The 144,179-nt window shown below is 36.9% G+C and overlaps 2 protein-coding genes and 1 long non-coding RNA gene across 3 annotated transcripts; 1 reads left to right on the top strand and 2 right to left on the bottom strand.

The window, feature by feature from the left end:
- Nucleotides 1-6,943: 6,943 nt before the first annotated feature.
- LOC117789788 lies at nt 6,944-46,558 on the bottom strand. Its single transcript, XM_034628921.1, has 12 exons — nt 46,309-46,558; nt 40,295-41,373; nt 36,035-36,232; nt 35,813-35,968; nt 35,568-35,756; nt 35,346-35,508; nt 29,544-29,675; nt 27,358-27,525; nt 16,395-16,584; nt 10,813-10,964; nt 9,904-10,019; nt 6,944-9,810 (listed from the first exon to the last, which is right to left on the bottom strand). The coding sequence occupies exons 2-12, from the start codon at nt 40,992-40,994 to the stop codon at nt 7,565-7,567; spliced, it is 4,410 nt and encodes a 1,469-aa protein (XP_034484812.1). The 5' UTR covers nt 40,995-41,373; nt 46,309-46,558; the 3' UTR covers nt 6,944-7,564.
- An 11,861-nt stretch (nt 46,559-58,419) lies between these two features.
- On the bottom strand, nt 58,420-59,298 carry LOC117789789. The gene is made up of 3 exons (XR_004617932.1): nt 59,154-59,298; nt 59,006-59,075; nt 58,420-58,927 (listed from the first exon to the last, which is right to left on the bottom strand). It is a non-coding gene; the product is annotated as an uncharacterized LOC117789789 (long non-coding RNA).
- Nucleotides 59,299-62,808: 3,510 nt separating this feature from the next.
- LOC117789785 (neuroligin-4, Y-linked) lies at nt 62,809-133,121 on the top strand. Its single transcript, XM_034628917.1, has 13 exons — nt 62,809-62,904; nt 97,670-97,993; nt 99,013-100,026; nt 106,673-106,836; nt 123,882-124,118; nt 124,835-125,032; nt 125,100-125,492; nt 126,529-126,565; nt 128,714-128,926; nt 130,352-130,490; nt 130,576-130,727; nt 130,836-130,948; nt 131,831-133,121. Exons 3-13 carry the CDS (start codon nt 99,296-99,298, stop codon nt 132,973-132,975), a joined length of 3,522 nt encoding a protein of 1,173 aa, XP_034484808.1. The 5' UTR covers nt 62,809-62,904; nt 97,670-97,993; nt 99,013-99,295; the 3' UTR covers nt 132,976-133,121.
- Nucleotides 133,122-144,179: the final 11,058 nt, after the last annotated feature.

Here is a 144,179-nt window from a genome sequence, read left to right as displayed (position 1 = left end):
GGGAAACGTAAAAAAGGCAACAAAAAAGTAGAACGCAAACAACAACAGATACAACATCAAGGACAGCATGTAAAGCAGGAGAAAGAGGAACGGCTGACAAAATGTAGCGCTGATATGATTACGTTGTAAGAGACGAGCCAACAGAAGTTTGGGATACCAAAAAGAACACTTTAAATGGCAGGCCTTCTATGCGTGTGTGGAGACTAAAAGACTGAAAAGAGAGTATAAGCGTCAAGCGCTAAACGAGGTGTGGAGCGAGTGCTGAAGGAAATATGCCAAAGACATGCACAACTCTCACACCCTCACACCCGCACAGTCCCTAACGCCCCCTCGAACTGCAGACATTGTCTAACATTTATGAGTAACTCGGGTATTCGGAATTCGACACGTAGCTGCTGCTGCGTGGCACGTAGTTTCAGATTGGTAGGGGATCTACTTATACTTGGGATCGGTACAGACTTCGGGGTCATGGTTAGGGTGTGTGTTGAGGCATGAGCATGTGCCGGTGTGGAGCTGGTAATTGTGGTGTAAAACTGTGGAATAACAACACTTAGTTGCTTGCTAATACGAGCACGTGTTAGTTCCGTTACACAGCACTGGTTCGCATGTGATAAGGTTGTTTTCAATGGCTCCGAGGTATCGTAGGAGAATATTGAAAAAGTCCCCTAAGAAATGTGAATTAAAAGCAAATCGTTGAGTAAAATGCATCATATGCATTATAAATGCTATTAAAATTGATCTACGTCAAGGAAAAATAATGAGAAAAGTATTATGAGAGAAGAGTCAACTTCGAAAAATATTATGAAAGAAGAGTAAACATATCGTAAAGCCCAAGGGCCAAAAGGAAATTATCCAGATCCGCAACAGCTGCCGAACTGCATTTGTCAACAGAGCGGAACATGCGACTTTAATCAGCTTATGTCAATGTAACACAGTTGAAATTTTAACGTGGGCGTATTTTTATTTAATTTAAGTCAAAAATAAATTGAATGAAGCGCCACCGAAAATGTGCACAGCAATTGTTAAAACATTGACGCATGCCTCATGCTACTTGCCACTTGCCGCACACCGCGCCGCAAGCCAATTGAAAGCCTTTCGAAACACCAATCCATCCGCCAAGGCAAGGAAAACTTGCAGACAAAAAGTCAGAAGAGGAAAAACCGAACCGAACCCAAACGAGGCGTGCCAAGGCGAAAATGTAGCGCATACCATTCACCGCACAATTCCATTACGTAAAGCAAACATCAGCTGCCGTTTGGCGTTTGGCATATGAACGTATCGACAGGGATTCGCATTGGGATTGTGGTGCTGTGGTGCTGTGGAGATGAGAGCGGTGTCAGCTACAAACTGAATGCCAGTAAAGGCAACATATTGAATATTGATGCGCATCGATTTCGACTTGAAACGGCAAAAAGTTCAAGCCAACACACACACACCCACACTCTCACACACGCACTCTTTGTTTATAATAAAAACATTTGCAATTTCTTATTGCTACACAAACCTATTGATGTTAACACTAGGCAACAAAATTAAATATTCAGCTAGCTATCACAAATTTTTGAAATAGTTTTACATTTACTCTTCTCTCGCTACGCATGCAGTACATTTATTATTCATTAGTTATTAATTAATTTATGCAGAATTTATTATTCATACATAATATTATTCAAATTAGTGTAATGCTCTCTAATTACAAACACTTGCTGATATTCTGGATGTTACTGATTGTATTGATACGCCAAATATGTATTTGAATAAATTTAGATAATTTTTATTACATAAATAATTTATTGCGTTTTGGATATACTTTGAATAATTTTCCATTAAATTTCCATCCAAACTTCCTTGTGCTCCTTAGCATGCTCAGACAGATTTCCGCAAAAATTATGCTTATGTTGTTTTAATGGAGTTTAGCTTAAATAATTTAATCTTAATTTGTTTTATTGGCTTACATATTTTCGATCTTATGATTTGAGTGTACTTTAAGTTAAGAAGTGGAGTTCACAACCAGTGCGCTTATTAATGATTTATCGAGCTATTTCAAAGTCAACTCTGTATTCAATTTTGTGCACTCATGTTGGTCGGTGTAGTCAGCACTCAACTGGGTTAAAAGACTGCATTCAGCTCAGAGCTGTGTTGGCGGCAGCCAAGCAATTTGGGTATGCGCGTCGAGCATTTAAAACAATTGGTGCCAAGCAATTACAAAGGGAGATGAGGACCAAACTGCAAACTGTGAGGGGAGAGAAGAGGAGAGACGAACCAAGGCCTTTCGCAGCAAATTAGCGACAAGTGCGTGGCAGACAGCGCGAGGGAGCGATGGAGATGGCGGCGACAACAGCGACCCAAATTGCAAATTGCAACAAACTTGGCGGGATGTGGAGCAATGTTGGCGACAACGTTGTCATCGTTGTCGTCTGCATAAGTTTACGTTTGCAATAAGCAAATTGAACGTAAAGCCCGAAAGGCGCTCTAAAGTATGCTACAAAAATAAAAGTGCTTGCCTTTAGTTGGTGGTGCAAGTGTCGGGCTGTCAATGCGTCTCATTTGGCATATGAACGCTGTGCCATGCCACGCACAAATGGCGCATGCCACGTGCCACCAAACCGCAATATCATGGCGTTAATTGCTACTCGAAGGCAGTTAGACTCGTACTCGTTTTCGTCCTCGTCCTCGTCCTCGTTCTCGTCCTCATGGAGGCAGTCAGGCGGAAGACGACGCCACGTTGCATCAATGATGCTGCCTCACTTCTAGTTCAAGTCACGTTTTATAAAGTTTTCTCCCAGCTTTTCTGCACTCCGATTTACCCTTAAAGGATATATTTTTTATATTCCTGTAATTGTCCTCTAGCACTTTGTTTTTGTAAATGCCGAGAATAGCAAAAATGGGGGAAAAAAGTTTTAAAAACCAAATAAATAAAGTGTGCTCCATCATAAATCTTGTGTTTGTGTGCGTGTGTCTCATGTCTAGCCGTACACTCGGTCCCCCTCTCCCATTTATTTTACTTCCGTCTTTGCCTGATGCATAATTTAATTTAAGATTTCAAAATTAAAGAGTGCTATTGTCTCTCGCTTGTCTATGTTCATATACTTTAATATTTCCTGCTCTCTTAAATAATTGTATATTAATTTGTTACAGGCAACTCTGATTAATTTTAAATACGCACCTCATTTCCCGAATTACTTGCTAATATCAAAAAGATGCGGCATTACACGGGCCATTGAACTGCAACCACAATGTAAAGCCAAAAACAAATAAACAATTATGCACAGGAATTCAAATGAAATGAGCTCGACGCGCACTCCAAAATAACCGACAACAGCAACTAATTATATTAAATTAAATATTTATTTTATTATTTTTACCACGACTATTGCAAATGTGTTTTACTATGCAAATTATTCGAATACAAAAACATCAAATCGTCCACAAAATTACGTTCAATTTAAAAACAGCACATTTACTTGTTGTTTTACTGTTGTTAATGTATTTTCGCAGTCAAAGTAATTAATAGCTAGTTCCAACTTAATTTGAAAATTTACGCCAGCAACAACAAATTCTATTTACTTGCAGTATTTTTGAACATTATCTTCTAATGCTAATGTAAAATAAAACTCAATATTGCATTTAATTAAAATTACCACACGTGACTTCTTAATCAGAAATCAAATAAAAATGTTGTATGAATCCAATCATAGTTCGATTATTTGATTTAAATATTATGCTTGCCTCCGATTATATACCCAAACTATATTTGACATAAGTCCTTTGTTAATTTAAAAAAAAATGGAAACCAAATTTTAAACTTCATTTCTTAAATTAAACATCATCCGCTATAATAATAACAAAGTCGGTAATAGTATAAAGTGCATTATATTTTAGCTCAAATATTAAATCTTTCGTTGTACAAATACAGATTACAATTATTGTCGGTTTTAATTTAAAGTTACATATGTCCATTGTTGATTTCTGCCTGGTTTTTTATTAAATTATTAAAATTTTCATTAAAAAGTCAAACAATGTAAGGTACATTATTATAACAAAAAAAATGAAAACAAACAAAAGCCATCAACATACAGTTAAAAACATAATTTACATATTTATTTTGGGTTTTGTGTATTTTTTTCGTTTTGCCTTTTTTCATTATTCATATTTGCTTTTTGAGCTTTTGTTATTTGCTTTTTATATGTATAAAGTAATGCCCGGGCTTGTCATTGTCTGGAATGTTTAACCAGTTTATTTTTGAATTCTATTGGATTTAAACTGTTGACCCTGTTGGTATTTAAATAAATATATTGTATGAATAAAGCTTATTCATATTAAACTTATAATACTAATTATAAAGTGCATTAATTAGTCATGACGTATTTAAGCTGTTTAATTTATGAAAAAGAAATTCACAAATTTCATCGTATATGCATTTATTATGAGCAATTATGTTTGTTTTCCTGTCCCTGTCACTTTTAATTAATGTTAATGTATTTAACATAATTTTTACTTAATTTTCGGCACTGGCAATTTTAATTTAATGCGATTAAATATTAAATTTCAAACCTGTTCTCTCATGAATATACTTACATTATTATACATCTTAATACATAAAAGTATTTTAAATCATTTCAGACTGACGAGTATCTTAAGGTCGAGCAAATAGAATTTTCGTAATTTCGTTCAATTGAAATTCTTCTGTCTGCGTCTCGCAAAAACTCAGCAAATATTGAAACTATAAATCAAATATGTGGTCGAAATTGTATGCAACTGTATTTATGCTCAACTAGTTATTACCAGTCTGCAGGAAGTTCGAACTATTGTACTATTCCTTTTCTGCTATTTATTTATATATTTCCCTTCCCTTTCATTTTAATATCCTACTAATATGCGGTTCTCAGCAATTTTGGTAAGCAATTTTTCGTTGAGAGGAAGTGGGAAAGATATTTGGTGGTTTTGTTGGTTGAGTTCTTTATTTTGGTTTGTGGGTTTGGCTTGAAATTTCAGTAGTTAACTCAACTTAATCAAAAAATAGTAGCATTGTTAAAGGGAGTCTATTGTAAGATATCTTTAAGTTAAATTAATTTTTTGAATTGATATTTTAGAAATTCTGTTCGTATAACATTTTGCATCAGTCAATTAAGCCAATGCTCTAAACATTTTTGTTCAGATGACTTGCACTGAAAATATGCACAAAGGGAAATGCTCAAAAGGCAATAACCCACATGACGAGAAACTCGGGTAAAAAATGGCATTCAAATTGAGTGAAGAAAACGTTTCAAGCATTTTTCAATTGTGGCAAATTAACAAAGCCGACCAGCAGGAAAATCATTCTCACAGATGGAAATAGATCCAGGCTATGACAATGTCATGTGTGGCATTCGCAGAGTAACATGAAGTTTTGTCCTTTCAGTTCCCTTTGACGTGCAAATAAATGTCATGTGCTGTGGACACCACAATACGATAGATGCCCTGAAGCTATGTTCAAAATCTATTTGATTGCCTTTGAACAAGAAAATTCTGATAAATTTGTTGTCGGGTTGCCTCAGTTAGTTGGCAATGTCCGCCTAGGGCTCAGCTAATAGAGTCAAATTGGTATTCGTTCTGCTTGGCAGTTACTTAACATTATTTAGCGAAAAAAACACAAATCTTTATGCAAAACAAAAAATTAGAAAGAAAGAAATCTACTTCCTTTTTTCCCAAAAATATATAAAAACAATTCAATTGTGTGAACAATTGAATTAGAACTTTTGTACTTCCTTTGTTGATTCTGTTCTGTTTATGGCAAGGAATTTAAAATTTAAGAGAGGGAGAGAGGGAAAATCAACTTGTACACTTGCTCGCCAAAGTTGTTGGCATGTTGGATCAGATGAAGTAAAAACGTTCTAGCAACAACTGCATTACATCAATTTGCATAAAATGCCCCTCCAAAAAAGTAGAACAAGAAGAGAGAAGGCAAACGTCGACACAATAACTCAATTCGCTGGAAAACCGAAAAGTAATTCACAAAGCAAAGGCATAAAAGCCGGCACAGAACTTTCACAGGCAGGCACAAAATGCTTCAGGATAGAGTTTAGGGAACAGCGCAACTATTTTGTGGTGACAACTTTGATATAACTCCCTGCGGCAAAAACATAGACAACAACGAAAACAACAACTACTCGCTGAATGCCAAATATTTGAAAAATGTGCAGTTTCACAAATGTTGACATTTCTAGAGATTCAGCTTCACTTCTGAATTGTTGTTGCTGATTTGTTGAATAAATTGTCGCAATTGCAAATTAAGTTGACAGCTCCAAGGAATTGGTTTTTCTGTATTGGCAAGTCCTGAATCGTAAGTAGCTACTTTCTACTTTCTGCCAAATTGCTGACACAATAGTTGGCCAAGTTTTGCTAGGGAAATTGCGTATTGTTATGCTTATTCGCAGGTAACAACTTTCAAAAGCGGTTAAAACAAAGTTTCATCTGTTGTAACAATAAGCTGAAGTAAACGAATTGAACTTACGAGTAAATTGGATAATTATGTATATTTTTGTGCTTATATCTAGGTTAATTGTAATTTAATTATCATAAGGCACTAAGTAATCCTAAGTTTCTCTTCTCATAATACTTGTTAACGATTTTGCCATTTACAAAACTCGATTTGCAATACAAACTATTTTTGCTTTTTCTCACTCATATACGATCTATTGATGATTCAATTTATGCTTAAATACTATTCATTTTCTTATTCACATATTTATTTCCTTAATTATTTTTGGCTTTTTTATCTATATTATTTTTAATAGTTAATACAAGTGTTTCTAAACTTAAATTTTTTTAAATCAGTTATTTCGTAAGTTTTTTTTTACATTTTCTTAAAATGTTATATTTTAACAAAAATTTTCAATGACTTTAAAAGCTTACAAAGCTGTTACCTTGACCTTTTATATTTTCATACTTTTCATCATAAGATAATATGTTTGAATTACAATTCTTAATTTGAAAATTCGTTTAGAAGTTTTTATTAAAATATCTTATGCAATATTAAATTTGGTATTTTGATATTTTTATTAAATTAAAAATTGTTCAATTACTAAATTCATAAATGATAATATTTCTTGTGTAAATTTCTGCAATTTTCTTGTGATTAGATATTCCCTCAAACGAGTAGTTTCCTTACTTTCAATAGTTATCTCGATATTCACCAATTTCGAATTTAAATCAAAGCCTAGCCAAACTTGCAACCTTATTGCCGTTGCGAAAAGTTGCAGAAACCAAAGCGACCACAAGCTGCAACCAAACTCCAGCTGCAATCCGACCGCCAAGTCAGAGATAAACTTTCCTTTTCCGAAATGTATTATTAAATTTACGCAAACACTATAAAATTCTGACATGCTGCGCGTGAGGAGCCCAAACCACAAGTCGTCAGTCGTTTTAAAGGATTTGGCAGACGACTCTGCGAGTTTTTTGTCTGAGCTCTGGCTTAGTCGCAATGCGGACTCAGCGGGCACAGTGGGCACAGCAGGCACAGTGGGACCCATTGTTGCACTGATGACGTCAACGTGAGGAACTGATTGCCAGATTCCCGGGTGTCTTATATATTGGTTGTAATACTTTTGTTGGGCTTCTGCTGCTGAAATTGCTGCAACTCCGTGCGCACAGTGCCCGTCGAGGAGGATGAAGATGATCCCGATGAGCAGAAGGAGGCAGCCGATGCCGGGGAGCCATTTGAAATAGTGGAATCTATGCGTGAATTTATTGCTGACTTGTCGCTGCTGCTTGCACTTGTAAATTCCTGGGGTGCAATGTCTTTGTTTGACGCCTGACGTTGCAATTGCGGTATGCGACTCGGGTTGCTTGCAACTGTTGTTGTTGTTGCTGTTGCTGTTGTTGTTGTTGTTGCTGTTGCTGTTGCTGATTGATGTGACAGTTGCTGTCCTGCGTGTGTCGCTGCTGGCGTCTCTGGCGACGTCTGCAGCAGACGTGGTATGAGTGATGTCCTGGAGGCGGACTTCGTCGGCTGGGCGTACAGGTCACCATTGGGCGCCGACCAGCTTGTGGGCGAGCTGGGCATTGAGGCGACACTTGCGCTCGCCGCAATGGCATAGACACACTCGGTGCGTTGACCCTGCGGTGGCGTCGCCTCATGCGCAGGCGGCACCGCCTCGAACGACTGAAAGGAGCCGCTCAGTGTGGACATGGCCGTGGCGACACCGCCCGCTCTCTCCTGTCCTGGCGACTGCTTGTTGCGCTTCAGGGACGTCGCCGGCGACTTGGGCACAATGGGGCCCACAATGAGCGTGTTTTGTGTGATTTGCGGTTCGCCTGGCTCATCCTCGCCACAATCCTGTGCCAGCATTAGCGGCGATGTGGTTACATTGCTGCTGTCCCGCCTGCGCCTGCCCAGCGTGCTGCTGATGGTCCGCGGCGGCGGCAGCGGCGCTATGAAGTTCTGTGGCGGCAACGAGTTGCGCTTGTAGCTGTGACTGTGACTGTGACTGAGACTGTGACTGCTCCGCAAATCCAGCGCTGTGGGCAGCACCTTGGGATAGTTGCGTTGCCGGAGCAGTTCAAGCTGCTGAGCGGCGGTCAGAGGTTGCAGGTGGAGCGGCTGCTCGTCGCGACTGGTCACATTAATGTCCACATCGTCGGCATGCACAAAGCTGGTCACCTGCTCATCCGCAGCCAGTATCATGTCCACAGGATCTGAGTGGGAATGGGAGTGCGAATAGGAGTGAGAGTGACTGTGCTGAGGCAGCAGAGTCGCATCGCTGGGCTCAGTCAGAGCAGAGTGCTGACGTTGCAGCAGCAACTCATAGTGCATGGCATCCTGGTGGTCGTGCATGTGCTGCGGGGTCAGCAGGGTGGCATCGGCTACCTCAATGTCCTGGCAGATTATAATACGACCATCTGTCTGGGCAGCTGGCGGTGGCGGTGGTGTGGTGTGAAAGCTGCCGGACTTGGGCAGCTTATGTGCCTGATTCTGATTCGGATTCTGATTGTGAGCCGACATCCACTCACACACCTTGGTGTGCGTGTCCACCGTGGAGGTGCTGAGCTGTCGCTGAATGGCATAGCCATTGATGGGCGACCTCTGACCCGTCTTGATTGCCTCATAGGTATTGGACTTGCGCACCACGTCCAGGATGTAGCTGTCGTCGCCATCGCGAGACTTGCTGCAGCGCTTCAGCTCGTCGTCGTTGGCCCCATCGTAGCTGAGGATGTTGCCACCCAGCTTGCGTTGCAGGGATGTGCTCCGCTTGCGTCGCTGGCGCAGCAGGAAGGTCGCATAGATGGCCACGTTCAGCACAATGAAGATGGCAATCAGTGCGATGAGCAACTGCAGCGTTGTCTCTGATTTGGCTATAGGCTCCGATGGCGAGGCAGGAGAAGCCGACGCCGAAGCCGAAGCTGCGTCCTCCCCATAATCATTAGCGTGCTGTCCAGGTTGAGTTACCTCATCCCCGGCCACGCCCACCCCCACCTCCCCGCTCTGCTGCCTGTGCACGTGTCCGAATGTGGGCGGTGCATTGTACATGTTCTCCGCTGCGGACGCCGTCTGCTCCGCCCCCGTCGACAGCGGCTCCTGCAGCAGCCATTTGAGTGTACGCACCGGATCCTCGGCGCCATTGTCACGTGCCCCGTATTTGCTCATATGACCCGTAATCACCTCGTTTCCGGCCATTGCCGATGTCGCTGTGCCACGCAGCTGTTGTTGTTGTTGTTGTTGCTGCCCCTGCTTCTGTATCGCTGCAATTTGATTCAGCTCGTCCGGCAGCTCTTTGTTCCAGAAATTCATGTAGATGCCACGGTACTTGTAACCGACTGTTGGCGGTATTCCTGCCATGGACACAGAAATTCAGTTGCCAGCATAAACAAACACATCAGAACGTGATGCTGAGTATGGCTTTTGTTTGAGATTGAAGTACTTACCTATATTGAGATAGGCCTGACTTCGCTTGTTAAACTCGGGCCAATCCAAGTCATAGCGATCCCATTCCAAGGCATGCGAGTTCAGAAATGTACGCTCCCAAGGATCCTTGGGATTACTATGAGAAGAATTGCAAATATAATGATTAGATAACTCTCTTATATTGCTTATTCTATTAATAACGATATGAATTGCAAATGAATTAGACTATTGTTTTATACAACTAAAATCAAATAATTTCTAACTGCTTCCTATTTGCTTTAAAAAATAATTCTTATTAAAGTTCGTTCCACTGATTCTCATACCCAATATCAAAATCGTAAATCGTATTCTAATTTTACTTGACAAAGTCGCTGAACAAGTACAAGCATATCCTGCAATTTATCTAAGCTCCTACAGCATTTTGATTATTAAATCTCATGGTCATATAGCTAATAAGTACGGATGTTCGGACATCAAAATGAATGCCAAAATGACTGCTAACGATGTCTGATTTCAGTTTTGATTTCCATTTTGCTCGAGCATTGCCGCATTTCAACTAATAATATTTGCATTGCTCGTATGGATGTTGGCCTGCTTATGGCTATTTTTGCAGTTGTTTTTGTAGCGAAATAATAATAAAAGCGGCAGTAAAAATTCTATTCATTTCACTGTCCGAGCGTTGCAGATTGCAATACGTGCCACAGCCCAGTTCCATGGATACCGCACATTGCATCCGCATCCGCACTCGCATTTGCATTTGCATGCAGAGCTGCGACTCTTCGTGTTGATGGCTCTTTGCCACCTCGTCTACCCATCTACTTGGTCTTTCCACCCGTTGCCGGTCTCGGTCTCGGTCCTATTGCCCATTTTCAATAGCAAACTTTCGACAAATACACTCTTCAATTCCCTTTACCACAGACAGTGCTTACCCTGTCTTTACGAAATTCGTCCAATATGCCATTACCGCCTCGGAAAGCAGCTTTTCCTGCACGGTATAGTTGTGACTGGGAAATGGTCCGGCCGGCGCCAGCGGTGCACCAAAAATGAACGCCAACTCCTCGCCCATAATGCTGTGTGGTAGCTGCAAATGAAAGTCATAAATATAAAGCTTATAAAATGACTAAATAAACACCCTTTCTGCGCAAAAATTATAATTATAATTGAAATTTTTAATTGAGAATATTTTTATAGCTATAATATTATATGTTATTCCAATCAAGCAATTTAAAAAAAATAAACCAATAAACATTTAATACAATATTATTCTGAAATACAACTGTAATGTAAAATGTGTAATATATACTTATCAATTTGTATTAATTCAAAATAATACAAATTCTCATTTAATTCAAAATAGCTTCATATCAGATTTTGGCTTACTCAATGTACCCTTTCAAAGGGTTTAATGTACCCTGTAATTTTCGGTGCAAATCTTTCAATTTTTAGATCAGATTGAAAAGCTTTTCAGCTACTTTTGACCAGTCAGCATCAATCTTCTTAGCGTCCCTGCATAAATATTTAGCCAGTGAGCCAGACAATAATTGAGGCGGGGCAGAGAGGAAGGGGCAGGACGAAGCAAACAGGACCAACAACTGCAGTAAGTTGGTAGGTAATAAAACCAACTTTATACTGTTGCCATGAAAAATGTAACAAAGTCACAAAGCATTTTGCCTGGCGGTCATAAAAATTGCTGTCGCCTTTTGTGGCCGTTGTCCTTCTTCCATTTCCCAGCTCATTTTCACTTATTTTCATTCTTGTCGCCAGCTTTGGGGACATTTATGGATGATGAATGTCAGTTTTGATTTTGATTTTCTTCTATTTTGATGAAATGCGCAAATATGGAAAAGTAAGTATATTGGCTTTGACGCCATTTTATTGTGTCGTTTGATGAATTTTAGGTTCAATAACCTTTTCATTAGATATGCGACATTGCAAAGCCAATCAGATGATACATAAATTTACTTTTATTATCAGAACTGATTTCATGTACCAGCATATGTTTATTTCGTTGCTAGCCAAGTTCTGTAATACTTGAAAGCAGGGAATCAAACCGAAACAAATATATGTACGTCCTGAAATAACTATTTCGGTAAAAGGTTCGAATCTTGGTCAAAAATAATTAAATTTCAAAAAAGGAAAATAAATTGAATAAAGAATGAATTAAGAGGCCAAATCATGATCAAAATGACATTCCGTTTAAAAATCTATTCAGTTTTGATCAAGTTATGACAGTTTGAATTTGGACAAATTTTTGACCTATCAACTTAACCACAACCGTACCGGTACAAATGTTTCGGTATTTGGTTCTTGACAGAGAATTTTCAATCGGTTACGGTTTCAGTTCCATTACCAAAAATGAAACGGTTAGTGTCGGTTAACGGTTCCCTGCTTGAAAGTATTCATCATTTGGAAATAAGTCGCTTAATTCAGAGAAAATTAATTGACAATTTTCAACCATTTATTAACACTTAAAATATTATCGTTATTAATGACAGAGATTTTTAAATACTTTTTGTTTTTATTAATTACCTCAATTTATGAAAAAGAAGTTCAATATTTGCATCAATTTTATGAATTGTTGGATGAATTATGCCAGTTGAAAGAAATATTAAACTGCAAATTAATTGACTGTTTTAATATTATACATGAAGTTTGTTTTCGGCAAAGCTTAATTTAATATTGTTGATTGGACACCATAAGCACTTCCTGTCCGAAATCATTATAAAAAGTAAAAATAATAGCGGAAAACGGAAAATTAATTTCAAATAATGCGTAATATATGTTTGCTATCCCCTCCAGAATCTCTATGTATATTTGTTTACCTTTCTCTCTCTATCTGCGTCTATTTCTGTTACTCTATCTCTATTTCCGATTTTCCTCAACGCCAACGGAAGCAACAATTTGACTGAGCGCAATTTGTCCTAATAAACCTAATGGAGTTGAGTTAGAGTGTAAAATTACCAAAAATGTTTGCCTTATTCGCTCTATGAAGCGAGGAAGTGGGCGTGGCATGGCCTTTGGGACAAGGTGGGCGGTTGGTATAATGGAATGATTGGGAGTGTTGGGTAATTTATAAAGTATCATGTTCTTATCTCAGAGGCTTTAATAAGATTAAACTCACCCACGTCAAGACTGTTGGTCTTTAATTTTGATCTGGTCTAACGAGTAATTAATATTTTCGGCGACACTTGCAAAGTTCTTTGTTCGTACTCATATTATTTGGTGACCCATAAAGTATGCAACACATTTAACGTTACGTAAAAAGTTTTTATTATTTGCCAAAGTCTTGAGTCGAATTTCTTTTATGAATGCGGTCAAAAAGTTTTCCGCCCTTTGCCGCCTGCGCGACGAAAAATGAAATAAAATTTTAGTTTTATTTTTATTTATATTATTTTCATGAATTTTTCGTTTCCTTTCTCTTACAATTTATGTCTCATTGTTATCAAGAGTGGCATGGTGGAAAGTTTTACCAGACACAGAGGGAAAGGACAAGAACCAAACAGGACATACTTGAAATTCCCAAAATGACTGAATTTAATATGCATAACATATTAAACTGTAAACGAGCCTTGCCAATTCTCGAGATACACAAAAGTAATATCAAATAACTGACTAAATTGAACTGTAGCTCACTCTACTGTTGGGTTTTTGTGGTTGAACGACATTATTATTGGTTATTAGAAAATATTTTTCTAATATTAAAACAGACGCATAAATATTGCAATGTCTAATGTTGCGATAACATAATAAACGATGCCGAGCTCTGAGCCAAATTTATGTGCACAAATGCCACAAATTTTTCGACTGTCTTTCTCATGTTATTTCATTTTACGAGCTGTTTTTAAATGCAATTGATTCTAACTGGCAATTTCTGCTGGTCCCCATAAAAGCTACTTTACTGGCGCTTAAGAACTTCTTTCATTCGCATCATTTTCGCCATTTTAAAAATTGCCCTGAGCTGAGCTGCCTTCGCGTGCACTTCAGAGCAAGTACCAATAAGTATGTCTCCCTCAGCTGCCATTTGGTAGGAGAACAGCAGCTCCTTGGACTCCATTTTCTCAACTGCAAACATGCAAGACATGTGCCAAAAAGTTTTACAATATGCCCGCGGCTTTAGGCAAGATAGTCTTTCGAGGAGCAGGAGAGACAGAGAGAGAGAGTCTGACTGGCAGTCAGTCAGTCACTTTGTCAGTTGGCATTAAATCTAGAGAGTGGGCGTGTGAGGGCGTCTGTTGTCAGTCAGTGAGTAGCCTGTGGAGGATGCTTAAGCATCAGCCTAGCATAAAAATAAACTTGGTCAGAAGATGCAGAAAGAAGCGCAGTTTATGCACAAATATTCGCATTCAACTGAGTTTTTGGCTTCGTCTCTAACAAAGCACAAAGCAAATGCCGCAAAAATAACCAAATAAATAAAAATAAAATGTCTGGCTAAAACGAGAAAAATGTTGTGGCATTGTTGAAACTCTCCCTGTACGAACACTCTCGAAATATGTATGTATGTGTGTCAGTCTCTGTGTATGTCTGTTTGTCTGTTTGGTTTGCTTGTTGGCTTATTTGTCTGGCAACGCCCCCGAGCACATGGGCTCTGGCTCTCGACTCTCAGCTCTCGACTCTCGGTGAGTATGAGTAGCGATAATTTGTAGGCAAGCCTCAGCCTGCAACTGTGCTTCAGCCTGCTTATCCCTCTTGGATCCTTTTCATGTGTACGCAGCAAGGCAAGCAGAGTTTTGGCTTTGCTTTGCCATGAAATATTTAAGTGAATTTCATTTTTTCATAATTTATTTGTAACTAATGCGCTCTGGCGCTTTGCGTTGATCGTCCTCTCATTTTTTCTCATATCAAACACATAAATATAAATGTCGTTTAAGCTACGCGACATGCTCTCATCTATTATTTAGCTACTTTCCAACAGAGTCCTGCAAAAATGCGAAAAACAACGATACACTTAAAGACTTCACACATTTTCCCTGGATTCAGACAGTCTCTCTTTGGGTCTATAATTTATCATTCATTGCATTGTATTATTCTAGTTTAATTGCTGGCTATTAAAAAGTTGTTGCACTTTTCCCATTGCCAACACTTGCCACAACATTTGTAACTTATCATTTGAAAATATAAAAGTCTGTAATGCAGGAATTACGTTCCATTCCACTTGGTAGAAGTGGTTGGTTGGTCAACGTCTATTTTCATTTAGTTTGAGCTTAGTTGACTTGGCCATGGTTTATGGCCAACTTTGCACCCGAATTGCTGGCAGCCATAAAAATACGCTTAACTCTGAGCTAAAGTTTCTCAAAAATGTATAATGCGATACGAGTATAATAACTTTTTTTCGCTTGTGAAATTGTCCTTTTTATTTAGATTTTTATTTGACTTATCCTCATCCATTATTTCAGTTTCAGTGGACTTTATTTGTGGTTTTGTTTTGAGCTCTCCTTCTGGTTGCCAAAAGTTTGTTGAGCTCCCTAGCTTAAAGACTCCGCTTTGTTTTTATTAAATTATTCTATAATAATTTACAAAATATTAATATACTATTATTTCTCTGTTTATTCATTCTATTTAATTCGTTTTGTTGTTGTCAAATTAGCTGAATTGCCATTCACATTCAATTCGAATTGGCATTGATGCAATTGAACGTTTATTCAATTTCCATTTATTTCACATTTATTTATTTATTTCATCCCATCAAATTTTGGGTGTGTGCTCTATCAAAGTCTGTGTCCTCTCTAGCTCCCATTCTAATTACAAATCGATACACACATTTAATCATAACAGAGACAAGCAACGAAACAGCTATTTCACAAAGGCAATCAGCAGCAAATCCATAAGCATGAAAAAGCTATAAAAACTGGCGGCAACACAAGTTGGCCAAAACGGACACTCAGACAGATAGACTAAACATTAAGCAGAGACACAAATAACCAGACAGCTCAGTCAAGAAACCAGGCATCTATCCATTTGCCCACGGGCAACAGAATGAACCCCTCCACTAAAATGTGTCCCGCTGTCTTCTTAGTAACTGGCCCCCAAAGCTTAAAGCATGTTTGTTGCTTTTCAGCTCTTGTTTTGGTATGGTTTTTTGTTGTTGTTTTAGTGGACTTGAAGTCAGTTCATTGTCTTTATTACGATCGTTACGGACCGCGGCCTGTACAGCCTGCAAACTTGTGAATTGTTCTGTTGAAAAGCCGAAACGGAGGCCAATGATGGAATGACCCAGCAGATGGAAGTCAGCAGCCACAACCCGAGTGCCAGTTAGAGACCACAACGGGGACAGAGACAGGGGAAGGACAAAGTTTTTGAAAATTATTTGGCCAGGCAGTACATGAAAACTCATTAAATGCCAACTCATGCTGGTTATTTGGGAAAATACTCAGTGGTTTCTTTGACCACAGCATTTAAATTAAACGCGCTGCGTAATTGGAATCACAATTTGACGTGCTTACAATGCGGCCATTATGGGTCTATGCAATAAACTGAACTTACACATACGAGTACATTGAAATTGTGTACTTACATTTGCATATGGACCAGTTGCGCTGTTATGGCCAAAAACGTACATATAATTGCGTCGTTGCACATCCGCATGGAATACTCCGGTCTGAAGAAGAGGTCCAACAACACGGGCATCGGAGAGTATGTCCAGCACAACGTCCCGATGCTCCAAATTAGTGGCCTTAATCGGATTGTTGTACATGTCCTGGTATCTATGGGTGAAAAACCAGAACAACACCGCGTATGCGTAATGTGCATTGTTAACATTTTTGTTAGCTGTTGGTCTTGTTAAGAGTACTTCAAACGCTTAACGTTGCAGTTTGTATAGAAACCACATTGGAATTAAGTATATAAAACAGTAATTGAATAAAAGTAAATTATCTTAAATCATTGTAGAAATATGCTTTGTTGAACTTTATTGTTAAGTTAATAAATTAATTAAATATTCGTTGATAAGGTTTATCACCAGCCTCTGCTGCACTCTGGTCCCCGTGAAGCCGAAGCAAAGCAGCGTGAAATGCTTATGGGCCCCAGCAGGATACAAAAACTACAACTCGTATTCAGGGTTTACTCTCAATGGGTTTGCACATGTCAAGCACAACACTTGGCCTTTTGCTAGCAGCTGCTCAACCAGGTACAAGAAGCCAACACAAGCAGCAGACCAAAAGGGGGTAGTGGCAACAACTGACACACACACACAAACACACACACACACACAATACATACACACACTGGAAGGAGGCTGTCGGGCTGTCAACGTAGAAGAAGTAGAAGTAGAAGTAGAAGACTTCTTGGCCTGGCCTAATGTACAAATAAATAGAGCCATATTTTCTACATTTTCGCACAGGTTTTCGCTTCTCTTTTCGTTTTCGTTTTCGCTTTTCTCTCATGCCATTTGGATTGTATGCCATGTTATGCATTTTATTGTCGGCTACTTAAGTTATGCGCTTTGACCTCAATACAGACAACCACTATGGCAGCGGGAATAACGGGTAAGCCCCATCCCCCGCCTCCACCCGTTGAAGACACTCGGTGAGTCGCCTGCAGGGGGCACTCATCATGAATGTATTGCCCAAGGTACGAATATCTCAAAAGACATTGCTTTTTTCTTACTTTTAGCTGTTTGCGTCTGTTGGCTGTTGGCTGTTGATTTTGGTTTCATTTTGCTTTTGAGAGCTGCAAGTCCTGTGCCAGGATAAGTACATAGTACTTGCTTCTGTCGCCGGAGACACATGTTTGTATACTTGCTTTCTTGCCATTGTTGTTGCTTATGTCTTGAGTGGAGTACGCGATACATTTATTTGCGGTTTCTATTATGTAATCTCACACACTTGAGCAAACGCTTAAAGCATGTTTCCTACTACTCGTATTTGTTGTTATTGCTTTGAGCAAGCTGTAGCAGGATGTGTCTGTCTGTCCGTCTGTCTGTCTATCTGTCTCTGTGTACTCGTCGTTGGTAATAAATAAAGTGAAGATGTCAAGTCTAAGCTTACTTAAAAGACTGCACAGCTCGAAAAGGCCAACACCACTTTACTCTTTTAAATTATTTAATAGAAATTCCAAAAAGTAGCTACAAAAAATTCGCTGACAAAAGTTTGCATGTCTCTCTCTTCAATGAGAGCGAGCGGCAAGCGACTCGTGGCACTGATTTAATTCACTCAAATCGAAAAAGCAACTTTTTGCGGACAGTGAAATTCCACGAAAATTCAATAAATCTCATAAAAGCAAATAGAATTTATAATACCACAAAAAGCAATCGGTTCAACAAGCAAATCGCATAAGCAAACAGCGCAAATAACGCAATTGCGTAATTAAAAGTTTGCCAAAAAAGCTAAAAACCATAGTAGTGAAATATTAAATCGCAATTGAAATAAACTGAGGCAAAACTGAGCGAAAAGTTGGGGAAACTGAGCCAACTATGATAGTTGAATTTAATAAATACGACAATGTTACGTATACGCACCGCAAAATGTGCCACAAAGGAGGCCAAAACAAACGAAAACTCTCCAAACGAACCACAAAACACTTGAAACCCAAAACGCAACGCCTCTTAAAGCGACCACCAAAAATATTCACAACAAACACCCAAAAGCATGCAATGAAGAACAGTGGGGCAAAACGAAACAGAAAAGCAGGGCAAAGCAAGAAGTACAACACAACCAAAACATTGTCATTTTGCCATTTGGTTTTGTGCCACGCCCACAAAAAACATATCCACAGCCAGATGATACGAGCACCTTGACTGGCGAGCAGCTCTTGCTCTGGTCGTTCACACCGAATTCGTTAGTGTACAAATTGTGCTTCTGGCTGAACACTGTGCAACATAAATGTGAAAACTCGATTTTCGCGAAAGCTATTTTCAACTATTTTTTGACGATCAATCGGCTTAATAATATGTATTTTATTCAACTCAAATTTATTGAGCATAAAAAATATTTTAAAAACTTCAAAATGTCATAACTTTGTCAAATACAAGAAACTAAAAAATAAAAGTTCTTTTTGGTACATGAACATGTCCTTAGTTATATTTTAATTAGATTTTCTAACAGTGGAGAAATATGAATATAATAATTAAGACGAGTTTATCTAGAAAGAATTTATATAAAAAGTCTTATTATTAAATAGTGTTATAGGAACAATGGAAAAATTGTAGAGAAAAACATAATGTAAATCTTTGATTGGCATTTATCAAATGAGTATAATCAATATAGATTATGACAGTTTACATATTTATTTAACGTCTGAGTTTTACTTTCTCTAAATGCTTATTTCGATATCACTTAGTTACTTAGTGTAATGGAGCAACAGCTCCATTGCCATAGCCCCAAGTTTGTTTCCTCTGAGCCACGAGTGCAAGCAATGCTTACATTTAATTTCCGAACAGCGTGTGTGACACATTAAATATTTCCGCACTCGAAAAGACATTTCAAGTGTCTGTAGGTGACTCTGACTGTGTTAGTGGGAGCTTAGGAGAGGGATATGGCTTTCAAGTTTTGGCTAAATGCAGCCATTTGGTGACTAGTGCCTTACACTTTGATAGTCATTGGCAGAGTCGAAATGAATTTTCTAAAGAGTTTGCTAATGAAGTTGTGCAAATAAAATGCAATTTGATTTCAAATTGCATTAAATGAGAATGTGCTACCGGATCTGAGTGGATGCTCAAGTGGAGGTGTTAACATTTAGTGTTGGCATGCAGTTGAATGATCCTAACAGAAAGTTGTTAGCTTTTCCACAGCACTTAATTGCTGTAGAGCTGTTGTGCAATGTATAAAGGTTTATATACTATACTGCCCGACATGGGTTGGAGTAGATTTTGATAATGTTCGCATTTATATGCTAATTTTTACGCTCATGTAAAGGTCAACCATTTTTTTTTTGTTCAAGCGGGTAAAGATGCTCGGATACAGTGAGTATTAGGTATCACACTTTAGAATAATTCTAAGAATTTTCAACATCTCGCCTGTTTTAAACCTTATGCATTAATTTCTTAGCCTGCAATTTGCCATTTCCAGTTCCAATTCCAATTTCATAATCCTAGCACAATCTCAGCCACAAATAAGCAATCTTCATTACCATATATAAACAAAGTGGAATCTGAGCTCCTGCTAGTCTAAGAGTCAAATCCATTTAATCGCCCGTAGGCTTCCTCATACTCCTCAAAATGAACACATGCCATCTGATATGGCAGTAGAAGCAGCAGCAACACTCTAAACATTTGCCTAAATAGCTGGCTAACCGAATCGAGTTGTATCTCCTGACACATGCACATACACACACTCACACTCACACACACACACACATATTAACAACACTTTCAGGCGTTAATGTTTATGTTTGGTTAGGGTTAAAGAGAGTTGATGCCAAGGGGTTCATGGACCCCACTTAACACGACTCGCATTGCCGGTTACATGAGCTACCCATTAAAAGCTGAAGCCCGAAGCTCTTCAAGACACAGTTTTAACTAAATAGTGAGCTCAGCCCGCCGGGATTATTCACAAATGAATGTGCAACTAAAAGCCAGCCAGACAGACAGAGCTGAGTATCTAGGCCTGTCAATTTGACATACATATGAATAGACATGTTACGCCTTTTGACCTACATTATTGTTTCACTATCAAATAAATTATATTTGTGTATAAAATCCCTACTTTAAATACACAGTTGTTAATGTAGTTCTCTTTTCATAAAGAAGAAACAATTCGAATTATTTATGACTAAAAGTCGTGTAATATTCCAGCTAGCCAACTATTATTGAAATATATTACTCATACGTCAGCGTGTCCCACGAACATTTACCAAAATTACTCTACCGCAAGCTGCGGCCGTTTTGTGTACAGCATTCATTGTTGTTGCCGCTGTGTACATAGGCCAACCAACAACATTACCACAAAATACGGACAAAACGATTATGAATAACTGTTGGCAACTCAGCAGCTAGGGTGTGGTGTGTGTGTGTGTATGACTGTGGTGTGTCTGTGCCGAAATATGGGAGATTGCTTGCGCATTTATGATTGTTTCAATGCAAAAAGCACCATTTTATTACCCCTCAGCATTAACACAGTGCAACAAATTTTAGTAATGAACGTTGAAAGAATAAGTCAGGTCATAAATTCTGATTTGAAAATTACTTTAATTTGGAATCTGTATGGTCTTTAGATTTAAATAGAAATGAATTAAAATCTCAGAGATTGAACTATGTTATCATTAAATAAAAGTGAATATTTATAATTTAAAAAGTCAAGCCTTAATTTACTTGTCAATATGTTTGTAAATTTATGTGAATTTCAGTTAAAGAATCATAAGCATGATCACTGGTGCAGATTATATATCCCTATCTGTAGACTGCCGGTTAACCAGCAACTGACAATCCCAAGCAATCCTAGCCGTTGCATTCGCACTTCATGAATAAAATTTCAGCATTAAAATTTTGCCATTCGCAGATTTATACAGCCAACCAACATTAATATAATAGTCGCATATGCGAGAGTATCAAGCGAATATTTTCATGCCCATCTACAAATGGTGCGCCTTCATTTGCATGCAGCAGTTCTACAACAACAACAACAACAACAACAACAAAAGAAAAAAGTTTACCATATGCATAACACAAGCAATTGAAAGGGCATGGAGAGGAGCATCGCGAGGGGAAAGGGGATGTGTGGGAGTCGACCAGATTGAGTTGGAGCGCGTACACACAAGAGGCGTGTGGCAAAAAGCACGCATGTAATTTATGATGTTTCAGCGAGCAAACAACACGTTCTGTTCCCCAGCAGCAAAGTGCTGCAACTGCAACAGCCGAAAAACTTTATGAAACATACAACTACGAGGCAACGACACTTGTGCACATGGGATCCCATGTAGCGCTTGTATACTGTACTATTAACATTTATAAAGACCGGAAGTTACAAAAGTTCTTAGCACATATAGTAGGCTCAATACTTGCTATTGGCACATTTCTAAAAGTGTTTAGATAATTAAAAAAATATCTTTAAGGAGATATTCGCACTATACGTGTAAAATAAGAGCATTAAACAAACTAAAAAGTGTTTTTAACTAAAATATACCTTTTTTCCAGTCAGTCATATATGAATTTTTAGCTGCTTACAGTTTTGAAACACTTAATATCAATGTGATTAAAATAAACATTTAAAAACAAAATAAAACAACCCACTAAATTCAGAAATTGCGCTATTTGTTACCTTGGCAATGTAAAACTCGTTCACAATAACATCGTTTTCTTAAGGACTCTATTCCGAGCAACGTCTCGAGGTGTTTCAACGGTTTCTTATTGCCTTTTAACAATAGACTTAGCTCGCCTCGCCTACAAAAGATGGCTACAAATATAATAGATAAATAGGGTGATAGAGGGCGAGAGGGCGAGAGGGTTACTAAGAGCGTGGGCGTCAGTTGTTGGCAAACAATGTGCATATTTAGCCGACGCATTAAAGACAAAACATACACACATACATACTACATATTACATACAACGCCAGACAGTGGAGTTTAAAAGTTTATGGCTTTTGTATTGGCCACCCTTTATCCGATATGCTGGGGGTCCACATAATATATGCAACTTCCGGTACCAGCCCGAGGACCATAAATTAAGCAGCATACTGAACCGTTGCGTCCTCTGTCGTCAGAGCCCCAAGGCTCAAGGCTCGAGGATCGAGCGTCAACAGACGAAGCGACACAGTCAAGCTGCTACAGCTGCCCCAACGATGCTCTGCATATTTATTATTGTTATTTTCTTTTTTTTATAAATAATAATTTTAAAATAAATAAGTTTATGCTATTAAGCGTCTGTTGGCCAAACGCCTGCAGCATTTGTCGCCGTCGCCGTCGACCCCAAAGACCCCACGTCCCTGGGCGCAGGACGTGGAACCCCTGGGTCGGGGAGTCAACTCCAGCTGCTCTTATCTACGTGTCCGGCGACTCGTTTGGGCAACATTGTGGCTAGCAGTAATTAAAGAGCTCGACGCTGTCGTTGCGGTTTATAAATTGGTAAAATTAAGATGACAATAGAGCTGTCAGCGACACTTTGAGCTGGGTTTGTCTCCATAAGCTGCTGGCTGTGGCCAAGGCTACGATAAGCCGCGGATTTTCGACCATGCAACAGTTTTACAAAACGCGCTGGACACTGATGAGCCATGTGATGAACGTTGTGATAGTAAGTATATATAATTTTAAGACGCCCAAAGACAGGTCACATAAAGTGCCATTTATTAAACAGGTTGCTCCCTTTTAAAAGTAAAATAAAATAGTCATTGGAACTTTAAGCAAGCTTTAAAGTTGCGTGCTCTTATCTAAAGCAAAACCCACAGATTTCCTGAATACACAGACAAACAGATACACATTTATAAGTAGTTAGGCTGTCCACTCCGGCCTTAATTCATTGGCTGACCAAAAACACAGACGATTCAGCTCCAGGATATGGGGCACTAAATAAATGCCTCTCAGCTTTCGCCTCAGTTGGGTAGACAATTTCAATGGTCCATTAATCTGAGTCGGCACTGCGAATGGGTGTCGGCTTCACGTTTGAAAGAAGACAAAATGCGCTGTAATACCGAAATGGCCAATTTCATGGGTAGTGTAAATCAAACACGCCTGCAATTAGTCGATGCTCGACTCTCTTTCGGTTCGGGTCACCTGCCCCAAAGTGCTGCCAATGGGCGGCACAATTTAGGCTAATGTGTAATCCCCAACAATTTGAGGCAATTGCTTTGCAACTCATTACCATGCAGCATGGGGCATGAGGCATGGGGCATGCAAACGAAGAGCATGTTTGTTTACCAGTTGTTGCTTTTGTTGTTTTGCATTCTGTGGAAGCAATTTTTGATGTTAGTGCAGCTAATATTGGCCACCTGCAACATCGAAATATCGTGTGACACACATGTCCATTGCAGCCAAAATCGGCCAGGTCCTGTATCTGAAATGTATCTGGGCAGCCATTAAATGACGCACGAAACACGTTCTGGCCATGCTAAAAAAAAACTCCCTCACCCACAGCTTACAGCCAAACGGCGAGGTCGTTGACTACCGAAGAAACAAAAAAAGAAGGGTCATAAAGCAAAGTGTTGAAAGTGGCACAGAGCCTAGAAGTTAAAATGTTGGCCCCAAAAAACTTGCGACAGCGCCACAGATAAAATTTCAACTAAAATGGCACAGAATTCTGTGTGAAGGATGCTCGAGTCTGTGCCTCTTAGAACGGAGGATGTGCTAAAATGAAATAATACCGAGCCAGGATGAAACAAAAGAGCTGCAAGTGTGCCTTTAAAGTGGCGTCTCAAAGTGAAATTATTAGAAATTATGCACAAAGTTGCAACAGACACAAAAGATGAAGTTCTTCTGCCTCTTGCTTCAGGAAACAAAACCTATTAAATATTTATAAAGTGTGTCAGGCAGAGGCTAAACAATTTCAATCTCAATTGGCTTTGACTCAAAATATGCTTTATATATAAATACTTATAATAATGTAGTATTCATAAGATGATAACTATCTTTGGATTTTTTTTTAATTTTTGTAGAATATTTTTGACTGTAAGCTTGAGCAATTTAAATTGTATCTTTAATTCAACCTTTTTAACCCTATTTGCCTTGTTGTAACGAATCAAAACTTTCTGAGAAGTATTCCTAAAAAATTTACTTAATAATAACAAAAAAAAAAAACAGCATATATATTCTAGCTTAGACTTTTCGAAAGCATTTGCCTTTACATTAATAAAACCTACCAATTTTTTTAGTTAATTTGCATTTAAAACTCTTATGACTGGCGGCATCAAATCTCAAAATACAAGTTCGTTAAGGTCTTCCTTGAATAATGTTGAAAAGGATTCTGTAGAATTTATTTTCTGGTAGTAAATATTTAAAAATTATTCATTCAAAAAAATGTATTTATTTAAAAAATATAGATCCACTACATTAAATAATATTTGTCTAAAATATTTATTAAATATATCTGACAAAATGTTTAGATTTATACATATATTGTATTTATAAGGTTATCTGAGCTTTCATATTAAATTAAACATTATTTACTAAATTTATCTGAGTTTCTTTAATATATTCTCTTGTTGGAAATACTTTCCTGCACAAGTTGCCAAAAATCGATATAAGCAATGAAGCTACTACACAATATGTATCTATTTACAATCACTGCACATCTTATCCAGCTGCATTTACTCAGAGATGGCATCAACCGCAAACAATAACTCAATCGATGCATTGAATGGCCCTTTAAAGTATTTTTTATCAGAGTGCCCTCTGAACCCGTGCACTTATCTCAACCCCCCAAAGTGATGCATTTGATACGTGTCGTGTTGAACAGACAACAAGTGCAAGTTTTTAATGTTACGGGGGTCCGAATATTGTTAAAAACAGACATAGCCCCCAGATAGAGGATCAGGCAACTCGGTTGTTTGGTTGGTTGGTTGGTTGGTTGGTTGGTTCGTTGGTTCTCTTCGTTCGTCTGTCCATCTGTCTGTCGGTCCGTTCGTCATTCAGACAGTGTGTGCCTCATGTTGCGCAACAAAACAAAAAAAAAAGTTCAGTCGCTTCGTTGCTGTTTGGACTATCATTTAATTCAATGACGGACAACAAAGCAATGCCACTGGGATGCACTGCAGCAGCTGTTCAGTAAAAGTTCCTAGGAATGAGTCAGATACAAATATGTGACTGTGTGTGTGTGTGTCTCTATGTGTGCGACAGCAGGAAAGTCTGGCAAGCAGCGTCAGGCAATGGCATACAAAACAATTTCCCTGGAGAGTTTCCATGTTCAGTTTCTCGTATGAGAAAAAGCGCATCTGTTGTTGATTGTGTGAACTTCCTTTCAATCGTTTGCTTGTCGTTGTTTCTTATTGTTTGTTGTGACTCTTTTTTTTTTTACTTTATGCTTTTGTTGAGGGTGTTATTGCTGTTATCCACCAGTGGCATCCACTGGCCTACAGCTAAGAGTATTTTGTATAAACTCGCTTTGCAGCCTTTGACAAAGTTTTGGAAACAGCATATCAAAGTAAGTCACAAAAAATTTCCATTTTTTTTCAATTTTTTTAGGCTTCTCTTGAGTCCATTTCGAAGTGTACTTTTAGAGCATTTGTAATTCGACTTGTCCATAGAGTTTTGTCGACGTCTCCAAGTTGTATCGCCGTGCGACCATTTCATTCCATTTACGAGCAGAGTTCTTGCCGTGCGTCTTTAGAAACAATTGCGCTCTTTTGTGCAAATAACTTTATAGTACACTTGCTTGGTGTCGTTCTGACCAAGTCCAGAGTCATCTCCGTGGAATGCAATTCTCCCAAGAATGCACAAACACTTATACACACGGATTTTTAGCTGAAAAAGCTTAGATAGTATGTTGTGGGTGCGGGGGCGTGAGAGGTTAGAATTTTGTGCATTGTCCTATTTATTTATTGCAAGACAGGGCAAGAGAGCAGACAGAGGAAGACTATATTGCCAGTGTCGTCCTCGTGCTGGATATGAGATAGTCACTGCCATTGTTTTGTCCAAATGAAATGAACGGAATAATGAATGTGACCATAGGAGACGAAAGAGACTTCCAAAGCTCTCCAGAGTCTCAGCAATAACTAACTCTTGGCATAATTGTGTGGCCTGTTCCCTTACTCTACTCTCCTTTTTCGTTTATTATTATTTATGTGAGCTTAGATACATTTTCTACATTCTCACTGAAAGGCTGCCTTTATATTATTTTTGACACTAATTAGCCGCATTAAAGTCAAAATAAAATCATGCAAAACTGTGGAAACATTAATTATTTCATAAAACTATTATACTATTTTATATGACATTTCAAGTTCACTTCCAATTCCACATAAATTTAATAAATTTATTTGTAGAGTCAGTTTGATTGATATATGAAATCGATACAATATTAACTGACATTGTTAATTTAATTCTACACTTTAGTATTATTTGAGATTATTAAAATATGAAGTTAAAATAAGGCACTCCAATTAAACTGTTAAATTTTAATAATCAATAATATAATTAAAAAATCTAAATTTCTTTTAAATTTGAATTCCAAAATATATAAGATAATTTTTGAATATTTGTTTATTTAATGCAGCATCATGAATTTTGATTATGTGACGAAAAAGGGTTCGGACGTTAACTTTGTTCATTCGAGGATAAAATTATATTTATCTGTAGCAAATACATTTTTTTCTTCATTCCAAGTATACTGACACTGTAAATAAATTTGAATTTAAAGCTAGAGCAAAGTAATCCAAATCGTTTACTGACGTCAATGCGGAGGTACCTCGTAGGCTCTGGCTTCACTAATTCCAGGCACTTAGGGCAAACAAATTGCCACATAAACAATTCTAATTGAGATGAACGATACGGATATGTGTGCATATACTTGTTTTAAATGCAACTAAGTTGTAACTTTACCCAACCCATCCCATCCCACCCCACACCACTTTCTCTACTATACGAAGAGAATCATAAAATAGCGCATAAATTTCACTTACTTTTTTAGCGTGGCAGCCAATGCCAAATCGGGGCGTACATCAAAGCGAGTCTGCATATAGAACCGCAATAAATTATCGCGTTCATTTTCACGTAATCCTTCCTCGAGTGCTAATGCGGCCAATGTATGATAGGATTCTGACTCCGTGATGCCGAATAATAAATCATAACTGCAAGAGACAGCAAACAGGAGTGTTAGAGAAAAAACACAGAGACAAAGAGAAAGGGGGAGAGAGATTGGAGTGGCAGAAAGCTATTGAGTTATGTTATATACCTATATGAATAGTTTGGCTTGCTGAGAAAAGTAATTTTCTACACTTCGAAAAAAAAATGGCAATTTAAATTTATCGTTAAAATTAGTTGAGGATTAAACTTAACTTTAATCCTTACGTGCCTAAATAATTCTTAATTTCCTTTTTTAAATATGTATGAAAAGGCTCTAACAAGTTTCGCTCAGTGCATCATTCGCATACTGCAGGAAATCCTATAAAAAGGCTATGACCGGCGGCTGCTAAGAGCTTTTAAAAAAGGACATGTCCTGTGGAGTAAATTGTTACGCTGCCCCCTGATGAATGGAAGCGCACCGGCTCCGTGCACCCCAGTTATAAAACTCAAGCTGGCCAGTTGAATGGTGATTCCCGACAATAAGGATAGGGGAGAGAGCACTCGAACTATTTTGTGTCCTGTTGCGCGTCTGATAACGCACTCGAACAAAGCGCATTGAGAGTTATTAGTGTCTGGGTAAGTTTTGCGTACTGTCGATAAAAGTAAATGCAAAACTTGCTTAATGTATAGACAGAGAAAGGGACAGAGAGAAACGAAATCCGACCGATAATTGCTGTCCTTCGTTAACGCCTTATTTATTTACCAACTGTTGAAGGGGCTTTGATCTATGGCCATTTCACTAAAGTGCTTAAAAGTGAAATTCGAAACCCTAACTATTGTACAATCGCACAATTCAACTTAACTCTGTCTCAGTCTCAACTTGAAACGTGCGAAACGTGCTTCCATTTAATTTGTACTGAGTTTACCTTTGCGGCAGTTGTGGGGTCCATTTCCATTTCCATTTCCGTTTTCGTTTTTATTTCGTGCCGTAATTAATGGCACTTCCTGTCAGCTATTATTCTATCTTTGCGTCGACGGCTAAAACACATTCGACTTGCAAAAGGATAACAATTAAAATCCAATTAATCACGCATTTTATTAGATTATGCGGAGCTATGTTTACGGAATGGCAATGGCCAATGGACACGTGCCACAGTATTCTGCGCACATTGCGCCCATCTCAACAAAACAGAGGAAGACAAAGAGAAAGAGAAGAATAAGGAGAGAGAGCCAAATAACAAAATGGAGATAATGGTAAAGTGACTCCTTTTGTTGGGGCCTGAGTTATTACTTGTTGCCTGATTGATTGATGTGTATGCATTACAAGCACAGCTCGATATTATCGCAAATCCTTCATCAGCTCGGGGATATATATATATATATATGAGTATATACTCTCTCGTATCTTAAATCAATAAAGGCGCTCAACTGAATTTTGCCCAAAGATCTGCTGTAAGAAGACAAGCCTAAACTTAAAGCCATCAACAATTTTAAATTGGGTTTATTGGGTTTAGCGGTAGCATTAAAACCTAGCAAAAATAAATTAAGTCACCGAAAAAGCAAATAATTTTCTAAAAATTGTAAATTACATACTTGGGACTATTGACTGAAAACTACAATTAACCATTATTGTGATCAGCGAGTCTGCAATTTGTCTGTCAATATATTTTTAGAGCCTAGGTAGCCTTTTGTGTGACCTTCACTTGACGAAAAAGTCCAAGAGGAAGCCTTAAAACATGCTATTAAGTGGAGTGTTAAGTTGCTGTTGGGACCTACAAGTGGCATTTGAAGTGCTATTCACCTGATGTTGGCCAAGACGATGTTCACGGCCATTAAATGTTCAATCCGCAAATTGCATACTACGATTTCACGAGCGATTTGATTTTACCTGAGGGCACATGCCAAATGTCAAATGCCAAACATCTAATCAAGTAACACACAATAAATAAATAGTCCTAGGGATATGTACGAGGATGTGTATTTGGCAGGTTACCCCAAAAAGCAAGGTCTAAAGCAAATACTCGTATCAAAAGCTGCACAAAGCGGGCGGGGAAGAGACTGTGACAGCAATTGCTTAACAAACCGGCTGAAATACTCCGTATTATGCGCCATGACCTTGTACGGTTGATTTGGTATTACGTGTCCATCGACAATTGGACCCAATGATGTTGAAAATTGTTGAAACGATGTTGGTATGTGCAAGATATCCTGGTAGCTGCAAAGAGTAATAGAAAGTATGGCATCAGAAAATGGCGTAAAAAGGTCATATAACTGGATGAATGACTGACCGGTCACTCGGTGGGTGTGTGTGGATTAGTGAGTGTGTGAGTGAGTGTCTGACAGCGGCTACTTTTCACTTTGATTTGAAATTTCTAATAAATTTTATGTGTGATTTGTTGCTGGACACGCACAGAACCCCAAGAGTCATTTCTGAACGAAGCTCACTCGTGCCCCACATAAAGATAAAAACAACCTGATACACATATGGTCTCTGAGAAGTTATAATGAAAAAAAAACCAAGAACTCAAAGCAGATGCTGCTTAAAGGTTCTTAAAAATTAATAACACTAAAATAACTAGCTACTTAAAACATTTCAACCAAAACTTGTTTTAATCCGCCTTGAAACTAAAAACAAGCTTCAATAACAGCCATATGTATGTGTTATAAACTTCAAACCATTTCAATGTGTGATCAGATCTTAGTGCCTCACATTAAGTATAACCTAAATAAAAAAAGAATAGATTCTGTGTATACTCATATGAAATTGAGTTAACAAAAAAATAAAATCTTCGAAGTGCATTTGAACATTCGGCTGGCTTCATTTGTATTGAAGTTGCATATTTGTTTGGTTCCTGGCTAAGTTGTACACACGTTGAGCTTATATCACATTTTGCTTGGCAAATGTTACAGCAGGGTGCAATTCTTGCTATAGTTTGCATAAAAATTCACATACCAGAGATCTGAGCTTGCAGAAGTAGCAACTACAACTACACATATAGGTACGGTTGGTACAAATTAGAAAAAAAATCTAGCAAACATAGATTTGCATAGTGCAAAATTGTATCTCGAAATTGCAGGCAGAACCAAGGTATCGACTAGATGCTACCCTGTCTGAATTCGATTATCAGTTAACAATATGTATTTTAGTATGCTTGCTATGAGTATATTTATTTATCATTAATCTTTTAATTCATTTATTTTGAGTTGACTTTTTAAGATTACTGTTCAATTTTCATCGGTCAAATGCGAGCTAGATGGAAGTGTATATTCCTGGCTGATAACTATGAAAATAAGTCTAGCTTTTACAGTCAAGGATGCCTTTTACTGCATACAACAAATATATTCGACTGCACAGCTATGTTATACCCGATTGCCCAATTCGATCACACTGCAATTTTGACTCTACAAGGTGGAAAGTAGAATTCCGAATGAAACTCTTGCATATAAAATTTGCAAAGTAACATAGGAAATTGTGTAGTCAAATGTTGCTAGCTGAAGCTTTGAAGTAAGTAAAAGGCGTAGATGTATAGGGCATATATAATTCTTATTAAATAACCTGATTGTTTACAACTTGTTAAAGTATGCTTCAAAAAACAAATACTGAAATGGATGCAAAATGTGAGTTTTTATTGGGTTTTATTTGTGTCCACAGAAGCTCAGTTAAAGCTTGGTAAATGCAGTAAGTGCAGTCAGTAGCCTTAAATCTACTCAATGACATTATCGTAAACCATTTAATCTTCACTGAAAGTGCAAGTGGCATTACCCAGCCCAACCATCAACCATCCACCATCTACCATCCGGAACACCGCAAGCACTTTAAGACCCCGTCAAGCGCAGGAGGACCATGCAGTATGCTTTTGGGGAGGTGTCAACTGCAGGACACCGGCTGCTGTGGTCAACGGCCATTGCCGCGTAAAGCAATCGACACATGAGCAAGTTTATTGCATTGGCTGCGCTGATTTTGTTTTTTGCCATCGACATTTTGTGGCAGCCGTGGTACAACCGTGTTCTGACTCCAGCCAAACTTCCGCCTTGATGTTCATTTATAACTTGTACTCAATTTCAGCTGCAGAGTGCAAAGTTTTGGAGCATACTGTGTGTGATTTATTATTTTCATAAAGAAGAGGTTTCTGTCTTCGTTCGTAACTGTGCTGCGTCTTATTAGCTTCTCTAAAACAGAACTGTCACAACTTGAACTGCAACTACGATTAACTCGTTAGATATACAACATACTTCACTCTCAAACGGATTTCTACATGCGAGGCGATACACTGCTGTTCACTTGAATAGATTCTGGAAACAATAAATTTTTGAGGATTTCATCAAAAAGCCCAACAGAAAAAAAAACTTTACAAAAATACTTCTATTGCAATTTGAAAACCACAACTATTATTTATTCGTGTAACAGATATATTGGGTAACTTTCATGTTGATGAAAACGCAATAGTTGACAAATAGCGCTCCTATTCAAGTGCTTGGATGTTTATGTTTTACGCTATATTCTGTGACAGTTTTGTTTAGACAACTCGCACACAATGCACAAATTTGTCTGGCTAACTTCGAGAGGAGTATATGTGTGTGTACTGTTGTGTGGCATCTACGAAGATTGATGATGGTGCTTGTTTGTTGCATGAAGCTATTTATACTTGAACTAAACTCGAAGTTGTGCACACAGAAAGAAGCCTAACATATACAATGTATTTAGCCTGGAATTGACCTTGTTTTTGTTTCTAGCATCTTTGTTGTAGTCCAAGCTTTCTATTTAATGAATTTTTAATATGCTTTACTTTTTGTTTTGTCAATTAAGAGCGCTCAGCTTTTACAATGCAAACAATTGTGCGCTCTGGATTATTTGTGGGTCTTCCGGGCGTATACTTGATATGTATAAAGTACATACATTTTTCTTTCTTTTTTGCATAGCAGTTACTCAAATTCCTGATCTTTTTCTCCCTCGCGCTCTCTCTCTATTGGTTTTCTTTCTCTTTTACGTTTGCATTGTTACCATTTTAAGACGATTAAATGCGCACTAAATTTAATTCGTTTGCTCGGTATTCAACTGAAGTGAGCACATAAATAACAAATAACTAAATAACAAAAGGAAAAAAAAATAAAAGATATTCCTTTGAAGTCATTTAAGTATTTGGTTGATATATATAAAATTAAATATAAATTTAATACATTTCTTTAAAAAATAAACAAATTTGAAATGAATAGTTAATTCATTTAAATATGAATGATTTTTAAGGCAGTTTGCATAGTTTGTCGTAATGTAATTTACATAAATTATTCAAGAATTTTGAACTGCAATTAAGTAAACGAAATATTAGCACACTGTTAGCGTAAATAAATAATTAAAGTGCAATGAAAATGAAATGCAAAATGCAAAATGCTCACTTCAAGGCATCAACGAAATGAATTAGTTCTTCAATAGCCTATAATTAAATCAAATATTTGTCAATCGACAACCTATGTAAATAAAGATCAGAGCTTGTGTTAGCTTAGGACAAATACATTAAACATTGCAAATGAGCAAATGATTTGAATAACTACAACAGCCCACAACAGTTCAGTCTCTGTCTATAATTAAATATTTAAAATGGGTTTGTCCCAAAGACAAAGGCAATTCACACACAATAACTTATACAAGCTACTGAGTGTGATGTGTGTGCTGTGTGTTGTGTGTAAATGTGACTGTGGCCAAACTGTTTGCACAAGTAGTTGTTACCTGTCCTTCTGAGTGTATGTGAGTGTGCAATGGCATTCACATTTCCACAGTAATTCATACATAATTCATTGCATTCATTTAACACTCGCACTCACACATTACTCACACATTCACTCCTTTACCACTTTACTCGTACGAATATGAACTCGCACACTCACTCGTCATATCCCCCAGGCATTTCTCATTCATTAACACATTTCTGCAGCTGGTTGGTCTGAAGTATATCATTAGCTTAACTTGATGTTTTCAACATAAAAAAAACATTTTTAACAACAATTACTTTAAAAAAATGTCTTCATTACATACATATTCTGATCATAAATTTGTATGTAAATAAATCGCAATATCAAAAGAATTAAACACACTTTCATATAATAGTTCGAATTGAAAAGGATCGTTGGCGAATGAACTCCACTTCAATATGAAATAAATTTTTATTAATAGTTGTATTCCACTTTAGGTAGTCATATACATACATATAAATTAATTAAATCCCTCATTCTATTTTATGCCTATTACAATGAACTGAAATAGTTACTCGATCATACGGTTAAAAGGTCCTCTTTTGAACTTAAAATGATTTAAGCATGTAATAAAATGGATCACATTTTAGTGCTTGGAATGAATCACTATGCATAGTTAAAATCCTATACATACTCCCTTTATTCTTTTTAAATGAGATAGAGTATTAAAACGTCGTATTCCCTTATTATAACTTCGCTTATTACTTCTTTCTCATTGGGTAGAAAGTTGAGTCGGTTTGAGTTTGTGTATAAGTAAAACACTCCAACAGTTGGCCAACTTTCTCGCACTGTGTTAATTTGCACAAGACTAAAGAAAGCAAGTAGGAAGCACACACGCTACCATACACTCACATCCCAACACTCCCACACAGACAGCGACATACACACACACACGTGCATAGAGCTGTGCCAGTTGCATCGGCATGTTTGCCTGGTGACAGTGCGGGGGGTGCGGGGTGTGAGAAAGTAAGTGGTTGTGAGTGTGTGTGTGCATGTGCTTGACATAATTAACATAATTACTATTATTGTTCCGTTGTTGATTTGGTTTTACATATATTATGTGTACGTATTTTCCTTCATGTGCCTTTTTTCATTTGGTATGCAAATTGTTTTTAGTTTTGCGCCTTTACGGGGTTTTAAAACTCATAAAAAATTTTCCTTCTTGCTTTTAGACCCCACCACATGTGTCAATAAATCACCACCAATTAAATTATATAGAATTAATTTTTTTTTGTATGAAATTAATACAAATTGTATATGCTAATTATCCGATTTATTTATTTAAATTATTATTTTTAAAATTAATTAGTAAATTCTATAATACGTAAGCTTAATTTTATATTTTAGTTATGTTAACAACTGATGAAATATGTTAATTAAACATTTGAATATAAATAAAAAAAATTCAATGTTTTTAAGCTGTCATTATTTTGATCGTGAATTTAGATAAATAGGAGAGACAATAGACATAAGCAAAGTTATGTAATAAAGCGTATAATTTATTGAGCCTGTCACCTAATGGGCTGTTAAGTAGCTGACCCTCAACCTCGGAAAGTCAGCAAAAGAAGTGATCCAAGAGCGTGATTAATTGAAAAGCAATTAACTGCGACCGAGCCTGCCCCCAGCAAATGGCTGAGGGAGAATCGCTTATTTTGTGCGTGTTTTGAGAGTCGCCGAGCCAAATGGACACAGGGGATTACTACTAATCTGGAAGCAAGACAAGCAGGCCTATGCCCACAGTGCGTGGCAGTGAGGAAGGATCCATGCATGATTAGTTATGGTCAGGTTAAGTTGAGGGTCGCTCTACGCCTCATTGAGAACGCGGCGCGACAAACTTGTAAATTTATCGAATCATTAAGCAGCACGTAAAGGCCGCAAAGGAAAAGGACAGAGGCGAAGGACGACGGAGTAAATGAATCAAAGCACAGGATGTTAATATCGTGACCGTTGAGAAGATGCCAACGTAAATTGAATTGACGCATTTACGGTCCCCACAAATGCATGATAATGGACATGAGTGCTCAAAGGCATTAGCACGCATTGTGGTGTGATTATAATGACCACAAGTTACCGAGGATGCAGAAAGACAGAGGGAGAAGTTTACTAAATAATGCAATAAGTAGGTTGACTGACTCACCGACGCTGACGTAGGCAATTCAACAGAGCATCATCCTCTTCATAGACGCTCAATGGGCAATTGAGGGACTGGGCGATTTGCATGGTCAATTGCAGTGACTGATTGCTGGCGGCCCAGTCTGACATTGCTGAGCCGGACATCAGGATGGCACGATGAAATAAACCTGTATCCAAATTGTTGTCACAATAGATAGCAATTATAAATGTGGAAGCCAAAGCCTACCTGATGACACCGGCGATACCATTAGATAATTGACACAAGCAGCTCCAGTGCTATGACCCATCAAAGTGACATGCTCATTGTCGCCCCCAAAGGAGCCAATGTTCTCCTTGATCCAGTGCAAAGCAGCTATCTGATCCAGTAGTGCATAGTTCGCAATATTGTGGGCATCGATGCTGGGACGCATGAATCCTACATGCGATAAGTAATTAGAGGCGATCCATCAGTTGTCCCCATTCAACACTTACCCAACACTCCGAGTCTGTAGTTGACGGTGACCACAATCACCTCACCATAGCTCGCCAGCACTGAGCCATCGTAGGCATTGCCGCTGTTCCACTCAAAGGATTCTCCATGTAGGTACACCAGCACCGCATACTTCTTTGTGTTAGTTGACAGCGACACTAAATCGATCAGATATTCCACATGACATTGGGATTTGAAGCTGGCTTAGCACATCATTAACTCACCCTCTTGCGGCACATACAGATTCAGATACAAACAGTCCTCACTTTCGACCTCCAGGTACGGCATCAGTCGCTTCAAATAGTTGCGACGGCCCTGGGATATATTCCCGCTGTTATGGGCTGACGCATCCGGTAGTTTTTGTGGGCAAACCGGCGGCAAATGACGTGCAATCTTCAGTCCCTGCCAGGGCAACGCCGCTCCTGATAGAGGTAGCAGCAAAAGTGGAAAGGGAGAGAGGAAAAATAGTAACACCATTAGATAAGCTAACACAAACTTTCATAAAGTACTTTTTGACTGTTACTTCCCACTCGAGACCGGGACAGTCAGCCAATGCAAGCAAAATCAAGTACAATGGTACAAGATGGAAGTGAAGTAGTTAAAAATCCTATAAATCTTTGGCGACAGGGTAAAAGTTAAAAATAAATAAAGCATAAAAATGCGGTAGTCTTGGATTTTCTTTAACCCATGATTTTATACCCTGCTCAGGATTAACAGCCGAGTCGTTCTGTCTGTCTGTCCGTCTGTCTGTCCGTCCGTCTGTTTGAACTTGTCGATTTCAGAGACCATAAGAGCTAGAGACTTTAAACTTGGTATGTAAGTTCCTGAATACCATACGCAGATGAAGTTTGTTTTTATTTTTGGATCGAATCAATATATCATATAGCTGCCATAGGAATGATAGTTTTTAAAACTAAGTTTTAGTAAGAAAAAGTTTTTTGTTTTTTGAGATATATTAACCAAACCGATAGAATATGCATGTAGGCTGGTATTATACATCCTGACCAAATTTGGTTTAGATTAGTCCACTATATCATATAGCTGCCATAGAGACGCTCAGTCGAAAATTAAGTCTTAGAATGAAAAGTATTTGGTTTTTTGAGATATATTAACCAAACTGATAGAATATGAATTTAACTTGGTTTTGAACATCTTGACCGAAGTTCGTTCAAATCGGTCCACTATATCATATAGCTGTCATTGGACCGATCGGTCAAAAATCATGAAACAGGAATATTTTGTTTTTAAATTTTAATTAAATTATAGAATTGACTTTTCTTTAAATAAAGGCTCTAATGTTGTTAACGGTAAGAAGTCATTTAAATGAAAACTTAAATCAACATTAAACATTTAAGATTAATTTACACACAGCTCAAAATATTCGTCGACTTTAACTTAATAGATACTACTGTAACAGTTATAAGCAACGAATTTATGTTTGGATATTTTTTCCTGTCTCTTTCACTATATCTGTTTCTCTCCCCCTCTGCCCCCGCTCTTTGGATCGCCGCGGAAAAACACGATTCGATTGGCTTGCGTGGCATTTTGGGAGCACAAAGTCAATTTCGTATTTATGTAACACGGTCAACGGGCACTTGGAAGTCCCGTAAACAAGTAGACAGCCACATTCAGTACCACATTGGCACTTCCTGCACATGAGTGTAACAGCAAGTGAAGCAGGAGCAGGATGTGGAGGAGTATTCAAAGGACACTCGGGATTGCAACCAAGTTGACTGCGGTTTGGTTAGGTTTGGTGTTTCAGTTAACGTTGAATCGTCGTAAGCGAAGGGGAGTTGTGTGGGGAAACCACAACCACGATTTGGTCAACTTAGTTTGGAATTCGTTGCAAATGCATTGCATTGTTGCAACATCAAAACGTTGTGGTTACAGGGCAAATGTGAAGAAGTTGCCTTGACATACTTTATGGAAGTCACACGCTGGCTGATTGACATTCCGAACTTCTAACATATTTTGACCAACTAGTTGCTTCAGTTGTCTAGCACTCTGATAGTATTTTTACTGCAACTGAAATGCAATAATTAACATCGAACAAGTTTTTAAGGTCAAGTTACAAAGAAAACTGTGTAGTTTGAGTTGCATTTTAATTAAAGTTTCAGTTGATTTATGATTGGCGTCAGTTTAGGATACATGAAATTAAAGTTCTGCTAAACTTTCCTAGGGCAACCAAAGTTATTCAGTTAAAACTATGTTATTAAAGTGCCACGTACATTCTGCTTATTATACCTCAACATAGACTGTCAGTAAAATCCATTTACAGAGTTTGTGGCCCCAAAAATATGCAACATTTACACTTTGTCATATTCGACGCACACAAATTTCATTTTGCTGTCAAATGTTTCACGATATTGTGCTCATAAAAACAAGGAAAATCTCTGCACATGGCCACATCTTTGACTGTGGCACGGAACAGGACCTGCACAATAAACGGGATAAATATTGGAATGGGAACAAGGACTGTGGCAATGTTGCGGATGAGGATGACGAACAGGCAAATACGCGAATTTCGACATACAAAGAGAGCGACAGTCGGTGGCGTTATTTGCATTTTGTTATTAATAAATTCGGCAACAGGCAAAAGGACGCGCTCCTAGTCCATAAATAAAAGCGTACATGCCACGCCCCGCTAACCCCGCCTAGAGAGACAAATAAGACAAATACAACGTACAAAGCAAAACAATATTCTGACGTGTTTTCAAAAACTTTTCTTTTTGTTTGGCTGCCTCGCACAAACAGGCAACAGTCTATCCCAACTGTGTGTGTGTGTGTGTGTGTGAGTGCGTGGATCTGCTCTACACACGTTACGTATACGCAAACGAATCTTGTATTTGCATTGGCTTATATTTGCTGTCAAAACTGAATGGGGATTGTTGCCACAATGTCGACGCCTGCTGCAACTGCAACTGCAACTGCAAGTGCAACATCGACTGAGACTATGTCGTCATGTTTGCAATTTCAAACAACTTCCGCTGACAAATATGGCGTCACGCAGTCCGAAGTCTTCGTTATTGTTGCAGCTTGCCGCATGGATTGAGTGTGCGGCACTCAAGTGTTCAATAAACGCAACGTGGTTGCAAACACTCGCCCACAGACAGACGCATTCAACACGCACGCACACACACACAGGCGCCACACTCCGCCACACAAAAACAAATCGTGCCAAGCACTTTTGTCACGGCCTGTGGCATTGGCTGTTGTCTGTCGACTGTCGGCTGTCGGAGTTAGCAAACTGCAAAATGCGCCAGATAATTTATTGTCCTTGCAATCTAGGGTCCTGCCGTTACATGGCGCATACAGAAAGTGTGAAATTGAAGGCTCTTAACAAAGCAGCAAGTTGCATTTGCAGTTGCGGCTTTGCATTTATGTTCTCTGTTCCTATCGATGCGGTTTCCGGTTAAGCCGACCATTCAATGGCCGGAAATGCTATTGGTTGTCCGCAATCTGGATACCAAAATGTTCAATTACAATTGACAAATATTTACAATTTGTGAACTGTTAATTAGCATTCCTTACACTCATCAACGTGACTCTAACGCAGCCGGAAAACTTAATTATAACGAACAAAAACAAAATATTTTACAGCATATTTTCATATAAATTCACAAAATTCCAAACATAAACTTACATATGTACTCGTATGTGAGAGAGGCAATTTTGAAGAGCTCCAATTTGCATTGAATTGCCAGAAATATGCACAAATAAAAGTAAACACATGGACCCTGAGAAACAAACCCAAACACACACACAAAGGCTAATGAAAGGGGCAGCAACTAGAATGCCAAAATGTGTGGCATACTTTTGGGCGACCAGTGTACGTGTCAAGTTTTAAAAGCCTAATGCCAGGTGCAGCTCAAAGATAATTGCTTAAAATTGTAGGCTAAATTCAGAATTGCCCTAAAGTCTGCTCGGACATGGTCAGATTGTCAGGCTTTTGCCTGCATATGTTGTGCAATTTAGGTTTTGATTTTGCTTTTGATGCTTGTGGTAAATTGCCATCATATTTGGGGTGCTCAATAGTGTTGTCGTTTAACTTGCTACATTTCGGAGAGAAACTAGAAAAAATATTGTATACAGAATTATTTTACTCTTGGTATGTGAGCTTTTTGTTTATTAGAAAATTCCGGATATAATTCAAATGAAAACTTCAAAAAATTATTTATTTATGGGAAGTTCTATTTTATTTATAAGCTAAAAGTAATTTATGAGGCTTGCCAAATTGTAATTGAAATATTAAAAAATTTCCATCTGTATCTTGAGTCTAGATCCATCAACATAACCATCACACATTTAAATCAGTATATTTTACCATTTAAAAATTAAAAAAAAAAGTCCATTTAATAAAAATTAGATCAAATTTCTAGCAAATTAGATACAAATGAATCAACAAAAAATGTTTTCCCGGCTAGTGCACGAAGTTAAACATTATTTTATAAATTGGTGCATTGCTGCTTTAATTTGCTACTTACCAGGCGGCATGAATCGCCTGCTGCCAGTGGGAGCCTCCGCATAGGGCAGACCCAGATACTGATTCACCTCTCTTAGGCCACTGGTCACCTGGAAGAGACGGGTTATGCCTACCAGACGGCCCTGCTTGATTTGTATCTCCTTTGTGTACTGAAGTTTTTGAGGCTCCACATGACGACGCTCCGGATGATGAGTGCTTGTTCCACTACTTGGACTGGAGTCGTTGTCTGACGTTGTCGTTGTTGTTGTTATTGGAATGGAGTTTGCCTCCTCACTGGCCAACAAGTCGGCCAATCGATCTTTAATATTCTGCTCTAAATTGTTTTTTGCAGTTTTAGCCCGCCTGACGAATGACTTGTGGTCTACCGTCAGGGTGGTGGCATCCGGCTGAGTTTGTGATCGGATTGTTGTAGTTATATCTCCAATAACCGACAGGGTTTCAGCCATCGATTGCCTTGTGGTCTCACGCAATTTCATTGCATTTTCCAGCTCATTTCCGTTGTGAATCTGCTCGATGATGTCCCCCAATGTTGGCTCCATTGATTTTTGCTTTTCTGGTACAGTCGCAGTCGCAGTCGCTGTAGCAGCTGCAGCTGGCATACCCCAAGTGAGCAGCCAGTGGCAACAATCAGCGCTTAATTGCTTCTGATTGCCGCCAACTGTCAACAAAAATAACCAAAATGTTTCCAATCGAAACTTCATGGCGCCTGCTTACGTTGATGTTTCCTTACTCACTCACTTTGCCTCTCACACACTTTTATGTACTTCCTTTTTCTTTTCAATTTCAATTTCAGTTTTAATTTTAGTTTTAGGCAAGCTCTTCGCTCTGCAGATTTCACATTACGTTTGCCTTTGTATTTGTCTTTTGTCGGTATTTTTCTTTGTTGTTAATTGCGTTCCATGCTCTGCCCAGATCGCCACATTCTCATTTTCTTCATTTACATGGATTTTCTTGCTGTCCTGTAAAGTTTTTGTGTTACATTATTTACTTGAACATTTTTTGAATGTTTTCGGCCCAGCTCAAGTGGTGCAAGCACTTTTTTGTTGCATTCCAACTGTAGGAAAACTTTCATTTGGTTTTCTTTAAGGAAAGGGGGAAAAAAAATATAAAAATCAAGCAATTAGTAAACTGAAAGTAGTAAACCATTCATTGTTGATTTTAGTTTTATTTTTTTTTTTTGTTGCTTTTCATTGCAAATATTTATGTTTATTCGCTTTTGCATGCTGAAATTTCTGTTTGTCAAAAGTATACACGATTTGCAAGGGACACTTGGGGAATTCCATTTCAATATTAATATCAATGTTTGAAATTCGAGTTATTTAAAATGAAATGTCTGCCATAATGTTATCAATTTTCATTGGTTTATTTTATTTACATGTCTTTTCATTTGGTGAGCTTTTTCATTTTTCTTAGTTAAATCACTTAATTGGCCATCATCAAATTTTATACACTTTCCCACATCACATTGCTTATTCATTTGAGTAAGTTTGAGTATGTTATATGTTATGCGTACTTGTAAACAAAAAGCTGTCCATTTTTCCAATTAAATTTTTTTGTTTTTACTGAAAATTATGTTGCAAGACACTTCAGTCAATTACTTATGAGCTTAAACTTTGGACATTGTCAAATCAATTCAATTTAAAGATTTCTTTCAAGTGAGAGAAGTTGCAGTACATTATAAACAGATGCCGTCAAATAGACATTGTATACAAAAATATGAAGAACAAACGCCCATCATTCAAGATCCGACACATGCCAAATGGAAATTGAATGCTATTTTAAAATTTTAGTGTCAGATTCACGTATTCTGTAGAATAAACAAACACCAAAAATAGAAAATATCCCATGACGATTAATCATAAAAATACCAATAAAAATTCAATTAGGTTCTTATGTTCCCTTGCCAACTACACCCACCCTCTGGATGTGTTGACACTAAGCGATCTGGTTTAATATACATATACTTTATATATATTTATAAAAGTCAAGCCAATGCAAATATCTTGAAACGGAAAGCAAAAATTCATTTAAATGGTTTTCTTTTTACGAGCAAATCAACACGGAGAAGCATGCGAGTAACATGTGGGCCAGCTTCAAGTGTGTGTGCGTGTGTGTGTGAGTGTTTTACTATATATCAAAATAAACACACCGGGTGAGGCGCTCTAAAAGCATTTTTCACAAAAGCAAACTTAATAAAACAAGTAAATTTGAAGAAAATAGAGCGAAAAATCATTGAATAAAAATACGAAAAAAAATAGTGAGCAGATAAAAAAACAAGTGTCGACTAGGGGATACTCTGCAGTCAGATCTGCGAACTGCAGACATACACAAGTCATTAAATATATACACAATGTTATAAATGTTTATTAAACATATTTGACAGATTTTGTATTTGAGATATAAGAGCTGAAAAGTCTGCATAATTGTATTTTATAAATATTTACACATCCCTCTCATACATTAACATTCTGTTTTCTTTTAATTTATAACATATATTCACAAATACTAAGGCTCATTTGTTAAAGTACTCTTGTTGGAAACATTAAATTGCCCTTATTTTTATCAAATCGTGTTGAAAGTTTCTGCAGCACTTAGGAAGCCGCGAAAATAGAGTCGTCGGAAAAGTCTCATAAATTTTCCCTTAACGTAGGGACTAATTGAGTCAGCATTGGCTGATGTTTACTTTGGCTTATACTTGTGTTATGCTAGTGTGTTTCTGTCGCATGTATATATGTATGTGTTGGATATTTATAGCGCGTTCTTTGAAATGAAAAGGGAAATCATCGCTATTTCTGTTACTCAACTACAAATTGATATCAGCTGCTTAATGTGCTCACAAAGTAGACAAAGATTTGGTGACTTAATTCACTTTCACTTAGTCGGAATACAAATGAAACAACTTTATTGTAAATGCATTTTGTTAAAAATAACGCAAATAAATAATAAATAGACGACGCCGAGTGCAACGTCTATGTTAATTTAAATATATGCAAAGCATTAAAAATAAACAACGAATGCATAAAAATAAAAAAGAGAGAAATTTACGGAATTTCGTTCGCCTTTTCACTCCCCAATTGAAAATAAAAAAAAAAAACTTAACAAAACAACTAACATGCCGAAGTCTTAATACACTTTCAGATAAAATAAAACTCTATTTACGTTGAAACTTAAGTTTTACTTTACAAATCTCATTCACATTTCACTTTAAAACGTATCTATAAATCTGTTTTTTCACTGTACTCTTAAAATATAACTATGAGTTATGTTGAAGTTTGTCATATTCCGACAAAATTATGTTTTCAGTATCTGAGACCTTAACTGGACACCAAATTAATGGACCTTAGAGTATCACCAAAACCACAAAAAAATCACAAAATGCAATCACGAGTTAAACTGGCAGAAACTGTCAGAGACTGGCAGCTGGTAAAAGGCGAAGACAAAAAAGCTCTTCATCTATTTACAATTGGAATTTAAGTTAAGTAAATTGATTTGATTTGGCGTAAGTAGATAGCCAGCTATCCTCGCAATTCGGTAAATGCTTTGTTCTTCTCCGATGTTCTCAAAAGAACCCCATTACACTTTATTATTATATATTTTTTTTATGTTAAGTTCAACTTATCTGCTATGGACAAATTGGTGTAAGTTTAAAAAAATAACAAAAAATTTTAAGTCCACTGTTTAATTAATGTTTCTTTTCGATAAAATAAAAGCGTGTCCACTAAAAAAAAGTTCCCTGTTTTTTTATCTTTCACTCTATTGAAAATAAAAGACTTAAGAAGTAAAGCTCTGATATGCTAGTGATTTTCATGAATAAACATGACGGCCATGTGTTGTCGTCAACATAAAAAAAGCAGAGTAAATGCATTTCTGATTGTCACAATATGCTGACCATAAGAGTATAAATGACACGCAGTTACACTCATGAAAAATGAAAATGAAATAACAACAAAGAAGGCCAAAATCACAGGAATCGCAGTTGGCACACTCTTCACTTATTATGCACTCACACACTTAAATATTTATATAAAATATGTGTATATATTGAGAAAATCGTCTGATTTCAAGCGCATTCTGTCAGAATGTCATAAATCATATGGAGCTCATAAAGGAACGGCGCCGGCGGCTGCAACCGGAGAAATTTCAGATGCATTTGTAATGCAAATGATGTCAAAAAGGCCACAATATCTGCTATGCTCTACACTACTGTTCCACTGTGCCACGGGTCGGGGGAGAAGAAATTTGCATAATTAGCGCAGAAACGACGACGCATTGAAAGCTGTCACATTTGACACGCAACTCACCGAGACGAGACGAAGCGAGATGAGGCGAGACCAGGGGAATTTGCCCCATAATATTAAACCCAAAATACATGCAAATGTAGAAGCAGCAACAAGCTGAATAATAACAACAAATTTTCTCCAACTAATTTTAGAATCCCCGCAAAAATGTGAGAGGGGTTAGTTAAGCATTTGAAAATCAAAATGCGAATTGAAAACTGAAACATATATTTACGAAACACTCGCAAGTTCAACAAACCCAAAAACGCAAAAGATGCGCTGCAAATTATTTCGAATTATGCGATTTATTTTTGGGTCTATATTTATTACAGTTGCATACAAAATGCAGCTGCCCCCAAGTGGGGCGCTTGAAAATGTGGGCGGCCGGCAAGTAACAAAATGCATAAATCTGGCCCATTATCATGCAAATTAAGTGAAGCAAATATTTTTAAATGCCCCGGCATTTCTGACAACTATTTTAATGCCAAATTGTTAGCACCAGAAATTTAAGAGAGCGCAAGAGATTTGCTAATACTTTTGTTTTGATTTTAGTTTTATTTCGCTTATTGGCAAAAAAAAAAAAATATTGTGGCTGACATTATTTATGTTTTCAAATAAATACAAGCTTAACAATTTTTAGTTGTAATAACATTTTTCACATATTAAAAATACATATATATATACATTAAGTACATAAGAAAATTTAAAAAAAGAAACAAATTATTTAGCTAAAATTAAATTTTAGATATCCAAATATTTATAACTGGAGCCTATGAATTATTCGGCTGTTTCTTTCTATTTTCCTCACTACTGTCAATTTTTTCTACGCGTTTAATTATGTGCTACGTTGTTCAACGCAATTATCAATGTGACGTACTCGTCAGATATGCTTATTTAATTGAATTCAACGAAAGAAAACAACTAAAACAAAATTATATTTAACGGAAGTCACATTTTAAACACATTTGATTCAAATTCATCACAATAACAAAATATAGACAGCACAAATAACGACATTGTCGACATCAGAGTATCAACAATTAAAATCGACGCGTCGTGAAACAACACTGGTGTTTCTACTCATTTTTATATATAATATTTATTTGCAACTCAATATCATGAAAATGAAGTGAAAACAATCAGTTGATTTATGCCAAAGAGAGAAAACCAATGAAAAAATTAAAACACATTTTCACAGAATTATCGCAAAGTGCTTTTATAGAATTTTCATTTTTTTTAAATTTTTTTTTTCAGCGCACCGCAAAATGATGCTTTAATTAATGCAAATTTCAATAAAACTGCTGCAGGTTACAGTCCTCAATGCCATATGTGAATTGTAAATATTTGCGTTGGAGACAGATTTTTTTCAATTTTTGCGATTTTTCCATCATGCAATAATTATACGCACTATCAATTTCGGGCAATTTGCATTTACCAATTTGCGTAACGACTTTTTCGCTTGATTTGCTTGTTATTATTTCGAGGCACTTTGATCTGAATTCGGAGAGTAAATTTGACAAACGCTTTGATCGCTAAGATCATCTCATCGCGTTGAACATTTGGCAACGATTTAATATTTATCTTTGTCACTTGGCATAATTTGCACAAATAAATAAATAAATAGGTATTTGTTGATTATTGTAAATTTTATACAAGTTGATTGCATAAAAAACTTCCGCTTTTCTTTCCATAAATAATATGGGCAATTTCACAGAAATATTTGGAATTTTATTTTTACTTTTGTTTTCGGTTTTATTTTGGTTTTGCTTCAGGGGTCTGACCCTTCCTTTCTTTTGCAATTGGCACGCGCGAGTTGACGTTGTTTTTGTCCCCCTTTTTCAACTTTTCGTTTATTTTTAGCTTGGGTCGAAAGATGTATCTTGTAGATACTTTGCTTGGCGTAAGTATTTCCCAAGATGTTGCACACGGTTGGCACAGGAGGAACACATGAACTACACAAGCGGCACGATCGACGTTCTGGCGACAACTGCTTTGAGTTTTGCATCTAGGTTGGATATTTCGGATTTGTCGTGTCTGGCAGATCGTTCTCTTTCCGACTCTCTTAGCATCGCTCATTTTACGGCAGTGCTAGAATTTTCTTTACACATATATCGGGATTTATCCCATTATTAAACTCACCAAGAATTCGCGTTTATTAATCTAATAAATTGCGAATAAATGTATATGCTCTCCTCTCCAAAGTTTTCAAGGCACCAGTTTCTTTTGAAATTTATTTAACTATGCAGTTTGATCATTCACACGATACTAGAGTCACTTATCCCTTAAACCGGAACTGAGATGCAGCTGCAGATAGAGAAAGAATGATTTTCCAAGCTGCTTATCTTATACTTCCTGCCACAAATCTCTCAATTGGTTCAAGTGCACTGACAGTACATCGTGTGTGAACAATCTGAGGTAAAGTCTTAAATCAGCTTGGCTTTTGTCCAAAAATATACCATACACTTTCTTGTTTACTCTGGTCTTTTTTGTCGCATTTTGAAGCTGCCCAGGTAAGAAAGAGATAAAGTTTTTTTTTTCTTTTTTAACCAAATTTGCTTCCCTTTGAAGAGCATCAGCCATTTCGGCAGCCACTACAGTAAGTGACTTGTTTGACTTTTTCATTGTGTCTGACTGCCACTTCAGAGCAACTCGGGCATGGGTAAAAGCGTTTAAAGGTGATTGCCAACTCCCAAACAAACCTCTCGACAACCTTTTTCACCAATTTTGCGCTTCACACTCTGTGGGATATGTGTGTTTGACTCGCATGTCAGTCACGCTGTGCAGTGTTTCTCATACGCCACGTAGGCCACGGCTAAAAAAATGGCTTGGCTTTTTCGGCCCCGGACCTACGCTGACATGCTACCAAGCTCAGCATGTTGCGTATTCTCTCCCCCTGCGACAGTTTTATAAATTGATTTGTTCTCTGACATTTTGAAAATGATTCGAGTAGCTAATTTACGACCATCAAAGTGCGCCAATAAATTTACCTTAATTGCTAGTTAATTAAAATCGAAGGCTCTTCAGAATCGAAAAGTTAAATATGGTAGCATTTTTCTTATTGGCACAAAATTTGTCTATCACATATATATATATACTTTAAAATAGCCACATGGCAGGCCCAAATGGCAGGCAATTACTATCGTAAATTTAGTATACGCAATCGGAAATTCAAAATCGAATGATAAATTGGCACATACTATAAACACAATATATCCTTTTTTGGTTATTTTTAATGGCCACAGGTTCTAAAAATGTATACTTGATTACATTTATAAAAATGTTAAGCATTTTTAATTGTAAATAAATTAGTTGAGCTTGCAGCAACGTTTCATACACATTATGAAATATTTATTTCAGGCTAAAAGCTACCAAATACATTCATTTCCTTTCATATTCAAATAGAAAAAGTATTAGAAAAAACGTTTTATAATTTTGTTACGAATATATAAATATTTTTTTGTTGATGATGTTGCAAACTATTTTCAGTTTTTTTTAATATATTTTTTAGTAAAAGTTAAATATAAATCAAAATTGTGTTGTTCAATTAGAATAGTTAGCTAACAAATTAATTATATTTATTATTTGTATTATCCCTTTTTATGATGTTTTTCCACATAAATATGTAGCTTTTACATTTCTGTTTTAGCTTTAGAATCAGGTCTGACAATTTAAATTGGTATTAATTTTAAATGAACTGAAGGAATGGAACTAAAGTCACATTATTAAATCCACATGAGGAAATCGTTGTGTCTTTTTATTGCGGTCGCTTCTTTATCTAATCCGCTTTTGCATTTTTCATGCTTAACATTGAGAAGCTCATTTTAGAAAGAGCTGACATTTTTATGACCCTTTCAATTTCTTGCTTCACTAATTCCTTGCCAAGCAATTTGCTCCATTCATTCGCGCTTGCAGGTTCTGCCTCGCGGGGATTACAATTTGCACCACAGTTACGACCTAATTAACTTCGATTTCTGCGCTGCAGGCATTTACATAATTGCATTTCGTAGCGCATAATTTTTACATGCAACCGCCACGCCCGAGCCCAGAGATAAGGAAACCAAAAACAAAACGTGGAAAGCAATGTTAAAATCAAGTTAAAAGTGAAAGTTGCAAAAGAATAGTGTAGAAATTACTGACCAAAGCAAAATGAACTAAAAAAAATGTGTAATTGTCTTTTTCGCTTCTTTCTTCTCTGACTGCTGCTGCTTCTGGGAAGGGACATATGGCGCCTTGTCACAGGATCTAAATGAAGCCTGCACGAAATTGTGTGGATAGTCCTAAAGCAGAGGCCAAAGCTCCCACACACTCCCAGGCGGCAATTCGAATGAAAAAAACCAACTTTAATTAAGCAAAGCAATGACCAACTTTTAAAAAGAAAATGTGAAAAAATATTAAGAGAAAAAACGAAATGCAGTCAAATGATTTAATTCAAATGCAGCACGCAAAAGCAAACTAATTTGGTGGTAATTATAGCAGGACTTATACTTGTCTTTATGAATGCCGTAAGTCGCTCTTAATCTGACTAATAAAACGTGGATTTTTGGCCAGAGCCTCGGGTACCACGATTCTAACTGCAACTCAAGTGTTTGGAAGAACTCTGCATAAAGTGAACTGCAAATAAAGAAGCCAAAAAAAATTGGACAAGAAAAATGCCGTAAAATGCTTTCAACTCAAGTCGTTTATGTTTGTGAAAGCTTGGTTTCTAGTTTGTTTGTCAATGAGCAACAGCATTTTATTTTTAACGAGGCCGGAGGTTGTATTTAAGTAAAAAAAATCTTAAAATTTCTGTTTGAATGAAGAAATATTTAAGTAAATGCAAACTACACCAGAGCTTGTACATTTTTAACTCATACTAAACTTACACTAGGAATCTTTACTTACTTTTATATAAGTCTTTCGAGGTTCTCAGTTGAAAATAGAATGTGAAAAGTAGAAGAATGTAATAGCCCGAAATAAAAATGTGTTTAAATATTTACAACAAAGTAGTTTCACAAACGAAGTATTATAAAATACCCAGCAAAACTTGTTATTCAAATAAATGATTTTTGATAATAATGATTTATCAGCATGTAGTTAGATATCAATTTTTAAAGTAGTTAAGCAACTGTGATAAACACTTTAAAGTTTAAACTAATCTAAAGTGTTGTCTCGTAACCAAAGTCTGTTTGTGGCTTTAGCTCACCACACTTGGGACGAAGGAAATGAAATAAAAAAAGTTATTTTAATCTGTTGGTATTTAAATAAAGATTTCAAAGGACATCACATGATTCCTACCATACGTTTCAGGTCGTTTTGTGGACTTCAAGTTTACAACTGAAAGCGAATTCAAAGCGTAAAATAAATGACACTCATTTACACTTGTCGCCTCCAAGTTGTCGGGTCACAAAATGCGGCAGTTTGTATGTGTAGGTATGTGTGCGTATACTTTTTATATAAACTAAATCTGCACAGAAAGGAAACTAAATGCCGACTAAATCAAAATGAGTTTAGAGTGCGGGAAACCCTTGACAAAGTTTGGCAAAGGACGCTCCAAGTGGGCGGCCGAGTGTTCTACAAAAGTTGCCTTGAAAGAAAAAAAACAAACAACACATTCATACAGAGGAAAAAAAGGATACAGAAGAAAAACACGAAGGACTGTCCACTTGTATTAAAGGAAAACGCTGCAGGCATTTTAAGTGTTGTTAATGCCGCTGCGGTTCAGCTCGAAAGTTTTTTCCAACAGCGGCAAATGAAACAAGTTTCCACAATTTTTCAGTGCACGTGGTTGTCCACTGGGGCCACCGAGCCACACGACCAGCCACCACTCGGGGGTCGTCTCTCAGTTTTATGCATTTACGCCTAGTCATAAAAAATATAACAGACAACAAACGCATAAAGAAAAAAGCCAAAGCAAAGCGCAAAAACTTGCATCACATCTCGCCTACGCGTCGTTGCGTTCGTGCTGTAATCCTTCTGGCCAGGATCTCTCGTCACATCACATTGAAAATGACACTGTGTCCAGCAGTTGGGTCAGTTGTCATTAAAGAATATGAAGTCCGCATGGCATTATATAAGTAAATGCACGTAGAAAGCTTCCGAATTTATATTACTTTGAATAACTAGTAATGTCATCATATATTTTCTCTTTTCTCTACATTAATAAATAATTACTTATTCAGCTGTTATTTCTTTCAATCAATTGTTATGAAGATGAATTTTTAGTGCAATTAGAACTAATAGTTATTCCACTTTCTATTCCTTTTTCTTCTATTTAATATATTTGCAGCACTTTTTTCATTTCGATCAATTCCATCATTGATGAATAATCTTTAATGGTTTAGCACTTAAAATTTGCATTTCATTAACCATTCTGTTATTACAGCGGTTGCGCTTATAATTTGCTCATTTTGAATTTCAAATTCTCTCTTTATGAGGAGAATAATAAAGAAAATGCTCATTTTTTTTTATCAATTGTGCGAATTTCATAATTACGCTTTCAGCAGCTGAAAAAGACACTCGCAGAGAGATGAAATAAAATGTTAAATAATACCATAAAGGAACGCCGAAAGATATGCGCATCTGTTCCGCATTAAATATGTCATATCCTGTTTCCTGCGCACTCACACACAAACGTATCCGTACTCGCAGACGTTGTACAGCTTATCAGCGACAGGCTTCAGTGCAACAAGGGAAATGAGGGAAATGAACAGCCTCTATTTATGCCCCAATCCTTTTACCGAAGCAGCACAATGCGCGGCTTGGGATTGGGAACAATTCAACGTTCTTCGACTCAAGAGCAGAAACTAAGGAAACTGGCCCCTGTACATCGGAAATTCGCAAATAGCTCTTCGCCCTGTAATGAACCGACCCAATGCGAATACTTTTAATTCCCTAACCAGAGTTATGACTATCAATAAAAATATTCAATTACTCTCTCGTTCATGACACAATAAATTTGCCATTTTTAAATGAATTGTTACAACAAACATTGTTTTAATTACTAGGCCTCAAATATAAGAATATTACAATTGAATAAAATTATTAATTTTACAGTGTATACAAATAGTAACTTGTGCTTTGCTACATTTAAATGATTTATTTTATTTTTGTTGCACATTGTTGCTGATGTGCCGTTTTGTATATTGGAGTATTGTTGTCTTAATTGCTGTTGTTGCTGTTGTTGCTGTTGTCCTTGTTGTTACTTTGCTCATTGTTGTTGTAGTTTTCCTCTTTGTGCTGTGCTGTGTTGCTGCCTTTTTGTGTTGTAGGTGTGCACTTGCTGGCTCTGATTGTTGACGTGGCTGGCAAACGCACACTTAAGTGCACTTGAACGTTTTTAATTAAAACACAATTTGCAAAAAGCGAAAACAACTGAATCTGAGTTGAGAGAGGAATGGGAACGGAGACCGAGCAGCAAGAAAAGTGATATAAATGAGTGACCCAAGATGGCACTTAAATATGTTAAACTGTTGAATAAAATATGAACTGCAGCCTCCGAATTTTGATATTTTATACGTAGATTGTCTAAATATTTGCATAATCTGCCTGGCGTTAAGGATCTTGTTTATATCGAGTATAAGGAGCAAAATCAGTGCAGGAAATGCAGCTAAAGAATGCATCAATCATGTTGCCAGAAAGAACGCGTCTTTCAATATTTGCCAGTCAATCAGACCACTTTTGAAGAGCCTCGAGCAGCTGTTGAGGGTCGTTTACTGCGAATTTGTTGTTTCTATGCAACATAATAAACGTCATCATCATCGTCAGTCGGGCAAACAACAAGCGGCAACAATGTTGTCGTTGCAAGAGCCACAGCCCTCACATAGTTCTCAATCTGAGGTTATTTATACCGTGCCCCGCTCCTCTTCCAGATGTAGATGATGATGATTCTCATAAAGATGATGATGACAACCAGTGCACAACCCTTTGGCCTCGACGCTGAGTTTTCTACGTCTACGGTGTACTTGTATCTTGTCTTGCCCTGCCGTTGGCCTGAGGGGACTACGTGCCCCAACGAGGTATGCCACATTTACGCGCAGTAGCTGCACTTGCCACGCGTGCCACCAAAATAAACACAGATGAGCCGGGACTCGGAGTAGAAATTGGGAATCGTTGTGTTAAGCTAATGGCACGAGCAAAATCACAAGTACGAGTATAGCAATGGAGAAGGAGGCACAACATGGAAAATGGACGATGATAATAATTTTACTAAATCACAAAATACTATCAATCACACACTATGCACATTCCCATTTCAATTGTATTCATGGTACGCATTAAATCTATGTTTTCATCAGCCATAAAATGCAATATTAATTGCATTTCCGTATAGTTATGTCTAAAATATTCAAGACAGCAATACAATTTCGTGTGGCAAACGACAAATTAACAATAACTAATTGGAGGCTAATGACCAATAGATGCAGATGCTGTCAGTGTCAGCTCGTCTGCCCCTAAAATATGCACAAGCCATGCAGAGACACATTGGCTGAGCGCCCAAAAGGCGAATCCCAAGAGGCGACTCTCGAGACAAGCCCGAGTTGCCAAATACGGAAATAACGTATAGATGCACATACACATTTTGACATAATTAGCACCCAAGCTGGAGGCGCCAACACACAAACAACAAGCCTCGTTTATAATGGATAATAAAAGTAAAATCAGCTCTAGCGAAGTTTAAGTACCCTTTATTGTAAAAATAAGACTTTCTAAACTAAATTTAATCTAAGCTTGACAACTTGACTGCAAATGAAATAGAGCAAGTTTGGATTAAAATTTAGACTTGAGGAAAATAATTTACAGATTTTTATTTAAAATAATTAAAGTAATGTAATTTACTATTTTTTAAATTTTATTTCGAATTGTTAGTCAACTGCTCTTTTGAAAGAAATTTTTTTTCAAGAACCATGTACAGTAATTATGCTAAGTTAAAAAAAATTTAAAATCCCTTTGTTTTTACTATACTGCTTGTAACCTTTGCGGATAGGCATTTATTTTTTAAGCACGATTTGTACTTTTTAATCTACAAAGGTATTTACAAACGTTTGAAAATAGAGCATAGGAGAAACTTATTTTAAAATTATTTTTTGGGGTATAAGAGAACAAATTTTTTGGATCACTTGTTAAAAAAAAACCACTCGCAAGCATTTATAAGAAAGTATATATTCAAATTGAGCAGTATTCTCAGATGAATTGCAAACAACATTCAATTGTTAAAGTGCCCAGTGTCTCAAATACAAACTGTATTCAACATATTGACAGGCATGTGTATGTGTGTGTCTGTATCTGTTTGTGTATAGATATAAGTACATCGGAACTGCCGGGTCTCTGGCTGACATACAGATTTGGCGACACGTCCTTAGGCAGACATAAACATGTTCTGTGTAAATGTGTGAATTCATTTAGGAGTGAAAGATGGCAATGGCGTCGCTTGAGGGAAGTTGGAAGATATTCTGTTTCCAAGAGCCAATTAGAAAATGATATAACGCAATTTGCATACAATTAAAAATAGCGAGAGAGCATTAAAAATACGCAAATGAGCACGGCTAACAACTACAACATTAATATTGAGTAGTCAACTGGGAAATACGCGTTGACTTTTCATTTAAACATACGTGTATTTGTATAATTGTAATGGCAGACAATACAAATTAAAATCGTAAATAATAAATTAAGCCGACGAGGCGAATCTGTTGCCCACTTTTCTTCCCTTTGCCAATGTCGTCTGGTGTATTAATGCCCCCACATAATTCAAGTGGCAGCCACTGATGCTCAGTTGAGTGGCAAGACAGTTTGCATACAGTTACTTACAAAGCGTTCAGCCTTTTAACTGTAACTCGCAAATGCCGTCTGTGTGTCTATGTCTGTGTGTGTCAGCGCCATTTTGTCGAGTGACAGCCATTGGAGTCGCAATCGCATCAGTCGTAGCGTAGTCGCCTAATGGCTGCTTTGCGGATTAACTGGGCCAAGAATGAAGTAAAGAGAGGTGGCTAAAAGGGACTGTAGACAACCCTGAGGTATTTAAAGGCTGTTGCAAGTTTGCTCGAAAATATTTTATGCAGTCAACGTCGCCAACGTCAATGTTTAAATATGCCTTAGTGGTTTCTGTCGAGGCTGGGGGATTGAGTGTCGAAGCTGGAAGTTATACCTACAAATGGATAATTGATGACCTTCAACTTGTAGTTTCTCAGCGTACAATGACTATGAGAAAGAAAAATAAATCTCTAAATTACATTTGGTTATATTAGCTAAGATCCGGAATAATCCATTTAAGTAGTTTCTCTCCACATCAGGAAATGCAACTATCTCAAGTTCGCTTGAAATTAAACTCTTTCATTTCATATCGAAATTAAGTGATTGCAAACAATGCAAATGCAGTGCATCCTGAATATTATCCTGCGAAATACACGCCCATATTTATAAGCACGGGTTGCACACGCGGATTGCCCATTGGGTTCAACTCACAACAATAGCCAAAAATCATTTTCAGATCCGCGGGCAATGCACAACTCGAACAATTTATGGCCGCAGTTGCATTTTGCAAACCAATTGAGATGTTAATAAATTTGCGCATTGAAATTGGTGGACTTTTGGGGGCCAAGCTCAGCTCCGCTTCGAATTTTGTTGCAAAAACTGAAATCAATTTTCTGTGCAGTCAGCACAGCCCTGTGGCAATTGAGGGGTATATGTGAGCTGGTTCACACTCAAAGCTTTATATCAATCACTTAACTATTTTTCACTGAAATTTATTTCCCTCAAACTATGGCTAAAAGGGAAAAGAAAGAACGCAAGTGGATTTAAATAAAAACAATTGCGCCAGAGCATACGCAAAATAGGAAAATAAAAAGGATCATATAAAATTTTCATATGAAAACTCCGCACGTTTTGCGTATTCCATTTATCTGTTTTTTTTATACCCTTCAACCATTAAGGGTTTATTAGTTTTGTTCAAGTTTATCTAAGTTTTAACAGCTTTGAGTTTTAGCACAAAGTCGGATCAGCACTGATAAATTCATCATGATCAAATAATATACTCTGATATTTTTTAAGAAAAAATTGTACATAGTGTCTCGTAGTTGTGCACTTTCGAATAGCTCGTTCTAATTTTTTTTCATGTTTTCTGTTGTGAAAAGATGATGCTTTCCCATAGCTTTTTTTCTACTCCCTTATTTCTCAATTATTCCGCACGTTTTGTTATTTTTCAAAAATATATTTTTTATGCAATTTATTGTGTTTCGCTGGAATGCTGTCAATTCTGGTCATTGTTAGGCTTTGAAATGAACACCAAATATTTTGTTAACGACAAGTTTGCACCAGTAGTTTACAATGGGATTAGCCTAGCTGACTGATGCCCTTTGTTTTGAAAATATTTCTAAATTTACGTATGATACCAATTCATGAACTTTTATATTTGTTATCAACAGTCAGTTTTTTTTAACAACAAATTGCATCGATAACATTTCGATTATTATTAGGGATAGATTTGTTCTTTAAGTAATGAAATATATTTTATATTTAACTATGACTTTAATTTTCTTTTGTAGAATATATTTAAAATAAAATAAATTGTACTTTAAGAACAAAAAAAAAAAGATTTTAATTGTTTTTATTTTAACATCGACAAAATGCATATTGATTATGGAGTGAATTTTTGTACAACGAGTTGAGTGTGTTATTTAGAAGCCTTTACCTTTGCAAAATGTAAATTGTTCTGATTTTGCATTTATTAAAAATCATTGAAAATAATTTTGAAAAGTGCTTTATGTCAGGAGCTAAAAATACACAAACGAAAAATGGAAAAATTTGCACATAGCCAAAAGGGGTAAAAAGAAAGACAATTTTTATTAAAACACAGCGAATTCTGTATACTCTTAGAATGAGAATTAAGTAAATGATGCCTGCCTTTTGGGTATGCAAACTAGACTAATGACACTGACAGACAGCCTATGTTAACAATGTGATAGCGAATAGATTTGGGAGTGCACACTGTATATATAGTCAAAGTTGATGACAAAGTGCTGATGCCGAAGGCACTAAAAAATAAAGGAAAATTATTGTTTACCTTTTTCGCGTCATCCGCGACGACAAAATGAAATCAAAACACGCGCCGTTCGCTCAGTTCAAATACCCCGAGCGTGTCCCCAAGATGTTGTTGCGACCTAAGCGCTGAGAGTTGAGTGCGGAGCGTATAGCATAGAGTTGCCAGCTCAGAGCCCCACAGGCTGGTGTGTTATGCTAAATTTAAAGCATGTTGCGGCTGAGATTAGAATAAAGACAAGATGCAAGGCGCGTGTTGCCTGTTCGCTGTTCCGACTGGGGTGTGCTCCCCTTCCTATGCATACATATAAGGCAAATCTACTGACTAACATCTGGCGTGGCATATCACACGCGTGCGCTCTTTAATTAGCTTATAGGTTGGAAGGGAGGCTGTGATGCTGTGATGCTGTATTCGCAGTGCTTGCACACATGTCAAATGCATTTCGTGGGCAAGTAATGTGATAAACACACACAAGCACACACACAGGCACAACGACACGCAAACACTCGACGTGTGTTTACTCAAGTTGTCCGCCCAATAATAGTGCCCATGCATGTTGTGTTTATGTTTAGACATTGCAGTTTCGGATTGTCCAAATGCTATCCAAATGTTGATTATTTGAAATTGCTCATTGCCGCAGATACGCATGCAAATTGTAAGCCCAACCGGGACCACAAATCAAACACAATTGCCAAAATGCCAAGTTCAAAATTAAACAAACAATCCAACACACCGTCAACTTGTCCTAATTACGTATTACCAGAAATCTGAACCAAACACTGATTTATTAAATAACAACATTTCCAGCCACGAAGATTCAATTGACAAAATAACCAGATCTGAGATAGTGGCTGCTTTCCATTCGTAAATTCATCATGTGGTGTATAGATACAGTAAGCAATTTTGAATTCATCATACGGTTAATATTTGGTGAGACCTTTTTAAGAGTCTGTTAATCATACGATTTTCTACATTTTTGTTGGTTTTTAAAGGCTATAAAGAGACGCTGTGATATTACCATAGTTTGTTTCACTAATCGGAAACTTTGGTAAGTAATTATTAAACTCAATCATGTCCAATTAGTTGGGAGCTCGAATATCAGCCACTGTGCGAATCTAGTTAAATTTTAATAGCAATCAATTTAGCTTATCGATTCGTAGATAGGATAGTTAAAATTCTAAGCGCTTCGTACTCAATATCTTTGTAATATCCATGTTTTTAATCGAATTGTTAACTATAATCTTCGAAAACCATCTGCATCAGATGTTGGCTATCACACAATGATGAATGAGTTTGGCGTAAATTAAAATTTCAATTGGCTGCAAACAGCTGCTACATTCACACTCTTCGAGCTGCACTCAGTTCGACCGTGTCACTCCTCACTTCTCATTTCTTCCGCCTTCTCACTGACCGCAGTAGACACAAACATGAAGCATTGACCACACAAGCACACATAACTCACATTTACAGTCAAATTTTCAGAAGCTTGTCCTGGATCATGGGATTGGGCTGAACAAAGCAATAGCTGCAAATGCATTTCATTGGTTTTTGGGTTACGGAAATTGCAGATAGCTTGAAGCGAATGCATTAATCATAACAAGATATTTTTGGTATGCACTCAAAGGTGTGGCATGTGCATAAATTAGCTATTGAGTGCATTGCCAAAATGAAAGCCTATCGAATGATTTCATTCAACTTATTTCCCATTTGCTTAAAGACTCACAGCTGGATCTCACACACTAAAATGCTCCTTATCTCCCATCTACAGCAGACAATCGGCCCACACACAGCCACACGCACAAGCACACACACACACAAACACACACACAAATGCAGGCACCCAATAAAACTTGGCTCCTATCGAAAGTAACTTCAAACCACATCTTAAGTAACGTAAGAGCAGTTGCTAAACCTGACGTTTTCCATTCGCTATTATACAGGGGTGAAACGCTGAAAGAAGGGTAGCATTGCAAGGTAGTTTGGCAGGGCTTCTGTTATGGCTCTGTTAACGCCCATTTCCCTTTCCAACGCCCATTTCCAAGAACAACGTTGCAGAAGGCCTTCTTGTAGAAGGCAGTAGAGCAGGCCTGCGGCGTTCGCTACGAACATAATGCTTCCAAAAGGCATTGCTTTGGAGTGGATAAGCAACGTACATTAAAACACAATAAATATTGAAAATGCATATATATTTGCTTAGACAAATGTGATATATAAATAATAACATAATGAAAATATTTATATTTAAATCTATAAATAGTATATATTCCCCCCAGTGCGTTGTCTCGTCTTGTATCGGTTTTCTCTATTCCAAAGGCGTCGGCTTGGTTTTGCGTGTGCATCCACACTTTAAGAAATGAAAAAAAATTAATTACTTTAAGAATTAAACTCTGTATTACATAAAATAGTATCTACTCGTACTTACATTTCAATATAAAGTCGAGCCACGCATTTTTACGTATTAATACATACATAAATCATATATTTGACGGCTCCTAAATAAATAAATAAAATATTATAATATAAATATAAATAAATAAATGCAAAAGAAATTACTATATTTTTATACTTACACGATGTAAAAGTAATATTTTTCCAAGTTTTCATATTTCACAATCACTTTGCAAACACGTGCGCACTCGACGGCAGCTTCTTCTTTTTTGCGATAGAAAAATTACAAGTATATGAAGATCATCCACAAAAGAATGAAAGAAACAAAAAGAAACAACTGTAAAAATTGCGCTAATTATGCTATGCCCGCTGTTTCGTGGTAGTTAACAGAGTTTATGCCTGTCTTTGCGAAGGCGAGGGCGTGGCAAAATACATAGCAGAGCAGCGAACGTTTTGAAAGACCTGGCGTTTAGCCTTCCAAAGTCAGCAAATGCAACATACTCCTATTGCAAGGCTATCTTGAGCTCTTTTAGCACCCTGTCAAGCCATATACTACTCATTTTGCATGAATCATAAGGTTGCCAGAAGGAATTGCTTGACGGAACACGTTGCTCCGGGTTTTACTGGGCACTTCCATTTCCATTTTTTATGTGTAGCCCACAGACTTTGCGTCCTTGGCAGCAGACACAAAAAGTCTCGAAACTTGAAGCACGAATCTCCTCATTGTAAAGCAGCCAAAATCAGAATCCAAATGAGAATGAGAATCTGGGTGAGAATCTGGGTAAGAATCAGAATCAAATTCAGGGCCGGATTCATGTTGCCACTGTTGCAATTTTGGCTTTGCCACAGCGGAGGTTAAATTGTCCGTGAAGGATTTATTTGCTGAAAATTATGATTTATAAGTTCAGCAGCCAGTTGCACTTACAACTCGCACATACACACCAATCTATCTATCTCTCTTTCTCTTATTGCGAATGTCTGTGAGCCGATTTCTTTGATTGTTTCTGGCCATTGACCTCGATTGGCAGTGGGTCACAGGTCACCACTAAGCTGTGGTGCACATCCCTTTCGCCCGAATGAATTCAGAAAAATTACTGGTACAAATCTAAAATTGAATTGAGTTACGCTCTGCTTTTAACGGCAGGAAAAGGAACCTTTTGTTTGAGAACTGAAAGGTAAGCAAAAACGCAAGTGAAGCCAATGTTGCACTATCATAAATAGCAGATGATAACTTTAAAACAATGTATGGATCGATGCACAAAGTGCAATGGATGCTTTTTCCGGCAATTTATAGGGATGTTGTATTTTAAAAAAATTAAAAGGTAAAATTAATTACTTAGTTAAGATGCATCTTAACATTATTAAAAATATAATTATTTCATCTATAGTAAAATTCTCGCTGTATTAAAAGTATTTTTGGCGGTTTTATTGTGCAAAATTGGAACTAAGAAGAGTTCTTTAAGAAAGTCAACGGATTTTGTTTAAATATTAGATACGAATTTAGTATGAAAAACAGCCGCAAACTTCCTTTGTGAAAAAGCTACTTTTAAAGCCTTCTGATAGCTTTTAGCGCTTATTTAAGCTTAATGCCATACAACTTTTTAAGTTTGGCATTTACCTTAGGGTAAAGAATATTTCCCTATTTTGAATAGCTTTAAGTTTTACATTCCTGTAAATTTCCTTTTAAGCAATTTAGTCAATTCATAAACCATTAGAAGCAAAAGACAATTGTGAACACAGAATTTATCGATATTTAAAATTATTTTATACCCTGTGCCCAATAAAAATGGGCAAACCGGGTATAATGTTTTTGACAGAATGTATGTAACAGAAAGATCAGTATCAACAGCCGAGCCGATATAGCCATGTCCGTTTGTCTGTCCGTCCGCCCGTCAAACAGTGGGCGATTTTGCCGATCTAGCGTAAGGAAATGAAATTTTTCGATCAATGAAATCTATGGGTCAAAATGCATATAAAAAAAATATGAAAAACAACTTTTGGGGATTGAGTTATTAGTTTCGTTATGCTAAATCGGTCAAATCTCGGCAGTCTGTTTAGACACGTCGATCTCAGGACTATAAGATCTACAGACTTCAAACTTGGTCGGTAGGTTCCTTGATACCTTACGCAGATCACGTTTGATTTTATTTTTGGATCGGACCTCTATATCATATAGCTGCCATAGGAACTATAGGTCAAAAATAAAGTTATAGTATGAAAAACTTCTTTGTTTTTCTTTAAAACATCTGAACCAATATGTATCTGAGCTGGTATTATACATCTAGACGAAATTTGGTTCAACTCGGTCCACTATCTAGTATAGCTATCAATCGAATCATTAACCGAAAATCAAGTTATAATTTCTTCTTTTTTTTGAGATATTTCAACCAATCTGACAAAATGTGCATCTGGGTTGGTCACGTATATCCTGACCGAAGTTGGTTTAAATCGACAGACGAGACAAGGGGTCGTAACTGTTATAGGTTTCCCATAACACTTTTACTTTTTATTACAAACAATCTATTATATTATAATTAAATAATTAATTATATTTCAATTTTAATTTTAATGTTACAATATAAGTTTTTTTTATTTAAATTTTAATAAATTACAAATAAGTACCGTTACTTTTATTTTTAAATAAAAGTTAAATTTAATATTTTTTTGAATTTTTTTGTATTTTTAGTATCTACTTGTATATTGTTGGTACGGAATATTAATGTGTTTAGTTTTCCGAGAAGTGCAAAAAGCTATAATTTGTGGTAATAATAAATTTAAGAGATCAAAAAATCTCAGCAATAATATTCGGGGCTTCTTCGAAAAGGGGTTGGTTGTTTTTAAATTACCCAAAAGTTGTTACACAAAATTTTCCCAATTCCCCAAAAAATTGTATACTGGGAATTTTTCTCAGGCACTTCCCCGCAAAACAATTCCCACACAGTTGCCATGCGCGCTCTTTCACACTCACTGAACGCACTCAATTAGTTCGTCCAACGACCGTTTGGCGCCAGTGTGCATGAGATGCGTTCTCTGGAGCGTCGGGCTGGCCTGACGAAAGGCACGAAGTAATTGAAACGAAGGGCAGGCATGAAGCTGCGCCTGTTTTTGGCTTTTGGAAGTAGCGAAGTGGCGTGTCAGTTCACGTTCGATATTTGTGTTGTTTGGTAACGGTAAACGGGCGCACCATAGCGCCGTAAAGAAACGAGCGCATCGCGTTTTCAATATTTGAAGAATTCTCTGCTCGTGTGCGTGCGGGCGAATGCGAGTGCAATTGCGTGTGTGTCGGCGTGTGTGCGTGTTCGTGTGTGTGTGTGTGCGTACGGTGAGCCAAGGCACTTCAAGTTGTTGCATTGACTAGGCCCGTCCGACCAAAAGCAACGCCCAGATAACAAATTGACACTTTATTTGACCTCATAATACGAAGTTAGCTGCATGTCTAACGGAAATCAGCATCAGCTTCAGCTTCAACCTCAACAATAACCGCAGCCAAGCTTAAGTGTTTGGCTTTTGCGTGTGTGAGTGTGTGTGAATTTTTGTGTGCGTGTGTGTTTAACATCACAGGCGCCAATAAGTCGCAACTTCCAAAGGCATTGCCTACATTTCTGCTGTGTATGCCGCAAAAAGTAAATAATAAAATAAATAAATAAATAAATTACGCGCCAAGCAGTGCGGAATTGCGAACGGAGAAGGAGAAGGAGAAAAAGGGAATATAGCGAGTAAATAGAAAGAAATATAAAATATAAAATAAGAAATATTGAAGCAAATTTATTTATCTCAAGTGCTCTGTGTTCAGTGCGAAATCAAAGTGAAGTACCAGACAGTGCAATAAGAGGCTAACTAGAACAGAATTCCAACTGAATTGAAACTGTGCTGCAAACTCGACAGAAGGACTCAGGATCAAGTACTTGAACTCGGAGCACGTCTATAAAAACGGTAATTGAGTCATAAATCATTTATAATTAAAGTGTGCTCGGCTTTTGTTGCTCATTCGCTACGCAGAATTTAACTTGAAATGGCATTTCAGATTCAGATTCGGAATCCGATTCGAATTTGTTGTTCAGCCAAAGTTTTCGAGTATTGCATGGTAATCAGTCATATGGCAAACAACCATTACAAATAAGCCAAGTCAATTGGGGCTAAGACTGATTGATTAGCTGTAGATTTGCTTGGCATCACCTACCTGTCCGATGTCCGATGTACGATGTCGCCTCAATGACGCTTCAAGTGCTTACCCCACAATATCTGGCATGTTGCCCCAACTAGCCACCAATACATTTGCCAAATTGGCAATTTCTTTATGCTATTGTTGTCTATCATGTTTGGTCCGTTTTCACTCATTGTTGACGGCAACGGCACAATTAGTGCACGACTCGTACTTTGACCTGATCTGCGAGTGAACAATGCCCAACCTTTAGTCTCAAGTGCTTGTGTGCGTGCCTCGTGACGTTGTTTTTCACATTCAGCTTTCACCAAACTCATTGACCTGCCTACTTTATTTGGGACAGAGATTGAGATACCTTAACAAAATTTATTTCTCTAAATTCTTTCTAGGAAAATGTTTAATGTCTAAGATTCGTTTTTAATGTGAACAACGGGAAAATTTATTAAATATTTTGGATTTTTGCTTTAATTATCATTTATTTCTCACATTTGCCATATTAATGATGAAATTTTTAATTGTATTTGTACTTTTGAACATATGGTCAAAAATATCATTTATAATAATTTTCAAGTCTTTTTACCTTACAAAAACATAACAAACGAGATAAGTTCCAAATTAATTTCAAACAAAAATCTGTTTCGAGTTGCAATTGTAAAATTTAAATATTTTAATCATTTTGTAAATTATTATTTGGATTTTAATCAAAAAAATATTACAAACCATAAAATAAAAAATAATGCTCAACTATATAAAAAAAAATTTTTTACTGAATGTACACCTAAAACCAGTGCTTTGATTAGGTACATATTTTTGCAATTGAAAAATATTCTCGTTACGTATTTGTATTTTGTGATAGCTATATAAGAGCGAAATATCGTCATGACCACAATAAGAGACATCCATCAAGGAGAATCCAGATATGTAATAGACTTAATGAACCTGAGGTCTCAGTCGACTTTTAATTAAATAATTATTTTTATACGAAAATAATGCGAAGACATTATCAGGCCGAACATAGGATGTGGACCCCGTGGGCGATGACTATTGTTATTATTTGTTAGGGCGGAAATACTCAGTTCAAGCTGGCTGTTTAGTCGCTGTGATTAATAATGCTTAATTGCAAGTATTTGCGAGGCAGTAAATGCCAAGAAAGAGAGCCCGCAGCGAGGCTTTGGTTTGATTGATTACAACATTTTGTCGCACTAATGCCAAAAGCAGCAGCAACAAGAACAGCACTAATCCTCTTGATAAGTTTTGCGTATACTTAACTTAACACTAAAGATTACCGACGCTTAAAGGGCCATGCCACACCATGCTGGGGAACGTCGAGATTCCTGCTCTGCAAATGTCTATACTCACTTGAAGGCTAATCAACAATTAATGAGCAATTAATATGCAATTTAGCGGCGCAACTTTGTTGCCCACTGCACTGAATTCGTGTGTATGTGTGTGTGTTTGTTTGTGAGACACTGTGTGTAATCAGGCGTGTCTTAAATGCATAAATTAATACTTACACAAACTGTCCGTGTGTATATCTTGCCATACACATTACGTATACGCTACGTAAGAAAATGTAATAGATCAATTCAATAAATTTAATATTAACCAAAAACAACAAAAAGCCAGCTGTATTTCTACTTTAACAAATCGTTTTTAATAAAAATTTGTACTCTTTTATATGCATGCACTGTTTTAATAATTTGAATCAATTAAAGCTGCATGTGAAACATAACATGGAATATTTTTGTTTCATGTGTTCAATTTAATTTTATATATATAAAATAAAGTTTGATTATTCACGCGAGCATGGGAAATTGAAAAAATATTTGCATGAAATGTGTTAAAAAAAACTGCATATCTTTTTAGTTTTACTTTTTGAAATATCAAGTAAACAATGTAATTGTTTGCCAATTTGCGTTCACAAAATATAAGGAAAATATATGCGCTGAATTAATTAATTTTTAAAATTGCTCAATCGAATAATGAATAATAAATAACAATGAACCATTTGACATCAAATTAAAAAAAAAATAGTTACGCAATATAATTAAATTAATTTTTATTATTATATTACAGTACAATTAAACTTCTTTTATAAGAGGGTAACTTGAAACTTGATCTCGAAACCACGTGCAGGTGAACATTAAATAACGAAAGCCATAAATCATGGTCATTGGCCTTGTCAGATGGCGAATACAATGGCTTATGCGTAAGGTACACGCAAAACATGTCGGGCCATTGGGAATGCATAGCTAAATAATAGTAGTTAGTTCAAGTTTGCCTGCTTTGTTTTTAATGCTATTAAAAATGAATTAGCAAATATGCGTCACGCTCGACTCGTGTCGTCTAATATAGTTTGGTTCTAGCTAAGCTATAAACATTTTCGGTAAAGCTAATCTCAAATACATTGATTTTTTGTAATGCTGCTCAGTATCCAAAATATTTCACAACTTCCTTAGCATAATAACGAATTAAATTCGCATTTGGCCTCTTGCAGTACTGCAAATTTCATGCTGGTAATGTGCATAATTAAATTAAAGATAATATATGAGTTCATTCGAGCTATCAATGCATCCAACTGTCGCTACTGAATCCTGTACATTAAACCAATTGTTCGCGTTGGGTTTTTTTTGTTTATGGGACAATTAGCAAAGTTTTCATGTTGGTTGTATAAAAAGTGTAGCGTACCTTGCAACGCAGAACAAGGTGCATCCCACATGTGGGCGACGTAAACTGCAGGCTGCTTGTACCATGTAATTGAATATTAATCATACGCCGCCCATGGTCATAACTCATACGACACGTTGGCTCGGGCAGGTAACGAGACTCGTTCAATGCCATAAAGAACTACAAATAAAAATGCTGCTCGATACGAGTATTCGCATCGCAGTACTTGTGTGTGTGTGTGTGTTTGTGCCCTGCAACATTTATGTATGCAACAAGCAAACGGTTGAAAACAAGCACATGCAACAGAAGCAACAGCAACAACAATGACATCTTCTCATGTCAGTGGCTGCTCGAATGGTATGCACAGCTATAAATAAATTTGCTCATATTTCAGCACATGAACAATAATTAAATTCGTTTATATTGCACATGGGAACTGCTAACCATTTGCTTCGGGCCTTATTCCCTCCCCCCTTTTAGTGCTCTACTCGATGTAGTCTTTATAGTTTTTTTTCCGCTTTTTCTCTGTTGACATTTATAATGGAAATGAATGCTGATGCTGCAGTCTGCCTGCTCCATCACAGAACATTTTTTATGCATACCAATTAATTGTTTTTCCTACATGCGCAGCATCAAAAATGTTTTGCAGTTAAGGCAAAAATTATTACACCACACAGTCGTATTTCCGATTCTGAAGTTTATGGCATACTCTCGTTAAAATTCAGCTTGTAACGCACTTTTTTTTTGGGACATTGACAATATTGAAAATTAATTAAGGAGCCATTTGCTCAGTCCATCTGTGCTAATGCCACAAACTTTACTTTTACAGAAAATATTACTTGCATAAAAAATAGTCTGTTTAAATATTATTGTTATTTTTTGTCAGTAAGTTAATCAATGTGCGGATTATAAACGAGTTGCCATAAATATCTAAAAACTTTACTAGGAAACATTTGCTATCAATTTTTTATCGAAAATAAATTATTATTAATTTATGCAATTTACTTAAATTCTGAATCAAAGTTTTTAAATATTTGATGTTTTTTTTTTATTTAAGCTATACCATTTAAAAATATTATATATTGTATATTTTATTTTTTTAATGCTTTATCGAAATCATTTCCTTTTGTACTATTTTGGAAAGTAACTTTATTTTATTTTATTTTGCATATTTTAATAAATGAATATGCATTTGCATTGGCGTCTTAAGCCTGTCGAGTTAATTTAAGCGTTGTGAGAATGAAATGCAGTTGCCTTGTAATTGAGCTCCAGTGGCATCGCACTCATAAATTTTACTGTGGTGGCAATTAAACTGGCAATTCTTTGGCATGCCTTTGTGGAGCCTCGTTTAATTAAATTAAAAAACCCGCAAACACATGATAAATGTTTTATTGTAAATATTATTACTGCTGCGCTTTGGGTATGGCAATAATTTGTATTTTTAATTATAATATCAAAAAGAACACACAGAAACCTATTGATTTAAATGCTACATTGAATTTAATTTGCATGCGTCAGGCATTTCACAAACGCCTCGTCTGCCGCGACAAGTTTTAAATTTCTGACAAGTTGTCAGGGAACTCACAACGCGACACGCCGCTAAACGGCAATAAAGTTGCCGAGCTCGAGAGTGTGAGAATGGCAATGTCGCCAAGGGATCATAAAATACCAATACTCGTACCAAACGTCGGAGCTTTGTCAGCTTCAATTTCAAGCGAAAGACATTTTAAGGCTGACAACTGTTAATAATAAGATCTTAAACTCCCCAAGCAATTCATGCTTTAAAGCAGGAACTCTAATGTGTGCCTTTAGCGTGTGTAATGGTTTCCGTTTCCGTTCATAAATTGGAGAAGCTTCACAGCTTAGTATAAATTTGTCTGCACTCCGGACATTTTTCCTCTTGCTTTCTTTTTCGAAATATTTGATATCAGAATTTTATCTTCATAAGCAACTCTTTTTATTAACTTTTATCATATAAACTTTACTCGGCTTTATAGCTGATGAAATTTAATTAAATCTTAATAATCCTTTTATTTCAAGGCTGAAAACCTCCAAAATTTTGTTATAGGTTCAGTTCGGCGGTTCGAGCCATAGAGCAAGACATCGGTTCGGTTCGCGAATTGGTTTAAGTACCCTCTGAACACAAGGTTTGGGTTCAATCCTTGGTTTAATTTCATACCAAAAATATTTGTATTGTTATATATTTTTCTCTACATTTTGAATTTTATAATTTCTTTTTTTTCAAGAAATAAAATGTTGATGATTTTTAAATAATTTAAAGGGTTCGCTTCATGATCCGGTTCAGCCTGCTTAAGAACCCAAACCGAACCGGTTTTACGAGGCTCGGTTCAGAACCGGTTTGCAGCCTTGTTTTATTTAACAATTTAATTTTTAATCGACATAAACACACACTCAGTCACTATTAAAATGTCGCGGCTTTTGGCACTCATAAATGCTTTAACTGAGTGACACTTGATTCCGTAAGTAACAACAAGGATAACATGCCTGTCTGCCTTCTCCTCGTTGTTTTTCTTCCGCTCACTTCTCCCTCGCACATTGGGTTTCATTTTAAAAAATTTAATTTTGAAATGTCTTAAAATTCTTCACCTCCGCCATGGAGTGCGTTTTGGAGTCTTAAGTTGTGGTTCTAAGTGACTTAGTGACGAGTTAATTCACAAATATTAAAATTCTTAAAAAAAAAAAGTGAGACAATATCAAGGGCTGCCTTACGCATGTCTTGTGGAATGCGACTTCTTGTATGGTAAGCCCAAAAATTCCAACACGTTTAATTGTGTCTGAAGCCTTGACGAACTCCTGGAGTCATAAACAGTGGATAGAAGTTAATTAAGTTAAAATATTTTGTGTATAAATTAATGCAAATGATGAGTAAAGTAATTATTATTTTGGAAAAATAAATAATGATTGAATATTAGCTCCTTTATTTTAATACTAAATATAGAAATAATGTTTAAGCAAAAATATAATTTTAAACAAAATTTAGTAAATATAAATACATTTATACAATTGGAACAGTAATTAGTCTTACAGTTGTTTATAAAAAAAATAAATAGTTCGTTAAAATAAAAGTAGGCGTTGGCTAAAATATTTTTAAGTAAATTATCTTAGCTAAATTTATAAAACAAATTTAACTTAAATGATGAATTTTATTGATCAAATAAAAAAAATACAGTACATGTTATTTTAATTAAACAAGAAAGCTAAAATTTGCTGCCACATGCAAAGCCAAATAACTGTGACCGAAAGCAGCAAAACTAGTAACATGTGGCCACGCCCATGGCGCCCCCAGAATAGCGTCAATCAGAACAGGAAGGCTTTCTTTATATATCTGGCTTATTTATGGCCTCAGTCGAGTTACAGACTTGACGCACTTTCACTTGTGCTAGTGCCTAGGCACTTGCCCCTTATTGTGGCAATAATAAAAGAGATGACGACTATGATATGCATGTGTGGCATAGCCTGAGAGCCGTATGAAGCCAATGAGATTGCCCAAGATAAATGGCATAAGTTGGCGTTGGTGCTGCTTGTCCATGCCAACTAAATGCTTGAACTGCTCAATATCCGTAGAATGAGAGAGCTAGTCACAATAGCAACACTTGATTTATGTTTATTATGTTTGCCTGTCAATACGAGTATTACGCCTGGGCTCAGATCGGGGAGGGGTTGTCTTTTGAGCCTGTCGTTGGTTGGTTTATTGGAAGACAATGGCGTTGACAGGCTCAGCAAGAAAAGAATTATGGCCATGTTGCAAAATACCAAAATGGCAATTAATATTCGCTGATGCTCTGACTATTTATACAGCTATGCAAAAATCATTCGTGCTTACAATCACACATTCATTTATTCATTCGTTTTGAATATTCAAGTGTGCTACGGAGGCTTTTGTCTGTGCCACAACCTTGAAATGAGCGCATTCTACTCACTTGCTACTCATTGAGTATAGTCATGATTAATTGAAAATAAACCCAGTCGGCAACAATGAGTACATCATCATCATTCAACAACAATATCAACAACAAACGCAAAAAATATCCGTACTCATGCCAACTATTAATATCCATTTGTGTAATGCCAAACAATGCAAATGCACACAGAGACAGAGGAAATGAAACTTTTTTGCCGCATGCAACGGCATTGAAGACTGAATAGTGAATGGTAACTATGTGTAGAGTGGAGGATAAAACAGAACTGAGAACTCACCCACAAATACACACACACACACACACGTGTGGCAATAATTTTTCACTGAATGAATTCTCGGGCATTGTTGCACATGAATTTCCATAATTACTAAAAACTTTCAGTCAGGCTTTTCGGGCGACTCTCAAATATGAACTCAGCCTTGAATTCACAACACAAATTTAAAGCTGCTTTTGTGAAAATGTGTGTATGTATGTGTGACAGCAACGCGTCGTATGCGCAATTTTTATGCAAATACGCAAACAATATACACAACGGATCACCAAACAAACCCGAAACCATATCCGTGTTCCGATGTTTCCTCTTATAACAGCATGAGTGATTTTTTCTCTCTCATTCTCTGTATTGTGTGTAGGTTGGTTTTCCTTAATGGTCGACGGCATCGGAGTGTGAAAAAGCGAGCTTTAAATAAATTAAATATAATATGAATGTGCCTTAAGGAGTCCGACACTGAACTGCCATGATTTGAGTAAACGGTTTGATTTTAAATGAATTCCGTGTGAATCAAATCAGAACCTCACAGCGCCATACTAGGTATATGATTTGTCAATAACACTCGATATCGAATAATCAGTTTAATATCATTTTAATGTAAATTTCAAGCTAATTTCATTTGAAATTCAACTAACAGTACCATTTTGTGAATTGAATTTACTTTGATCTGGTGAGCTTAAATCCGATACAGTAATGCCAAAGTATTAAAATACATTTTATTAAAAGCGCTAAGCGGTTGTGCTCATTGAATTTAACCAATACGTTATATTCAATAAGTTTTTCTATTTATTTACTTACATGAGCTACGAAACAATACTTATTTTTATAATTCAAAAATAACAATTACACGTTTAACTTTTAAAATAAATAGGTATTTAAAATAGCTTACAAGAAATCTAATAGTTTCCCAAAGAACTGTATTGTATGATACGAGTAGGTTAAATTCTTTATTAACTCAACACCATATATCTTATAGGAGAACTGTGTTCGTTTTTTTATATTTTTGACTGAGTGCCTCGTCAGAAATAACAAACGAAGTAACAGCCAGCTGATGTTCATTGTCAAAAACGCATCATCCGAATCAGAGAATCAACTGCAAGAAAGGCCGAAACTGAGAGGGAAACAGTGCTAATTTGTTTTTGCACTTGTTGTCTTTTGTTTTTGTGTCTCGGTCAGCTGCCAAAAAGTAAAGGACAGCGACTGAGCCACAGAGAACAGACGGCATGTCAATCAAGCCAGCGCTTGTGAAAAAAAAAGAACAGAAAATACAAAAAGGAAACAAGTAAATAGGAGAGCAGAAGCAAAAAAACAACTGTGAACAGAAATGTCTTTATTCGGCAGTGACACACACAGACATAGACTAGTGAAAGAGAGACACTGTACGTAAGGGAGGGAGGTGGAATTGAAGGAGAGAAGAAATTGTCAGCCCTGTGGGCTGTGCTATGAAAACAAAATTAATGTCAGCTGGCGACCCAACAATGATGATACCCCCCGCATGTCATCTTTCCTCTTTCCCTCTTTGAGGCCTCAGTGGCATGTAACAGCTTTCTTTCATCAAAGCGAATTTAGTTTTGCACATTTTTTTTTGTTTTTGTCTTTTTTTGCCGTTGCGTCGACCTTGTTAATGACAAACAATATGCATAGTTTTTGCAGCTGGCTTGTTTCATTTGTTTCATGTGCCATTTTGTTTCGTGAAATGGTCGCTCGGAGGGGCTCGGCACATTCACAACATCAACAACAACATCAGGCGTGCTAGAAAGTTGCAGGCCTTGCTGCCACAAGCCCAAAGCCCCACTTGCCACAGCCTCTCACCGTATCTGCTTGTTGTCTGCTCCCATTTAATGTTGAGCAATAAAAAACGAAGCCGCTTTGCAGGCGGCGGCAACTGGCGAGCTGGCAACAGCGGCAATATAAATAGGAAAACATTATAAACAAACTGTGTCCGAGTTCGAGTTCGAGTCCGACTCCGGCAAGGTGGGGACAAGGAGGCTTGATGTAACCCCATTGCCTAGTTTGTTCGCCCAACGGAAATGTCAACAAGAGCAGGAAGAAGACGCAGAGAGAAAAAGGAGAAAGATGTGGAGGAACGTTTGCAACTTGTTCATTTTTTTTTATAGCTTACACATTATGCAAAATTTCGTTGTGAGTTTTATTGGCGTAACAAAAATGTTTTTAATACGCAATGGTCTGGAACCGGAGTGATAAGCTTGAATTATATATCTTCCTCTCTCTCTTTCTTCCACACACTCTCTCATTGTCTCTTTCATATGTAGACAGTTGGGATTTTTTTACTGAGTCCCTGGACAACGGTTTGGGTTGTTCTCCACTGCACTATTTGATGTTGGCAAATTTATTTCTAAATGTGGGTCACTTGGAGCTGTTGATTGAGTTTTGCATGGACTGTGGTCACTTTTGGGCCAAAAGCAACCCTGCCCAACCCTGTCCAAATACCTTGGATGCGAATGAAGCTCAGCAAGGGGAAGAGCACAGAATACAAGTAAAAATTGCTAAAATTCCCAGCAAGTGTGTGTTGTGTTTGGAGTATAAATGTTTGTGTGTTCGGTCAGCACGTATTCTGTTTAACTTGTTGTTTTTGTTTGCGTTTGGAAGAGAACCAAATAAAATACCCGAAAATGTGTGAGCATTTAAGCCAAATAGTCAAGGCTGAGAATGAGTTAGTAGCCTATGCGATTTTAACAATGTTTATTGTTTAATTTTATTGTAGGTATAATATTTAAATAATCATTTAAACGTTATTTATTTATACAATAATCTATTATATACCGAGTACATTAGCATATACAAAATTGGAAAATAATTTCTACACACATAGAGAAATACAGAGAGAGTGTAAAATAAATAGTCATATGCACATCTGGGCAAACAAAAAATGCAATTAAATGTTTCGTGGAATACTGTGCTGTTTCTTAAGTTGTGCATTTTGCCAGTGCCGTAATTTCATTGCATTCAATTACATTTTGTGCAACAATAAAATCCTTGAACTTTTGAGTTAGTGTTGGGCTCCAAAGCACTTGGTCTGACCCACTTGAGAAATGCTTGAGCGGCCCAGGCTCTTGAAAATGAGTCTCCAAGGAGCGCGGATGGCGTCACGAGTCCTTGTTTCTGCCTTGGTCGCTGCCTCCGTCGCTGTGGCATGTCCTTCTTGTGCGCCATTTTATAATAATTGCAAGTGAGACCGCCAAAAAAAAAAAAAAATTGAATAAAGTTACATAAATGCGACCCTTAACAACAGTATTTCAAGCCAACACAATTTTGGCTTTCCATTTAAACTGCGGGTGGCAATTTGATAAACGGGGGCGTGGCTTGGGCGGCTACATGCTTTTTACGTGTAGTAATTATGTAAGTGGAAAACTGAATTGGACTGCGAGCAATAGCAATATAAACATTTTTTAAACATCATTTATTTTAGAACATTTCAAGCGCGCTTCACTCTATTCAGAATCTGAGATAGTTTATCTAATAAAATACTTAAATGCTTTAAAGCATTCTAGTCATGTGAGGTACTTAAAGCTTAACATTTAAAAGTTGATGATTTGACAACCAAGCTGGGGAATATTCAGGTCCATTAGTTCAGGATGTATTGGTTTTTTTTGGGTTGATAGTGCTGATAGCAACTGAGAGTGAGAAAGAATCTGCCTTTGTGTGCGTGACTTGATATTGAGGCATTACAAATGCCGTGGACAGTATTACATCAGGCCGAAAACACAGCAGACCACGGCACAGCGGTCGTTCCGTTGTTTGGCACATGTAAAATGCCAAAAACTTTGAAAAGGAGCAAACGCGATAGAAATCAACTTGAAAAATGAAGCGAGCAAAGCAAACAATAAGTCCAGGCAAACAACACACACAGCAGGAATTTTTCCCCGGCCACGCGGGCGTATACTTGACGTTAGTTTTACTCGGGAAATTTTACAGCACGAATTTTGACAGGCTGAGAGACAAAGTAGAGCCGGCAAATGCTTTGAGGATACGAAAACAGGAAACAGGTAATAAAAAAGCACCAACTTGAGAAGGGACTATGTGTATAGGGAATGCACAGAATAGATCGTAAGCCATAACAAATGTTGAGCCATGCGTCACTCATACGCCATGTAACACAGCCAGGTGCCAGGTGCCAGCTGCCAGGCTGTGTGCAGTGCAGCTCGTCCTGTCTTTTGCTGTGTGGCATGTCATGTGTGTACTCGAAATGAATGTCCTCCAGCAAATTGCCAACGTTGACGCGTATCCCGAGTCCCGAGTCCGACGAGTAGAAAATTCAATAAAAACAAATTGATTGCTCTGAAGGATTTGAGTGTGTGCTGCCAAAAAAGGTAAACAGCAGGCAGAACGGGACTATGTTTTTATCTGCAGCTTTATGCTAAGTGCCACATGAAAGATTGTCAGCGTGTAGGCGACATATAACCAGAGGCAGCTTCCATCTGGCAGGACACGTAGTCAAGATCAATAGCTGCCAAAAACCTAAACCTCACCTTGGCAATGAGACGGACTCGCTTAGTTAGTCGACAGACAGGATTAATGCTAGCTCATTTGACTGCGCCTCGACGGCTGCTTAAATTGACATCTTGATAGCGTTGAAGCCGAACATAGTAAGCCTTACTTTCCGCTTTATTTATATCTATATCTACATATGTATATATCGCTTGCTCACACGCAGAGTCCTGCCATAAATTCGCCAATTCACTGAGCGGCCCAAAAAGGTGCTACTCACGCGTAATTCCGTTTTGGGTAGCGTCTTTGGTATTTTGTGTGGATTTATGTGTAGGCCAAGTTGATTTCTCTATTGGCCTTGGCATGTGCGTGGTCATCCAAGCGGCCTGTTGACTTTGCGTTGGAGCGCATAAAACACATTAAAATCCTTTTTATGACCAACATAAAAGTCAATTCCCAAAAGGCAGCACCGAAAGGTGCGCTCTCCCCACAGACAAATTATTTGCCAGTGCATTAAAAAATCATGCCATCTCAAGCTGTTGAAGAATTTGTTTTAGTGCTGCCGCTGCAAATTTTTCGACTACATTTTGGATGGATTCTTGGCAACCTAAAAAATTTAATGTGTACTTTCTGCGATTCTTATTTAAGAGGAGCGACCTTAGGATATTTAAAAAAAAAAGCTTCTTTAAGAACCAACCAAATTATATTTAATTATATAACTTATTAACAATTTCAAGGGTATTTAGTGGGAAATCTGATTCATTTGTATATTTTTTCTTAACGCAGAAATTGGACAATGAAAATAATAAGTTAATTATACTCATTTGTTTTAAGAGTTGTATTTAAAGAAAGTGCCTTATTGGAAAGTGATTTAAATAAAAAAATCATATTAACACAAAGATCATATAAAATCGAGAATTTTTGCTGAGACTTGGAATAAATTGTAAAATATATTAATAAGAAGTAAATAAGTAAAAAAATGTGCATAAATTTAAATAATTTCTTTTCTGTTTCTCAAACATAATCTTGAAATCGTTATGCTTTATCATTTGTAGCCCAGCATCCCTAGCAGCTTATCGCCTCAGGCTTTTCTATTTTCGACATTTGCTGTCCCGATAAGTATACTAAGAGCTTTCAAAGTCCTTGGCACGCTTCCAAATCCCAGGCGCAGGCTACACAATTAGATGGCCCAGCGACACTTTAACCCAAAAATAACCCAATTCACACACACACACACACACACACACACACACAGCTTACACATATACTGAATGACAGCCAAAGGCATGCGGCAACCATAAAAATCCATGCAAACATTATTTAAATGCGCCCGAAAATATGCTATACGAAAAAATAAGGCAAAAGAAAAACAAAAATGGAACATCCCGGCATCGAGGCACAAAACGAAAATCAAAAATCAAATAAATGGCAATTTAATACACTCAACATGCCATTTTATTGTTTTTGTATATAACAAATGTTGTTGCTGTTGCTCTTGATATTGTTGTTGTTGCTTCCGTTGTTATTCTTTTCAAATTGTTATTGAAACAACATAAATTTGCCGCTCGACGTGTGTTCGCCAATACTTATTTGAATAAAGCGCCTACACAACGACAACAGCAAAACTTGCCTACAACAATATCAACACACACGCACACACAGACACAGCATTAGAAGGAACAACAACAACAGCGAGTAAGAAAAACAATTGTTGTGGATTTGGCAACACATTCCAAAGGGTTTTTGTGCAGCATAAAACAAATTTCAATAAAAACGCGCTAAAAATTTGTTGCTATATATATATGAGAGTATATGTGTGTTGACAGGCGCCTGTATATTTTGTTGTGCGCAATTGTGTGCGTGTCAGAGAGCTGCATTGGGTATGTTCGAGTATGATCGAACATGTGTGCAGAAAATTCAACCAAATCAACTCAACCACTCGGGCGCAGCGTGTTCGATCAGGTTCCGCGCGTCTCTGTTTACGATCGAGTATCGAGCGTGATTGTTTGTTTACGAACTACTCAACCGGATTGAGGTTCGTTTGTGACGAAACCCAAAGCCACGTTTTGGTTTGGGTATGCTTCGAACTTGGGTAGGTATGGGTATGGGTGTGAAAACATGTGTCGGTTTTGGGTATCTAAATGGGTATGGGTATGGGTATGCGAATGAGTGTCGGCGTTTGGGTATGCAATCAGGTATGGGTATGGGTATGAGCATGGGTATCGGTTTTGGGTATCTAAATGGGTATGGGTATGGGTATGAGCTTGAGTGCCTGTGCTTAACAAGAGTGCGACAGAGCGCAATAGCGAGCACGCGCGGCGTTTACTTTTACACTAAAATGTGTATGTGAAAGAAATAGTATGTATTGTACAGGTCTAAGAAAAGATAAAATTTTACTTTTGCTTGAATAAGTATAACTTTTAGGATTAGGTAAATAAAATTTACAACTATAGTTTCGTCAATAATTTTAAATAAACCTTAAAATTAACTTCTAGAAATAAGTTAATAATAATTAGTTTCCTTCGTTTAATTTACTTAAAAAATGCAGTCAGTAAAATACTTTAAGCATAAGTTCATTTTAAAAAAGCAAAAATAATATTTATTATTAATAACACGTTGTTTTTTATTATTTTCAAAATAAAGTAATTCATATATTTTCAATTATTATTTCTTTGTCATAAAATTTATTTTGCTATTCAATAATAATTTTAATACCAACTAACTAACAAGAGTACAAAAAAAAAAAACATACGCGTATGTATGTATACGCTTGCAAGCCTGCATAACCAAACGCAGGCAACCATGCGCACAGAAATACTCATACCCATACCCATACCCATTTAGATACTCAAAACCGAAACCCATGCTCATACCCATACCCATACCTGATTGCATACCCAAAAGCCGACACTCATTCGCATACCCATACCCATACCCATTTAGATACCCAAAACCGCTACCCTTGCTCATACCCATACCTGATCGTTTGAACAAAATGAGTAAGCATCAAATCAAGTCAGCCTGCCGGTTCGGTCAATGCTCGTGGTTGAACAAAAACAAACGAACACAAACGGTCATGAACACAAACTGGCAATGTGTTCGAACTGAGCGAACGAGCCGAGCGCTCAGTTCGAACGGTCCGCTCCTGTCGCTTAACCAAAGCAAAAAAATCATAACGGGTTCGAGTCAATGTTTGAGTATGATCGAACATTTCATACCCGTTGCAGTTCTCTGGTGCGTGTGTAAAATGTTATCGGTAAGCCGACGAAAATGAAATAAAAAATCAGGCGACCAGCCGCGATCGCAAATGCGATAGCGGCCAACAACAACAAAAGCTGTTATCCATACGCACAACAAAACACAAACACACACATACAAAAATACATTCGGACTCTTGCTCACACGCAATGTCACAGTGCATTTTGTATAGCATATTTACTTGCGCGAGCGTAGCTGCGATTTACATTTACATTTACGTTTACAGTGCGAGCAGCCAATTTGGTTTATTTAATTTTGGTCAGTCGTAAATCTGAGCAATCAACGGCATAGCACTGACAAAAGGCAAACACAGTTCACGTACAATCAATTAACATCAATTAAGGAGCGCAATGAGGCGACTGAGGCGGCAGCTGTAAATGCGGGTAAATTCTGTTTTTGGCTGTCGACTGTCCGATTGTCTGACTGTCTGCCTGTCTGACTGTCTGCCCCGCACATTTGGCTGGCTGCATCTGCACCTCGATATGAGTGACGCGTGGAAGTTGCACTTCCGCTCATGTGTCAAAGTTTAGTTACTCTTTGTCCCCACTGTCTGGACCAACATATCAGCTGCGCGTTGATGCTGCGATTGCTGGTTTGGACCAACTTTATGCCTGTCAAGTGGTAATGCAAATGATGTCTAATTAATTGCAAATTAGCAAATGTTGTCTGTGGCAAAAGTTGCTAAAGCCTTCTTCCAAGTTGTTCCCACAGATAATGAGTTAATGAGTTTGCTAAACTAATTAGTTCGACGGAAGTTCCGTTTCTCAGTTGAACTTGTCACATTTCAAATAAACGAATAGCATCAGATTTAAGCAATATAACGTAATATTGAAGGATTTCTACTCGTACTCATAAAACAATAAAGTTTTTGCTTTTATTATTTGGACTTAAATCTTCAGTGCTAACCCCATCGGGTCTGTCCGCTAATAAAACATTGAGTTGGCACAGCTGTCAAAGCTGCTAACTCAATATGAGCTGAGTTCAGCTTCATACAGCATAAAGTCATAAAAACAACAATAACTATCGTTTGCTATATATATGTATTGGGCAACGGGCCTAAAATGCGACATGCGTGTGGAAATCGGGCCAGGGCCATGGCCCAAACACACTCAGTGCTATCGATATCGACATAAAATACTTGCGCTTCAATGTGAACAATAATTTTGGAAATTTATTGCTTAACTTCAGCATATCGCAATGAAATTTTACGCACTACTTGCTGCAACAAAATCGCAGAAGCAGGCAAACTTTTACAATAAGCCAGAAACTGAATAAAACGAAGTAAAAGGGCCAATACAGTGGGTCACATTTGATGATACAATCCATTCGTCGTTTCAAACTGTGGCACTAAACCACAACAAAGTTATGTGTTGTTTTCCGCCAAGGACCAGGAACACCTCCAAAACCATCTTCCATAAAACTGGGCGTTCAGCTTTTATGTGCATTCTTTTGACTAATTTATTTATACGACTCATTTTACCCTTTACGAGTATGTCGAATTTCTATTTAATTTTACTAAACTAATATATGCTCTCACTCGCATTTTAATTATGACATTTTTGCTTTGCTTTTCATTTTGTCGCATCAAATTTGTAATTAAAATTGTTTGTTTTCGGTCTCATGAATATTTATCATATCATCATGGATAAGTTTCATAAGAATTGTTTGCATTGCAATAATCGCTTTTCGCAAAATTGATTAATAAAATTAGCGCTATCGTTTTAATTAATATTATTCTTTGCTAAATAAAATATTTCATATATTCAGCATAGTTCAGCTATGTCAAAGAGAACTCAAAAAAAAACAAGAATATTAACACCAAGCACATCATGATGTATAACATTGATTATTCAAATAATTATATAATGAAATTAAGCAATTTCTTAATTTATTCAATCAGTGTTCAAACAACACGGCCTTAAAGGAACAACAAATCAATTAACTTGCTGTGTACGTTGTGTATTTGCTAAATATTGGGATTATATTTAACAAGAAATTTATCTTCACAAATACAAGTCCACATCTTAGCCATTGACATTTGAAATGGACTTTTTATATTAGATTGATTAGCTGAAGTGCTTTTTATAATTTTCCAATAACTTGAAATGTCACTCTAAAATAAAATATTTAGGTGCCAGTGTTTGTTAATGGAATATGTAAATAGTTCAAGGAAATGCTTGTTTCTTAGACTGTTTATTTATTTATATATTCGATTAGATTTATCAGCGCGTTAAGTGAATTTTTCTTAAATGAAATTGTGTATTTACTTTTTTAATGATTTCGGTTTTAATATTTTGCACACTGTTAGCTCCCAGCACTGTTAAGATTTTATAACTTGGCCCAAATGTGGCAATGGTTTGAGGACAACAGAAATTTCATGTGTTTATGTTATGAGCACTTAATGAAGCCACAGGCATTTTCGGATGGCTGCCGCATAAAATCAGACGCCCACTGTTTGTAGCCAAAGCGCCCATCTGCTGTCGGTTTATTAGCCAATTTAAGGAACAGGCACTGACAGACAGCTTCACACAGTACACTCTACACTCATACCATAATGCGGGCTCTTCAGATGTGGTGCGTTTTATGTGCTGCGATGAATTCTGGCGGCACTTTTTTGGGCTGTCATTCGCTTAATGACTTAACCACTCACACACATTCACACATACAGACATACACACATACATTCAAGCACAAGGACATACCGAGAGGATGGTTGGCACGCCCACAAAAGTGCAACCCTGGAGATGGAGGCAAGGATGTGTCCCCACTCTGGTCTGCAGTTAAAACAGTGACAAGTGCTGTTAAAGTGTTTTTGACTTTGGTTTCAGTTTTTGCCGCAGCATCTCGTGTGTCTGTCTGTTGCTGTCTTCTCGGCAATCACAGCTTTTGTCTGGCAGCACATTAATTATACGACTCGTTGACCGCACTATTAGTGTGCCAATTTAGCTTGAAAATGTACAAAACTTTGTCATACTTAACGCTTACTTTATGTAGCTTCAGTCTGGACTGGAATTTTGCTACTTGGCCAAACTAAAGAAGACAATCAAATTTTAATCAGGAAATTTATTATTGTAGTCTAAAAAAGTCTCCTTTATTTTCAGGGATGTGCACTTGACAGTTACTTATCAGACTGCGCCTTTGATTCAATCAAAGGTACTTAATAATTGCAAATTATTGTTAATTTTGATCATTTTGCGTTTGCCACAGCAATGGCAAATATGTTGGTCCAAATATTGGACATAAGAAATAAAACCACAAGACTCTATAAGCTGCACGGACAGTTGCCAAATGCAAATTAGTTGGTCAACATAATATGCAGCCACATTTCATGCATGCCTGGCATTTTCTGAAATACTAACAAACTGATACAACAATGCATCCAACCAAAGACATCTGATAATGCAAAATTCAAAACCGCAGCTGCAACTGCAACAACAACTGCATCCAGATGCTTTTTGCGGTTGGCTGATGCTTTTGGTTAGCTTTGCAATTTCAACTCAATTCTTGCTTAATGCGAATAAACTTTATACTAATACACTGCCATATAGTATCTCAATTTCAACAGGAAGTTTGCTTGACAAAATATAAATATAATTAAAATTAGACTTTTAAGAAAACGTGATCACGAAATTGTATATTGGCTTTTAAAAGCTCTTATTGAAATAATATACAAACAATAATATGAATATTAAGTTTGAGCATATTAATTCTATCTTAATTGAAAATTCCGAAATAGTTGAATATCTTTTACTTTACCCAGAAGAACTAGAAAAAATTATTCAATAAAATAATAATAATTTCATAAGTTTTTTGGTCGTATTGATTAAGGAATAAATTATTTTCTGACTGCAATAAAAAAGATAATTTTACATTTAAAAACATTAGCAAAAACTCAATTATTTTAAATGTACATAAGGCCCATAACATTTATTTAATCGCCCTTGTTTAAATGCACACAAATTACGTATAGTATAAGTGTGTGTATTTACATACCTACATATGTATGTATTGGGCAATGTATATATATTCTATGCATACATAACTGACCAAATATTTGCTTTACTTAGAATAATGTTTCAAAGACAGCATTTCGCACTTTGGGCTCACTTGGTTATTCCATTATAAGCATGCGTAATATCATTTATTATTATTGAATAATTGAATAAGCAAAGCGAACACAATATATGTGTATGTGGTCATATACTCATACTCACTCTCATACTCATACATATTAATATGTATGCATGTGCTGAAGCAGCTAAATTTATAATGCATTGCGGTTGCCATGGCTGCCTCTGTTGCCCCAGCTACGATTGTGGCTAATGAGGCTGCCTGTTTGTGGTGACCTCATCCCTAAAGATGTTCCTTTGTTCACACGTGTCTTACACCTGAACCACATTCTGCACCTGGGACTTGGACACTGGTTGGTTTATGCAACGCAACTGGGGACTGTGTCAAGTAAGCTCTGAAAAGATTCCTTTTCATTAGAGTGCAGAATTTTCGATACAAAACAGAAGCTAATGCTACAGGCGAGTTAATGTCTGTTCATATGTCTATTGTAATAATTCATAGCTGACTATACTCGTATGTATCTTTTACTATTTATGAACTGTCGCACACACATAAAATGCATATCTCCATATAATTGAATATTTAAGTTGTGTGTATGTGGGATAAGTTTATTTTTAAATGCCTTTAGCTTAATTCTGCAAGTAGAAACACAGCTGTCAGTATGTGCAATGGAATAATTTACATAGTTGCAGTTAAGCTTTCAATGTTATTATAATGAAGTTCATTTTCAACTTAGTTGAGCAGATTATTAGCTAGAAATATCACAGAGATAGATGTGTCATTAAAACTTTTGATAACTCCGATTGACTGTCATTAATGTCGCATGATAGATCGAAAAGCTGCTTAAAAACTTTAACATTAAGTTCTTTTCAAGTTGCAGCTCAAAGTCCTCTTCCTCTTCTGTTAGCACAGGAAAATAAAGTTTAAACCGTGACAAAAATCAGGTCAAGTTACATGAAGGCTTACGGTTTGCCGCAGTGGTAATCCCAGGCATCATGGAGACACTCCACATGTACTTTTGGATCTCTTTTTTTATATTTATTTTCAAAGGGGATTTTGGACGCATATATAATAAGCAGCTGCAATGCTCGTGTTATGCAAATTCAGCTGGAGAAGCCCGAAAAGTGTTAAATATTTATGCGGCGTGCTCGTGCAAATGTGACAAATATTATAATTTCAATACTGATTCAAATGCACAGCAACAGTAGCAGCAGCAACTTCAGTTAGTTGATTAAATGGATAAGTGGACCGAACGTATTCACTGGCTTAAAGCCGTTTTGTGCTTCAGCTAGTCCACCTATTGAGGCTCCTCGGGCTCTTAGTACTGCACCTGCTTCCATCTCTGCTTTTGTTTTGTGGTCAGGTAATGTTCGTCTGAGTTCTTGCCATCGTGCGTGCCTCACATGCAAATGATATTAGGTTTCGAGCTTGAGGCGTGTGTGCGACTTAATTATGCTGCAAACTTGCCTTGGCGTACACTCAACACATTTCTGTTACTGATCCTGACTTGGACGGGGTCCGTTCTGTGGCAATGTCATTTATAAACGTATGCTTGGCGCACAATTAGCAAAAGTTGCTGCAGGTACTTTATGCACAACTTGGCAATGGCAACGACAACTACATCTCTCTCTTTCTCTCTCTCTTTCTCTTTCTCTCTCTCTCTCTCTCTCTCATTGTCTATCACTTTGCTTGCCATATCCCATTCCGTTTGGCACATAATGAAACTTGATTTAGCTGACAGCAAAAAGTCACGTACAATGGTGCGTATTAGCAATATTGTGCAAACTTTCTTAGAAAGCACTTGGGCATGAAACAATGGCAAACAAAATTGCAACAAAAATATATGTAAGAGAATATGTGAATATATTATATATCTCTAACCGAGCTAATGAACAGCTTAAAAAGAACTTTAAGACACAAGAACTGCACCAACCAATTTAGTTTTAAGACATTTAAGCTAGCTTTCCTTTGAACAACATTATTATTTACTACATATAGTATGTGTCACATTTCTATCAGAATGGTAGAGTTTAAGCAAAGTATTATCAGAAATCCCATTGAGAATTAAAAGGGTCGGTTTCTATCAATTTACTTGTGGTGTGCATAAATTTGATTGGATTTATTGCCGCTGAACTGAGCACAAGGTCTTCGGCCGGAACAGGCTGAGTGAGTACTCGTATTCATACTGACGAGTACCCGCGCATTACTCTGCTCTAGTGCGTGAATTACATTCGGATGGATGCGTGGGCTTTGGCATCCCTCGTTAAATATATGTGTTCGTTGTGTGTATTGTTGTCTAGCGTAATTGCTACACGGTTTTCAAGCTAATAGAATTAGAACATAAACCGCTTTATTGTCTGAAGCAGACAAATACACATACACTCACACGCTCACACACTCACTCATTTACTCACACACGTTTAGTCATAACAAAGCGGTTTTATGACAGCCCAGCGGATTGGATGTCATGAAAATCGCCCCTTTTGTGAGTGTCCGCTATTAAATTGCACAATTATTTTACATATGTGTAGGTGTGTCTGTGTGTTTTTGGACATGACTATGCTGGTCAAGCGTCCGCCACACCATGGAAACCAAAAAATACATTTCGAATGACGGAATTATGGCCTTAGTTGACGCACTGCAGGTGCGGCCATTTTGATGGAAAATTTGCGGAAATTTGCTCTTTATGTCTCTCGAGCATTTTCTGCTGGACCCCAGATATGAAGCCTAGGAGTATGTGCTAAAACGTGGTTTTATAGATGCCATCAACATAAAAGCGATGAAAATAAATTTAAAACAAAATATGTGCTTCTGCTTTAACGGTCAGTGCAAATAGGTAAATTACTTTGCTTTTGGTTATGATATTTTGATTAAATAATGTTTATTAAGCTACCAATTTTTGTATCCTTATCAATTAAGTGGCTATTAAAAATCCTTACGTACTAACAACCATTATGCTTAAAATAGTTTCGTATAATTTTTTTGAATCTACTTTAGTTTTTGAAATCATTTTTCAGCGTAGCCCACTGAAAATCACTGACTATTAATCAATAAGTTAAAAACAAGATAAGAAACAGTTTTAAAATTTAAAAGAAGTGTACATAATAAACGGAAAAATATTAATTACAAACCACATTTGGTATACCCTTTCGGAATATAAATAATAATATAAAGAGAGCGAAAATATAAAACTTATGTATTCTTATTTCGTTAAGGGTCACACATCCAAGCACCAGCCTACGTACCCGCATTATTTTTCTGCACAATGAAATCACAATACGACCTCTGGAAAATGTTGTTGACACACATACAAAAGCAACAACAACAGCTGAAATCACCACAGCCTAAGTCTTGTGAGAGGACTTGGTTATGTAATCTCCGTCAATGGCATTGCGAAAATTAACAAAAGCAAAAATGGCAACATAAAACCAGCCGAAAATGAGAGCAAAACGACTCAAACACTAATAAAGGAAGAACTGGCAAAAGCTAAAAAGAAAAAAACAGAGAAAAAGTAAAAAATAAGGAAAGAAATAAATGGAAAGTGCCTACACTGAAAAAAAGACCAGCTTCTAAAGTCAAGAACATTCATCTTAAATATTTTGTTCTTAAAATAAGATTATTTTAAGACTGAATTACTAAAACTAAGATTATTAATTTAAAAAATCTTAAAATAGGAATAAAAATCTTAAATTGTTAGAAGAGTATAAATAGGTACTATTTCGCATAGGTACTATTTCGAGGCCGCTTCAGTTTTAAGCAGTAGAACATTTGTTTTTATCAGTGTATATAGCTACATAGCAACTAAATAGAAAAAGGCCTGACGCCCAGGGGAATTACACGGTCGGTTGTGGGCTCGGTACCAGACTTGGGAGGGACAGTGGAGAATTATTATCGGGCAAACTACAAACAATATAACGAAAATTTTGAGACAAGGGGAAATTATACTGGGCAGGTGTCTAGCAGTTTAACTAAAAAAAGGAGCAAAAGTTTACTGTTGCACATAAGTTTGTCTCGAAGTTTTAAAGCAAGCAATTGATGAAAAACTTGGAACTTTAAAAGAGATTCTGTAGACTTCTTGGTTGACTTCAAAAAGCTTTAAACAATATACAGTTCGAAATACAAAATTCTACACTACACATACATGAGATGAGTTTCTATACAGAAATCAAAAATCATTATAAAATTCAAGTTTAATCTTATTGAGTTTAGCATTCATTTTTTTTATTTAGTATGTATTCGGTATATTATTGTTAAATTAAACGAAGAATAGTAATATGACAAAAAAAAAATGATATCGGATATTATGTTGGACAGTGTTGTACTTCCACAAAGACATAAATATATACATGATTGTATCTGGAGCGTGAAAAATCACCGACACTTGCGCTCCTTGGCTTGTTAGCCGACGGCATCTGTTGCCGTTGCCGTTGCCATCGTGTCGTTGTTGTTGTTGTTGGATAAAGCTCCAGGCAAAGTGAACGCTTTGTAACCCACAATTGTGCCACGTTCTGGTGGTGTGGTGGGGTGCGGTGGAGTGGAGTGATGCAGACGTTGGTGCTGGATCTGCACTAACAAGATTCGACATTTGAACGAGAGTAATCCATCAGCGTGTGGCGAGTATCAAAATGGATTAAGAAGAAATGTGTGTTTTTTTTACTTGAGCATCAGTTTCATATTGACAGGCTCAGCACCATTTTTCCGCTTTTTCTTTATTCTCTCTTTTTAAATCGCATTTAATGTGCGGCATTTGCGTTTGGTATTTGCTATGCGACTGTGTTTCATTTTTCACAATGGAATGAAAGTTCAATTATTTGATTTGACAGGCGCGGCCATCAGGAAGACGAAGACGGAGAGAAGAGACAAGGGTAATTGCTTTTGCCAGATTTATACACACAAACAACTCAAGGGGTATTTTATAAAAAATCACAAAGTTGACTGCACAATTGAAGTGTAATTTTTTAACTTTTACCTCGCACAAGTCCTGTAGGTGAAATTAGTTCTGCTTTAACTTTATTTACGATTGTTGTTATCTCAAAGTGGTTTTCACTGTAAATATTTCAAACAACCGCCGAACTTAATGGACGTATAACATAACTCTACCATTTGAGTTGTTGGATAAATAAATAGTTAATAAAGCTCCCAAATCTCATATAGGGTCCGAAATGTTGTATGGTATATATATACAAAATATTATTATTGAAAAAACGCATATATATATTTGAGATTGAGAATTAACAACATTTTGAAAATTTTATTTTAATTTTTATTTCATTCTTGGTTTATACCCAAGTGAAATGAATATGATGGCTTTGATTGTGGTTTTACGTTACGATAAACCCCATAAACAAAGTACTCAGCTGCCTCACAGTCCATAAGCCTCAACATACACACTAGGGGGCACACATCAATCTCAATACCACCCCTATGAGCCGCATATTGAGACCACCCTTTTACTGGGTGGTAATGGTGTTAGATGCGATGCTCCTCTTACAGTTTTCCACACATTTTAATGAGTTCTCGTATTTGTTGGAAGTGCAGGGTACAAAAGGCCGCCCATCTGTGGGTTTTATAGTCAGCCATAATTTGCTTTTGTTTGGCTTTTCTAGTTGTTTGAATTTGTTGCTGTTGTTTTTACAATGTGGTTTGTGGGGAAACTTTTTAGATTTTGTTTGTTTTGTGGGCGATAAGTGGTTGACAATCGCACTGTAGTTGTTCCTACAGATGTGACCTAATACTAAAGCAATACACAACACGGATTTTTAAACAACTTTGGAATTAAAAGTTAAATGGACTAAAGTAGTGGATGCAATCCTCGTATACAATTCGACAAAGAGAATGTTAAGAAATTTAAAGAAAGAAAATCGGGCTAACAAATTAATATGAAACTTAATTAAATGAGTTTTAAACTTCAAAGCTATTTTAAGAATTTGAATTTGTGTCTTTGAGAAGGCGGCACCTAATAGGCTCCTATTACGGTTGGCTTTCTCCTCAGATTGCCATCAATAAGTCATGAGGTCTTTAGCAAATCACCCAGCCAATGCAATTACGTAGTGTGAGAATCAATTTGCAACTATTAAATGCGCGCCAGAAACAGAAGCTCGTCGAAGAGAAACAAAAACGTAGCCAACTTTAGTGATTTTGCCAGTAACAACGCTCGTGAATGAACCCAAAACCATTCCAGCCATCAGCCCACAGTCAACTTGGTCGACTGTCGACACAGTCGAGACTCAAGCTGAAAGGCGAAGCAAACGCAGAAAAGTGAGCTACAAATTGCAGCACTTGTATCAAGATACAGTCAAAAACAGGCAAAAAGTCAACGACAGCCAGTTCATGCAGGATGTTTGAAAGGAGGACATGGGTATGTGTGTATGTAGATTTCTTCCCTCTTAGCATTTGCATAGGTATGACATGGAAAGGCAACTACTTGAAATTCAGTCTCCCTCTCTTTCTAAATGTACGATGTGTGTATTGTGGCAAGTCTTTGTTTCTCTTTGCTCTTGGGCCTTTATTCTCAGATATATTGAAATGCTTGGATCTTAGTCTAGAGACTAGATAGGGCATGTATGTAGTACTTCAAAATAATAAAATAGTTAAGCTAAAGTAATCAGAGCATCAAAAAGTGAGAAAATTGGGTGGAAATTTGCCAACAACTTAACAAATCAACTGACTGATTTTAATTCATTTATTCACAATTTATTTATTTGGTAGAAAACTAATTGTTGAACTAGTTAGCAAAAAATTATGTGTAAGAGAAGAATATATATGTATATATCCCCTATTAAATTATATGTAAAGCTGATTCATCTTGTACATCCCCAGGTTGCGTATACGACACGTCTTACATTCGCTTTTGTGTAGCCTGTAGGGCCAACATGTTTGTTGGCTGCGAAACTAATTAAAATGTGCAAAGCTTGCCAAAATACTTAAAAGCAAGTTCGCTTGTTTGTGTAGCTGTTTGTTTGTAAGCCTGTATAATCGCAGGTAGGGCACTTTTTTTGCAATTTTCCACTTAACGGATTTTTGCGCAACTCTTCCCTCTTCGCTTTCCCCTTGTCAGTATCTGTAGGATATGTTGGATGAGCATAGTCTTACTTTAACAACAGTGTTGTTTTATTTATGCGCTTAATTTAAAAGCATACACACATATCCAAGTTTCAGTTGCGTTGCCACACAAAAAATTCGTTTTCTTTCTCTATTTTCCTTATTGCAGTTGAGTGCAATTTAGCAATTTAATAAATGTTGAATCTTTGTTTTGCATGTTCTTGATTTATATCACAATATTTTAAAATATTTTCTTGTGAAAACATATATATTTATCTTTTCCATTAATTATTAGATATTTTCTTGGAATTGCTTTTTTCGTCTAAATAAAATATTATGTTATTTTTCTTAAAATTATATAAACATGGAAAACATTTCTTTAACTACTCTAACATCCTATTTATATCCAACATAACCGTTTCAAAGTTGGCTAGAAAAAGTCGAAAGTTGGGCGCCGTTTTTGCAAAGTTTTTAACTAACTTTGTTGCTTGGCTCAGTTTTCATGCTATAGACAAAGAGCAAAGCCAAAATCACAGAAAACAAACTAAACGAAAAAACTTGTGCAGCAAATTGGCGTACAAGTTCTTGCGTGTCAAGCACGACAATTAAAAGGATTTGTTTTCTGTTTTTAAAGAAAATATGAGAACTGTTGGATAGTTTATTAAATAATAAGCATCAGCTACATGCTGATGAAGAGCTTCGGTAGTTAAATTTAAAGCTGACCTGCCCACTGCCAATATTTTAATTGAATGTGGCAATTGAGCTGCTGTGCCGCTGGTTATTGGCCAGGCAGTAATTAAAGCCAAGCCAACAACATCAGAGAGAGAGAGAGAGGGGATAGGGAGATTTTCAAATTAAGCCAAAACATTTGGGTCTTGGCTTGTCTATGCTACTGTCATTGCCGGCTGTCAAACTAGCAGGCCACTTGACGCCTAATGACCAGTTTAATGGCCCCCACGCTGAGCAAGGGGACTAAGGACGAGAATGAAGGAGGACTTGCCAATTTAAGTGGTACGCGCGCTCCTTAATGTCCAAAGCATTTGCCAGAGAAATGCCCGAAACAATGGACAAGCGTGAGTCAGAAGCGCCAGCCGATTACCTTTTTGGGCCGTTAATTAAGTTTGGGGTAGCTAAATGTTATGACCAAGTTTTCTATTACCGAGGCGGGCACACGTCCCTTAATGAGACACGTAGGCGTATGAGTAACGCACAAATAGGCTGCTCAGGTACTCAGCAAGATGGCAATGGCAACGTGACAACGTACATTTTGGCCAACGGGGCGTATGCGTAATTACCAAAATGCTACGAGTGAAACTTGAGAAACTAAAGAACATGCGTCTTCAAAACAGATCTGAACATGCTCATATTCGACAAATTTTCAGCTCATAAGAGCACGAGTTCTCAACCATCCCCTCCCCTTACCTCTTCACCCTTTGCAACCTTAAATTTCTTTTCGTTTTTCTGCTGTTGTGCAGAACTTTCACTGACTGAAACTTTTTGCACACGATATTCAAATTGCGCGTAACGAATGGTGTGGGAAAACAACTGAAATCGAAAATTGTTTACCAAGCGAAGCGCTTAGCTAAATGTCTTCCGTGCCAGTTCTCCAACTCTACTCTGCTGGGAGGAAGTTCTTTGAATGTCTGTGTGCATGTGTACATGTGTGCATGTGTGTGTCTGTGTGTGCTTGTTGTTGTCGTTGTTAGCTTGTAGCTTTGCTGAACCGAGCAGGTGCAGCGCTTGTTTAGCTATAAAAAGCAACGACAAGTGTAAATGCCCCAGAACCACCAGCAGCCGCAGCAGCTCCTCTTCTATCCTCATGCCCATTCGCATTGGCAATCCCAGTCCCAGCTGTCGTTGCTCGTATTTACATGCAGACAATATGAAGCAGCAGTATATGTTTATAACATCCGCAAATTGTTGAAGATAACAATTATTGTGCATTGAGAGCAAAGGCAAATACCAGAAGCTTCCACCGACCGAATCGAGTAGTACAAGTAACTGTCTCTCTCTCTCTCTGTCTCTTTCTCTCACTCTGTGTGTGTGTTGTTTGAATGTTGCTTGTTAAATCTTGTGGCACAGTCGGAAATGGCAGTTTACGGAAACATACAGAGAGCCACAGACATACAAAAGCCAAGCCCAAATAGCATGGAGATGTGCCATTAGATACCAGCTTTAGTTTTGCGGTTAAATACTTGAAAAAGTTGTAAATTCAGCAAAATGACATTGCTGGGGGCCTTAGAACATGTTTTTCATTATACATTTTCATAGATTCCCGCTCAGGTGTTGCTCATTAAGGTAATAAACCAGGTGTCCGGGGTGTGGTTAGTTGATCCAGCAGATTGAATTATTTCAACGCAGATTATGCAATCTAGCCAACATTCTTATAGAGTGAACACTTAATTGCTAAATACAATAAGTACTAATTATTTTAAGCGATATTAATTTACCATCAAAGAAAATTAACATCAATTAGTTAATAGTCAATAAAGTAAACTAAAACTTGAATAAATTAAATAAATAGTATTAATAATTGCATGGTCTTAATTCATTTTTTTAACCTACATATTATACAAACGGGTTATATAACTTTCTGAAGAGCTGACCTATCATACCCTTTGGGTTCTTTTGTTCAGCCATTTTGCAAATCTCCGTTTCCTTTGCATTTTTATAAGACCAGTATTCAGAGAAAACTGCTTACAGTATTTTCAGGGTCATAAGCATTTGTATGAACTGGGCAAACAGAAACAAAGCGCCCAAAATGGCTGCCAGAATACACTTAAGTGCACACACACACACACACACCATCATACACCAATACACCAATACAAAATTGGGTGGGGTGCGATGCTGTCGCGCTGTCATATCGCAGCAACGCCCTCATTGAGTAAACATTGAGTCAACACTTCCGCTACGATAACATCAACATGGCGCCAACATTATGGAGGACCAAAAGCGACGGCCAAAATAGATAAACCAGTTGAGATAAGAGCGAGCAGTCGGCCAGCAGCTAGCTAAAAGAAATCAAAATGCTTAGTTCTTGGCCAGCAATTTTTACCCAATAAATTATTTGATCTGCCAAGACAAAGACAAAACAGCCAACAAATGGCAGACACCCGCAGCAAGCAGCCGTTGAATGCCACGTGGCATAAAAGCCAATTAGAGCCACATCAAGGCACAAAATATCTGCGGCGACTGTTTATGAAAATGTCATTAAAATACTCGGCAACAAAAATCCCAACGCCACTAAAAGCTACACTAAAATACAAACAAAGACAACATTAGGAAAATTAATTAAGAGCAATGCTCCAGCTCAATGAATAAGTGCGTGGAAATGTATGTTTGATTCAGACAATTGATATTCATGTGAAATTATCATAGCATTTGCTTTGATTACACTCGATAAAGTTCGTTTGATAAAAATACAAAAGATAAATAGCGAACTTTATTCTGAAACTACCTTCTGAAATTTAAATTGGCAAATTTACCAAGTCTTCTCTTAAGACTCTCAGAGCGCCTCTAACCTTTATAACTGATTCTACTCATACGTTCGAACAATAGTATACATTTTTTAAATTTACATATGTAAGTTATATACAAAACTTTCATATAATAACTCAGTTAACATATATTTTTGTATGAACACTCTTGCAAATTTTGTAAAATTGAATTGTTGTACCGGTTTTACAGGAACTGATACCGAAACCCGAAGGAAAGATTCGAAATAGTCGGTTTTACGGAAATAGTTGTTTCGACACGTACCACTAAAAACGAAATCGATATTTCTTTAGGTTTGACTAGGTCTGATCATATTTAAGAAATATGTATGTAGGAAATGAAATTTTATTATTTTTAGCATTTCAAAATTGTTTGATATACTTGGTTAGAGCACGTATAGATTGACAACAAATTTTCTTCAGTTCCGAGTATGTAAAAAACCCGTCCTTTGTACTTTCTTGTGGTATTAAGTAGTATTTATATTCTTTTGGGGTCCAAAATTCCAAAGTAAAATGAAAATGCTCTCTACAAATGTAAAAAAAGAAAACAATTGCAGCAAACATATCGTGTCGTAAATTTAATTACGATAAGTTGAAGAGAAAGCAGTTCAGTGTCCTACTATAAACATGTAAAGTATTTAGCCATTCACATACCGAGCTTAATATAACAATGAAGTTTTTTTTTTTTTTGTTGTTAGTAACGTTGCTAGGATAAAGTCCTTGTTATTTGTGTGTTTCTTTCCATGTCTTTTCGTCGATGCCATTGACGTCGTTTACTTGCGTCTTCGTTTCTGCCTCTATTTCATGCTTGGGCTTTTATGTAATGTTATAATGTTGCTTTAATATCGTTATATCACAATTCGCAGCCGAGAGCCGCAGGGAAATGAATTTCTTCGATTCGTATGAGATACTCAGCATAATGAATTCAATTTGTGTCCTGCCAAAAATGGCAAAAAGCACAAAAAAAAAGGAGGCGGCGACAATCGGAAAGAAGACCTTTAGCAATGCGAATACTGGCAAATTATTTGCCAATATTAAGCGATAATTTATTTCAGCATTTGCTTTTAAAATTTTTTAGCCGCGAGCGCACAATTTATGCCATACAGCTCACAAACAGACACACACAGATACACATATGCATACACATGCAAAGTCACAGGAAAATTAATTTTCCTTACATTCGCTTTGGCACAATCACAGGCTCAATTGTACGCGAAATTTATTGCTCAGCTAATGTTTGGCCTAAGGATAAAACTTGTGTAGAAGTCCTGCATAAATTATGCTTTGATGTAAGGCTCTGATTAAATTCAAATTGCATTTTCAGAAAATTTATATATGCAAAATACGTATTTTAGCAATACTAATGAGTGTCAATTAAATTTAGTTGCCATTGATTTTATATTGCCGCATTGCAGTTGACTAACCAAATAAATTGATTCATTTCTTGCATTAGTTAAATGCACATTACATGGACTTGATTAAATTAATTACGAACTTGTTCTCCTTGATATACTGTCCTTAATCAATTCAAATTTTGGCAATACAAAATTGGTTTTATAGCTTATATTTAATAAAGTCAGCTTTGGTAAACAATTATTGACTGCTGCAGAGATTTATAGTAATTTTGCCCGTTTATCAAAGCTTGTTTAACTCATCTGATAACAGATAAGTTTTTCAGTAGAATATTAGAATAACTTTAGTTTAAATAGTTATCTAGATGATAGGAGTTTACAGTACATTAACAACTTTTAGATCTTACTATAAAAATTCCATCGGATTAGAATATAATGAATTTTGGACATAGGAGTTATGTTTTGTCTTTTCTTTTATATTTTCTGATGAGATTCAAAATATTCTTGGGGTTGATTGTAATGCTGCTGCTGTTGTTTTGGGGCACCATTGTTTTGCCCATTACGGCTTTAAAATTAAATTGTATTACGAGCTGACAGCTGCAAAGCGAAAGTGCAGACAGCAGTCCCGCAGTTAAGCTCAGTGTAGAGCTGAGAGCTGCCTGTTAATATTCTCTTGGACACTTAAGCACAGAGAGAGTAGACTAAAAAAAGGAAAGAAAGACATAATTATAAGCCATTGTTGGCAGCGAACATAATAAAAGCGGAAAAGCAGCAGCAAATATAAACTGAGGAGATATACTAAAGCTAAAGTCAAGTACCAAGTACTCCATAAAGTGCAGCTTATTTAAGTAATTTTATCAAGCGTCTGTGACATGCAAAATGCATTTCAACTTGTTATAAAGTCGCATTATTTGCCATCAAATGCAATGCTCGATGGTAAAGCTCTTGCCCATCTCTTTTAAAGAGTGCACTCGCTGTTTCTCTCGAAGTTTCTTTACGCAAATTTCACAAATTTTTACATAAATCTGCATGAAAAATTACCCGCTCCGGGTGAAGTATTTTTTTTCGACTTCTTGTGTTATCAAGCATTTCATGGGAAACTATAATTTTCCCGCAGTGCTCTATCTTTTCTTACTGTGTACATTTATATTATAGCATGTAAATTTTGCATGGGTGAAAATGAATATATTTATTTGTTTTGAAACATTTTCTACACTTGTGAAATTTTGTTGAAAAGATTGTAAGTCAACTACAAATAGTTGCTCGGAAAAGGAATTACGAAGGACATGTGTGATTCTATGGCTTTTCTCTTAATTCAGTTAACGCCCTATGATCAGTGGTATTTTTTGCCAATCTCACAAAAAACTTGGATTACGGAAGGCGTTATTTCCATACAATTTGCCCCTTAGCAGCATATTCTCGTATTAATTTCCTTTCATATCAAACTTGCTTGAGCATGAAAACTGATTAAATCTTCCGAAAATATACGCTGTCAACCGATACATTGATATAAATCATTTCGATTTGTGCTTTTTCTCTTTTCTGTGGATTTTGCTTACAAGAACAATTTGAAGTATAACGCATTCGCAGTGTTTGCTTCATTTTCAACAATTTCGCCTTAGCAACAACATCTTTAGTTTACCATAGTTTACTTTTATCAGCACACATTAATATCCCTGTGTTTCCGTGTGTGTGTGTGTGTATGATAAATGCACTTTGTGCTCGCTTATATTTCGGTTTTTATACGACTGCAAGGTATAGTTTCCTTTTTGGTACACTCTACATATTTCTGCATTTATAGTTGCATTTTCATTTTGCTTACGTTACGCTGCGGCTTAAACATTTCAGAGGGAGGGGCCTGGCATGTTGCAACAACTGATGTTGCCACAACGTTGTATATGACAACCACAAATAAATGATGCTGATGTCTGCATTCATTATTGAGTTACATTGAGCAAACTTTTGTTAAAAAAGAGACTTTGATTTAATAGAGTTTCTTATATAGTACTTTTGATTTAGAGCTTGTCATACTAAAACGGCAATGCAGTGCAGAATAAACACAAATAGCAAAGGCATAAAAACAGCTTTGAACTTTATCTGGACATGACACGGAACACATCTTGGCGCCCCACCCTCCGCACCGTTTAATTTCCAGTGTCCCCTGCGCACTTTTCTTAATTTAGTTGTGCTACTTAAGCAGTTTAATTCCACGTCGGACTCAGCGGCCTCTAAAGACAAATTAATGACCCTCGGTGCTAGATACCCGGATCTGGAGCCGACACAATCGCTCGCTCGCTCTTTGCCGTATCCTGTCTGGAAGGAGACAGAATTTATAGCACAAAGGCTTGGCCAGTGCGGAAATTACTAGAAATTGTGAGGCGCGTCGCAAAGTCAAGCCGCAGAATAATTTTTCACCATTGTTGTTGTTGTCGGCTCAACGGTTTTTCAGACTTTCATCTTGTCGCGTTCTTATCTCGTTTTGATTTTTAATTAAAGCGCAAATTAAATGTATTTTGCGAAATGGAATTTTTGTTTATACACACGGTTAAATTAGACGCACAAGCAAAGTCTCGATCCAATTATCTTTTGACTTGAACACAAATTACATGCCCAAAACACAAGGACCAACAAATTGATAAAGTCATTCCAAATGCGAATGCGAATGCGAATGGAAATGTGAGTAGGTGTAAGTACTCATACCAAATTCGCAAGATGTTTTCAATTTTAAACTTCTTGACAACTTTTTTAGCATCTTCATATTATGCTGAATCTGTACAGCAATAAGTTGTAATGGACGTTTACAGTTCTTTTCACTAAGTAAAAACAATATTTTAAATAAAAGATCTTTTTAAAAAAATGGAGACTTTTAAATTTAATTAAATTTTGAGTAAATGAATTAAACTCATTTGAATTAATAAATTTTTAAAATAAAAATATTTATTACGTGTAGTACATGAGTCTAATCTAAATACTGTCAATATATAAAGTTACTTTAAACAACTGAAAACAGCCACAAAATTGTCGTCCTAACTCATTTACAATAACCAAATAAACTCACACTATAGCTGGACGGGCAACAGTGCGTATGATTTACAATGTTTGCATGATGTCACCAGTGCAAATTACAGCAAAGTAAAGGCGAAATCTGATGTAGTCTACCTCGCACTTGATGATGAATTTGTTAAATTTGTTGTTGTTGCTTAAGCAAAGTACTCAATGGTATTTTGAATGAGCCTCTCGGTTGTTTACTTATGCGACTACATATTTAAAAGCCAAGTTGTATGCCTTGGGCAGAGTATACGCCGAAAATTCATTGGTATTTGCATAAATAAATTAAAAAGCAACTTTTGCTTTGCTTACGCCCACTCGAACTGGTTTAATGTTAATAAAATAAGGAAACAGCTCAATTTCCAGGAAAACAATTAATTCAGCTTGTCAGGCCTTCTGGAGTACTTAAGAATCCCCTTATTGGGTGCACACTACTAAATACTGAACACTAGAGAACGCATTTTAATTGAAAAGGTTGTTACTCGTCTCACTGAAATTGTCAAGTAACTTTGAAACACCACAAATATATGTAAATACACTCTAAACTAAATTGACATTTATTTAATTTTAAATGCAGATAATTACAAATTAAACGTTTTATATCTCTGCCTGCCTGCATTATATCAATGAGAATAAATATAATAACTTATATTGGGGTACAAGTTATTGTCTGTACAATACTAAACCAAATGCTGTTTGTTAAATCTGTCTATACTTAATTACAATATGCAAATGATGCGATCTAATTATTAAGTTCATAAGTCCATTTCGTAAGATAAATAAATTGTTCGTGCACAAGTCAGCTACTTAGTATGCATTTAAATGGCGCGTGTTTGAGCGCGTCACTTAATTAATTATAGTTTAAGTATCGTATGTAAGCAAAAGTCTAACCTCTCTCTTTCTCTCTCTTTCTCTCTCTCTGTCTCTATGACTCATTTTAGCTATGCGGCGGCAGCTGCTTGTGAAGCCAACGAAGGCGGCGCGTTGAGCACGTGAAAGCCTTGAAAAAATGTGCTCGTCCGCTTGCATGACAATTGTAGCGTGCAGGCATTTAGACATCGCAGCAACAACGTCAGACAGCGCAGTTGAGCGCAGCGTACGTGAAGTGTGTGCTAAGAACTTAAGGCAGAAGCAGACATAGAGACAGGAAGGAGGAAACTAACCCACTAACACTAACACTAACACATGCACAGAGCACAAGCTTAGCACCTGCAGAAAGGCGTAGACAGCCCACAAAGACATAGAGCAACGCACGGAATAACTAAGTGAGTACATCCACACAGAATATTCGACAAAAAACCAACAGACAGACAGACAGACAGACAGTCAGAGAGATAGAAGAAACGGGAGAGACACGTACGAATGGTTTATAAAAGACACATCAAGTGCATTATTCAAGGTGCCATATGAAAATGGCAAAAGCTGCAAGAGCAATAGAACTCACTTTCAAAAACATAAATATGTATAATGTCAGTTTTAAGAAAAACACAAACATTACTTCTTGTCATAATATTAATAAATTTGTTAAATTAAATAAAATATCATATAGATTTAAAGTTAGTGTTAGCATTCCTAAACTTAAACTGCATACCAGATAATCTATGTCCTCAGTAGCTTGACTTGGACTGAAAACTGTTAGGTATACTATAAGAACAGACACCTTCATAGTTCCATAGACATTCATTCAGTTGGTCCAGAGCAGCTGCCTGACATGTCTGACATATCTGACATAAGCAAAATGCCAACTGAAAATGCCATTGTTGTTGTATACGTTGGGTTTTGACGACAACAACAAGAAGGGCAAGGACACTAGCTCAAGTACAAACAAGGTGAGGCTTCCACACACGCCAAAAAAACAACAGAAAAGAAAATAGTAAGAACAGCAGAAAAATGATAAAAGAAAGAGAAAATTGCATAGAAAGCTGGAGAGCAAACACGCCGACAGCAAGTGAGCTGATTGAGGCTTGTGCAAAGAGCTACTTCTATGAGGACTTCAAAATGGCATTGCATACTTTTTGGGGCTCGTGCTGACATGCTTCGGGCGCACTTTGTGGACGTTTTGGAATGAAGGCAGTAGCAGGGAGAAAGCTTTCTAGAACTCACACAATTTGAATTTTAAGCAGAATATTAAATTTAGTACAAACAGCTAATATTTTGGCTAGTTTAAAGTGAGAATATAAATTGAGCACTGCAAATTAAGCACACGGAAATATGTGTGTGTAACCATGTAGAAGAACTTTTTATTAATACAGCTTATATGTGTGTGTGTTTTTGTTCTTTACAGTTCGCTTCAACTGCCATTTAAATATGAAAATTTATACTCGCTGATAATTAAAAAACAAAAGGGCGAAAATCTTTACAACAGCAAATAAATAAATATATCGAATCGTAACGCGACTGAATAAACCGGAAAATAAGGCCACGCCACAAACAGCGATATTGTGGTCAGTTGTACAACAACAACAACAACAACGGACAGCAGCAACAACAAGCAAAGGCTGCAGCACATAAAGTGATTCAACTGCAGCAACAATATTGCATCATCGCCATTTTGACCAATATTAATAATGGTAATGTTGCTGCAATTCAAGCGACAACTGCCGGCAGCAGCAGCAACAGCAACAGCAGCAGCAACAACAACATCAGCAACAGTATCGAGAACGAGAAGAAAATCCCGTGGCACAGCAAGGCAACTTGTGGTGGTGTTGCTGTTGCTTCTGTTGCATGTTTGTGGCAGCCGAGGCGCTGGCATCAGCTACAACACTGGCAGCAGCATATCTGGCAATTTGAGTGCCACACAGCGTGGCAATGCGGCAACAAGTAGCAGCGGCGGTCTTGTATTGATCGGCTCCAGCAGCGCCACGGGCAACACTGGCAACTCTGGCAACTCGGCCACCTCCAGTTCGGTGCCCTCATTATCGCTCACTTCATCATCGTCAGCGTCAGCGTCAGCGTCATTATCAGCGTCGTCGGCAGCGTCTTCAGCTTTCGCAACATCAACAAGCAGCAGCAGTTCGTCATCATCCGCGTCAAGTGGCAACCGCAGCAGTAGACTAACTAGCAGCAGCAACAGCAACAACAACATAAATCATGATCAATTACCCGCACAGCTCTCATCGCGCATCATCCACACACGCAACGGCGCCATCTCGGGCGTAATTGTCCAATTAGATGGACGGCATTTGGATCCGGTTGAGGCGTATCGCGGAATACCCTACGCCTCCCCGCCCGTCGGCAATTTGCGTTTCATGCCCCCCGTCTCCGCGGCCATGTGGTCGGGCGTCAAAAAGGCGGACAGGTAAGCCTAAGCTAGACTTTTTTAATGCTACCTCGGGGTCTTGTATGTGTGCATGCAAATTTATGTCCTGTCCAAGGCAGCAGGTCGTCTTTATAAAGTCGTCAGCATAAATTTCAAGTGCCCGGATGTGCTGAGCATAAGGTTTATGAGCTGGAACGCTTCCTTGTTAATCATACGACCTGTGGGAAGGCGTAAAATGCTCGTAACGGAAACTAGCCAACAAGCGTGAAGCTGCTCTGGTTCTTGTCATAAATACAAATTTTTAAATTAAGCAAATATTGATAGTAATTCAGTTTTTAATCAAAATAAATTATATTTTAGTTGAAAGCTTACTTTTAAACAATACTAAGACACACATAAAGTTAGTCATAAAATTGCCCAACTCGTACTTCACAACACATACAAATAGAACAATTTTTATAGTAACTCAAATGAAACATTAGTCTTTTTAAAACCCATTCATAATGTTTTTTTATTTTTCACTAAGATTTCAGTCATTTCTGCAATCATTTAATAAGCCAATTTGGAAAAAATCTATGTTAAATACCAAACCAAAGACTTTTGTTATAGTTGTTCTTTTTTAACTTTTTTGTGCCCTCGTCTAACTAATTTAATGATGCCTTTGAGCGCCAGTGAAGGAAGGAAATAAAATACAACCCCAATGCAAATGCGCTGTCAATTTAACAGCGTTAAATTATTTTTAGTTACTTGAGCTGCCCGCGGCGTTGAAGAGGGTCTCATTTGAAGCGCTGCGCTGTCGCGTACTCGAAATACATAAAATGATCAAAATGCCATAACTCAAGGGCCTGTGGCAGGCTCAGCCACTCTAGAGGGTCGGCAATTGTCACCTCAATTAACTTGCTCATTATTGCCGAGTGCGCCGACCAACCCCGGGATGAAGTAATGTACACAAGAGTCAGGCCAAAGCCAAATTGCGAAAATACTAATAAAAATAAAAATGCTACACACACAAACACACACACACAATGGCAATAATAATGATAATACGCAATGTAATGACAAAAGGCAAAAAAAAAAAAGAAAGTCAAAGGTCAGCAGACTCGGCGAGCTTCCGCTTGAAATGTTTCGCAAATTAAATATTTACGCTGTCACCAGACAGCAGCTGTGCGACACTCGAGCAACAACAACAACAATAGCTTCAAAAAGCCGAGCATCTAATTTACAAACGCTCCCAAGTGGCAAATCATTATTCACAAAGATTCCCAGAACACGGTTGTCCTGCAGTCGCATTGTTTGCTTTTGTAAAAAGGGTGCCGCAAAGTTTTCCTCCTCCATTCTGTTCCCTTTTATTTACCCTGACAATAAACCCTAACGCTTTAGTCAAAGAATACGTAACGCTGCCGTAAAAATGTAGCTTCAACTTTTCTAATATTTGATCAGTTTATCTTATATTTAATTAGAATTTACTTATTTACTCATTTAGTTATAGTGTAACTGGATTTTTATTTTATCCTTAGTCCATGCAGCATTTAATCAGTTTATCTTGTATTAAATTAGAATTTACTTAGTATTTCGTTACAGAGTAACTGGAATTTATCACCCTTTCTTTCATTTGATTCGCCTTTGGCTTCAGCTAATGAAAAAAGGTCAAAAAGAAAAGCCGCTTGAAATCAGCGTCGCTCAAATAAACATAATTTTTCAAGTTCTGTTCTAAGGAACAATGATGAATGACACAATCATAAAACTGTGTCACCTGCTGCTTCCCTTAAAGCTCGAATTTCGGCTGACATCACAGCAATTGTCAGGCAATCTCTGTTTGTCAGTCCAATTGGGGGACTGTCTCGCTGACTGTCTGACTGTTTTCACTGTGAGGGAACACAGGGTTTATTTGTCAAGCCGCATTGCTGTGGGCCTGATGACAGTCCGCCAGGTTGGTAGGCCAATAAACTGCTTGAGTAATGTACAAGAGATTTTTCAGCACGTCAGCGTAATAAAGTTGTTTCGACCGTTAACGGGCAGACATTCCGGACAGACAATAAAGGTACAAGGGATCATTAGCTGGCTTACTTTTGAATACGAAAATTAATGCAATTTCGGTATTTTGTGGTCCATTCTCAGCAATTTTATAATATTCATTTATACTTGCAGTATACCTAAAGTAAAATGAAGATGAAGTTCTTATTCACATGCTCAGATCTATAATTAAAACTTAACGTACCATATCCTTATCCACCTTATCCCACTGATTATAACACTTACCTTTTGGACCCTGTAATGTGTATATGTGCTATTTACCAAGAAGGTACAGGGTCTCTCATTTTCCAGTTTTCCCGAGTGTAGAATTTGCTACGAGCTAGTTCTCAACCATCCACTTTGACAGTCCAGGCGTGTCACCACCTAATATACAGAGAGCAGTATCCACAAAGTACCTACCTTTCTCCTATTCTCTTCGCCTCCTTTCACCACCGTTTAATGCGCTTCAGCCCACAGTTCAGCAAAGTCGATGTTTTTGTTGTTGTTTTAAAATAAATTTTCCAACCACTTTGCACTTTTGCGGTCATAAAGCTTTTGCTTTTGGCGTAAGGATTATGAAAAACAAGCGGATTAGCAGGGATAGGAGCAGGCGCGTTCCCTACCACCTGTCAACTGTTCCCTGGTTATCAAACTCAAAAAAAAAAAAGAAATGCAATAAACTGCGAGTCTTATGAGCGTTTTAATCAAAATGGAAAAGCTGCTTGCGGAAAACTTAACATCACCATTTGTATAATAAAAATGCACATTAATGAGAGCTTTAGTTGAAGACTTTAGTTGTAGCTAAAGCTGCTGTCTGTGGCTCTTGAAGGCCAAAATGAGAAGAAGATGAAGAAAGATGAAGATATAAAAAATATTCAAAATAAAAGATTGCTTCCATCATTAAAAACGTTAATTCCAATTTAAAGCTCAAGAGCAGTCGGAGAGTGAGAGTGGCCGAGACATAGAAAGAGAGAGTGAGAGTCAGATACAGGGAGAGATTAACCACGAAGGGGTGAAATGAAAGCACCATCAACACACCACCCAGTGGTTCTGCATAAATTGTGCGGCTGTTTACGCAAGGTGCCTGATTTTCTCTTTCGTTTTTCGTTTTTGGCTGCTGCTGCTGCTGCCCGTTGTAAATGAAATTGCGAAAATTCATTTTAAATTGGATTTTATTTAATTTGACTGCGGCAAGAAAGCTTTATGCGTGCTGCCACTGCCACCGCCACCGCAACCGCCACTGTCACCGCCCAGTGGGTTGTGCCAAAAGTTGTAGACTGTGCGAGACTGCCAATCTAATTTGTAAGCAGGTAGCTAGCAGCCAGCGTAGACGACGACAGATTTCTGCCCCGATGGCCACAGGTAAAATTAATCTATTTTGCTTGACGTGGCCGCAATGTCGCATATCATTTTCGGTCGGTCGGCTGCCAAGCCCCACCCACCTCCATCTATATAAATATCATCCCTTGTCTACCCTCCCACTCTCCCTCTCCCAGACGTGCATGCATTTTTCCGCTTGGCTGAGATTATGCTTCTGTTTGATGTATTTAAGCTAAACCAGCAAGTGCTCCGAGTGCTCTCCTGAGTCGTCCTGCTCCTCATCTCCACAGCTCCAAAGCTTCTGCCGCTGACTTCTGCCCCACTGCGGTTGCTGCTCAGTTTAGCGTTTGTTTACAGCCAACAGTGCGTGCCCCTCCCCCTCGCTGTGAACTACCTGCCACCTGCCACCCATTCGTGCCGCATGCAGATTAAGCGGGTCATGCCTACACACATACACACACACACACACACACCTCCTTTGGGGAGTTTTCTGAATTTCAATTGCATGTGTCTCCATGCTTTGGGATTGTCCTTCGACCAGTGTCCTGTATCCTGTATCTTATGTTCACCTCTGACCTGTTTGCCTCTCACCGCGTGATTTATATGCGTAGCATTTTTTTTTATGCGCTTGGGTCAGAAAAACTAAAAATTGTTTGTTTTCTTGGAATAAATTTACGATGTTTTTTTGCAAAAAAAAAAGAATTGCGATAAACGGTAGACAAAGTCCACAGGACTAAATGGAAATTATGAGCGAGCATAGAATTTTTTTTTAATTTGCTTCAAATTTGTTTAGATAGATACAGAGCTACGAAATACACTGTAACCTAAAGACAAAAAATGAGTGCTTAAGTGATGTAAATTTACTGTAATTAATAACACCAGAAGCTATCTAAAATAAATATTAACAAAATATATATGAGTTATATAAATATCTAAAATAAATGTTAAGAAAAAATATATGAACTAAAAATAAATTAAATTTTTAACTAATACTGTTGAGTGTTATAGATATCTACACAAAATAGATTTAAATCACATTCACACTTGCTAATATTCTAACATTACATCAATTTTTACTAACATCTGAAACTATGTTGATAGCAAACAAAGTCGAAATTAATTTCCAACTGTACTTCCAGCGAGAGTCGTTTGTTTGGTTAAATTTAGCTTAGTCAAATAAAAATTGTTAACTTTTTAGTGTTCGCTCCCCAAACAGTTATCGATGCTTGTAAAATCTGGGGAAGCAGAGTAGTTACGCAGTTTACCACTCCCACTATTTTGCTGACCTGACCTGAATTGGCCACCCACTTTATTAGGTTAATTCCCATTGCCATTTCCCTCAGCATTGCCAGGTCTTATCAGTATCTGGCGAGGAGCACACAAAACTCGCATAAACAAGATCGCTGCCACTTGAAAACTGAACACATTCCGTTGCTTGGGGTCGCATTAAAAATTCAAAATGTGGCTTTTACGAGCTGAAGCTGACAGCTCTGAGAGTTGTGGACGCTAGGGGTGAGGTGGTAGGGGTGGGGAGGGGTGTATCACCTGCTGTTGAATGTCAACCGAGTCGAAATACAACAAGTAGCAATCTCAACCGAACGCCATTTAAACTTTTCACCTTCATTACTTATTTTTAATATTTTTAACTCAAAATTTCTCTTATCCGGTCAGGGTTGTCCACTTCAGTTCATTGCGCATGGTTGCCACTTCGCTGCCATTAAAACGAGCAGAATGAAGCCGAAAATTAAACTTTTATTACCTGCCTTATTGTTTTGCCATAAAATTAATGATTATTATGGCAATCGCCCGGGCACCACAAGCGTCCATTAAATTGGTGGGTCGTGGGGTCACCGCATGGTCATTTCGCCATTTTCTGTGAGGCGTTTCAAATATAATAAAAATTAAATATACTCCAAAACAACAATACAACAACAAAAATGTAAGGAAATTAAATAAAATATATTTTCGTTTCGCAATGTCATTAATGTTTATGCCTCTCCTTTGGTCGGACTCTTTTGTAATGGTCCCCTAGCTCAACCAGATAAAGCGACCAACATTACCTATCGATTTTTACCCCAAAACCATTTGATGGGTGAAAAGGGATACAGGATAAGTTGACGGAGCTCAAACTGACATTTAAAAAGGGAACTCAAAATTAAAATAAGACAGTTAACTGAAATATTAATAGATTGTTTGGATTAGAGAAGTGTTTACTAACATCATGTACTTTACCGCTTTTCTATATATGTACGTGCTTAGCTATTTTGGAATTTTCTAATAGGATTGTAATACAAAATTGTGTGAGAAGGAAACTTAGAAATTATATAAAACATAATAATTATTTAATTTTGAATATTGAATTTTCAAATCTGAAAAAGTTTGTAAAAGTTATGTTTCAATTAACTAAAAATATATTTATATATTTGTGTGTAATAAAACTCTTTTTAACTAAAATGACAAGTTTGACTCTTGATTGATTGCTGTCTAGATACAGTAGAATATTATACCATGTAGAATAAAATATATACATATGGTTAAGTCATAAAGTCATAATATTTTAAGTTTTAATAATTAAGATGGCTGGTACTTTATTATTATTATCTTACCGAGTAGACAATGAAATCATAATATGTACAGATACAAAATTTATGTCATATTTATGCATAAAACATTTACATTTAGCACTTGCCTTGCATTTGCACATTGCTTGGACATTGAAAGCAGACAACCAGTTTAATCCGAGCTCAGGGCTACTTAGAATGATGCCTGTCGCACGGGAGATTAAAAACAAATAGGACGGGAAAGTGAGAGCCAGTTCAAGGCAGCTGTCAGAGCAGACTCAGTCATAAATGAGAGCAAGGCCAATATGGCAATCGCTAACGTTGCTGTTGGCAGCTGAATGACATGGCCAGAACATCATTGAGTTGCAGAGCAATGCAACAAAAATATAAAAACAGAAGATAGGATAGAGAGGACGTAAAGCTAAATCGAAAACCAATTTGCCAGCTGGGAATAAGCTTTGGGGAAAATGGGGGTCAAACAAATTAAAGCGCAAACTTTGTGCTCAAATCAAAAAGTTATTATGGCCCAAAGACAATCAGGCCAAGAGTCCACAGAATGCAAAATTGTTGACGTTGACTCGAAGTTGACTGCGGCAAAGATTACACAATACTAGCAAATTAATCTGTTTATAACGACAGACAAAGGTCTGGCATAAAAATAAGCCAGTTTTCGAAACTTTTTAAAACCTTTTACACAACAACAACAACAAACTCTGGCATACAAAAAAATGTCAGCGAAAAAGTTTTGCATTTAACCAAAATTTTTCACAATTTTCCCCATCCTATTGCAGATTTAGTCCGGTTTGTCCACAACGCCTCCCGGACATTCACAATGAGACGGCGGCTCTGGAGCGCATGCCCAAGGGCCGATTGGAGTATCTGAAGCGATTGCTGCCCTATCTGCAAAATCAATCAGAGGATTGTCTTTATCTAAATATTTATGTGCCCATACAAGGTGAGTGTGCGAGTGAGAGGCTTATTCCCGAATAAGTATGCTATATTTATTTTCTTTGCATCAACGCCTAAACCCAAGAAAAATGACGCACATGCTCCCCCTCAACTACCCCATCGCTAACCAAAGACCTAGGCATTTTTCAGTCTTGTTTATTTAGCACTTTGTAAGGCATTTGAATAAATTGGCAAGCGGTAAGGAACGAAAATGGTTTGGGTAACTTGTTTCAATTTTTCTTCTGCTTTATCCGGCCGCCTTTTAATCCCCAAAGGCCACTCACTGGCGAGCAGGGAAAGGATCGGAAAAGGGTCAGCTTTACTGAAGTTTTCAGATTTTTTTTGTCACAACTTTTTTTTAATTTTTTTTGTCTGCTTTTCTCCCTATCCATGTCGCGTAAATGGAGAAATGTTTCGACATTTTTCAAATGCCAAAGAATTTGCTAAGCTGTTGGGCATGCAAAAAAAAAAAAAGGCAGAAGAACCAAACACAAAGTGGCCAAATTTATGCAAAAAGCGTATAAGCGATTGTCTGCCTGTCTGTCATACTAACTGTGTGGACATTCCATCCGTTCTTGCGTTTCTCATTCTGATTATTTGTCATTATTCCATATGAGAACAGTGGATTAAATTGTTGATTTGTTTTAGAAAATTTTTTGGATAGTAAGATATTAATGATTAACTGAAAAAATTAACTTAATTGCTATGAATTTATATTTATAATTTACAGGGCTGTCTGAAAGATGCTGATTACATTTGAAATATGAATTAATAAAAAAATATTTTCGCTGTCTTTTAATATTTTATATAGTTCCTTCTACATACTTTAATACATTTAAGCCCATTGTTCTTTTGTTAATTCTATATAAACCACTCCTACCAATGTCTAAATATGTGCGAGGGCTCTTGAAAATTAATGACTGCTAAATGTTGATTTAGTTTTGAATGGGTAATGTCGAGTGCCGGCAATCAGTCATAAATGAAATCAATTTGTGAAAAATAGGGCGTCCAATTTAATTATGTATACCAAAACGGAAACATCTCTGAGGCTACAGCTAAGAAACTGCCGATGGTTTCCAAGGCTCGGGCAGCGGCCAGTACGTCAGTCAGCCAGTCAATCACTCAGTGCATCTGAAAGAGAGCTGCAATCACCCGTAGTCGACATGCCTGAAAATTACATTTTAATTAAAACGCAAAAAGGACTCACAACATCCGGAACGGGAAGGGTAAGAGAGGGAGTGGGGGAGAGAAAAAGAGAGGCCCTAATGAAAGCTATCAGGCCCAGTCTCTGGCTACAACACCTGCCACTGTAGACCAGCTACTAAAGGCACGTTACGCGATTTCTCCTAGCGCCAGCTGATTCAATTGTCTAGAGTTCAATTTAATACACAATTTAGCAGCACTCTGCGTCTGACTAACTTCAACCACAACTTGTCAGTTCACCATGCAGTCAGCCAGTGAGTCTGTCTGTCAAAGTTTAGACAATTTGCAGGCGCCATGATTTGATGTCTGACATAAGTTGCAACCGACCACGAAATCAATTATCAGCCGTACCCTTAAACCAGTTCGTATACCCTTTAAAATTCGAAAGTAAATAAAGGTTTTATTCAACTTGCATATTATTTAATTTAATCGAAATCAATTGCAGCATTGATAATATTATATTTATTAACATATCATAATACAAATATTTACTTCTAAGCTTGTATAAGGGTATTTAATCTGCAGCAAACCGTATATATAAAATTCCGTAACACAAAATTATTTTATTTGTAATTAAGTATTGATACTGTTTACCTCATTTGATTAAGTTAATTGTGTTTATTTACATTTGTTTAGCAAACACAACTTGCCAACTCACTCTGAAGATCAGGTGTAAAGTGTTAAGTTGTATGGTATTTTATAACAAACAGACTATATTGAGTTTGGACAAAAAATATGCTAATACACACGGCAAGATATTAAATGTTTGTGTTTAATACTGTCTTTCTAAGTGAATTAGGTCCTGGAAATTTGTCTGACTCAGCCAACGTTCTTAGACGTCTTAAAATATTAAATTACATTTTGATTGTTCACTGGAAAATAACCAATTACAGGCTTAGAACATAAACTGAGTGAGCTTTTATTTCTTTTCGCTTTCAGTACAAAAACATCCAATTAAACGAGGTTTTATTGAAGCCATGTAGGTCAAAAGCAAAAAGGGGCAACTGGGTCGCCGAGAAAAGATAAAGAAAATGTCAACGCACAATTTGAGCTGAGCATGAAAAATGTATAAAATATACGTAGAGAATCGTTGAAGTATGACAAAATTTACATTTGTCTGTAATTTGTCTTCGATGTCAAACACTTAAGTGTATGCCGAGTTCCAAAGGATCAGACAAGACTCTTTGAGTGGGCGGCCAGGTGACCTGTCTTGAAGTGTCACCTTGCTGAATTGCTAGATTTCATGTGAAATTATGACAAATTGTTCAATGACTGACTGGCCCCAAGGTATTCAAAAGTTGACCATTTTTTTTTTACTTTCTTCTGAGTGCAATGCGCGTATCAAGGACACCTAATTGAGCCTTGAGCTCTGTAAGTGGCAACTGAAAAGGAAAATTAAATGTCTGGCTTCTTAATTGGATGGCCAATTACATTTAATGTTATGATAGAATTTTAACCGTCTGCTTATCAGTTGTTCGACTGCTGTCTGATTTGGAAAAGAACCTCAACTGCAAAAAGTTATTTAAAGGACAACAAAAGGGTTTCATATATGCTTCGGGTCAGTCTTAATGTCCAAGTGGCAACCTTTCTGAGGCTCGAATTAAGCCTTTAGAGATTATAAATCTTAAAACGGTGGCAATTTATAACATTTTGACAGTTTAATGCAAATCGCCGCCGCAATAAAGCCAACAACTTAATGAGCCTTTAGATTGAGACGAGCCGAAGGAGTCAGTGCCTAGTCTGAGGATACCTTTAGTCGACAGCGGTATTATAGCAAATAAATCATTATTTATTTGACTGTCATGTCAAAATGAATAGCCGGATAAATTTACAAAAGCAAAAAAGAATGCCAAAATTATAAAAAAGAAATCCCCACACTTAATGCCAAAATTAATGAAACTTTTTTCAGACGAGGCTGTCTACGTGGATGTATGAATATGCCATGCAAAAGTTGAAAGTATACTATTATTGCCACATATTATATAAGAGCAACCAGGCACGCGTACACACACAAACACACACACACACACAAATGAACAAGGTTGCGGAAAGTTCTTAATAAATCTCTTGTGCCTTTTATATAGCATACTTTTGTGGGCAGAGCACTCGACACGACACGACACGACAGGACACGACTCGACTTGCTTTGGCTTAGCTTGGCTTGGACATGCAGCTAGTTTAATCTACTTGGACATGACAATAAAATTTATATCATCTTTCCTTTTCGCCTGCTTAGTGAAGTCCTTTCTCGCCTCTGTGGTTTTTATTTGCCTTTTGCTTTTCCTTCGCCTGCCTTTTCCCATCTTATTTTATTTTATTCGCTGGCTTTTTATGGCTGTTATTGTTGTTATTGCTGTTGTGTCGGTTGGCATTTTCTTTTAAATCTTGAGCTTGTTCTCGCTGCCAACTCAAAACAAAATAAGAAAATAAAAAAGAATTATAATAAAAACGAGAAAATGCCACATTAAGCATGATTTGCCGGTTTTCAAGGCAAAAGTCCTTTGGGCGGCCAATATCGGTCGCTCTTGAGTCCTTGAGGGCTTTACATTCGGTCAGCCTAAGGTAGCACCCCCCGCCCCCCTCCTCATCATCTGCTTTTGTGGTTGGCTGTGTGCGTTCGTGTACAAGATTTCAAGCTTATCAGCTGTTTGCATGTTGGCCATATTTTGTGCTTAACTGACTTTTGCCGGAGCATCCAAATAAATGAGCCGCCATTGTGTGGCATTTTGAGAAATTAATGTAATGTCATAATTTCTAATCTGCGGCATTTCCATGCGATTAACATTTGCTGGCATCACTTAATGGCGCGTAATAAGCCAGGTCGGCCATTGGCCAATAACCTTCTATTGCGCATCCATTGAGATTTATGTTGCAGTAAATACGTGACCTTCGTGCCTCCAAGCAACTGCAACATTTCAACACACAAGTACGCTCAGAAAAAATAAAAACCATAATGCAATTTTGTCAGATCGAACCAAACGCGCCACACAACCAATATCCTAAGCCTCTTCCACTTCCGCTCTTATAAATCAATGAGCCAATCAAGTCCCGGCAATCAGTAAAGTTTCGGTGCGTGTGCCAAATAAAGCAAACATTTCTATGTAACACTCACACGCACTGTGTGTCGCGGCAGTCACAGCCACATTAAATTGATATACGTCAGTAATATGTGATCACAATATCGTGAGAGTAAACCACAAAATATTATGGCAATGTAATCTTATAAAGAAGTTCTTAAGAGATTCTATTTTGATTGGTACTAGACACATTTGTCGTTTGTTTGTGAAATTGTTAATCCAAAAAACATGGAATCACAAATATTAAAAATGCTTAATTGAGCTGTTCTTCCAATCAAAAATTATGTAATTTGCTTAAAATGTGTCAATTGAAAGCGCACAAAAAATATAAGCAAAAATATCAATAAATATACATGTTCCAGGTTTTATTGTTCACACATTTCGTTGTAAAACCCCAAAATCCCAGTGCAGACATGTGTCAAACAACAACCTATCATACAATATGAATATGGCGAGTGTTGTGTATTTTATGCATCACGGCACTCTGCGGCTGTGATGATAACGGAAACGGAAATCGATGCACAGTCTGCGTGTTGCATAAGGGAAATTAAAAAGTTGTTCTGATATATAATAAAAAAAAGTTAACCAGCGAACAAGTCGAATACTCCATGAATAATATATACACTAAATATAATATAAAATTCACTTGAATCTTTGCACTCAACCAACAAAGACGAATAATATTTAAAGCGAAAATAAGGCATTAAAAAAACAAACCAAAGCACAACTAAACTTGTTACTTTGTCTATGAGAAAGTTTTGAAGCCAGATTTTTCAGCTGACTCAGATTGAAGAGCGAGAGGTTTTGTCTTCTTGAGGGGAAATTCTCTTTTCTTTCCTTTGGCGTACTCGTTGTGCTAATGCTTATTTCCCTGTGCCAGACAATTGCCAAAGAAATGTGGCAAAAGAAAATTTAAAATTACATTTATTACATTTCGTTTCGGTCCAAACTTTTCCAACGTAAGAATACGCTGTCAAGATTAAAGCGAAATTGTTGAAAATTCTCGAAAAGCTTCAAGCATTGACTTGTTTGTTACCCATACAATGACAAGAGGAACACGCTTCATTATGAATTTTTAATTCTCATCAATACAAAATTAAGAATATTATTAGACTAAGTGGGTGAGCAATAGCACAATAAATATTTAATCTCCCAGTGAAATTCTGAATAAATTTCTCAAACTAAATCCAGCCCAACCAAAAAACAGAAGAGCAACTGAAAAGTTTTTAATCTAAGCTAATTAAAAAGGCAATTTAAATGCAAACTAAGTGAAATGCGCATCCTAAAAATTTCAACTTAATTCATAAATTGCCATGCCATGTGACCGTAGAAGCGGTGCAGGGGTCGTGTTCACATCTCTTGCTATGTGCATTGGAAATGAAATGGTCCTGGGCCAAGCTTGGAGTATGCTCCCCAATTATGCAGAAATTCTATGCGAACCGAGTAAGCAAGTGGCTTGTACACTTGCCAGTAATAATTTCAAGGCTTTTCGTCTCAGCAATCTAAAATTAAATTTAATTATTTTTGTTCCGATTTAATTGGCAAAGCATTTCCATCGTGAGCTCTGTTAAAACAGCTTGCAAAAAAACATAAATCAAAATATTAATATGCAGAAATAAATATTAATAAATGGAAAAGGAACTGTGTACAATTTTGTATTTTAGCTTGCACTTATTTTCAAAAGTTAATAACCGCTCTGAAGTCTCAACAAATTCGTCGACACTCATCTCTTGGTTGATTTGTGTCGACCTTTGTGCTGTAAAGTTGAATATATTTTTAGCAACAACAGCGACAACAGTAATAACAACTATAACAAATTCGAGCAACTACCGACAAGTGCTGATGGAAAGCCATAAATAGTGTACAAAAAGAGGGAAAACTTTTGTTGGCTTTATGTTACAAACGAAGCACTTGCTTACATACTATAAGTATTGACTAAACTGAAATCGTTTATATCGATTGTTAAGTTATGCATGTTTGTGTGGGAGTGAGTGCTTATGGGTGTGTGTGCGACGACTACACTCAGAAAAAATCAAGATTTCCCTACGTATACGAAAGATATTTAAGTTCAAACGGTCTGAAAACTGTCTTAGTCCGGAAATTCCAAAACTGAGTACAAATATCTCATTTTAAGATTGCTTTTCGCAAGTCATGAAAACTTAAAATGAGATTTTTTCTGGGATACTTTTGTTATGATTTTATATAATCTGACTAAATTTGGTTAAAATCGGACTAAGACTGCTGCTATAGAAATGGTAAATCAGAGTTTTAGTTTTTCATGTCTAGAGTGGGTCGAGAAAACGTTAAAAAGGATCACAAAGAAGACCACCAAGAATCACGTCAAGATAATCAAAAAATTGGTAATTAATTAAATAATTGGTTAATAATTAACAACTAAAGACCTTGTCAATGCCTTTGACATTTCAAACGGATCAGTTAACACGATTCTAACACATTTTTTGGAGGTCAGTTTTTGCAAACCTTGTTTGGTATAAAGAAAAATCAGAATTTTGAAAAATATGTGCTCATTATTTGTGATTTTTTCGCCATACATTCCCTCATAAAAAAGGAGTGTAATAGTATTATTCTACAAAATACACCCGAAAATTGTCTATTTAAATATATTTACACATAAATTTATTCAAAACATAGAGGACATTTTAAAATCACACCTTTTAAGCATGAGAGTGGCTTACTGAAAATTGTGCAATTCTAATTCTCAACCCAGAAGAACATTTTGCTAGTGTCTTGTACGACTTCGACTCACACAGACTCTCACATTTACAAAGATCTTAACAACATACTACCTAAAGGCATGGCATAAAATATGCATCAAAAATTTGTCACACTTCAGCCGAATGGCCGAAAAGTTAACCTTCTCAATGGCCACTTGACCCAGAAAAATATACCCAAAAACACATACACACTCGAATGTATATGCACACACCGGCACACACACATGTACTACTACATATATGTTCAGCAAATAAGCATTGAATTTAAATTGCGCATTAAATGCGAAACTGCAGAATGTCCTTTCATCCTGGAATGACACTGCTGTGTGAGGATGTTTTTCAAGAAATTGATAAGTCAAACTTCATAATTAAATGTGCTAGCACTTTGTTGACATTTCTCACAGCTCAATTTATTCATAAATATTTCAGAGTAAACTAACCGCTATTAAATGATTTAAAATAAGTGCAAAATTTTTCCGAATTGAAATGGAAAACTTTGCAAAAGCTAAAACAAATGTGAATAAAAATCATGGCATGCACTTAGAGCATTACTATTCTGCAAATCCAAACCCCTTTTCCTTTCTCACTCGTTCTTTCTCTTTTCTCTTCCTTCCTCAAACCTTTAGCCGGTGTCTGTGCACTTAGCATGTCTCAGTCTAATTACAGGGCGTTACTGACTGCCATTTTGCATGCCACGTGTGCATTAAGTATACGCCACATGGCACGACGGCATGTTTACTGAAGAAAAAGTATCGAGACCTTAAAAACCAAACAAAGTGAACAGTAAGGAAGTTGAATTTCTAGTAATACACAACGGAATTACACAGATTGTTGGCAATTTTTATTATAAATTCAACATAGTAGAATTTTCAACACGCAGATGTGCAAGAAAGTTGAAAGTTGCTTCTTTATCTTAGGCTTAAACTAAACAAAACTCCGGCTAAATAATTACGCGACTCGCAAAGTGAATTATTTGAATGATTTGTTTTATGTAGAAATTTCTGATTCCTATCCATATTCTAGGCTTTCATTTCGCATGAAAGTTAATTTAGTGTAAATTGCTTTTCTTTGACTTTCTTGAAAACTTATTTAAGTATTTTCCAGCTTAAATAACACTTTAAAAGCTAAACTTATTTCACTACTAGCACATTTAGGTCACAGACTTTGGTTGTATTCAATATCTAAGCCAATACTCGCATATTCGTTTGCACACCATTAAACCTTTGTGAGTGGTAAACTAACGCACACATTCACGTATAAAGACACAAACAGTGTCATTTATTACCTTCCGTACACTTGGCTGCCAAACTGCCAGGGAACATATACAATATTTCATTATAAATTACACACGACTTACGTCAATTTGTTTTGGTGGCCGGCAATGTGAAGTTGGCAGCAAAAAGAAAAGCAGACAGGAATCTCATAAGTAAGCCATAACACTCACACACACACACACACACACACACACTTGCTTAACACTCGCCCACAACAAACACATGAGGGTTCAGTTTATTAGACAGCGACAGCAAAAACGGAAGTGCCCATAATTTACTAACGAAGCCTTAATAAAAATGCCCAAGAAAAAGGAAGCAAAATACGAGAGATAGGACACAAGACAGTCGACATAAGGGGGGGGGGGGAGAAAAGAGGGTTCGCCAGAAGTAAATTTATCAATCAAACTAGCGAAAAACGCTTTCGAATAGTTGTAGCAAATGGACAAGGGCAAAAACTTGAGTTGACGGCCATTAATATTTGACAATTTCCTGCCTCTGGATTGATGATGACCGCGAGCCTTGTGGCACGTGGCGCATGATTTGATTTTTGCTTATTTGCGTATATTACGTTTACGACTCGAAGGATATTGATGAGCATGCCATATGCGAGCTATCAATTACGGCAACAAAATAGAAAACGAAAAAGCTTCCCGCTCCTCACGAGCGTCATTGAGTGCCGCATATAAAAATATTATGCATACGCCATGTTAGCTGCCACATTGTAAGCGCATTTATCGCTTACACAAATGCAATGCGCAGCAAAAAGCAATGTGGAATGACAGAATACGGAATTGTGCTCAAAATGTAACTGGAACGCAATTATGTGGCACATTCTGCCAGCATAAACGACAGCACCCTGATGGATCGAGTCGAAGGTGGAAAATAGGTGGGAAAAACCTATTAAGCCAGGAAAAAGGTGTTAAAGCACTTGCTACGGCTTCGATTGCAGTGGCTGACTGGCAGAGCAGGCAACCAATTTTTACTTACATTTCCCCCATTTCTTGCTGCAATTTTCTTAAGCAGTTTTACGCCTGAACGCTGACATAATGCTGTTAACCGATAATACGTTGAAATTGAAAAGTGAGCGGAGGCCAGACCCAGTCGTGGCCGGAGTTACACAAAATCTCTTACGACAAATTGCATATTTCAATTTGCAACAACAGTGAAACCAGTTTGGTGTCCTAGAACTAACTGGGTTTCCATTTCTGGTCCTGACTTTTCTTTTCTCTATTTTTTTTTGTCGTGTTTTCTTTTTTTTTACCTCCTTGGGCCTGCACGATGGCAGTTAAGGGTTTTTAAGAGTCAGGTGTCTGCCGCATATTGGTTTGGTTAAAATCTGCTCACACTTTGGCGACTATGCAAAATGCAAAAGCAGAAGCTGTATGGAAGCAGCAGCTTTGCCTTGCGGTGAGATAAGCCAGAGTTAAGCTGATGCATGGGTTAAACTGTAAAATGTATTAAGATTAAGTGGCATTCAGCTGCTAGTTGCCAGTTACTTTAGCAGCTGCCACTACTCTCAGTTTCTACAGTGCTCTATTTCACCTTTAGGAGTTACATTATGTATAAGCAGAGTGTAAATCCAGCCGCCGAATCTTTAATTCTATTCTTTTGTAAGAAAATGCAGGAAAAAGATTATGAAAGACGTGTTCATTTAAAAAACATAGTCAGGTTTTAGCTCTGATAAAGGGATCACAAAGGAGCGCAAATTAACTGCATCAAAAGTGTGAAAGACAATCTGAATTGACTGAATAAGGCACTTGTTAAATGAAACTCCACATTTGTCAGCAAAAACCAAGCTTAAATTTCTCTTGTCTTTTTTTTCTTGTTTCAATTCCCATTTTCTTGAGAATATGTTATTGGGATTCAATCACTTCCTAAATCGATTAGGAAAATAGCATTTTTAGAGCAATTACCATTGAGCCCATTCTTTTTTGCTATAGTCAGCACATATATAGGATAGAAAGATCTTTGAAAATTTCGTAGGTGCAAATTTACAGTCCTAATGATTTTTGCCAATTATTGCAAAAGGCGTCGTTGGGTGAAAAGCACATTTCATAGAGATGACGCCTACAAGAGGTTTTTCGAAATATGTTGAGTACGTGTCGGTTAGTCATCATAATATTTTACATTTTTATGAAGTGCGAGACAGCGCTGAGGGCAAAGCAATAAAAATCTTATTTTGTGGGTTATAAAAGAGCAAGAGAACCAGCCAGGAATTAAAAAAAAAAAAAAAAACAGAAAAAGTTTTGTAGCATTTTTCATCTCCACTTTTCCTCGCTCATGCAAGTTGCCATTTGCTGAGCGTTTTAATGTTTTTCCCTTCGCTTTATTATTATTATTATTTCTTCTTTTTTTTTAATGATTTATCGGCATTTAAATGTGGCAAGAGTCAAGTGACGCATCGTAAACTTTTTGTGCGCCTAATTTAATGCAACAATTTTTGCTTTATAGTTGCTTTCCAAGCGTTTCCCTCTCTCTCTATGCCACAGTCTTTCTCTCTTTATCCTACACACTCCTTCTCCTTCTCATTCACTTTCGCGTTATCAGCATAGCAGCTGAGTTTGTATGTGCGGGTGTGTCTGTGTTGATGTGTGTATGAGTGTGTGAGTGTGTGTACATAAATGTAAATTGAGTTTGGCGGCTAAAGTACTTTGTAATTTATGACGTGCAATGTGCGTAAGGAGTCACGTGATAACTTCATACACACACACATACGTATATATACTTTGATATTTTTTTCTTTACATTTCTATGACTCTCTCTCTTTTTCTTTACTGGAAAACACTCATTATTCTTTTATGAGAGTGTATGTGTGCGTTTATTTATGACTATTTAGCCACATTTTGCATGACGAAATCATAATTTTGTGCCCTTCTCTCTTTCTCTCTTATTTTTTGCCAGCTATTTTGACATTTTGTTTGTTTCCTGCGGTTCTTATAAAAAATATGATAAGTACGTGCAATATATTAAACCTGGCAAAATTTGCGTGTTGAGCTTATTAACATTATCAAGCTTGGCATTTGTACTCAGATTATTTCAGATTAGATGCCTCATTTAGATCGCAACCTTAAGGACCTTGGCATCATATTTTTCTAGATTTAAAGGGAATTTTGTGAAGCAGAGGGATAAGCTTGGTGTTCACATATATTTTTGATTTATAACCGAAAATAGTGAAATATATAATCAATCAATTGACCGCGGAGAAATTTATTAAAACAAGAAAGAAAAATATTAAAAATAAACGAAAAGAAAAATGCACCAACTTTTTATCATGAGAAATTTGTGTTTGCTGAGTAGGTTAACAATACTTAATATTAACTTTAACTGGTATCCATTCAAAATGATTTAACTAAAAGCGTATGAAACTCGACAAAAAGCAATTCAAACATTACAACTTTTTCTCCAATTTGTAAGCACATTCAGTTATATAAACGCATGTTATATGTGACATAGGCAAACTTTTGCATTAAATTTGTTCAAAAGTTGCAAGTAAACTGTAACTTTCAATGACTTTTGCCATTCAACAGACCATTCACCCATACACTCTCACATATGTACGAGTATATTTGAATACACTCACATTTGTGCAAATAAATCAAATAAGTACTAAGCAACAACATTTTCTTTGCATTGCCTTTGACCAAAGTTAGTCTAACTGACATAAAAGCAAATGAAAAGCTTTTAAGTATTTACAGAAACATACACAAATATTAAATATAGACTTACCGTTTATTTATTAAATATCATTCGCCGGTAGTATAATCCTTGAAAATTCTCCATAAGAATTGACTACTTACTAAGCCCCGACTGTTGCAACTTCTCACGCCTTTCACACAGAACGACAGGATAGTTGGGAGAAATATATTAAAAAAAAAACAAGTTAGCCCAACTTAAGTTTTAAAGCCACGTCTATATGTAAATAACCCAACATGTTGTTTCACCTCTTTGCCTAACCACACAACACTCTTCCAAAGTTCTGAGCTGACAACTTTATATGTGCAATATTTTGAAGGGAAAACATGTTTTTGTTAATCTCCCCTCCCAAAAGCCCAATCAGCCAAATTTGTTCGATTGAATAAGCACTTTAAAAACAAGAAACGAAAAAAATAAAATAGTTTGAAAACTTTTACATAGCATAAAAATCGAAAAAAAAAAAGCCAGCGAATCGAACAGCATTAAAAAGGTGAAAAACTTAAGCGAAAGTAATAAACTACAAAACTGAAAATGCACTTTACACAGTGAGAAAAGTCTGTCCTCGTCTGACCTCTCCTGCCCTTTTTGGCCCTTTTCTGTGCTGTCTGTGAGCCAGAAGCTAAAAGCTTAAATTTAGTGCAATAAGTCGAAGGATAATAAAAATTCTACCGTGACCGTAACTGTGTCAGCTAAAAACCCAAACTCAAATTTTAGTGCACATTTTTCAAGCGAACGCTCCCAAAAAGAGCGCACTCAAGCTTAAATCGAAGACATAAAAAGCGAACCCGCTGAAAACTCGCAATTTATTAAATCGATAAAAAAAAAAAACAAAAAGTATAAATTGTATTTTTTCTACTCACTTATTTTTCTCTGTCATAGAGTCTATGTCAACATATATTGTCGGCTAACATAAAAAGTCAACCTGTGGCACGCAGACGACCAAAAGAGAGCACATGATCAGTTTCTGTCTTTGAAAATAAAAATATTTTGAAATTATCAGGATAATGATTAAGTATACAAATAATTCCAAAGCATATTTAAAAAAAAATTGCTTTAATGTAATTCAACCTTAACGGTTCTTCACTGTAGTTTCCAGACAAGCTAAAGCCATACGAAAAACGACAATAAATTTGAAGCAATAGCAAAATGAAATTTCGCCAATAAAAAACTATAAGAAGAAAAGAGCTAGGTTTATTTGAAAATTGTGCCAGCTTCCTACACGAAAGAGACAATCGAGCCCAAGTAGAACACACTGAATGAGCTTCAGCACTTTCACAAGGAAATCAAGGACTCGAACACCAAAGGCACAGACAACGACAATGACGAAGCAAAGTTGGCGAAAAGCCACGCACGACAAGACAATGACTTACCCAAGTATATTGATTTCACCCAGTTTCGGATTGCAGATGACTTCAGGCAGACATTTAGGAGAGTTCAGTTTCTTAACAATGAATGTAGACAATCTACACGCCAGCTCAATAAGATATATAGTTTACAGATATTTAAAAAGAAAAAGAAGCGCTACTTAATTAAAGTGATACATTTGAGTTTCATTTCAACATTATGGCAATTTTCATCTTTTAATTAAGACAGACTAGTTCTCGGTTTAATTAAGTTTCCATCATCATCATTTCTGGCAATTATTTCTACTTTTACCCTAAGCAATTTGGCTTGCTTATATGTTATAAGTATGCAGATTTAGGCCACAAATATGATTAAATTTATGCCAGTCGAAAATAACATAAAACTCGACAACTTGACTGCTGCAAAGACATGCCCCCAAGCGGCAAGAAGGGTGCAGGCTTAGACATCAAAACCTTGCCACGGCAGGCAGGCAAAGAGTGTTTACATTTTGACACTCAGTGTTCACTGATTTACCCCTTTGCCCTGGCACTGGCACTGGCAAAAACAGAGAGAGAGAGGGAGAGGAAAACTACAAGCGTGCATGTGAATTAAAACATGTTCAAGTTATTAACAGGCCCCGAAAGTCGCATTAGCTTTTGCCAGTTAGCTGTTGTCTTCCCATTTGTATGACCCTCCACCCGCCCCTTTTCTCCATAAATTTGCCTGTATTTATTTGTACAAAATATTTACATTTGCAGAAATTATGCGGCAAACTTGACTGGGGGAAAGAAACTATTTTACAAGTTTTTAGGCAACATAGAAGACAGTTGTCGCTTCTTTATGCGCATTGGAGGGCGTTGCAACTTTTTGTGCTTGTGTTTGTATGTGCGTGTGTGCATGTGTGCGTTCGTGTGTGTGTGTGTGTGTACTGACTTCTCGGAACTGCCATAAAGTTTGCTGGTAAGTAGCACCCCCGGGTGCAGCGACATGCAAACAGTGCACAGACGTCGCCATACTTGTCAGCCCCGACATGCTGAAATGGCATCAAAACTTTTCACCAGGCTTTCGGGTTAGAGGTTCCTTTCTACACCTATTTTCTGAGATGGTCACAAAGGGAGGGAGGACGGAACTTAGTAGAAAACAAGACAAGAAACAAGTTTTAAATGCTTTTTGCATGTTGAGCGGTTACTAAGCCTTTTTCCCTCAAATTACCGTAATTTCTCGCCTCATTTGCAAAAGCGAAACAACTAATTTATTTACAAGCAAGTGAAAAACTTTAAGCAAAACCAATTGTTTCCATTATTTCCCCCGTTGAAAATTAACTTGACATTTATTGCGCCGGCATAATCAATCTATTCTGCGAGCAATCACACCTGAAAATAAGTTTGCCTAAAAATAAAATAAATAAAGAACTCAATCATAGTAATAATTCGAATAGATCACAGATTTAAATTTTGAATATTTTTAATTTTCATGATTATGAAGTGGGGTATAATAAATAATCATTATGTGCTTATATATTTTAACTATACATAACTGAATAAAGTTAACTATAAACTAAGCTTTGGACCAGTATTAACACCCATACTATAAAAAGATTAAGTAAAATCAGAATTAATAGCCTATTTCCACGACAGCACATTTGGCTCATTCGACGCCATTTTCATCATCTGGCCCGAATGTGGACTTCATTTCAGTACAAAATCCGAATGATCATTTTGGCTCATTCATAATGAATGAGCCGACTTTTTGTCATTCGACTCTGTGAATTTCAGTATTTTTTTATCGAACACGCGATGTTTATCGATAAACTCTTAAAACGTAAAGCAATTATCACCTTAACCAGCTGTTTTCATCAATAAAATCGGTAGGCATTAAATTTGCGCCAATTATAATATCATAATAAATAATAAAATGTTGTTATTGTCTGCTTTTTGTAATTTGTGCACAGAAGCCGAACAGCTGCTTTGCTTTAAGTGTCTTAACAGTTTCACATTTGGTCGTGGAAAGCCAAAAATGAGCCATATCCAAATGTGACCAAATGAGCCAAATGTGAGTGGTCGTGTAAATAGCCTATAAAACTTTGAGTCGAATGTCTACTAGGTTTAATGCGTAGTTTTGTTATATATATAGAGATGTTGTGACTTTAACCTAGATTGGTGGGCGTGATTTTGTGATTGGTATGTGAATTTTGCTGTGTCTTAAACCAAGTCGTTAAGTTGGCAGCTGGCAACACCTACCTGAATGAAACTCATTGAATTAGCGTGCGAGGTGTGAATCTGACTCTGAGTTGCGACCTAAAATAGATATTGACATTGCTTTCCCTCTGCAGATGATGTTGCGACGAGCGAAAGAGATATAGAAATCGAGACAGAAAGAGATGGATATATGTGAGGGGTTAAGCGAGTTGATGTGGCAGGCTGGGCTTGTGGCATTCATTGTCTGTGGCTCGTGTCATTGTTGGCGCTATTTATAAAAGTCAGTGACACAGTAACTCGCTTTCCTTGCCAGCCTTCTATGGGCATGGTGCTCGTTTTGCCACTTCTAACTCTTGCGTCCTTTCACCCACCACAACTCTTTTTCCGCTTTGATAAGCAAGTTCTATTGTTCCAGTATATACTATATATATATATGCTCAAAATAAAAAAGATGAAGAAGAAACGAAAGACAGTAGAGAAAATAAAACAGTTTTATATATGGGCACAGAGAATTCATGCTCATATTCCTTTTGTTATATTTGTTGTTGGCGCTTTTGTTCGAGCTCCCATGTGGCAAGGCTGACTCGTGCAGATACATGCACTCAGCTACAGATATAGATACAGATACTACGATATGTACTCGTATCTGCCAAAGATGCTGCACGCTTTGCAACAGATACATTTTTGTATCTGTGATGAATGCATTTTGAGTGCAATTTTGTAGCTTTAGTTGAATTAAATTTGCGCATCAACTTTAAAAGGGACTATAGAATGTGTTTGACAGAGCAACTCTTTCAACAAAATTGATGACAGACTCAGGCTTGGATTCACACACAAATTCTCTTTGCTCCTCTCTCTAAATAGCATCATGTATCTATTCCATCTTTTTGCACTTCTTAAAAGCTTCTCTGTCCGGATTGATTGCACTCTAGCCGAAAAATAAAGGTATTCAAATATGCTCAACTCAGACACGTGGCTGGGCTTAAGTGGGTTAAGCCATCGATGACTTTGCCACTTCAGCCTCCTTTTAGCTTGGCACTCAAAAAAGAGTTGTTTTCTTGTAATTTGCCTATTTTGGGCTTAGACGCTCATTTGTCTTTCGCTTTGTGGCAACCAAATCCGCACAAGACATTGTTTACCTCAACTCTTATCTGTCTATCTGAGACAATTGGGGAAACCCTTTCGTTACTTTCCCAAATACATTCATGTCAATATTGATTAATGGCCAACGGGTTACTTTAACTGAGCCCTGTGCTAGGATTCAAGTCCTTTACATCGCACATTTAAATGCAAATTACTGAGTTCTACTATTCGAAATACATATAACTCAATAACCATAAAAATCAGGCACCATTACGAACAGTTGTCTGCTCCGCAGGACAATTTTATTTTATTTTTTCACTTTTTGGGCGAAATCAATTGAGAAATTCCAATTTATTCGCTCTGGCGTTATCTGCAATTGAAAACTTGCCCATTAATGTACAATCAAGTTATTTTATTATTTCTTTTTTTTCCTAATTATTTTCAGTGGGTTCTCGGGACGCAACGAACAGTGGCGGCTCCACAGGCAGCAGCAGCAGTTCTGGCAGCTCTTCATCATCGTCATCGTCATCGTCCTCGACAGGTCCGGCTAAGTATCCGGTGCTGGTGTTTGTGCATGGCGAGTCATATGAATGGAACAGTGGCAATCCCTATGATGGCTCTGTACTTTCCAGTTATGGACAAATTTTGGTGGTAACCATAAATTATCGCCTCGGAGTGCTGGGTAAGTGCTCTGCAAATGCTAATGCTAATTGATATGCTGCCTCCAACGGCGACCAAGTGCATTGAAAGGGGCCAAATGTTGCCAACGTGTCCAATGTCCGCTTCACTTTTAAGCCACGGTTGCACTTCAGTTGACAGCAGCAGCAGTGCCACCACTGACTGCAACAGGAATATCAACAGCTGCAACTTTCTCTATCAGAAGAGTGGAAAAAATCAAATAAAATTGTTTTAAATATTTTAAAATATTCAAAAAATATGTTCTGATAGTTTAAATTGATTTGAGAGTAATATTTTATTCGCAATTAAAAAAACCATATTCTAGAATCGAAAGTTATCGATGAAATTTAAATATTAAATATAAAGTTATCCAAATAAAATCTAAATTCCTAGCTTAAAAAACGTATGTAGGTATTTGAATTTTGGACACACTGTACAAATTAAAATGCACACGAAATTAGTGACCTAATTTGCTGGTGAATATACCCGCATTCTCCGCATACTTCTATTGCTGCTGCGGAAGCGGAAGTGCTGACATCATGATTTGCACGCGTGACTGTACACGTTGTCCCAAGCATTGAGCACTCATGTGTCTGCCCTTTTCATAGGCCGTCGAGTCGTCTGACCCGATTAAATTTTCATTTTCACCACACGGCTAATCGTTGCGCAAGAAAATGCTGATGAATTATGTGTCATTTGGCGAACCACAACTATTTGCAGGCTTTCTGAATGCCAACACGGATCGGTATTCGAAGCTGCCCGCCAATTACGGGCTAATGGACATCATTGCGGCACTGCACTGGCTGAAGGAGAACATTGCTGCCTTTGGCGGGGACTCCAATAGCATCACACTGGCAGGACATGGCACTGGAGCAGCCTGTGTGCACTTCTTAATATCATCCATGGCAGTGCCAGAGGGTGAGTGACAAATACGATACATGCGAGTCCACAAAGTGTTCGTCAACCGCAAGGTGTTCGTTTGCAGGTCTCCTCTTCAATCGGGCCATTCTCATGTCCGGCTCGGGTCTAGCGCCTTGGTCTTTGGTCAGCAATCCGGCCAAGTATGCTGCCATTGTGGCACATCACGTTAACTGCGCCTCGGACCTGCCACATGCTCATCTAATGAAATGCTTGAGGGAGAAGACCCTCGAGCAGCTGCTCAGTGTCCCCATACGACCGCCAGAATTCGGTTTTGCCTTTGGGCCCAGCATCGATGGTGTTGTCATCGATGGCGGTGACTACGTACCACCTCCTCCCGGTTCCCCAGCCGCCCAGGCTCAGGCTCAGGCCTCCACCGCCGCTGGCAACGGACTCGGCGGTGAGGCAGGAATTGCTGCGGCTGGTGGTTGGGGCACTCCAGGTCAGCTCGAGAATATCGGTGAGTAGCGATTAGCAAAAGAACACTTTGACATCCAAGTATTGATTAAAATTTTGTATGCAAAATTATTTTACTAAACCTAAGTCAAATGTATTAAAATATATTATTGATTTTTTTCTTTTAGTAATAAGTACTTTAACAGAAACAAAAAAAGTTACCCCTTTTAAATAAATATGCAAGCATATGAGTAAAGAATTAGGTGTGCCTATTTCGGAATTAAAGAACAGTTTAAAAAGCTTCGCAAATAATTTAAAATTTACCAAGATACAGATTTTATTTTATAATTATTTATAAAAGAATTGTTATTTACAAAATAAATCAATAATCATAACCATCATTACGAATAATTGTATTCTATTTATTTTACTATACTTAAGTCAAATGTATTAAAATATATATTATTTATTTTTTCTATTAGTATTAAGTACTTTTACAGAAACAAAAAAAGATACCCCTATTAAAATAATATGCAAGCATATGAGTAAACAATTAGGTGTGCCTATTTCGGACTCGAAGAATTTTATATCAAACAATTTAAAGAACAATCTTAAAAAGCTTCGCAAATAATTAAAAAGTTACCAGATACAGATTCTATTTTATAAAAATTTTTAAAAGAATTGTTATTTACAAAATAAATCAATAATCATAACAATCATTACGAATAATTGTATTCTACCGGATAAACAGAAAAATTGCCATTTTGAGAGCAAATCAAATTCGAAGTTTTGTCAATTATACCTCCAGGAGTTAATTTCAATTTTTTATAAGAGTAACATTTCTAAAAATACGTATTTTTGAATTATTTTTTGTGAAATACTTATATTAACATTCAATGCGTGTTTTGTACTTTCATTTCTTCATATTTCGACGCGGCTGCTGCTGTTCTACCTGATGACGACATGCACTTGTGAACTGCCATGTTTGTTGACGCCATTAACACACGCTGCACACACACACACACACACACACACACACACACATATTCTCCGAAACATACACGCACATGCGCGTGTGTTGGTGTTTTTAATTAATGCAGTATTAATGAGAAAAACTGCCATTAACAAGTTGTCAAGGTAAGTTTTTTTGCGGCTGCGGCTTGACTCGACTCAATTTTACTCGGCTTGGCCTACGTAGCGATGCTTAATTATTTTTGACTTAACAAACACATATACACGCACACACACACACACACACACACACACACACACCATACGCCCGCATATACACGCACAAGCACACACACACAGCTGCAGTGAGACCCTAAAAGTATGCAATTTAATTAATTTAAAGTTTCGACTTTGCCGACTTCTGCGTGCTTTGTTTGGCTGCTAAAAAGATTTTATCTCGACGCGGTGAACATTCAAAATGGCGTCAGCTAAAGCCACGATAAGCTTTAGGTTCCATGTGCTGTAACATGTTGACCATACACACACACACACACACATACACAAACGCTCTCACACGCACAAATTCGCTTGTTATTAATTTATGCACATTAACCACGCAAATGTGCTACTTCGTTTTGCAGTACAATTACAAACGCAAAAGGCCAATTTTGCGGGGAGAGGAGAGACCAGTGGGCGTGGCTTATTGTTTTTGGCACCGCCACTTGATTTATGCACATTGTGCAATGCCATTTTGCATTGTTAATTTATATTATTAACAGCTAATTAGCTGCGATTGCATAAATGATGTACATTTCGCGCAGTTTCGTTGCACATTATATATAGTATTTGTAAATAGGTGAAATTTTGACGTTAAACAAATAGGGCAACTAGGTACACTGATAAGAAAAATAACATGCACTTGGTGTACAAGAAAACTTTGAATTTCAAGAAAATAAAATGTCATAAATAAATATTTTTAAGCAAACCATAAACTAAACAAAAATAAGAAATATATTTAAAAACTGCTTAATTCTTGGTTGCTTTAATGGCAATCGATAAAGAGTCCTGTGGCCTGAATTTATCATTTTGATCATATATCTTTTCCGATTTTTCCACAAGACATAGGACGACATCATTCTTGAAACGATGAGATATAAAAACTAGCTGAACTTAAATACGTTGTTAACGGCCAGCCGTAAATTTGTTGAAACTAGGAGAAGTCTTCAAAGACGCCTTTAATAAAGTGTTGGAGAAGAGCACTTTCGATGGCAAAGAACAGTGGTTGAAGAAATGCGGAAGTGAGTAAAGAGCCAAGACCGCCTAGTTACCTACTTAACTCCATGCGGTACTTGTTAATGCCTGTGCACACAAACGTATAGCCAACACTTTGGAACTGTTTGGATACATTTAACGTTTTGTGTGCCTGCTGCTGACCTCTTAGTGCAAGTGTATCTCATTCTTGCTGGGCTTTGTGGACTGTCAGTGCCCAAGAGGCTGTTGGTCAGACAGACTCCGAAACGAGTCTAAATATTTCTTTGTGCACATTTAAAAGCAATTTGCTTTCAGGGAAGTGGCACACACTCAAAATAATACACGCTGCACATGTTGATGCAGAAATTTTAATACAAAAAAATTCACACAAATCAGATACTCTTTAAAGGAATTCCATTAAACATGTAACACAAAGAGCAAGAACATAAAATTTGACTAAAATAAAAAACTTTTGTACTAAGAAAAGTACTAAAATAATAAAAAAAAAAAATACAAAAACAACACACAGTAACTAGTTTATCCAAGGCAAATAGGAAAAAGTAAATTTTAAGTGCTGCCAGCAGATGTTAAACTGTACCGCAAGTAATTCAAATATACTTTTTGGTCAAACTACAATATTTTACTAAGATTGTAAGTGTGAGAAGGAGTATCTTCAGTTTCATGTTTATCAAGAGTTTTTGACCAGCTTGAAGGGAATTTTGAAGCTGCCTGCAAATGAATGAGTTGAACTTTTGGAACTTTTTTGTGGTTTCCTTACGCCAAGTTAAATGTTTGCTAAAACTTTAAACTGATGAATCACTTAATCAAGTTCTTTGACAAATTTTGTTCTTCACAAAAGCTGCAACAATTCAATGGCTAAATTATCCAATTCATTTTAATGGGGATTCCGGCAAATCATTCCCGCACCGTTACTTAAGTGTCTTGTTAGGGATATATACGATTCGAAAAGGTCAAGCTTAAGAGTATCTCCGGCTGAGATACAGAAACCCCATTGAGTTGGGCAGAAAGTTGGCATCTTATGACGCAGTAATTCACGAATCTACGCACTTTGCTCATTTTCAGATACGACCTGATGGCTGGTGTGACACGTGCCGAAGCCTTTTTCAGCTTCAATTCGGGAGACGTGCAATATGGCATCGAGGCGGATCGACGCTCGAGAATTTTAAAGGCCTACGTACGGAACACGTACACATTTCATTTGAACGAGATATTCGCAACGATTGTCAATGAATACACCGACTGGGAGAGACCGGTGCAGCATCCAATTAATATCCGGTGAGTAATTGCGTTTGTTGTACGACCTGGCTGTGGCAAGGTAACCCAATGGCCCACGGCAGTGATTGTTGTATCCCATGCCCCGTAAAAAAGGTGTTTGTGCCACATAAATATTTCGTTCTTAATTAAATGCGAGCTGTTACTGCCCGACCTACCCTACCTTACCTTATACCCACATACATACAACATACTACATACTACACACTTCATCTGCTGGCAGAGGAGTTTTCAATTAAAGTGGCTTAAATGAATCTTGATTTCAATCTTATGGCAAGTGAAATGCAAATTTTTATGCCTGTGCCCGCCTGCCTGTCAGTCTTTCTATAAATAATGACCAAGAGAAATGCAGAAAATTCAATGCTCAGTACTCAATACTCAATGTTCAATGTTCGTTGTTCAATTCAATTTATGTATGTAGTTCACTCCCCAACCGTGCACGTAAATATATAAGTTTGTCTGGCAGCCTGGCACATAAGTGATATGAAATTGCATATGTGCAATCATAAATGATTTGCTTTTGATTTTTATCAATATTTATGTTTACGTCTAGGCAACAATAACAAACAAACGTGCACAAATAAATTGCATATTGACTTAGTATTGAATTTACTAGGCATTTTATTTGTTGATTCTGTGCATTTTTGAATACAATCACAAGAAAATGCATTCAATATGCATAATTTAATCAGAGCACATATTAGTTTTTCAATATAAAATTGATTTTCGATTCTGCGCCCACGTCGCTGCGTATACTTAATATTTCTCATATTTCGTTATCCAATTCAGAAGGGAGTTATGCAAAAGCTGTTGCTCTTGTGCAAACGTGCGTTAAGTTGTCTGCAATGAAGCATCAAACGATTCACGCTTGATCTACACAGAAATATCGCGAATCATCGTTTCTATCAAATACGAGGCAACAGCAGCATATTAAGAGTCTATCAAATCTTACACTTTAATTTAATAGAATTATTACAAAATACAATAAAAGGCTAAGCAAGACATTAATTTTAATTTAATGCAACATTTTTTACTGCACTCGCTTATTTATAAATACCATGTACATTTTTCTAAGGACTTTTATATGCATAAAAACTGTCTTTGACTGTTGTCATCAATATAAAATAATGTTTATGTTTTTTATTTACTTATATATGTTTGTAAGGATGTATACATTTTTTTTTTCGGGCAGGGATAATAATTTTTATTTATATTTTGCTCTGGTGCATTTGAAATGCATAAAGAATATGAAAATATAAACATAGATCATGAATTGAAAGCAAATCAGTCGCAAAAGAATATTTCCCCAATATAGGCTTAGCACACGATGAGCACTCTCCAAAGCTGTTGCTTGGCTGCGCGGAGTGGGAGGAGACGATTTGCACTTATTTGTATCTATTTATTTTCATGTCTATTTTCCACTTGCAGAGATGAAACCTTGGAGGCTTTAAGCGATGCTCAGGTTGTTGCCCCGGCGGCCCAGACCGTCGATTTGCATTCAGCGGATCATCGCAATTCGTATCTCTATGTTTTTGACTATCAGACGCGGTTCGGTGACTATCCACAGGTATGTTTAGCAATCTACATTTGCCATTTGAAAATCAACTCAACATTTATTTAAACAACGTATTCTCATTTGAATATTTTCACAGCGTCAGGGATGCATACACGGCGAAGATTTACCATACATCTTTGGTGCACCACTTGTCGGTGGTTTTAACCACTTCACTCGCAACTATACGAAAGCCGAAATCAGTCTATCGGAAGTTGTAATGTTTTACTGGTCCAACTTTGTACGCACCGGGTAAGTGTTGATTAGGTTTGCGATTAGTCGACACTAACACTCCCCCCCCTTCCCCATTTGAATTCCCCCAATTTCCGCTTGCTACCCGCAAATCACGCAAATATGCAGCAATCCAAATGAACAAATGGAAACGGAGCACGGCAGTCGACAGGAGCGCAGTCGCTATAAGACCATTGAGTGGACGGCCTATGAGAGTGTGCACAAGAAGTATTTAAATTTCGGTGAGTAAGAATTGTAATAAAATAAATGCACCCAAATTCAGTGCATAAAACACAAAGACTCTTAATGGGAGTTGTTAGAGCTTAACTAATGAAAACTGTAATAGGCTATTTCAACGACCACTCACATTTGCCACATTTGCTCACATTTGAATGTGTTTCATATTTGGCTTTCCACGACCAAATGTGAAACTGTTAAGACACCCAAAGCAAAGCAGCTGTTCGGCTTCTGTGCACAATTTATAAAAAGCAGACAATAACAACATTTTATTATTTAATATATTATAATTGGCGCAAATTTTATTGATGAAAACAGCTGGTTAAGGTGATAACTGTTTTTTTTACGAGTTTATCGATAAACATCGCGTGTTCGATAAAAAAAAATACTGAAATTCACCGGGTCGAATGACATTCGGATTTTGTACTGAAATGAAGTCCACATTTCGGCCAAATGATGAAAATGGCGTCGAATGAGCCAAATGTGCTGTCGTGGAAATAGGCTATTAAACAGCTTATTTTTAATTTTCAGTTTTTTTTATTATATTGTGGACTTTTTAAATTTATCACACTTAAGTTTTCTGTAATATTAGTTTAAATAGAAAACACTTGACTAAAGCTGTTTTTCAATAACAAATGAAATTTATATAATTCTGCTTGAATAGACACGAGTAAAATTAATGTACACAATATCAGTACATAAAATACCAAGACTCATAATGGGTGTAATTAGAGATTTACTAATGAAACCTGTAGAACAGCTTTTTTTTTAATTTTCAGTATCTTTTAATATTGTGGATTTTTTTTTTAAATTAGTATTATTAGAAAACACTTGACTTAAGCTGTTCTTCAATAACAAATGAAATTTATATAATTCTGTTTGACTAGACACGAAGCCAAAACTGAAGAATCACTATCGCGCACATCGTCTCTCCTTCTGGTTGAATCTAATACCCGATCTGCATAAGCCGGGGGGAGACAATGTGCCCGCTGCCCATCATCAGCTGCATGATGACGATGATCTGGACAACAACATTGCCAACGATGCCTCGGTGAAGCCATTGAACCCATCATACACCTCGAGGGGAGCCAATGCGGCGGCGATGGGCAACTTTACAATATTCACGAATCAGGTCTTCTCGCTGCTGAACCTCAGCTCGCCCTCGTCCTCGCTGCAGCGGAATGGCACTCGCTACGGCGCCGGAAAGATCTATCCGGATGACATGCTGGATGCGGAACATGCTGGCGGTGCGGCGAGTGCCTCGCAGGATGGCGATGGCTTTGCCGCGTACTCGACGGCGCTGAGTGTTACCATTGCCATCGGCTGCTCACTGCTGATACTCAATGTGCTGATCTTTGCGGGAGTCTACTATCAGAGGGACAAGACGCGCCTGAGTGAGCCGCGGACTCAGACGAAGCTGAAGCGGCAGGAGAATGGACAAATGCCGAACAATATCTGCGGCGATCTGGAAACGTTAACTATACACGCAAAAAGCGATCCGGCAACCATATTATCGCATCATCATGCCATGCAGCACCATCAGCTGCCGCCGCCGGAGTTTGCTGATATACCGCATCGTGCACCGCCGCCGCCCAAGCACATGAAGTCCTCAATGCAGGATGTTGGGGGTCAAAGTACGGGCGGGGGTGGAGGTGGTGGTGGGGGTATGTTGCCGCCGCCACATGCCCTGCAGGTGCTGGGGAATCAGTGTGGCACGCTGACCAAAAAGAGCTGCATGAAGCAAACACAGGCAGCCCAAGCGCAACAGCACTCGCCCGCCCAGCAGCAACATGTCGTGACGCATCAGCAACATCTGCAGAATCATCATAATCAAAGCATGACCACGGTGCTGACCACTGCAGGCGGACTGATGCCAGTGCCAACGCCGCCCACAGTGCCAGTTATTGTGGCAACTACAACGCAGCAGCATGCACAACAACAACAACAGCATCAGCAGCAGCAGCAACAATCTCAGCAACAGCAACAATCTCAGCAACAGCAACATCCGCTGATGGATGAGCTTCGTGTGTGACATTAATTGACGGTGCGTTTCAAATGTGATCTATAAACTAAGATCTCAAGGCGCACAGTCTACAAACTGTTTCAAATGCGTGTGTGAGTGTGTGTATGCAATTAGTCAGTTAACTGTGTTCAAATAAATGTTCATAGTTCGCTCTACTTTTCTGTCTGCTGTTGCTTGTTGATTTTTAACATCAATTTTATTGTACAAATAAATGTGTAGTTAAATTTTGTTGTTTTTTAGGATTCTTAACAAACCGTTAAATAAACTAAACGTACATCTGAATATTGGTTTGTTTTTACTTTTCTTAAATCATGTTTCTATAATCTTGCAGAGTTTGTTGTAGGAGCTTCCAAGCCCCAAAAAGGGCTGAAACGCTGTTGACCTCGTTTTCTGTCTCTTGTCTCTTTCCATCCATTTTTTAAACAACACATTCTGAAAGGATATCTAGTCTTCGGTAAACCGAAAAAAACCTGAATTTCTTTTAAAAATCATAGCTTTGTATTTATTATTAATAAATCATTTTCTGTCTAGGACCAATTTTCTTCAGTAATTGGTCAACAGCTGAAAGCAAAAAATTACACACAAGATTTCGAGAGAAGGACGAAAAATAAAATATTAAACAAATGAAATATATATAAAAAAATATATATAAAGTGAATTATTTATGTATAAATGAAACCAATATAAATGTTATTCTTCCAAAGACTGAATTAAATTTGTATGTGTACGAGTATGTGTGTAAATAATACTAGCTAATAAGAAATTGTTATAAGCTGTACTCCAACAACAACAAAAAAAAAAAAACTATCAACCCAAATAGAAAACAATATAATCAAAAATAAAGACAACAAATTAAGCAACCCACAAAATTTTAACAAAAACCAAAATATATTTTACGGTCAACAGTTATATCTCATATCCTTTGAGTTTTTAGTTTCGGCTTAGCTTAAAATAAATCCCCTCTGTAAAACATTTGTAGCCAATTCCAATAGCAAAAAAAAAGACAGAACTTTTGGTAAATGATATTAAATGATATTGTTAGTTGTAAGAACGCAGCTACTTTGTTATGTGACTAACTAAACTAAATATTTGTATGGATAACAATAAATTAATACACGTACGACAGAAACAAGTTCATTATATAATGGGCATTAACTAGGAAGAAGTCTCATAGTCGAATGCGCTCAACTAGCATATAACCTATACCAACACCTGAATTATACACAACCTATTCTATATAAATTTCACACCTTTTCTGGAATTTCATTCGCATACCTAGCAGATGTACATACATAGATTATGACAATTTCTGTGCATTCTTTTGTATACCGGGTATAGGAACAGGAAAATAGTTAAAAATTCAATTAGACGGAAGTGAATAAGCGCGAAAACACAGACCATATAAATGTTCAGTTATTAATTTTAAGTACCTATTTACTAACAAATGCCGAAAATGTAATTAAATATTTAAATGAGAATAGTAATGAATACGAGAAGAGCAAAAAGCCATGAAGCAGCTCATTAAAATGAAACTGTGCGAAAATAACAACAATTAAATTGTTCGCATGTGAAAACTAATTGTAAATTATATAAAATGAACAAAAAAAAAATCATATGAAAAGCAAAACATATACAAATAGAATAAAGAAGAAAAACCGTATTTAGTCGCAGTAAAACCAAATTATAGAAAATGAAATAATATGAATATGTAAAACTTTATAGCTTATGTGTATGCGTATATATAGTTAATTGTAATGATGTAAAACTAGCATAAACATAGCAAAAAAAAAAAAAAAAAAACAATATAAAGAAATAAATATAAAAAACAAACGAAATACAGACCTAAAAAAAAAATAGCAAAACATATATGCATATTTATAGTATACTGCATAATTGAACAAGCAGAGGAGAGAAAAAATGATAATTAAAACATAAATTAATTAAAATTTATTGCATTAGAAATGTACGAAGCAATTAAAAATTAAACTGGAAAACTAAAAAACCAAATAGAACATATTAAACATTAAATGAAAAACTGTTTAAGCAACAGTTTGATAACGGAAATTTCAAATGGAAAAAACAAATTTGAGTAATAATAAAGTTGCAAAATGTAAAAAATATAACACAAAGCGAATTTATTTGGCGAGGGAGAAATGGTGCTAATTCAGTCTTCAGTTGAGCAACTTTAAGACCTTCCCTGAAATTGATGTCAGCATAAAAGAAAAAACTTTTAAAGGGCCATGGCAAATGGAAGCGTAAATAAATGGCAATAACGAAGACTTTAAGAAGCAGTTAAGATGCTGGATATATGGCAGACTATATACTACTATGTGTGTGCTTGTGCGAAACAAATATGGCGCACACACAGACACAAACGCACAGCTGTTAACCAAATATGCTGATGGTTTGCCTGGCAACTACATAAAAGAACCGACTCCTATAATGCTTCCATTGATACATATAGTATCTGCACATATCGAATACGAAAGATAGATAAAAAGCAGCACACTCACACACAAAAACGAAAACCATTGAAAATAGATTTATTATGCAAATTTGCTAAAGCATAAGTGAATACTTCTCAGACGTCTCTCTTTAGCTACTCAGCACCAAAAAATTTAAGGAAAACGGGTATATGTGCCAACTAGCTTCATTCGATTCGACATGAAGCTAGACCATAATTCCTGTCTGTTAATAAATTATTTGGCATTCCAATGTTGCTTCAGAGCTTAAGTAATTGCAAAATTTATATTATATAATCGGATAATAAAACAAAAATACAAAAATAAAAGACCCTATGATAAATAGACAAACAGAAAACTGGAAAAATATCAGTCCATACTTCCATTCTTACTTGTGTTGATAATCATAAGTTGAGAAAATTACTGAAAAAAGGACAGTCTTAGCCAACTAACAGGGTATGTGCCAATCGACTATTTTACTGTTGTGGTTTTTACTTGTTTTGTAGCATACATGGTGCAAGACTTAACTGCTTAATTTATTTAAAAAAGAAAACTCAAAAAGAAGCAAAGGATATGAAAAGAAAGTTAATAAAACGGGCTGGCTTTTGTCTACTCTAAATGTTCGCCCATGCCAAAACGTGGAGTATCATAGCAGAGTCGTTGAGAAGAAGAAGCTTGCATAATTCACATGCGTAATTGAATAAAAACATTTTGGCTAAATAGCTGGCAGCATCGTTTGCCGCTTTCTAACCATTTTCTTGGCTTAAGATTTGCGTGATTTTTATTAGTTGCGATTTTCAGCTATGCAGCAAATCCAATATAGAGCCACATATTCTACATACATGAGCTGGGGGAATGGAAAACCAAGTACCAAGAGCAACGAACCATATAGCAGGCATTGGGCCAAGGAACTTGCAACTGGGAACTTGGCATATAATCCCTTTAAATGTCTACACCAAGCTGGAAGCTGACTGAGAACTGACTGGGACTGAGGCAGAATTTGATTTCAACAAAAAGTTTCCAACGTTTTTTACTATTTTTTTTTTGGTAGTTTTACATTTGTTGTGTTTCGTTAATATTGCAGAGCAGTCATTGGGGCGTGACTGTGGGTAGGCGGGTGGCTGACACACGCTGTGTTTAATTTATTAGCACAAGCTTGAAAATTAAATAATAAAAGCTTTGCAAGTGGCTCTCTGAGAATAGAAATTATCACTTTTAATGTTGCCAAAAAGGTCACAGAGTGAGTCTTAGAAGTCCTGGGGAGAGGGAGGCGTAGGGTGGGTGGCTGGTATAAATGGTAGTTTAGATGGGCGTGGCGCCAAAAAGCCAAATCTGAGCGTTGAAAGTTGGTAATTTATGTAGCCAAATCTGTTTGAAATTGCTTTATACACTATTAAAAGTATTTGCTAAACACAACTCAATTTAAAGTGCGATTCTTTCACAGCTTAAATAGATTGCCGTGGGTGAATGGTTGCAAAAAAAATGGAAATGAGATAGTGGATGATGTATACAAAATCCTAAGTTGAACATAATTTATATTCAGATAAAATGAAACCAATTTTAAATTTATTGAATGTATTATCAGGGTATTTAGCTATGTGCCTTCTATAGTTCTTTCTTTTATTGTTTAACTAAAAAGAAGAAAATAAAGTACATCCCGCTAAGTTGCATTGAAACGACTTTGTCCAGTTCAAAAGTTTTAGCACATTTCATTTTATTGCACATCAGCGATAATCCAAACCAAAATTGAGTGCGGAGATCCGCACAAGAAACCCAATTCGGACGACAATAAAGAAAATCCAATGCGATTCATGTTGCAAAAACGTAGAAAATTTTAAAAATTCCACACAATTTGCACAACTTTTCGATGTGATGTAAAAACCAGATGAAACTGTAAAAAGTTGAACGGAACTCGTAGCAGTTGAACGACAAACTTTATTTCCAGCAATTAGTTTATATTATTTTTCAACTCACTTTTCTCTGCACACACACACACACACCCACATCTATCCATCTATCTGCCGCTACAGCATTTTTCAACTTTTTAAATATTTATATACGCTTTTTTCGCTGGGACAGGTATTCGCCCAAAATTCATCAGAGTTCGTGCTCTACGCTCTTTGAATGCCACACAAAGTTTTATTAGTTGTTGACCAATAGCTCGGACTGTTGAAATCTGAAAAAAAAAAAAATAAAAAAAACCGAAAAAAATAAACTTTATGCATTGTCTTTTTGTTGGGCAAAACAACTTTTTGGATAACAGACACTAAACTTCCAGATTAGACATACATAAGTTCTGAAGTCCATTAATATATAAGACCAGAAAATTTAAAACAATATACAGCACACATTTGGCACCTCAACTTAACTAAAATATAATGCCGTATTTTTTACAGATTCAACACAAAATCCCGGAAAATTTTCAAAAATATTTCATAAAAAGTATGTAGAAATACAGGTTTGTTTATAGTCATGACAAACCCATTGTGCGGATGAACCAAATCAGAGAGGAAACGAAGTCCTCCTAATTCTTAGCCATGGAAACTGCAAATTTCCAATTCAAAATTGTTGACTGGGTCATTGAATCTCAGCGCTGCATTCGATGGCTGTCAATGGCTTTGAGTGCACCGACAAGTGTCGCTTGTCGTACCATCTAATGTTAAGCTACTTTTCATGTACCCAACAGTATAACCTGTCATCCCCTCTGCCTATCACATCCCCTTCTCCCATCTTCCTTCTCCCTTGCTCCACTCGGTTGAACGTTGCGCTCGAATGAACAGAGCAGCTCTCCTGAGCTTTCAACGACCGTTAAGCAATGCAATTATTCATGTTTATGATGCGTTGACGTTGTGCTCATCTTCCGCTCCCCCTTCTTGTGCTCGTTCTCCATCGACCCAATACTTAAATAATCAAAGCAGTTGCCAGCACTGAATTGACTGGCAGAGTTTGAGACTTGGAGATGCTATGACCGCAAAGCCAACTGTTTGCACTCGTTTACCGTATTGGACAGTCCGTGCTGAAATACAAATATAAGGGAGTTATTGATAGTGCATCTGGCTGACACGTTATTCCCAGGATTGGATAACGAACTTAATAATTTCGAGAGTTGAGAAAGTTTAAGAGATTTTTGCTTTATCTTAGATAATATATCTCAACCAATGACCCACATCCAGAGGTTTAACTCTAAATAATTACTTATAATCCAACACAGAGACACACAAAGCTTCGCTTGTGAGCAGAGGAAACATACAGGACGCATACGTAATATGTTGAATGTTGTATACATATGTGTGTGTGTGTGTGTATGGAGCAACATTTGATTAGGGACAGCTGCAATGGGGAGTTTAGAGCAACTTAAGAGTGTGTCGTGTAGTATTAGGAACATAAGTTCACCGATAACAGGAAACATCAATTAGGAGCAAACATTTTGATTAGGCCCATGGAAAGACTTAAGGTGACAGGGACAGAGACGGGGGGCAAGTGATCGTTGCAAGTTTATTTGGGCGCGTGCAAATAACTTTAAATTGTGCTAAGCTGCACAATAAAACAAATTTGCAAAGTGCAAAACGATAAATGGAAAAGGAAAAGTGACGTGATAAAGAAATTTTCACGCTTAATGGAAAAAGTTTTTGATGCCCGGGGAAAGCGGCTAATTCGATTGTCATTAGCCGAAGCGAAGAGCAGAAATTGGTGTCGAAATCTTTACATATACAAATACATGCATACCCAGTAAGGTAATGCATATAATTGAATTTTCATACTCGTACAACTAAAATGCCTACACACAGCTGCCTCTTCGTCGCGCCTAGCCGTCAAATGCCTTTGTTACTAGATATAAAAAAAAAAAGAAAGAAAGAAAGAAAAAGTCCATACTCCGGCCCAGGCTATGCAGCGAGCGAAATTAAAGTGAAATTGAAAAAGTTTTATGAGCTTTTCCTTCATGCAGCAAGCGGTAAGCGGAAAGACGAGCACTGAAAGAAAAATATTACACAGCCGCCACCGACGCGTAAAGAAGACAAAAGGCGATGCCGACGAATTGCCATTATTGCCCTATCCCCTGCTCACATCCATACTATAGTTGTTGTTATTGCCACCGCCGACGCCACTAAATTGGCTTCCTGTTCCCAGAAACTCCCTGTAACTTTGTGCAGCAGGTTGCTTAGGTAACAGTTTTATGTAGTTATCTGCCTGCCGACCGGCGCCAACTTCCAGCTCTCCAACCTCCAAGATCCAGCTGGAGCGTCATCACGCCTGTAATTGCATAATAATTGCAGCGACTGAGGCGGCAAGATCTCCCAATCAGCCTTCATCCCCAGAGGTAGCTGCGCCCGCTTAAACTAATTTTCCTATAGAATTACTTTGGATGAGTTTGGTAATTAAAAGCAGCAACAGCGAGCACCGAACAAGTCGAAAGGCAACCTGCAATCTTTCCTTAAACATAAATAATAAAAGAAATGTCAAAAAGTTTATTAAATAGACTGCAAGATGCCGTTGCACATAATGTGATAATATCACAGGCTATAGGAAAATCAATCATTTACTCTGAAAAACTTTTTATTTTCTCAACAATGCAATTAGAATACGCAAAAACAATCTAAACTGTACTTCCAGCTTAGTCTTTACATTTGCAGCAAACGGCTAATGAGATATTTTTAAGCGGTTTTACTTTGTTCCCACACAAATGTTCGTTATTCGTTCACTTCGAATAATTCTTTACATTCATTCAAGTGCGCATTTTATTTAATTACATAAATTCCGCTCTGCTCACAGAAAAAAAAGAAAACTTTAAGCATTTTTAGTTATTTCGGGAAGCTGCATTTTATTTATATTGCTTTTGAACGGAACGTTGTGTCATATGCATAATCAAATTATTTGCTCAAAATTGTAAAGCAATTTTTCTTTTAAATGTAAATTCTTTTGGCTTTGCCATTCACATTCGAAACGAATTCCCTCCGAATTGCATGAGAATTGTGTTGAATTTGCAATTTAAAGTTTTCGCTCATGAAATGCAGAGGATATGGCAGTGGAAAGGTCAGGGGGGAAAGTCCTTTTGAGTTGGGCAAAATTGCAAGTGCAGCGAGAGTTTTATTTGCTTTTATCTGCTTACACTGAACTGCATTTCTGGCCAAAATAAATCTGCATTTCTCAAGACGCTCGCAAAATGTCCAAAAAGTGTCAAATCCTTTTGCATGTTGGCCTACAGCCTAAGCTAAAAATAAAATCTTAACTCTTACTTTGCTGGCCACGTTCTCTAAGCATCCGTTGCTGTCTTAGTCTCTGGAACAAACACTCCAGAGTTTCCTTCTTGCGCTCATCGTCTTTGCTGTGGTATGCTTTATTTGCATGAAGTCCCTCCAAGTGTTACATTCTTCTATTTGTTCTCTACCTCTTCGATGTTGCTACGTGTCACCCCGGTTCATGTTCAATTCTCTGACTTATTTTCACTGCAAACACTGCACGAAATTGCTTTATTTGCTTCTTGACTCCAACTTGTCTCGAATGTTCACATGGAAAAAATAAACTACGAAATAAGCGTGTTAAATGTCATTGAGGAAAACATTTGGCAATTGAGTTACAATTGGCATTAAATATTATACAAAATTAGAAATTTCAGAGCCATCCATTCACATTAGATTACTTACATATTATTAGAATATGTTTATGTCAACTAAATAATGTGCCTGTATCAAACAAGATTATTAGAAATTAAAAACAATACTCAGCTGTCATATATATACTTATGGTTAGGTAATAGACTTTCCTTGGAGGAGCTGCTGCTCTTAGATACTCGTATAAATATCTCAGCGATTGCTGGATTTAATCATCTGTGATAAACACGTCAAGGTAAAATTACAAAAGCACACATAAAAGTACTCGTAAAACACTGACGAAATATTTACACTTTAAATTCAATATATATATTTGTATTATATTAATTGGGGAGGGGATTGTAGAGCCAGTTTGAGCTTAGAAACAAATTGTTTTGTTTACCGTGGGATTACTATAAAATATGTTTATCTTAGTTTTTCAACGTTTTAACAGTTCAATACACAACTCGAATTAAAGTCCATCAAATATCAAACAACCTGTGTGCTTTTTATTTCAATGTTTGTTTTTGCCGTTTAATTATAATTTACTGTGTTTGTTTTATGATAATATAATGCATTCAATTATGATTTCGCTTTGTCTGCCACGTTCTCTAAAACAGTTGCAAATTTATCTCGAACCACAAGTTTTCCGCTTATGCTGTCAATTTCGTATTAGTTAAAAAATGCAATTATTTATTGTATTTTAAGTTGTCGGTTGGTCACGGCCAATATTTGATCTATATTTTAATCCGCCCACTAAACAAACTCTATAAATGTAACACATCACTTTTATGGACATTTTCTCATGGTTATTAGAAATTAAAAACAAAAAATTCTTTTTAATCCTATATGATATTGTTGTCAGCTGATTATAGATTTACAAAAAAAAAATAAGAAATGGAAAATTATTTTTTTTTTGTATATAAAATGTAAAACTATTTTAATACAGAAAATTAAAAAATCATTAATGAAATGAAACAGTTGGATTTGGTTAACAATTCAGATACAAAATATTAAAAAAATTCGATGGACTCAAAATTTCAGTGCGTCCACAGCATCAATTTGTTTAGGTCTGAAGTTGAATCATTTTAGGAGCAGGGCGTTTTACATTTGCTGCATTAATGTTTTCAGAAAATGTCATTGTGTCAGTTGTCATTATTTTTATTTTTATGACATTCAGAACTTTGTATTGGCCGATTAAAAGCTTGTGACATTTGTGCATATGTATATGAATAAAGTTTACCAGAGATACGCATTCAATTGTCCGTGGTCTATTGACCAACTTAAAGTCCTTTTTACAATTTTAACGCCAGATCCTCGTTCGACAGCAGGCAATTTGTATTTTTGCATAAATTTTAATGCATTGCACGCAAAATATTTATGTGCACATATTTGCACAACGCCCCATTGCACATTTGACCAGACACCATCAAAGAGGTGGACACACAAGGGAGTCTCCTCTCCCTCCTTGTGTGCCTCTTTATTGGATACGCTTGCCTGAACCCATTGCTACAATGCGCGGTCTATTTATAACATTATGCCGCCAAATTGCCAACACACCAAAAAAGAAAAAAGGAATGGATAAATCTGAACGACATTCAGATGAGCTTTCCAGATCTGTATTCGAGTATTACCAACATTTTCACAGAAAAAAAGGGGAATCTTTATTTCCAAAAATAAAAGCAAAATATCAACAATGTTCGAACTCAAGGAAAATACATTTATTTTGATTCTATTGTGGTAAATGTTTTTTTTTAAATACATTAATTTTCATGAAATATTATTACGAAGAAAGAAATATTGTAAATAAATATTGTGTTTAGATTCTTTAAATAATAAGCTTAATTTTATTGAAAATAAGAATGACAAATATTTTTAATAATCACTGTCACTCTAAATCTCAATGAAACTATGCATATTGCAAGAATCCCTCCAATGCTTCAAAAAAAAAATTAATAATATTGCATATTTTACATAGATATTCTATAAAAATTAATGTGATACACTACTATAAAGTGAAATACCTAAATTGTTTAATTTCATGCTTAAACTTACGGCTTAAATGTACAATTTGATAGCTATTTTCGTATTTTCAGAGCGCATATTTAACATACATATTTTAAGGAAATGCCATTAAAATGTAATTCTCGGACGGTTCTCGCATGCTTTATGTGTACTTATATGACTCGAACCAGAGCGCTAGCACTGGCAGAATAGAAAGCTGCAAAGTCCAGAGAAAAGTTCATTTGTGCATATTTAGTTATGAGGAAAAATAAAGCACACACAATTTGTTTGGCTTAAATAATTTATGGCATTCTGGTTTCTAGTTATACCGATAAGCTTCCATATTCGAATGTTTAAACTTACTCAACGTTATTGTAATGGTATGGTAAGAGTCTATTTATATAATGTGGATAGTGTGGAGATCTTTGTCTTAGCCAAAAAACATATGTTGAATTATAAAATAATCTCTGACTCGCATGAGCTGGCCTTAAAGCGACCGTTACATAGTAAAGTGACAAAAATTAAAATTTCCCTTAAACACGCAAACAATAAACTGGCGATAAGCAAACACAAAGAGCAGGGATATAATTGTTTATAACAAAAATATAATAAAGAAGCTGAACAACAAATTGTATATATCGTGTTGTGTTTCGTGTGTCCTATGTACAGTCCTTACTCCAGGCTCTACATGAAAATGAAAAAATAAACATAGCAGCATTTGCATAATGAGGCTATTATAATTTCAATTAAAATTCTCCCCTATACAATTTTTCGGTCTATGCATGACTTACTGTATACAATTACAACAAGGGGGTCACAGGCGATGAAGGTGATGAAATTTTGCTTAACTGTCAATGGCAACGACAACAACAACACCAAAACTAAAAATAAAAAAATATACACGTATTGTCGTCCCACACGCATAGCACCGTAATCACATAAATATACACAAGAGTAAACAAACGAAGAATTGTTTACTTTTAGTACAAATTTGCAGTTCATGGGGTTGCTTAGGACTAATGTTTCTAATGTTGGAACTTGTTAATTATGTCATAATAATTATATGCGTGTAATATTATGTAATAATATAGTTAGATACTTAAGTAAATAACATAAGAAATAGATTTGCACTTACTTTGCTGTTCTATTGCTATATAGA

Source organism: Drosophila innubila, assembly GCF_004354385.1.
Source record: "Drosophila innubila isolate TH190305 chromosome 3R unlocalized genomic scaffold, UK_Dinn_1.0 2_E_3R, whole genome shotgun sequence".
NCBI classification, from domain to species: domain Eukaryota; kingdom Metazoa; phylum Arthropoda; class Insecta; order Diptera; family Drosophilidae; genus Drosophila; species Drosophila innubila.
The sequence above is the reverse complement of the archived record's forward strand: the minus strand, read 5'-3'. Positions and strand labels throughout refer to the sequence as shown.

What these genes read in the sequence shown, in the direction of transcription:
- LOC117789785 (XM_034628917.1), top strand. Translation starts at nt 99,296, where the DNA reads ATGGTAATGTTGCTGCAATTCAAGCGACAACTGCCGGCAGCAGCAGCA. An exon ending in GGCGTCAAAAAGGCGGACAG is followed by an intron (nt 100,027 to 106,672) that starts GTAAGCCTAAGC and finishes ATCCTATTGCAG; the next exon opens with ATTTAGTCCGGTTTGTCCAC. An exon ending in CAGCATCCAATTAATATCCG is followed by an intron (nt 128,927 to 130,351) that starts GTGAGTAATTGC and finishes TTCCACTTGCAG; the next exon opens with AGATGAAACCTTGGAGGCTT.
- LOC117789788 (XM_034628921.1), bottom strand. Translation starts at nt 40,994, where the DNA reads ATGAAGTTTCGATTGGAAACATTTTGGTTATTTTTGTTGACAGTTGGC. An exon ending in TCTGTATGTGCCGCAAGAGG is followed by an intron (nt 35,969 to 36,034) that starts GTGAGTTAATGA and finishes TGATCGATTTAG; the next exon opens with TGTCGCTGTCAACTAACACA. An exon ending in GGTATCGCCGGTGTCATCAG is followed by an intron (nt 35,509 to 35,567) that starts GTAGGCTTTGGC and finishes ATTTGGATACAG; the next exon opens with GTTTATTTCATCGTGCCATC.